We start from the raw sequence: 144,179 nt of genomic DNA on the forward strand, positions 1-144,179 counted from the left end.
AGGTCGTCGGTGAGGTTGTCGATGTGGTCGTCGGTGGAGTCGTCGATGTGGTCGTCGATGTGGTCGTCGGTGAAGTTGCCGATGAGATTGTCTTTGAGGTCGGCGGGTGAGGTCGTCGGCGTTCAGGTCGTCACATCAAATTGTTGGATGGAGGCTGTTCACTCTCTGCGACAGCGGCGATCCTACCCCGGAGGACGCCGTCTTCAGTTTTCCCGGTGGGGGGACATGCCTCTGAATTGGCCAGAGGATGAAGCGCGAGTGGGCTATGCAGCCCGTTTTGGAGATGGCGATCTAGACTCACGTCGTGGCGGTGTCGAGGCCAACACGCGATCGACCACGTACTCTTCAATGGCCTGCGATCTCTCGCCATAGCGCGGTCGAGGTGCGTCCGGGGGAAATCTTCTTCAGCTCAGCCTCCGGTATGGGCAGCTGGGGAGGACATGACCTGGGTCCCCGCAGGGGTAGCATAGAGGCCGTTTGTTGGGTGCCCGCCACACGTCCTCTTTTCGTAGAACAGGGCGCGGGTCACCCAGCTCGACGGGAGAAGGTACGTACACCTGCGTTGGTTCGGCAGCAGGAAGGAATGCATACGGCTCCGGTTGTGCGTCCCTAGGGCTTCACTGCAGTTCATGATGTACGGCACCGGCTGTGGGGCCGGTGGTGGCTGCACCGCTCGCTGAATTTCGTCACGGATGGCATCGGCTATAGCTGCAACACTTGCAGGTGGAGCATCTCAGCGGAGGTTGCGCAGCTCTTCGCAGACCTCCTTCCGCACAAGCTCCCGAAGTGCCCCGTCCCCGGCTACTGGCCCTGACACACAGTAGTTGGTGGCTGCAGCACAGCCCTGACGACCGTACTGTACACTGCGCTCCTGCTAGGAACGTTCCATACTCGTGGCTTCTTTGGCGAAGTCAGCCACGGTACTTGGAGGATCTCATACGAGGCCAGCGAAGAGCTGTTCCTTAACACCACGCATGAGAATGCGTACTTTCGTTGCCTCGGGCATGACAGGGTCAACCGGATTGAATAGACGTATTATATCTCCTGTAAACATGGCGACGCTTTCTTTCGACTGGTGTGATCTGGAGCGAAGTGCGATTTCGATGTTTTCTTTACGTTTGTTTGTGCGGAAGTTGGTGAGCACCTCACGGCGGAACGCTTCCCAATTGGTAAAGGAAGCCTCATGGTTCTCGAACAACGTGGTGGTGAGCAACTAATGGCGGAACGCTTCCCATATGGTTAAGGAAGCCTCGTGGTTCACGAGCCACGTCTTTGGCGAATCTTGGAACACGAAATGCATGTTTCGTAGCTTTCGCTCGTCGTCCCATTGGCTGAAAGTGGCCGCATAGTCAAAGCTGGCCAAACAGTCGTCGACTTCCTTGAACCTATCGGCGTGGAAGGATGGCGGCCAGCGAGGTGTAAGGAGTACGACCGGCATGACACTGCCGGAAGGCTGACCTCTTTGACTGCCAGTAGTTTTTGTCTTGGTATGCACCAGCGTCGTCAGTGGCTGAACCTCAGATTTCAGGTCTCGCAGGCGGCGACTCGCCTTGTGGACAGGTGTTATTTCGAAGCGTCGGAAGTCAGCGTCAAACTTGTCTTTGCGGTGAGCATAGATGCGACAATGCCCAACACTTCCACCAAAATGTCGCCGATAAACGTAGCGCGATTCAAAAGGGGCGTTCAGTCCGACAGCCAAGTCGCGCACCCGAGCGGAAGCATCGTCTTCTTCGCTCCGACACGATCAAGTCATGCCAGCAGAATGTAAGTAGTGTGGCAATGTTGCACTCTAGTCCGAGGCTTCGGAGCTGGGCACGTGAAGAGCCACCGGAAATGACACCTTTTGTGCTCTAACTTCAGTGCAGCTTTCTTTAGGGTCGATGACGACCGCACTCTGGAGCCAAATGACACCGGATCCTCTCCGTGTGGTTGATTACGGCAGGACTGGGAGGCAATCTTCGTAGCTTAGACAGAGGTTGCCCAGAACTACATGGTTGCTCTGAAGCCGAAAAGGTGTGCTTGCTGCTTCCAGACGACACTCGCTATCACCGTTCCTAACATCTCCTCCATTGCCCGAAAAATCTAAAATGGCCACTGTTCTCATGAACTTTCCATGAAGAGTTCACCTGAGTACTGCACGTGTGGCTTGAGTTTCATATCCCAGTCTCCAAAAGAAAAGTCCTAACCAAGCAACAAAAGAAGGATATGTGAGACCATCCGCGCAAAAACGCGCTGCCTCACTCGCAAGCATTCGGAATTTGGTGAAAAAACCACCAGGCTTCCCTCTTGTGTAAAGCAATATCATACTCCTGATTACTGACCACTGAATTTCACCCGAATTTAGGCTCAAAGCGAGAGTCCACGTTACATCTGAGTTAGCCAAAAACAGTCCGGCAAGATATACAATAAGCGGCGGTGAGTGAAAGCCTGCAATTTACAACAGAAACCCCATTCCTGTTCAATAGAAGCTCTGATTCGCCCAGTACCACCGGAATATCAAAAGTCTGTTGAGAATGTGGCCTACGCTTAGATTAACCCACTGGCTTTACTCAAAAAAGCTTGATCGCTCGAGAGTTAGAATCAAATTGCAGAGCCCCTTGCGCCGCGCTGTGGTCGCAGGCCACGGCAGAGCGCCGTGCAAGAAAGAGGTTGGTGCGAAAAACAGTTCGAACCTCAACGCTCTTGGGGCTAGTTCTTCCTGGCTGTATCTCAGACACATTTGGCGACCGGGCATCGAACACGCAACGCTAGGCTCCTACATGGATTCTGCTGGTTCTTCCGCCCTTTCTACAGGCGGCGACACGCCCCCGAACGCTCTGCCTGACGTCGCTTCGTTGGCCGTTTTCCAACCAGTCAATCTGCCGCCCTTCTGGACCAATAGCCCCCGCGATTGGCTCCTGCAGGCAGAGGCGCATTTCCGGGTGCGGCTTATTATCAGCCAAAAGAAAAAGTTCCCCGATTTGCTGTCCTGCTTGCCTCCTGACGTCGTCAAGGGATTAGCGACGTCATCAGCACACCAAACAGGGCCAGACCCTTCGACACGTTCAAGGCGGCTATCGCCACCGCAAGTCAATGCCCGAACGCCCGCAGACTCCACCAGCTCCTCACAGCTACAGAGCTCGATGACAGCCGTCCTTCACTGCACCTCCGTCGCATGCGCCAGCTGCTTAGAGACTCCGCCGCCCAGCAGGGCACTATTCTGTGTGAGTTGTTTCTCCAGCGTCTTCCCCAGAACATGGTCCTTCACCTCGCAGCCGCGGGTGATGTCCTATTGTAAAATCTCGCCGAACTCGCTGACCATGTTGCGGACTACTCACGGCACCCCAACCTCAGCGCCGTGACCGCTCTGCCTCAAGCCACTACCGCAGCCTCCCAGCTCACGAGCATAAAATGCCGACTCGGTGCTCTTGTCAGGCGGCTCAATGCCCTCGCGTCCTTGCGAAGCCATTCTCCTCTGAGGTTCAGGTCACGCCGCCACTTCCTACCTTCGTGCTCCCCGGAGCCCCCACTATCCGACGCGTGGCCAGATACCTCACCCTCGGCTGTCTGCTGGTACCACCGTACCTTTGGCAGCCCTGCCCACAAATGCACCCACCCGTGCTCCTGCGACCCCGTGCGACCAGCTACTGACATCGGAAAGTTGTGCTGGTGGACGGACATGCCGCCTTTTTACATTTCGGGCACGATCACTGGCGCTCGTCTCCTGGTCGGCACGGGAGAACAAATCAGCGTCGTAGTGGCCTTTTGGGCAGATTGCCGTCACAACGAACAGACCACCACGCTCCAAGCGATAAACTCCCCTATTCGCAAGTACGTCCACAGGACCCTTACGCTTCACCTAGGATTGCGCCGCATGTTCCGTTGGTTTTCCATCACCGATAGCGTCTCGCAAGCTGTTCTCGTTTTTGACTTCCTTAGTTTCTTCAACCTCGCGGTCAACACGTGCGCTCATCGCCTCCTATATCGCAGCCCGCACCTCTCCGCCGCTGCACCGACATGGCTTTGAGCTCTCGTCCCCGCTTCGCCATGCGCGAAAGTCCTCGCTGATTTTCCCAACCTTATGAAGCCACACACCGAGAGTTGCCGGTGAAGCACTCGATCACCCACCATATCGTGACTCTGGACCTCCGGTGATTGTACGCCCTCGCCGTCGCTCTGCAGAAAGCCTTTCTGTCACTCTCCGTGAGTTTCAAAACATGCTTAAACACGCCATCGTGTGTCCCTCGTCCACCAACTTTGCATCACCACTCCAAATGGCGCCAAAGAAAGATCCAGGCGACTGGAGACCATGTGGTGATGACCGTGTCCTCAATGCTCACACCTTACCAGACCGAAATCCACTTCCTCAAATTCAGGACTTTACATCACCACTGGCTGGGTGCACGATATTCTCGAAGATTGGCTTAGTGAAGGCTTAACATCAAATTCCCGTGGAGCCCGCTTATATTGCGAGGACGGAAATTACCAGACCATGGGACTCTTTGAGTATGTGAGTATGCCTTTTTGATTTCGCAACGCCACACAGGCTTTTGAGCGAACTATCAACGAGGATACGCGAAGACTCGACTTCGTGTTCTCTTACATCGATGACCTCCTCGTCGGCACCTAATCGGGTTCTGAACATGGAGTTCACCTGCGAATCCTCTTCCACCGAATTGATGAACATGGTCTCGTCATCAACCGGACAAGTGCCTCTTCGGCGTCGCTACCATAGAGTTCCTAGGCCATCTTCTCACTCTACAAGATATTTGGCCTCTTGGAAGCAAAGTCAAGGCTATACAAAATTTTCCACCCCGCCTCACTTGCTCAGAGAATGCTCAGAGAATTCTTGGACCTTGTGATTTCCATCGCCGATTCCCCCCGAAGTGCGCCAATTTCCTGAAGCGTCTGCTAACTTTTTGACTACAAAAAAGATCCTGCTGCACCATTTGAGTGGACTGATGATGCTACACCCGCATTCGCTCCTGCCACGAAGACGCTCGCCGACGCCACTTTACTCAGACATCCAGTTCCTTACGTTCCAATCCGCCTCGTCACCGATGCGTCCAGCCTTGCAGTCGGCGCTGTTCTCGAGCAGCGCGTCTCTAGTTGGCAGCCGCTTGGTTTTTCTCACAAAAGCTGAACCCACCCGAGGCTAAATGCAGCACCGTCGGTCGAGAACTCCTCGCGGTGTACCTCGCCATTAAGCATTTTCGCCACTTCCTGGAGGGCCAGGACTTTCACGTCGTCACATACCATAGCCCTTCACGTTTGCTTTCCAACGGAATCACAGAACCTACACTGCACGCGAGATCCGCCAAATGTGTTTAGCTCCGAGCTTACAGTGGATCTCGCTCACGTCTATGGGCCGGAAAATACGTCTGCTGATGCACTTTCTCGTGTCGGTGTCATGGCGTCCGAATCACCAGAGGACGTGGAGTAGCTAGCGGCTGTATAGCGGTACGACCGAGAGCTGCATCGTCTTCTCTCCTCATCCACACCCCTGGCCTTCGCTGAATGCCCGCTGCCGTTTTCCTCCAACTTCATTACCTGCAAGACATCTACTGGTGTCTCGCGCCATTAAAGGTGTAGTGAAGAGGTATCTGAACTCGTCTTTTTGTCGCGGGAACTCAATCTACACGTTCCGAGCATTCTTAGAAACTTCGGTTTATTGCCCTGTGTGGCCGATGTCTCCAATTAAATCGAATTAACATCCGCCTCCCGCCATTTTTTGAATTCTCCCCGTACGATGGGCGGAGTCAACCAACGCGTGGAGTGCCTCTCACCCAGTCCCATGGCGGCTTGCCGCTCTGCCATCGGCGGAGTAATACGTAGTAATCCGTAGAAGCAAATAGTCCGCGCGTATTTTTATTTCTGCGGGCTAATTTTGCGGCTATATTATCTGCGAATGAAACTATTTATTCACGGAAGCCTAAAAAACCAAATAAAGCGCAAGCAAAGCCTCCATGGAGCTGGCTGAAAGGCACTCCACGCGTTGGTCGATTCCGCCCACCGTACGGGGAGAATTCAAAAAATAAAGGCGGGAGCCGGACGTTAATTCGATTTAATTAGAGAAATCGACCACATAGGGCAATAATTCGAAGTTTCTAAGAATGCTCGGAACGTGCAGATTGAGTTCCCGCGGCAAAAAGACGAGTTCAAATTCCTTTTCAGTGCACCTTTAAGTATTTTTGGCTTTCCGTCGAGCCATTTTTGACAAACTGCACCACATCAACCAACTTGGTGTCCCTGCGACGCAGAAGCTGATCACATCTTGCTTTCTTTGGCCAATTATCAGTGCCGACGTCCGTCGCTGGGCACGAACCTGCCTTCATTGCCGGCGCGTGAAAGTTCATCGGCGTGCCGTCACGGCTGCCTCTCTTTTTCCGCCTCCCGACGCGAGTGTTTCCCACGTCCACATTTACCTTGTTCGACCGCTCCCGCCATCACGTGGGGCCTCTTACCTACTCACATACGTGGATCGTTTTACCCGCTGGCCCGAGGGTTTGCCCATTGCTGACAGTACAGCACAGACAGTTGCTTCAGCCTTCATGGCCAGCTGGGTGTCTCGTTTCGGCTGCCCGTCTGTGGTCACCATCAATTGCGGCCGCCAGTTTCAATCGGCCCCTGTTCACCGCCCTTCACGACATACTGGGCGTCCGCCACATCCATAAGACCGCCAACCATCCTTCGGCTAATGGCAAGGCGGAACGTCTTCATCGCCAACTGAAGGCCGCCCTTACCGCTTATCAGCCAAGGGAACGCTGGTACGACCACCTTCCCCTCGTCCTCCTGGGTATTCGCTCAGATTTGAAGGTTGACCTAGGCTGCCCTTCTGCTGAGCTAATCTACGGTGTTCCCCTGGCGAATTCTTTCCTGCGTCCCCTCCGTTCAGCCGTGGTGCTTCTATCTACATCTGAGACCTGTGTAGAACATTTCGACACATCACCCCTGCCTTCCCTGCTACCCATCACCCTCAGTACCTATTTGTCAGCCAGGATGTGGACTCCTGCAGCCATGTCTTCCTCCACCGTGACCCCATTCGTCCACCCCTAACACCGGCCTATGACGGACCGTTCCGCGTGCTCCATCGTGCCACGAAGACCTTCATGCTCGACATCAACGGCCGTGAAGACGTAGTGTCTGCTGACAGACTAAAACCAGCCTACATTGCCGCTCCTTCGTCCGTGGGCCATCCGGTCACTCTCACTTCGACTGGGCCATCATTCCGTGCGGCCTCCTCCAAACATGTCCGCTGAGCGCATCCTGTGGCGTCCGCTATACGGGGGGGGGGGGGGGGGGGGCACTGTAGCGCTCCTCACACCGCGCTCTGGTCGTGCCGGGCAAGGAAGACGAGGTTGGAGCTAGGCCGCCGCTTCACGAACAGCGCAATAAAAACAGTTCGAATCTCCACGCAGTCGGGGCTGCATCTTCGTTGCCTTAGCTGCGACAAACTGTTCCAGTTAAGCTCTCAAAACATGCGACTGCGCATCACATTCTATACTCATTGGCATATTGGCGAAGGGCTCCTTTAACCTATCTGCACCTCCTCAGGAACATCTACATGCTAAACTGCCACAGTTGTTCCCCACATATATCTGCAGCCTCACTTCATTCGGTTGCTCTATGAACACCATAATCAGAAAACTAAATCATGCGCCAATAAACACAAGTACGCAAATGGACGCCTGAGCATTGTACACCACGTACAAGCGCCCACGAACGAAGACAAAGTCGCAGACAACACAAGCGCTTGTGCTGTCAGCGTCTTCATCTGACTTCATTCATTTTCGCTCGTATGTGACCTGAAATCCAACATCAACTTGCCAAACAGTCTGTGCTTAAGTGCACCTGAATACCTTTTGAAGATAGTTGTTCAGAACGCTTTCAAATACACGTACATATTTTGCGGGTTAGCAGGGCATCAGCTACATTGCTGCTGGTGCGACAAGCCCTTCGTATCGCAACCAAGTTTGGCACGTCCATGCATACAATTTACTAGTGTCCAAATTTGAGTATCACAAACAAACGATATGCAACCCGTAACCTGTCTTCAGTACGTATACAAGGTAGCGTAGTCTGCATAGAAGCCCATATGTTCAAAACATGGCGGCTCATGGTGATCAGCCAGCGCCGTCTTCGAAATGCGTGGACAACTAAAAAGTGACGTCATAATTAAAACAAAAACGCGACGTTGAAGTCACGTGTTTTAGTGACGTCATATTCGTGACGTCAGCGTCAGGTGCTGCTTGGCGGGAAAAATAAACTGCTGAACGCCGCGGCGCTTCAGCGCGACACCCGACACGAGAACGAAGAAAGAAGACACGACGAGTGCCGACCACCAACGCTATTTTTAGGTAGTCAGTTCTCGTTGTGCCTTTTTCCTTCGTCCTCGCCTCAGGTGTCGCGCTGAATGTCGCCGGTGTAGCGCTGAAGCGATGAAATGTGACGCCGCCAGACAGGTTATCGCTCGCACATCGTGCAACCGCACACCTCTTTTTTTTGCGCACGGGGGCCCCATGGCCACAGACGATGCCCGTTTGGGGCAAAAGCGACAGAACCACACCCAACCGAACGAAACTACACAGAAGCGCTGGCAAAAGGGAAAAGCGGAAACTGTACACGAACGATGCACACCAAGAAATCGAGCAACAAGCAACGAGGAAAAAGTAGGGCTAGCAGAATCGAGTTTCAAACAAAAGCAAGCAGAATGGTCAAAAGATATGACAAGGGTATGACATCAGAGCACCGTCAACTTTGGCATCGTCTCGCTGCCATTGCCGCTGCTCTGAGCGAATGCTGTCATAAAAATTTTTACAAAGCAAGCGCTATACTTTCTAACAAAATGCACACAACTAAAACATTTTAAAATGGAATCACTGCAATTGTTTTCAAATGCTTTTGAAACACAAAATATGTCCTAATTATTTTCCTCTTCTAGTCGTGTTTGTCCACTCATTTCATTTTGGCGCTTTAGTTCCACCACTAATTTGATGTCGCTAGCACTTGGTTCTGGACCGCATTCAGGCTCTGGCTTCGCGACCTATTTCAATTGACTTTGACGTATACGCGAAGTAACAAAACGAAATCACCTGCGTCAAATGGCTAAGCAGAGTTGACTTCCTTTTGCCGCGTTCGAGAATTGGTTTTTCAGCCCCGCACCTCGGGGTGGCGGGCTGATCAACCTTTCAGATCCCGAGGCTTGACAGAGGGAGAGGGACTCAATCAATCCTTCTCTTTCGATAGCCTTTTTCGCCCTTTCGGTAAGAAGAGAGGTCCTTGGCAGCGCTTGCAAAGTGTTGGTCGACAAATAACTGCAAAAAGTACTTTCTCGCGTCCGCTCTTGCCTTGATTACGACTTTTGACTGCGCTCTTGTCTGGCTGCTCGCGACGAAGGAGCTCCGCAAGCATTCTATCTCGTCGGGAGTGTTCGGGGTATCTGCATGCGTACACGACAGTTCTCTGCCAAGCCACGCGCAAGCAAATTCGCAGTTGCTATACATTCTTAGGATAATAGTCCCATCTGCCTGTTCTCTTGCCGCCTTTGTCTCAAGACGGCGCAGTGTGGCTCCTGTCGCAGTCTGACGCATTTTAAGGGACTTCGCACCAGTCCTGCCCACAGAATTCGCTGTTCCTTTCTTGCTATTGCTGTCAGCTTTCAAACACCCCGTGTCTGTCACCTGGCCAGAATCTCTGTCCGCACGCCGGGAGACTTATGGCTCTACCGCCTTCCGTTCTTTCCTTACATGAGCAGCTGTGAGCACAACTGAATTTAAATGCTTGTATTTTCTCTCTTTCCACTTAGCCTTTGTTTTTCCCTTTTTCTACGCCTGGACAGCTCCGCGTGCTTCCCCTGATAAAAACTAGCTTCGTCCAGTTTTTAAGTCGCACTTTGGGAATTTAGAAGAACGTCAATTTGGGCTAGATGGTGCATTATTTGAGACAGAAATGGTAATAGCGCTGCAATAAGACGTACACAAGAAAGACTGACACAGGACACGCACTAACTTCATCTGATTTTATTCACTGCAAAGCCAGCAAATATATGGAAAATTCAAGGCATGCGCAAAAAACACCGGTACAACAGGCATCAACAAAACCGTTCAAGATACGATATCTCAGTTTTGAAAAGGCGAACCGAGGTATCACTCACGCAATCTAATCCCCTCTTCCTAATGTGGTATGCTTCCAAAAGCTCCCGCGCCTTCGTATCTCCACTCCTGCGCAGAATCTTTATCTCCCGAATTCGTGGCTCACACTTCTTGCATTGCTGGCATCTTTTTTGCCCCGGCCCATGTTCCGGGGCAAAAAACCCCATGTTCCGGGGTTTCCTCTGCCTTGAGTCGGCTCTCGTGAAGTCGTGTCACCATGCTATGCAGACGAGTTTTGATACGCAAGTTGATCGGTTGGTTTCGGCGGGGTTCCCATGCACGGTTATCACAGCAGTTGCTGAAGCCCTCCTAAGAAAAATCAAGTGGGCGATGTTTCACAAGTCTACTGAGCCGAACAAACAGTACGTGAGACCAGAAGTGGTGCCTTATGTGCACAGGGTCGCGCACAATGTGAAGAAAGTGGCAAAGCAACATGGCGTGCCGGTCGTGTTTTCTGCCCCACGAATGCTTGGCCAGCTATGCGCGCGCATTGGGAGCGATAAAGAGAGCTCCTGCAACAAAAAGCATGGCAAGCAGTACGTGAAGTGCTGCACAGGTGTGGTGTATGAAATACCACTGTCCTGCGGAAAAGCCTATGTGGGACAAACGGGGCGGTGCGTTAATGACCGCGCGGCTGAGCACGTACGATCGCTAACAAATCTAGGAGGTGCACATCTTTCGCAGCAGTGCGCTGAGTGCTTCGTGTGCAATCGTGCGGCAGAACATGGGCCGGGGCAAAAAAGATGCCAGCAATGCAAGAAGTGTGAGCCAAGGCTTCGGGAGATAAAGATTCTGGACAGGAGTGGAGATACGAAGGCGCGGGAGCTTTTGGAAGCATACCACATTAGGAAGAGGGGATTAGATTGCGTGAGCGATACCTCGGTTCGCCTTTTCAAGACTGAGATATCGTATCTTGAACGGTTTTGTTGATGCCTGTTGTACCGGTGTTTTTTGCGCATGCCTTGAATTTTCTGTATATTTGCTGGCTTTGCAGTAAATAAAATCAGATGAAGTTAGCGCGTGTCCTGTGTCAGTCTTTCTTGTGTACGTCTTATTGCAGCGCTATTACCATTTCTCTCTCACTTTGGGAACCTTCCTCAGATTCAAATATTACATCTTTGCCTTGGCACATGCACCTGCGGCAGTCCCCAAGTTGTGCAGTTCACCCCCTGAAGATTGTCGTCTGCTACCTGCCCATCGCCCTTACTGACCTTCTCTGAAACGTACTGCACGTCTACAATCGGGCTGCCGTCGTCTGTGTCAGCGTGGCTTTCGGTACTGCGTTTCGCCACAAGCTCGGAATCGTGCGACCCACCTTGTTCTGCCCGGCCTACCTCTGATGACCAATCATTAAATTGACTCCAACCTGCCGCGGTGGGCAGCTTGCTCACAAGCCGGTCGACAGATTGTAATTCCGCCACAACGTCGCGTGACCTAGGTGGCCCACCTGGGTTGCTCCTGTGGGGATTTTGCATGGATTTGTCGCTCACGGTAAACGACCCGACAACGGACGCGGACGCCTCCTTTTCTGTGGCACGGGCTCTTTAATGTTCTCGCGCTAAAATATTCTGGGCCTGGAGCCACAGAACATGCTGTTCCTACAGTTGGTCCGACGCCAGCTAGGTAACTCAAGTAGGAAGGAAGGAAGAAGGGAGTTCGTAGGGCTCCTGAGCACTGAAAGGAACAACGCTCTAGATAGGGCGAGGGCCAGTTGAGGCAGGATGGTTCGGACCGCATGCGAAATAGGAGCAGACGAGTATAAACTTGCACGCTAGTTTTAGGGCATGCCTCCTGAGAAATGATACAGGCAGTGAGAGTCCCAAAGACAGAGGGCAAGGTCTTCTCTGAGCCGCAGACCGCTGCCAAGTAACAATGTAGTGATTGAGGAATTCAGCCTCGCTGCATGAATCGCAAATGTTCGACGGTATTAAACAATTGAAGACCCAGACGTAGTACTCTGCAGCACAAGAGTGTTTCAGTTTGCGGCTGCTTAAACCAAGTGTCAGCACGCACGCTGTGCTAAGTGCGCCGCCGCGGCGGGGTTTCACTTGAGAACAAATAAACACAATTTTACTTTAGTGGAAATCACCAGTTTACATCCCAATCAACCTGCCTAAAGTACACGCCGCACAGAAATGCGGAACATTATTATACATAAAACAAATTACAGCAAACAAATGCTTGAGAACAAATTGGCGAAATTATCTAAGTCCGTAAAAGAAATAGGCATTGACATCCGAAGTATGAAGCCTTCATACCCGCCGCGGTGGCTCTGTGGTTACAGCGCTCGCCTCTGGCCCGAAAGACGCGGGTTCGATCCCGACCGCGGCGGCTGAATTTCGATAGAGGGATATTCTGGAGGCTCGTGTACTGTGCGATGTCAGTGCACGTTAAAGAACCCCAGGTGGTCGAAATTTCCGGAGCCCTTCACTACGGCGTCCATCATAGCCTGAGTCACTTTGGGACGTTAAACCCCAATAAATCAAATCAAATCATATCAAATCATATGCAACTACGTATTCTTCAAAACCATCTTTTCGCTGGGCCAAGGCAGCTCCGAGGCCAACGCCACTAGCATCCGTATGGACCTCGGTAGGTGCTCTGGGGTCATAGTGTCGGAGTATTGGTGGCGAAGTCAAAAGATGGCGCAGGATAGTGAACGCTTCGTCGCACTCGACCTACCAGCCAGACATATCATTGTTACCGCCAAGTAGCTTCGTTAGTGGCGCAGTGATCGACGCAAAATTGTGTATGAAGCGCCGGAAATATGAACAGAAACCTATGAAGCTTTGAAGTTGAGTGAGCGAAACCGGCTTAGGAAATTGCGCCACAGCACGGAGCTTGGCCGGGTCAGAAAGGACGCCTTCCTTGGAGACGATGGGCCCCAAGATGGTCAACTGCCGAGCTCCGAAGTGGCACTTCTTGAGATTCAGCTGAAGTGCGGCGTCAGTCAGGGAAGTCAAAACCTGCTTTAAGCGTGCGATGTGTGTGGTGAAATCGGTGGCAAAGTCGACTATGTCGTCCAGGTAGCGAGGGCAGGTCTTCCATTTCAACTTCCGCAAGATGTTATCCATCATCCTTTCGAATGTGACGGGTGCGTTGCACAGACCGAACGGCATCACGTTGAACTTGTAGAGGCCGTCGGGTGTAGCAAATGCTGTTTTTTCTCTGTCAGGTGCAGCCATCGGTACTTGCCAGTAGCCTGAACGCAGGTCAAGGGACGAAAAGTATTCAGCGCCTTGGAGGCTATCAGGAGCGTCTTCGATGCGGGGAAGAAGGTAATTGTCCTCGTGGGTAATTTTGCTGAGGCGGCAGTAATCGACACAAAATCGTATTGAACCATCTTTCTTCTTGACAAGTACCACCGGTGAAGACCAAGGACTGTGAGACGGACGGAAGACACCAGGGTGCAGCATGTCCTCAACTTGTTCGCTAATCACGCGGAGCTCTGCCGCCGACCCACGATATGGCCACTGGCGATAAGGCGGGTATCAGCCGGTCTCAGTGTGATGAGCGGCGGTGGAACTCCAGCATAGGGGAGTGTGGGCGACGTCGAAAGCGGAGCGAAACGTGTGTAGAAGGGTTAAGAGCTGCGTCCGATGGGCGGAAGGAAGATCTTTGTCGATGGCGGCTTGGAAGAAAGGGTCGGGCAACGGATCAGGTGCCCAATCAGGATGAAGAGCATTGATGGAGGAACTGCGGGAGGTCACGGTGGCATTCAGGTCAGGGAGATGGTGAGCAGGTTGAATTGAACCAGGAGACCCGCCACGTAGCAGAGTAAGTGGGCAGGGAGACGGATTGTAGATAAGCATCTTCGTGAGACTTGTGAACGTCAAGAAGAGCAGACGGCAGCCGCATTTTTTATGCGAAGCATATTGCTAGAGCTACCACTCACGCCGTCGCCGTGGGACCCCTAGCCGTGACACCACGTGACACCGTGACGTCACACCACGTGACATCGGATGAGAGAGCCGGCCTCCACCTCGCGCCGTCGCCGTGGGACCCCTAACCGTCACGCCACGTGACATCGTATGAGAGAGCCGGCCTCCACCTCGCGCCGTCGCCGTGGGACCCCTAGCTGTCACACCCGCGCATTCCCGCGCATTTCGAACGCGCGTTCACACTCGGTGTAGGTGAAACGCACGCTCCACCGGGCAGGCGGACGCGGCTTCCGTGGCAATCCAGGCGCTCACCCAACGCGCGTCTCGGGGTTAGTCGGCGTTCCGCTGTAGCCATGCCGTTGTCTTCCCCCACGACGAAGGCTTCTAGTGGTTGTATTAAAATGACCAAGTATTCAACCAAGGAAAGCCATGTATTACCAAGCCTAGCCACTAATATGCTTCGCATTCCCCAGGCTTAGCCAAGCTGAGCCTCAGCAATTTTTTTGCCATGGGCCGTAACTAAAATGGTGACGGGGGTGTGGAGGGACACGAGAGGGATACAAGCGCTGAAGCCTCCGGAGCGATGTCGACGTATTCAGTTAGTTTCTCCGGGCACAGGAAATGGAGGTCGTCGGCGAGTTCGTCACACAGTGCAGAAAATTCTACCTCAGCGGGGGCGCAATCTGTCACGGCGTTATTTTTTGACATGAAGTCCCACCCGAGAATCATGTCGTGGGAACAAGACGGCAAGACCAAGAACTCGATACTGTACAAGATATCTGCAATGGCGACCCACGCTGTGCATGCTGCCCAAGGTGCGATCCTCTCTTCGGTAGCAGTGCGAAGCGACAAACCAGAAAATGACGTCGTCACTCTCCGTAACCGACGGCACAGTCTTTCATGAATCAATGACACAGCAGCACCCGTGTCGACAAGCGCGTACACAGACAGGCCGTCGATAGAAACCACTAGAATATTCGTGGGAGAAAGATGAGGTGACAGCGAACGGAGATGTGGGGACGGGGATCGACGGGTCGTTTACGGACGCTGGTCGGTGGTGTGTGCTTCCGGAGGTAGAACAGAACGGAGCAGCTGAATAGAGGAGGCAGAAGGCGCAACCGCTGGCGACCATGCGGCGACGAGAGTGGCGGGCCGCATGTCCGGAGAGACCACACGAAAAGCATATAGGACGATTGCCCGATGTGCGGCAAGGGTTATAATGCGGCGAAGGGGGAGGATGAAGCGGAGCCGCTGGTGGGACCGGTGCCGGTTGCAGGACAGATTGACTGGGTGGTAACACCACAGACCGAGGCCGCGCATCCACGTCGGCGTACGCGAAGGGCGTCGCCAAATGAGTGGATTGGCTGTAATGTGCCGCGGCGCCGGCGTACGTCAAAGAAGGGACGAAAGGAACTTCAGGTAGAGTAAGAAGAGCTTCGCCGACTTGTTATCGGATGACGCGCAGTAGCGAAGGCACAAGAGGAGAGCAAGCGTCAGGACTCGGGTGGACGAGAGACAGCTCACGAGCAACTTCTTCGCGAACAAACTGCTGGATCTCGGGCAGCAGTAGCGACTGGTCAGAGTGAGACTTCAAAGCGGCCAGAGGCTCTGGGTGCGAGAGTGGAGAGCGAGCGAGAAGACGGCGCTTGCGGAGTTCGTCATAGCTCTGGCATTGGGCTATCGACAACGGTTGCCGGATTTTTGGCCAGAAGCATCTGGAACGCGTCGTCGTCAATGCCCCTCATGATGCGGTCGATCTTGGCGCGCTCGGGCATCGAACCATCCACAAGCTTGCACAGGTCCGCCGCATCCTCACTATAAGGGATGGAAGTTTCACCAGGCAGCTACGCCCGAGCACGCAGGCGTTGTTCAGCGCGGAGCATGCGCACCGCAGGCCAGCCGGAGACGACGGCGAAATTCCGCTTGAAGGCGGACCACGATGTGTTGTCAGCCTCGTGGTTTCGGTACCACAGATTCGCAATGTCTGAGAGATAGAATATGACGTTGTTGAGTTTTAGAGAATCGTCCCATTTGGTATGGTTACTGACCCGCTCGTACGAGGCTAACCAGTCATGGACTTCGTGGTCGCCGGTACCGCTGAATACAGCAGGATTACGCTTGCGCAATACTCCAGCAGAGACGACTGTCGGCAGCTGTGTGGCAGGAGTGTGCGGCAGGAGGGTCAGCGGCTGTACGGAACCTTCAGGCAAGGTGAAGATCGGAAGCGTACGGCTTCGAAGCGTCAAGACTTCAGGAAATCCGCGCCTCCACCAAGTGAAAGGGGGATTCTGCACAAATAGTACTGGGGTTTTGTTCACGGCGGGCGACACAAACCGGCGAGCTGAACGGCGGGCAGCGCAGAAGACGGCCAGTCCAACCAAGGCGATCTCGTGCAGCGCGGCGGCACTTCGTCTTTCATCGACGCGTCGTAGTCGTCGGCGCTTTGTCAGTGACCTGCCTAGGCGTTATCAGGCGCGCCCGTCGGGGTTTGCTACAGTTAATCCATTTTAAATACAAATGTTCATTTATAAAGCCAGAAAAGAAACGTATTGTGGAAACATGTTTTGTAAATAAAATAATGATCTGGCTTCACAGGCTCCGGTAGGAAGCTGTTTGAGCTATTTACTAAATAACGTGTTCAAGTTGACAGCGTAGGAGGGATGCGGACGAGCGCAGTTGTCTTGCGTTTCTCGTTCTCATCTTCCGTGCACTGTTCACTTCAAGAAGTGGTTTCTTGAATTTGAACTTCGCGCAAACTGTGATCGAGCTGCCGGCTCCTTGTGAGCGCGCGCAGATTCCTGTTCGCAAAAACATTTGGAGGTGTCAGGATCTGAAGCTGTGTAATTTAGCCCTTGTTCCATCCTAAATTTTAAAAATTGTTGCAGAAACAAAAATGATATTTTAAACTTTTGTAAAATAAGTAGAGAAGAAGAAACAGGTACTAACGCTGTAAGTAAAAAAAAACATCAGTGGGAACCCATAGTCGTGAAGTGTAACAAAGCAGTTCTTGAAGCCTTTTAGGGTGAAATTCTTTTTTTAAGGACTTACGTACATAAAAAAAAGGTTGGCTTAGGTTTTATTTGATCCCTCTATTTTGGTATTGTCTGTAGGCGTTACACGCTGTTGCCGAAGATTGGGCGCCTCTGTCATTATCCGGAGCGCAAGCATTTTAAAGTTTGATGATCGAGGAAGGACTCTCACATGTCATATTGAACGCTGGCGGACTTGGCTGTCAGGTAAGCATTTTGCTAATCTTGAGCGTTACATGCCGCGGACTCAAGTGGAATACGAAGCCATAGTGCTCGAAGTCCTCGGAAGGATATGGCAACGAGCTGGTTCTTCGAGACGCTATTGCTGGGAAAAGACGTGTTGTCAATACCACACAACCAAGACCAGCGAAAAAAGGGGACGAGCAAAAGGGCATCAGCTAAGAACCTAAAAACGGCTTCGTGGGATCGTCGGAGGCGATCAAATACAACTACAGGCGGCAGCAGGATCTAAATTAAAACGCTTACGCGCTGGAGATGGACTTGAGGCACTACTAACTGAAAAAAAGACTCACCGAGCCCCATCGATGCTTTTGAAAAGGTACCCAGAATAGGGAAAGACCAAAAGGTATTGGCGCCGAATTAGGAGAATGCACGTTGGGTTTAAAGCTCCAGTGTTGTACATGGGCCGTGAGAGACGCTGAATTTTTACTTTAATCGATCACCGACACAAGCCAGACGGGGTACGACAGCGTCCAGAGACAATGTTGAAGGCTCTTCTGACGTTTCAGGTGAGTTATTTTGAGGCATTCTAATGAATATCGTCGTACTAACCGCTACTAGGTGGCGGTGTTGTGCCTTAACAGCTTGAAGTGGCGAGGACTGTTTGGCGTATGTTGCAGCGAAGAAATGCTCGCTGCACTGTGTAAACACGGTGTGTGTACACAGCTGTGTGAACAGTGTGTAAACACAGCTTGATGTGTGTGGACACAGCTAAATCGCTCAATCCGGGCTCTCCCGGATCACCCGAATTTGAGGCCGTCTTGAAAACAGTAAATCAATTACAGAAAAATCAGGCAACCATAACGCGCGAACTTCAACAGCAAGTACGCCGCCGCGGTGGCTCAGTGGCTATGGTGCTCGGCTGCTGTCCCGAAAGACGCGGGTTCGATCCCGGCCGCGGCGGTTGAATTTCTTTGGAGGAGAAATTCGAGGCCCGTGTACTGTGCGATGTCAGTGCACGTTAAAGAACCCCAGCTGGTCGAAATTTCCGGAGCCCTCTACTACGGCGTCTCTCATAGCCTTAGTCGCTTTGGGACGTTAAACCCCATAAACCTAACCTAACCTCAACAGCAAGTACACAGTCCTCCCACAACGAAATACCAACTGCGTTGTGGAACTGGAACCAACCCAACAGTCCCCCCCACCCAGCTTTGAACCAAGCATTACCGCGCAGATAAAGAAAGATATTGGTTTCCTCAAAGCTGCAAGAACCGATATAAATAACAGGCTGCGCAAGAATAAGCTTATTTTCCATGGCTTAAACAATACGAAAGACGACTCATGGAAATACTCTCAACAAGAAGTACTGACAGTCAGTGCTGACAAGCTGGAAATGTACTCCGTTCCATAACTAACTTGCCGCGCTACCAAAGGCAGAGACCTCGTGTTGAAGACAGCGCTAAACAGACAATTCGCCAACGAAATAGAAGACTACACGGGCGCTGACTATCAACTGAAGGTTTATTGGAAAACTGAGGATATATATAGGTGAAAACGCGCGAAAAACGAACGAAAACACAGAAAAACATCGAGGATTACAGTGCAGAGGAATGGCACTTATCAAGGAACGATATCTCGTTTCCCTATAGAGCAACGCAAGATTTTGCCGCGCACGTGTCCGAGTTCTTAGCGACGGAATATGCTACGAAAAGTTCCCTGCCTATCTGGTTATACTATCGTACTCTATCGACGTATTGCACAAGTCCAGCAGGCAAGGGTGATCATGTTCTTTGCATTCGCGGCAGTGCAGCACGAGATTAGGAGTTTTTTTCTGGTGAAGGGAATTTTCGTGCTCTTTCAACCTGACATTTATGCACTTAGCCGTTCGACCATAATATATATCCTTCCGCATTACAAAGGAACCCTATACACCACCCATTAGTTTGCAGTTAATGAAGTTTTCTGCATGCAACACAGTGCATATTTGAACGTCCTTTCTGGAAGAGGCCGGTTGCAGCTTCTTCTTCAGTGCAGCACACACTCCTCAGCCAATCAGGAGAGCGCGCTGTTCCTCCGCGCCTAGTCATCTGATGTCGTCCGCTCGGGGCGTACACAGATATGGTTAGATAGGAACATGAATCGACGCTGTCTAGCTGCCATAAGCATATGCGCTTACGCACGCTAAACGCGTGTATTTTGCAGAACGTTCCACCATTTGTGACATTTGGAATTTTAGGTCAGCGTATGCAAACGGAGACGCTACGATGAATGGATGGAAGGATGGATAGGAGCGCCCCCTTTGAAACGGGGTGGTGGCAATTGCCACCATGCTCAGCTTTTCTTTCTTTATTTTTGTTCAACTGCGTTTTCAATTCTCATTAAGATTCGCCATCTTCTTTACCTACGGTTTTCTACACTTCTAACCTTATGCCACATCTCTGCTTTTCAGCCACCAATCCTCCAATCGCTTTTTGCTAACTTCTACTGCACATTTATTTACATGACCATTGCAATCTTTAAACCCTAGGGCCTCCGGAAGAGTGACTGTGCTTGCATCGACATCCGGATGGATACCATCACATTTGAGTATGAGGTGTTCAATTGTTTCCACAGATCGACCACACACTGCACATGTGTTATCTTCGTTAAATTTCTTTTTGTAGCTGCGCGTTCTAAGACACCCTGACCTAGCTTCAAAGAGCAGGGCACTGCCTCTTGAGTTATCACAGAAAAATTCTTTCCTGATCTGCCTTTTCCAGTATCGATATAGTATACACCATGTTTCTTTTCCATTGAATTAATCCAATTTTTAACTTCCGCGTTGTTAACCTGTCGTTTAATGCTCTTTTTTTCTCCGTCCTCATGACCGGCATACTTACTGGTTAGTTTTATAGTTCTCTTCCGCCACTGTGAGTCAACGCTCTTCCTGTATAAATATTTAAATACCTTAGCTGCCCACCTGTTATCGTCCAATTTCCTAAGGCGTTCTTCATATAGTATTTTACTCTTAGCTTCCCGTGCTTCAAACGATGCCCAGCCCATATCTCCTTGTACCTCCTCATTTGTGGTTTTGCCGTGGGCACCTAGTGCTAATCTTTCAGCAGCTCTCGGATTTACGTCTAGTCTCGACGATACGCTCAGCTTGTGGCGCCACCTGTTCGTTAAAACGGGAATTGTTTTTGACAACAAACTGACGCTTCTCTGCAGGACTACAAGCTTTAGGTATAGGTTTATTAGGGTTTAACGTCGAAAAAGCGACTCAGGCTGTGAGGGACGGGGTAGCCAAGGGCTCCGGAAATTTCGACCGCCTGGGGTTCTTTAACGTACACTGACATCGCACAGTACACGGACTTCTAGAATTTCGCCTCCATCGAAATTCGGCCGCCGCGGCCAAGATCGAACCCGCATCCTTCGGATCAGCAGCCGAGTGCCGTAACCACTGAGCCACCGCGGCGGGTCGCAGGACTACGAGTGGCGGAATCGTAAATATGAATACAAAATAAAGCGAATTTATTGCTCATAGGTTTTGTTATAGGCGAGATGCGACGAAGCAAAAGCTTGGTGCCCCATTTATGGCCAGTGAACGTACTGAAAACAGCGGTAAATACGACGACGACTTCAGTCCGTGGCAAGCGGCCCTACTTTAATGGGCGCCGCCATTTTGAAAAAAATTATTTCTAAAGCACGCAAGAGTCGCGCACGCTGAACTCGGGAAAGAGCGTATGTAAAGCGAGCGTACGGCTCGATGTGAAATAGCATTTGGAGCATGCGCACTCTATGAAATGCTATCCCATATACACGTCAGCTTATTTTGTGCTGGCACTACATTCCGCAGTATCATAACGTTGCCTGTGCGCGCATCGCAGCTTTAGTAGCGCTGCAAGGTACTACTGCGATGGAGTATACATCTTGATCTTGGCATTATTGAACATGCGCATCGTATAGGTAAATTCATGGAATCGTAGGGCGGTCCAATAATTGTTAAAATAACCCTTTTTGAAAGCCAAGAACATCCTGGCATGTCGAAAAAATCTAAAAAGCACCGATCACGCAATTGGAGAATAGTCTGCTTTTGCTACAAGGATAGCATGATCGAAATTATTGCTGTTTATCCGACCCCAGAAATGTCCCTTCAAAACTACGGTTCTAGCCGCCGCGGTGGCTCAGTGGTTACGGCGCTTGGCTGCTGACCCGAAATACGCGGATTTGATTCCGGCCGCGCGACGGCCGAATTTCGATGAAGTCGAAATTCTAGAGGCCCATGTACTGTGTCGCAATGTCAGTGCTTGTTAAAGAATTCCAGGTGGTCACAATTAACGGAGCTCTTCACTATGGCGTGCCTCACAGCCTGAGTTGCTTTGGGACGATAAACCCCTATAAACCATAAACCATAAAACTATGGTTCGAGAAGATTCACTTTGGCGACAAATGTTACATTTATTAAGCTGTTTCTCGCTTTGTAACTGAAAGCTCTTAGAACGCAGAAAACACGCCCGCTAGCACGACAGTCAACAGTAATCCTTCAGAAAGCAATGACTGATGCGTCGCTCGGCATCCCGTATTCTCGTCCCGCCGCAAGCCTCCATCATCCATAATCTTAACATCGGGTTCACTAACATACGAAGTATCATAGACAAACGGGACGAGCTGCTCAGCTTCGTCGAAGACACCGACGCTGACATCACAGTTTTAATCGATACATTGCTAAACGATAACATTGATGACAACGAAGTCCTTTCCTGGAACACCAATTGCACTCTATACCGACCATATAGGAACCATCGGAAGGGAGAGGGAGTTATCCTATGGAAACCTGGTCACGAAGGACTAGCTGGAAATGAAGCGAACAAGCGAAGGGGAATGAGGGGCTCGTTATAAATATAACAGAAGCCAACAGCCACAGAAACCAAGGGGCACAGGGGATATTTAATTAATTTATTTATTTTTGTGGTGTTGATCAGTTTAGAATATTACTGAATATGTTATCGCTTAAAGTTAATTGAATAGAAAAGCAGAAGAAAAAACAACCACATGCCGCCGGTGGGATCCGAACCCACGACCTCCGAATTACGCGTCCGGTGCTCTACCTCTGAGCTACGGCGACGGCTGTCAAATCTTCTGCTTTCGGGGGCATTTATGTTTACAAATAACCTAACCTTGAGAGTGTTCATCAGCGCCACCCACGTTCATAAGCAGCGGACGTGGAACGTCCTGAGTTACCGCAGGTGTGACGTAGAACGTCATCGAACGAAGAGGGTGGAAGCTGCGTGAGAACCCTCTTATGCTTCCTATGGCATCAAGGCTGCCAGAACCGAGGCCCTCGCTGAGCAATTAAGCAAACAAGCGAAGGGGAATGAGGGGCTCGTTATAAATATGGCAGAAGCCAACAGCCACAGAAACCAAGGGGCACAGGGGATATTTAATTAATTTATTTATTTTTGTGGTGTTGATCAGTTTAGAATATTACTGAATATGTTATCGCTTAAAGTTAATTGAATAGAAAAGCAGAAGAAAAAACAACCACATGCCGCCGGTGGGATCCGAACCCACGACCTCCGAATTACGCGTCCGGTGCTCTACCTCTGAGCTACGGCGACGGCTGTAGCCAGCGAGGGCCTCGGTTCTGGCAGCCTTGATGCCATAGGAAGCATAAGAGGGTTCTCACGCAGCTTCCACCCTCTTCGTTCAATGACGTTCTACGTCACACCTGCGGTAACTCAGGACGTTCCACGTCCGCTGCTTATGAACGTGGGTGGCGCTGATGAACACTCTCAAGGTTAGGTTATTTGTAAACATAAATGCCCCCGAAAGCATAAGATTTGACAGCCGTCGCCGTAGCTCAGAGGTAGAGCACCGGACGCGTAATTCGGAGGTCGTGGGTTCGGATCCAACCGGCGGCATGTGGTTGTTTTTTCTTCTGCTTTTCTATTCAATTAACTTTAAGCGATAACATATTCAGTAATATTCTAAACTGATCAACACCACAAAAATAAATAAATTAATTAAATATCCCCTGTGCCCCTTGGTTTCAGTGGCTGTTGGCTTCTGTCATATTTATAACGAGCCCCTCATTCCCCTTCGCTTGTTTGCTTAATTGCTCAGCGAGGGCCTCGGTTCTGGCAGCCTTGATGCCATAGGAAGCATAAGAGGGTTCTCACGCAGCTTCCACCCTCTTCGTTCGATGACGTTCTACGTCACACCTGCGGTAACTCAGGACGTTCCACGTCCGCTGCTTATGAACGTGGGTGGCGCTGATGAACACTCTCAAGGTTAGGTTATTTGTAAACATAAATGCCCCCGAAAGCATAAGATTTGACAGCCGTCGCCGTAGCTCAGAGGTAGAGCACCGGACGCGTAATTCGGAGGTCGTGGGTTCGGATCCCACCGGCGGCATGTGGTTGTTTTTTCTTCTGCTTTTCTATTCAATTAAATTTAAGCGATAACATATTCAGTAATATTCTAAACTGATCAACACCTCAAAAATAAATAAATTAATTAAATATCCCCTGTGCCCCTTGGTTTCTGTGGCTGTTGGCTTCTGTCATATTTATAACGAGCCCCTCATACCCCTTCGCTTGTTTGCTTAATTGCTCAGCGAGGGCCTCGGTTCTGGCAGCCTTGATGCCATAGGAAGCATAAGAGGGTTCTCACGCAGCTTCCACGCTCTTCGTTCGATGACGTTCTACGTCACACCTGCGGTAACTCAGGACGTTCCACGTCCGCTGCTTATGAACGTGGGTGGCGCTGATGAACACTCTCAAGGTTAGGTTATTTGTAAACATAAATGCCCCCGAAAGCAGAAGATTTGACAGCCGTCGCCGTAGCTCAGAGGTAGAGCACCGGACGCGTAATTCGGAGGTCGTGGGTTCGGATCCCACTGGCGGCATGTGGTTGTTTTTTCTTCTGCTTTTCTATTCAATTAACTTTAAGCGATAACATATTCAGTAATATTCTAAACTGATCAACACCACAAAAATAAATAAATTAATTAAATATCCCCTGCGCCCCTTGTTTCTGTGGCTGTTGGCTTCTGTCATAGCTGGAAATGAGGTAGCCAACGATCTAGCCCAAGATTTAACCAACCGGGCGGATCCTCATCCCTACCCCACGCCCATGCCTAGCACCTATCGTGACAGATTAGAACATATTCGGCTGGAACGCAGAAAATACCCCCCCCCCCCCCCACATAAAACTAGACTCCTCCGCAGCCATAGACTGGAGGAAAATTCAGACCAACACTTTCCCTAACTTCTTCATCCTACTAAAGATTAGCCCCACTCAATATCAGAATACATACCCTTGGTGTAGAGCTTGCCCTACGCTCTACCACATATCGTGGAAATTCACCACGAAACCAAAACACTTAACTGTATCCAACCCGACATATGAGCAGTGGGAGGTGGCCCTGACCAGCGAGACCCTGGATCAGCAACTTAAGTTGGTTCAGCAAGTCCGTCAGTCAGCTAAAGCCAGTGGCGCCTTGGACTAGGGGTGCCACTCAAGTTGCTCTAGCAACCTTCCTCAATTCAAATAAAAGTTTTCTCTCTCTCTGTCCTGGCAGTGAAAGACTACTTATCAACTTCAGTCATACGTCATGATGAAAAGGTGAACTTACATGCGTACGCGTGGGCAACACGCCTTCCAAGGGAACCTTTGGCTTATGTTGTCGGACACCAGAGAAATTCTCGTCCTTCAGTGAGTGATTACACCTTGCCTTAAGCAATATTAAAACTACAATTCCCCGCATACCCGTCTTCTTATTCGGCAACTTCGATTACACCAATATCAACTGGTCTGTCCTATCTGTCTCAAATGATGCGTCAGCCGAATCCAGGGAATTCATCGCCCTCGTGCTGGATCATCAGCTTCAGCAAATGATATCATGGCACTCCAAAGTCGACAATCTCCTGTTCAGGTCGACCCCCCCCCCCCCTTATTTTATAAAGTATAAACTTGCTGCCCTGCATCAGCTATCACAGCCTCATTCACATCACCATCTCAACATCAATGAAAAACGTATCACCCTTAAGAAAACTAATCGCATATTATAAAGGTAGCTTTGAAAGTATTAATAGCAAACTTGAAGAATTTTTCTTCGCTTCCCATTTTCCTTGTTTATCTCGCACGGTAAATGCTTACTAAGAGTGGCATAAAAACGCATTAGTGAACTTGAAAAACCATTGCATTTCTAGTATTCTTAAACTCTGACATTAACAATTTCTTGTTTAACAAACGTCTCAAATGACTACTGAACCATAGGAAACGTCTTTTGCAGGAGAGCAAAGGACAGCAACAATCCCTGGAAAGGGGAGCGATACTACTTATGTGCAAAACAATACTTAAATGAACTTGTAGATGCTAAGAAGAAATTCCAAATCTCTGATTGCTTTCTATTCTCCGATCTAAAGCAAGCAAATTATGGCACCTTCTATCGAATAAATCCCGTCCTAACCAAATTGAACTGGCAGATCCCGGCGGCGACCCTATCGGTGCTGGCAGTTGCGCTGCCGCACTAAATCATTACTCCGTTTCTGTTGCAACTCCCGCCTACATTACTTCCGTGAATCACGTGCGCATCATTATTTCAAAGCGAAAGAAATAGAAATTATTGCAGAGGACATACCAAACCTCTTGCAGCATCAGGTGGGTGTGATGAAATCAGCAGCAAACTGCTACAAAACACTGCATCACTCTCGAACAGCATACTATACTCAATTTTTTCGCATTCCCTCGACACTAGCAACGCTCCGGATGATTGGGAAAAAAAATTAAAGGAGTGGTTAAACTCCTTACATGCGGAAATGCGAAATCATTTCGAGTTCCGTTGCTTCCTTTGTTACTCAGCAATGTAATCAATCAGTGGTGGTAATTAATAAGTGAGTTAATTATTCAATCAAATAACAATTAACTAATAATCAATCATTAGCTATTAATTAATGCTCAAAATGATAATTAATCATTTTATTAATTACTAACAGGTTACTTCCATACGTTTTTATTTGTTTAATTCTGAAGGAATTACTAGTAGTTTCCCAATTATGTGAATTTCTCAGAGTGATTAGTGAAATCGAGTGCCTTATTATTTATTGAATCATTTTACTTAGTAATTCGTTCATTTAAACTTCACAATTAATCATTATTAATCATTACAAATCATAATTACTCTCTTCCTGTATGATCGACAGTTCATGAGGACACGCTCTGTCCACAGCCCGTGGTGACACATCCTGTCCACGCCACTCATGAGACAAGAAATGCTTTCACATTAAAAAGTATGTATAATACTAATCTTCAAATGAATTCAGTGACCGCTCAAGACCCTTTCACTAACGTCCAACATCTCTGACTAGTATTCCCTCAAAGGTACCTGAACATATCACAGCACCTAACATCATGGCGCACCTCCAATCAGGTAATTGCTTGTACCCTCAGCAGGTTTGTTTAGGAAGCTAATTTCAATGAAACACAGCTATCCGAACTTACTACGCCTTACAGTACATGGACGACCGTCATCACATTGATTCCCCCTTTTGGTTTCTCGAAGGCGTTTGGTGGTGTCGCCCATAATAATTAATTGGCAAAATTCTCCAGCCTTGGAGTTGCACATAATTGGTTGTATTGGGTTGAGCACTTCTAGGAAGGGCGCGTACAGTTCACATTCGCTAAGAGTTGTAACTCTCCTCTTTCGAGCGTAACAGGGTATTCCTTAGGGCACTGGGCTGTCCCCTTATTCTTCCTAATTCACGTCAATCATCTCCCTTCTAACATGAAATCTAAACAAGATTTTTCGCTGACGACTGCGTCGTATACCGAACCATAATCAACCAATATGGCACGTGCTCTCTCAAACAAGACCTAAACGTTATTACGCGATGAAGTGAAACTTGGCTCATCCCTTTTAACTCCTACAAATGCAAGGTTGTGGCATTTTCCATATCTTCATAGCTCGAATAACACTGCCTACTATCTAAATTCGGCCCCCGTTACCCTTGCCCATGCTACATCATACAAATATCTTGGCCGGCACATGACATCATCACTATCGTAGGCAACGCATATCGAAACCATTTGCTCCGAAGCCTCGCGCACCCTTGGCTACATGCGACGTAATTTATGCCACACATCACTAGAAATTAACCGCTCTCTGCTGACATCGAAGCCAAATCAAACCACGCCGCACGATTTATCACCACGACCTATTCAAAACAATTCAGCATCACTTCATTAAAAAAAAGAAAACCTCAACTTCTATCCCTCCCAACACGCCACCTCATATCAATCTCGTTTGCGCCTTCTTTTAATGTTTTATTATCATCCACGCTCCAGAAACGAACTTATAACAACACATATATGGAGACCTTCCCGTTTAAATCACAGTTAGTCTTATGGAATTCCCTTCCCGAAAACATTGTATATTAGATAATACGTCATTCTGCCTGAACGAACAGCACCTCTTGCATTATTTTCCGTTTTGTACGTTTCCTTATTGATTGCCTGCTGTTAATTTGCTTTCATCTATTTCACTTTCAGCTATCTATAGCTGCATTTTTTTTTTCGTGATGGTTTGCGTATGGTTTTGCTTTTTGCTTTTTTTCTCCAGGATGTTCAACAAGTGTTAAGCACATTAATCTGCTTTCCTTTATGTAATGAACTCGGGCCCTTAAGGAGAAAATAAATGAAACGAAACGACAAAAGGAGCCTAGACGAAAAGAGATAAAGGGGAGGGAGAGCAAAGGAGCGGGCTCTCCGGAAGCAAAAAACTGGAAATTGGTTTTTGAGGAAAGGAACTGCGCAGAAATTTTATCGCACATTTCGGTGGGAGCCGGAACCACGCCGTAAGCGAAGGGAGGAAGGAGGGAGTGAAAGAGGCGCCGTAGTGGCTGGTTTTCTCGTGCTTTAACTTGCATCCAATAGCTCTAAACTGGATCAAAGCTTAACCAGCCAGCCGTCGGCAGATTTCCCTTGCTAATTCTCATGCATCCTGCCTTTTCCTGTTCTCTCGGACGTCCCCATGGCACTCTATTGGACCTCAGTTTTTTATTACTTGCATTATTACCTTCCCCTCAGTGTTTTGTCACATGTTTTTACTGACAGCTCTATGGGGTCTGCCACCTTGCAATACCAGCATTTCAGTTCTCCAAACAACATTTTACATGCTCTGGATTGGCCTGTTTGCTAATGTTACTAAGAATACACTAATGTTTTTTTTATTGTCAGCATCACATTTTTCCAACTTATATGGCCTTCGCTTAAAAGTATATTCACTGCATTCTGGTTCAAATACTCACCTAATAATCCTCATACACCCACCCACAGCCTATGATATTTACGCCACGACGTTTCCTTATATCACCGTCTTCCAAGTCTCTTGCGTTCAAATCCCTTGTGTGGCATTAGCTTGGGTATTCTAATGGCACATGCCACAAATCTAACTTAATTAGAATCCTGGAATGAGTTCAGACCTGAGCCGCTTGTTTTAGTCTCTCAGACTATTTTTGAAGCTCCAGTGTAACAGCACTAAAGGTGAATCTTCAAATTTTGCATGCCGTGCAGAAACTGCAGATTTTTTTAAGTGTTCATCGTCACATAACTAACTAATCTTTTCTGACTCATGGTTCCTTCTGTACTAGTCGCACAAGCAGTGTTGTGCCTCAGTTAGCTCATGCCACTGCATTTCAAGACTCATTTTTGTTTTTGAAACAAAAGGCTGAAATGGCCTTCCAACTCACAGGGCTTACTAACCTCTTGTCCTTTGAGCTAGTCACTGCAGAAATCCATGCAGTAAATGATGATGTTCATCCACTGAGTTAGGTAAATCCCCCAAGGTGAAGACTTGGGATAAGGGAGTAATTACTCATTAGCATCAACTGAAGTGAAGCCATAAGGCTACAAAGAAAATCTACAAAGCTTTCCTTTGTAGCGGTATGGCTATACTTGGATGCTAATGGTTAATTGCTTCTTATTAGCAAATTACAAACTCATCAAGTTCCTACTTGGTGTATCATGTTAGCTCACCACTCAAATATTGTCATTTAGTACTGTTTAGGTATAATAAATGTTAAAATAAGTTGTTCTAATGAAGTGCTAAGCCACTTGCTCAGCTCAGCAAACCAATACAATTCTATCTTATTCGTGAGAGCTTTCCTCACAATATATTTCAAGTAATATCGGGGCAGATTCACACAATAGTTTTGTCGGACGGTATACAGTTGCATTTAGGCTAACTTGCACACTGCACAAGCTTGGTCTAGCCAGCTAAACTCGTGCACTGAAAAGCTAAGCATGCATTACTGTGCCTATCTGTGTCAGACTTTCCTTGGCGCTTCTCTCTTATCGTCTCTTCTAAGCAAGACATCGACTTCATAACATGGCTCAATGAGAATGCTGCAAATGCATACTTATGCGTGTGACTTCTATATATTCAGGATAGTGTTAACAGGACTGCTGGTTCATCTTAAAAACAAAAGCCGTCAACTTTAAGTTACAGTATAGAGATGCCAGAAATGACAAAAGCCATCACTGCTTTTCTGTTTTCCTTCGGCATTCTTCGGCCTAACTTCAGATTAGTCTTTTCCAAATTTGTGTTGCCTGTCAATGCCTCAGTTAATTTCTTTCTTTGAAACAGACTGACAGTGATATAGGTATGTTTTACTGAACATGTTCATAGTCAGCAACAAATAGAACTCTAAAATTCAGCATATGCTGAGTGGTATGAACATCAGTTAACTGTTAGCAATGCTCACTTTTGCTTGCTACCTTGGGAAGTGGTCATCGTTACATTTAGCCATTCTACATTTTACTGATCAGTGAAAATAACTTCAGACATTGCTTTAAGGCTGCATCAGAGAACTATGCATATATACCTGTCACATACTTAAACGGCTTATTTGTAATTTCATTTTAATGCACGACATCATAGCTCCTTACTAGAAATTTAATTTTACAAATTCTCCTTGAGGTGTTAGCGTTTGCTTGAGATAACCAGATAATATGGCCATCATACCCTGTTTCCCTGACTATACAAGTATTCTTCTAAGCCTAAGTCGGGAGCCGTGGCCATGTAAACCCTCGAAATTGGTTTTTGCATTTACTCTACCTGTAATCCAGTTTACTGGCTCCTACATCTCATTATATTTATATTAATGAGAATGGCATGTACAGGCTTTTATGCAATACAAAGGCACCCACTTTGTTTTGTATTCACAGCAACATTTGTGAATGCTTTGGAGTTGCACAGAGTATATGCCAGCTTGTTTTGCACATGGCAACAATGACATGGTCTTCAGCAGAACTTCCCATGCTTGTTTTCAACACTGCATTCTGGCTTGTGCAACTGCAATATTGTCACGTTGTAGTGACGGCAGTCCAGCGGTCAGGGAAGACACCAGAAAGACTTGCAAACGAAGCTGTTTATTTGGGCTGACTTGCGCCCGCAAAAGAACTGAATCACTCGGTGGCGGCGTAAGCAACGAGCGTGCTCGTCAATCGTCGAACTACGAATGTCCGCTGCTAGCGGCATCGTTCAATTTAAAGCCGACAAGGAAACTTCGAGATAACAGGTCGAGATCATCTAGAGTAATCTGGAAACACGTAGATGCAGCTGTTCATGGCTGTGAACAATCGAGATTAGACCGGTCGCTTCTCGCGTCACGAACAAAAATGATAACACCCCTTTCCTGCGGTCTTGCGCGAACGAACAGACACTACAATGATACGTGGCAATATGAGCTCAAGAAGGAATGCTAAACCACACCTTGATGGCCCGCTGTCACTGTGCAGAACAAAGCCATGCACTTTTAGCCCAGTGATGCACGTCTAAGCCCCTTTGTAGCCACATAGTGCTATTTCTATTTTGGCTTTAATAATGGCCTGAAAAACATAACAAAAATAAATCGCTATTGTTGCATTTTTACTGGTCTGTGAAATGCACAACTGCTTTAATTACAACTGATTTTACCTGTTCCAATTAACTGCAAAACATAATTTCTCATGTCAATTAGCATTTTTGTTTGACAGCAGTGTCGTGCAAAATTGTGAATGTTAAATGCCTGCACAATGCACGAGTACGCGCACACACACACACACACACACGCACGCGCGCGCGCGCGCGCGCGCGCGCGCGCACGCACACACACACACACACACACACACACACACACACACACACACACACACACACACACACACACACACACACACACACACACACACACACACACACACACACACACACACACACACACACACACACACACACACACACACACACACACACACACACACACACACACACACACACACACACACACACACACACACACACACACACACACACACACACACACACACACACACACACACACACACACACACACACACACACACACACACACACACACACACACACACACACACACACACACACACACACACACACACACACACACACACACACACACACACACACACACACACACACACACACACACACACACACACACACACACACACACACACACACACACACACACACACACACACACACACACACACACACACACACACACACACACACACACACACACACACACACACACACACACACACACACACACACACACACACACACACACACACACACACACACACACACACACACACACACACACACACACACACACACACACACACACACACACACACACACACACACACACACACACACACACACACACACACACACACACACACACACACACACACACACACACACACACACACACACACACACACACACACACACACACACACACACACACACACACACACACACACACACACACACACACACACACACACACACACACACACACACACACACACACACACACACACACACACACACACACACACACACACACACACACACACACACACACACACACACACACACACACACACACACACACACACACACACACACACACACACACACACACACACACACACACACACACACACACACACACACACACACACACACACACACACACACACACACACACACACACACACACACACACACACACACACACACACACACACACACACACACACACACACACACACACACACACACACACACACACACACACACACACACACACACACACACACACACACACACACACACACACACACACACACACACACACACACACACACACACACACACACACACACACACACACACACACACACACACACACACACACACACACACACACACACACACACACACACACACACACACACACACACACACACACACACACACACACACACACACACACACACACACACACACACACACACACACACACACACACACACACACACACACACACACACACACACACACACACACACACACACACACACACACACACACACACACACACACACACACACACACACACACACACACACACACACACACACACACACACACACACACACACACACACACACACACACACACACACACACACACACACACACACACACACACACACACACACACACACACACACACACACACACACACACACACACACACACACACACACACACACACACACACACACACACACACACACACACACACACACACACACACACACACACACACACACACACACACACACACACACACACACACACACACACACACACACACACACACACACACACACACACACACACACACACACACACACACACACACACACACACACACACACACACACACACACACACACACACACACACACACACACACACACACACACACACACACACACACACACACACACACACACACACACACACACACACACACACACACACACACACACACACACACACACACACACACACACACACACACACACACACACACACACACACACACACACACACACACACACACACACACACACACACACACACACACACACACACACACACACACACACACACACACACACACACACACACACACACACACACACACACACACACACACACACACACACACACACACACACACACACACACACACACACACACACACACACACACACACACACACACACACACACACACACACACACACACACACACACACACACACACACACACACACACACACACACACACACACACACACACACACACACACACACACACACACACACACACACACACACACACACACACACACACACACACACACACACACACAGCCGCCGCGGTGGCTCAGTGGCTATGGTGCTCGGCTGCTGTCCCAAAAGACGCGGGTTCGATCCCGGCCTCGGCGGCTGGAATTTCTTTGGAGGATAAATTCTAGAGGCCCGTGTACTGTGCGATGTCAGTGCACGTTAAAGAACCCCAGGTGGTCGAAATTTCCGGAGCCCTTCACTACGGCGTCTCTCATAGCCTCAGTCGCTTTGGGACGTTAAACCCCATAAACTAACTAAACTAACACACACACACACACACACACACACACACACACACACACACACACACACACACACACACACACACACACACACACACGCACGCACGCACGCACACACACACACACACACACACACCCTTATATATTGAATAGGTAAGCATGCCTTTGCAATAACAGTATAGGGAGCGAAGGAGAAGGCCGTTTACATATTACAGTGACTGTGCAAAATTCTTGGAAACGGCTGGAAGTCCAATTATTGTTTTTTCTCTGTCAGCAATGCAAAAACACTGCAGTGTGCTATTTTGAATAACTAGCTAAAAAAATTTAAGTATGTAATCGTAACTATTTACAAAAATGTGATTATACCGATTGTCATTACGGACGTTTGTTAGCAGCCTATGCTGCAGCCTGGCCCGATCGAGAATTCGCAGTAAGAATCGCGTCGTCGTTGTGAAGTCGTCGGGGCAGCGTAGCTTTCAGAGCAGGCAGCATTCTGTTATTTTCGGGCAGAAATCACGGGGCGTTGTGAGAACGTATCATCGAACGGGGACGCGATGTGACGCGTTTTTCAGTCCCTTGGGTAGAAATGATCCAAACACGTATCGTTTCCGACGGCATCGCGAATTGTTTCGCGGCCGTCAGGGTCGTCTCAACCGAGATTCGTGCCGTACCAGCCCGAATCACAGCCGACCACGAGTCTACCTTCGACGAAAATCCCGCAGCAAAAGAAACGTTGACGCAACGGATATTGTCTTGAATACGCCGCATTTAATATGGGTAATTTCTACCGCAAGATAACTGCGTGTTTCGCTACAAACACATGCCTGTACCGCTGCAGGCGATTAGGCGGGCGGCACTGCCGGGAGCGCCAATCGGAACGTTCGAACCATTCGTCTCGTCCGCCAGCAGCAAAGTGATCGTATAACACCATTCCGCCCCACGCCCGAGCGGGGGCTGAAAGCGAGCGATCCGCTCGCTGGTGGATCCGCCCAAAAAACGATCGTACAGAGGGCAAAACGCATGTATAGAACACGCTCTGAGCGTGTTTCGGGCGTAACACGCGATAACTAGTTATAAGATTTGGTTAAAAATGGTCTGGATGCAAACATGTGCTGTCAAACTCAAAGAATTTCATCGTCATTTTTTGCTTTCTTGGTCGCAGCGGCTTTGAGAGCTCCGGAACACACAGTTTGGTTGTTCTAGGCAAGCGTTTTGCCCTCTGTATTTTATTTTATTTATTTATTTATTAGTTACCTGCATCGCCCCGCAGGGCATTACATCAGGGGATTACGGCATTACATCAGGGCATTACAACGGCCTTAAGCCGTCCGAATTATTTCTAGCATTTCCTCTGCCTGGAATCCAGTTTACTTGGTCCCAACTTACATTATGTTTGCGACAATGAGGATGACAAGTGTAGACTTTTATGCAATACTGGGCACCCACTTTGTTTTGCATGCACAGAGGCATTTGATAATGCTTTGGAGCTGCACCGATTATAGCCAGCTTGTTCTATACCTGTCAACAATGAACGGCCTTTAGCAGAATGTCCCGGACTTGTTTTCAACGCTGCACTCTGTCTTATCCAACTGCAATGTGAGCTCAGGAAAGATTGCTAGAAGACAGCTGATGTCGCGCTGTCACTGCGGAGGACAAAGCCGTTCATTTTAACCAATGATGGACGTCTCGGGCCCTTTCCAGCCTCAGAGTTGTGTTTCAATTTTGGCTTTTATAATGACCTGCAAAGCACAACAAATAATAAATCAGTATTGTTGCATTATCACAGTTCTGTGAAATGCAGAACTGCTTTAGTTACCACTGATTGTATATGTTCCAAATGGTTGGAAAAGTCATAATTTTCTCGTGCATTTGCATTTGTGATCGACAGCAGTATGCTAGCGTAACTTTCAGTGAGTTTGCAAGCAGAGTATCAATGTCTGCGATGGATAAGTAGCAGAAACAACGTCGTGTCTGCGCGCTTCTGTCGCAGTCATTGCAACAAATGCGACTAGCTGCAGAACGCCAAGTTCATTTCGGCGTTCGGAAATCACGGCGTGCGTAGTGAGCCTTCGCAGGTGCACATTTCTCTGCCTTGACGGAAAAACACTCGCTCCGATTACAATCACTTTCACTACGCGGACCACTCGTCACTGTGCTCTGCAGCTTATACACACACAGGAAATTCACCATGGCAGCCTCCTTTCTCAATGGTTAGCAGGTATTGCTCGCCGCTGTCGAGCCGCAGAAACACTTGCAACGACCAAAAATAACTTCAATAAAAAAAATTGCTGAGGCTCAGCTTGGCTAAGCCTGGGGAATGCGAAGCATATTAGTGGCTAGGCTTGGTAATACATGGCTTTCCTTGGTTGAATACTTGGTCATTTTAATACAACCACTAGAAACCTTCGTCGTGGGGGAAGACAACGGCATGGCTACAGCGGAACGCCGACTAACCCCGAGACGCGCGTTGGGTGGGCGCCTGGATTGCCACGGAAGCCGCGTCCACCTGCCCGGTGGAGCGAGCGTTGCACCTACACCGAGTGTGAACGCGCGTTCGAAATGCGCGGGAATGCGCGGGTGGGACGGCTAGGGGTCCCACGGCGACGGCGCGAGGTGGAGGCCGGCTCTCTCATCCGATGTCACGTGGTGTGACGTCACGGTGTCACGTGGCGTGACGGCTAGGGGTCCCAAGGCGACGGCGCGAGGTGGAGGCCGGCCCTCTCATCCGATGTCACGTGGTGTGACGTCACGGTGTCACGGCTAGGGGTCCCACAGCGACGGCGTGAGTGGTAGCTCTAACAATATGCTTCGCATAAAAGCACATAAATGCCACGATACACTTCGTTGTCATACGTAATCTCTTAGGTGCTTCGCGCATCGAAGCAAAGCCGCGCAGGCGCACAGGGGCCCGGGGGAGAAGCGCTGCGTTCAAAGGGCAAGGCATCGCGCCGAACGGGTGGTGGCGTTCCTCCCTTCCTTTACGGGGCGGTTCGGGTGTCCACCGAGATGGCAGAGAATTACTGCGCCATTTCATTTCCTCAAGAAACCTAGGGTTCAAATGGCAAGGCATCGCGCTGAACGGGTGGTGGCGTTCCTCCCTTCCTGTACGGTGCGGTTCGGGTGTCCTCCGAGATGACATTAGGCCCGTGAACATTTCATGCTTACTGTACTCTCGGTTACGGGAGAGGCAGAGATTTTTGTCCTGATCGTTTGGAAGTCAATAAACTTCTCTTTATAGTATGAGACAGAAGGACATTCAAGTGGTTGTATTAGAAACAACGCTCTTCCAGCCGGTGCTCTCGTTCTTCGGAGGATTCCATGGCGCGCCTTTGTCGTCAATAGGCATTCCGACGCTCCAAACGAGTCGACATACTACTACACTCACTACCGTCCACACTGATTGAAGCACAGTGTAACTCTTGCACCAGAGTCGATACACCACTGCCGCACTGGTTGAAACACAGTTCGACGGCGCGAGGTGGAGGCCGGCTCTCTTATTCGATGTCACGTGGTGTGACGTCACGGTGTCACGTGGTGTGACGACTAGGGGTCCCGCGGCGACGGCGCGAGGTGGAGGCCGGCTCTCTCATCCGATGTCACGTGGTGTGACGTCACGGTGTCACGTGGTGTGACGTCACGGTGTCACGTGGTGCGACGTCACGGTGTCACGTGGTGTGACATCATGGTGTCACGTGGTGTGACGTCACGGTGTCACGTGGGGGTCCCACGGCGACGGCGTGAGTGGTAGCTCTAGCAATATGCTTCGCATAAAAACGCTGCATTACATCACCACCGCATAAGTTCAGCTTCGGTTTCAAGACCGTTGGCCCACGCATATCGAGCATCAAGTGGTGCAGCTTACATAGGTCCTTGGTGTATCAGCAAGCGGCCTGATAACATGCCAACGCCCCTTCTTCCTTTCCCTTTCCGTCGCTGCAGCCGCAGCTATAAATCGATGCGCAATAAAGGACCGGGCGTCTTTTCTGGCCTAGCTACTGATGTGTCGCGTCTCTGCATGAAGCGATCGGTACACTTGGAATGGACGAAGTTTAAGCATTCAGCGGCACTTATACAGGATCCAGCGAGGCGGCTGGCATAGGCCCTTGGAACCATTTGTTTACAAGGGCGTGAAAGTACCAAGGCCGTCACAGAGGAAGTGACGTCATGTCACGTGAGCCAACCCTGCTCGGGTGGGCCTACGGGATATGGTTGGGCGATACACTGCCCAGGTAGGGATCAAAGACCAGGAGTGCATCAACTCCCGACGCTGTATACAACCTACGACGACACGATCGAGAATACAAAACAGGTCACAAAGGCTGGATGTGTGCGCCAAGCCGCCGTTGATGACAGTGAAAAAAATCATTGGTCTAATGCCGCTTTGATTCCGTGGTTCAGCAATAGATGTGTTCTGCTATATATTATTTTCCTACATACGCAAAGAACAACACAAGTAAGGAGTTGAGTGAACAAACATTGATGCACTTACTTTGTTACGTTATTTAATTTGTTTGCTTGTAAGCACTCACCGACGACGTAGCATGTAAGACATGCCTGTTTAGAATAATCAGCGGTTATCGGCGTCTTGTCGCAAGAGTTTGTTTTGCCTTGGTTAATGGGTGTTTAACGTCCCAAAGCGACTCAGGCTATGAAGGACGCTCTAGTGAAGGGCTCCGGAATTTTCGATGACCTTGGGTTATTTAATGTTCCAAGACATCGCACAGTACACGGACCTCTAGAATTTCGCCTCCATTGAAATTCAATCGCCGAACTCGCGTCAATTGGGTCGGCAGCCGAGCGCAATAACCCCTGAGCCACCGCCATAGCGATTTCTTTTCAATTTATATACTTTCCAATTGTGTTCAAGGTCTAGTCTGTCTGGCGGATGCAAGGAAGGAGGTCGCTAGCCTTGGCACGAGCACATTTATAGGAATTTTATGCACGCGACGAGCCACCCAAACACACAAAAATTACCAACCTCGAAGAGGAATGTGGACACTGCAAGTACGTGCAGTCGTCCACACACTTGTCTAGAGCACTCGAACTGCGAGCTTTTTTCTGTTGTTGCCTAATCACTTTGGCGACGCTCCTTTTCATTGAATCATGTCTTTATAAAGAAGAGCGGCAAAGTGGGGAGCGGCCTATGAGCCATTGCATGCTGCTGTGAAGAAACGTGAACGTAAGGATTTTTTTAGTCGCAAAGCACTACGTCACTAGCAATCCTGAAACGGGCGATATTTGGCTGAAGCCTCTTAGATACCTAAGGTTTCGAACCCACAGTGGCGTTATCAGATCAGGTTCGCTGGCCACTGCACAAGAGCACTATGCTCTTGCTGCAACCGATTACGCCTTTTGTTAAACTGACACACTTTCGCGCTCTGCACTGCACGTCGTCTTCTTCATCAAGTTCCATCCATGCACAAAAAGCACTACTAGCCTCCTACCCCGCAAAATCCGCAAGTGACGTGCAGCCTCAGAGACAGTCCCGAAAGAGAGAAAAAACAAAACGCATGACTGGCTCCCTGGTGAGTGGACACCTAATTCGCGCTTTGAGCTACATGGCGGCAGTGAGAGAGAGAGAGAGAGAGATGTGCGCTGCCTGCGTTGGCAGACCGTGGCACTGGAGCCAAACGTAGTGGCGTTGACGACACTGTTGCAGAAACGCGGGACTTGAGCAATAACCCGCCGGCGGTTTTTGAGTAAATTGGCAATGACGACGAAAAAGTTAGTTGATTTAGAGGCGACGAGCAACGTGGTTGAGATTTTTAAACGAGGGTGGCAAGCCCGGGACGAGTCAGTCTGCTCCGATATCGATAGCGCGCCTAGGTTTTCAAATCTGCTTGCACACCTGCAAAAACCTGTTCTCGCTCAATATTTCTTGCTTAGAAATGCTAAACCACCATCAGTCTTTTTATGAAGAAGCATTGTGCTACCCAACCAAATCTTCAAAATTAAGAAATTTTTAAAACTAGTAATAGAAATAGTTTCGTGAATGCTTATAGATCCCAAACATGTAACCCACTATTTACTTTTATTCGTGCTTTTCCGCATACTTCCATTTGGCGCTTCAGTTCCGCATCCTTACTGATGTCGCTAGCGCTTGGTTTTAGACCGCATTCGAGCTCTTCTTTCTCTACCGATGAAAATTGGCCTTGCACGCCATCTCCAGCTCGGTCGCTCGTGCTCTGACAACTCAGCGCATTTGCGGGTTTAAACGGCGCTAAAGGTTCTTTGATGCCTCATGGCATCCACCTGCTCCACCGGGTCTGCTGCCGTCGCAAACAAGGATGTTGCGGACGTTATCGTTGACAGTAAATCCAACAAGACATATATCCTCGGAGAGTTCCTCGGCAAGGTGAGCTCTTGGGTTACTGGCGGGCGATACTAAGCTCAGCATGGTTCCAGACAGCGTAGTGATGTTCTTCGGGTAGGGCGCGGAGCCCAGAACACAAGTTGCCAGCGCTACGCTCGGTACCAATCTCGTGGGTGTAATTCGGTCTATGCTGCCCCACCACCCTTCCGTTTACCTTTGAGTTAACGTTAATTTCGGCTAATTCTCTGCCCATTTCTAGGCCGCCGCGGTGGCTCAATTGTTATGGCGCATGGCTGCTGACCCGATAGACGGGGGTTCCATCCCTGCCGCGGCGGTCGAATTTCGATGGAGGCGAAATTCTCGGGGGCTCGTGTACTGTGCGATGTCGGTGCACGTTTAAGAACCCAAGGTGGTCGAAATTTCCGGAGCCCGTCACTGCGATGTCCCTCATAGACTGAGCCGCTTTGGGACGTAAACTTCCATAAACCAAACCTCTGCCCATTTCTTGCTGTTTCTGCCGTCTGCCTTTCCACGCCCCAGCGTTATTGCATGTGCTGCCTTCGCCATCCAGAGTACGCGCTCCTGCGGCGATTCTCGTTTTCAGCGCGGCTTCGAGAAATACCTCGGAGCTGCCTCTAACGCGCAAACTGACCGATACGGTTTTGCCAAGCTTTGTCAGCGTAGAATGCTCGTCGTGGGCCCCAAATGGCGCTCGGACAACCATGACTGCTCTCCGCAACGCACGCGTTGGCGCTCCCGCGCTTCGCACCGTTCCCGTTTGCATATGGTTTAAGTGCGCGCGCCGTCATTAACAAAAAAAAGGGAGAAATGGGAATGGGGGGAGAGTTATGTTCTATTACGAGCTCCTGGCACTATCATTGCGTACATTTACTGGAAACCACTTCTTATTCCAGGGCGGATACGCAAAATTTTTTGAACTGAAAGACACAGCCACGAACACGACTTTTGCCAGCAAGGTCGTCCCTAAATCGGTCCTAACCGATTCCTTCAAAGAAAAGGTGAGGACTCTGTGGGGTTCGTGTTAATTCTCACATTGGTTTTGTTAGCCGGTATTCTCTATTTTGCATGAATTCCGCGCACCAACACTGTAAAGGTAGTGGTAGCCTGTGGAAGACTATTCCTCCCAGACCTCAGGAGGCGCTTGTTTGCAAGCTTGCATACAGCCTTGTTTGGACGGAGCCGTGTATTGCAGCAATACCTTCTCATCTCAAGTTCAGTGCTTTCAAAATAAACGCATGAAGCCTGCCACTATTTCCATAGCTGCTCTTAGCGTTTGTGTACCATGCTGTCCTGTTCTCATAACTTATTTGTGCTACATGCAGATTGCGCAAGAGATCCAAATACACCGCACCTTGAGCCACAAGCATATTGTGGGCTTTCGGGGCCACTTTGAAGATGACAACAACGTGTACATAATAATGGAGCTGTGCACCCGCCGGGTATGTGCACTGCTCATGCGCCTGGACTTTCTCCACAGTCCTACTTAGATCCTTCTTATGGCTTCTGAGCCTCAGACTACCGCAGTATATGCCAAACAGTCTGGGAGTTGCAGCGTAAGCTCTCAGAGATAATAAATAGTACCGTCTGTATGGGTCAGTTGCTACACGTAGCAATGTTTGAACCACTCAAGACGGGAGTGGGCTTTACTGTTGCCATATACGATATTTCCGTTAGTTAACGCGTATTACCTCTGCGTTTTGTCATTTTAACAGCATTTTTTAATAACAGTTGGTCACGCATCCTACATTCTATCATTGTGTAGTGACGCTTGCAGCAGGTGCGAAGTTTCTGCGAGTTTACACACGGCAATATTTTGTGTGGTTTAGCTCTGGTTAAACCTGGTTGGTTGCGAAAGCTTAGCTTGCTTAGCGACTTCTGATTCACGTCATTTTCGGAAACGTTCTTCTCGTTGTTCCTCGGTTTCCTGGGCACGTTGTTTACGCTTGGCTTCATTCCGTTTAGCTTGCCTAATCACAGCTTCTCTACTTCACATTCATAGATCCTTGGGAGTCCTCATACCCCTCGTGGCGCAGTGGCACAGCGGTTAAGAGATGCGCCACTGCATTGGCAGGTGTCTGTTTATATCACAACCACCGGTAGGGATTGTGCGACCGATGTTGCTCTCCCCTACCGACCTCTCATGCAGTTGGCGCGACGCTGCTCCGAACTTAACCGAGCTTACCTGGATAAAGCTGGGGTAATAACTCGGGTTAGAGCGTAGCTGAAGCGGTTGCTAGGCAACGGCGACTCAAGGTCGTTTGGTAGCAGCAGAGCAAATTGATTCAGATATAGACTCTTCGTCGATGACTTCCATGGCGAGCCTCCTCGAGGAGCGCGGCACGACCGGCTCCTCCTGGCTGCGGTGTAGAGAGCAAGCTGACGTCACGCGTCGCCATAGCAACGTAGAGGCTGACGTCACATCATCTGTTAGGCGCGGCAGCGGCTCCTCGAGGACCAGAGGGGTCCACAGACCACGCAACGAGCGGTTAGACCTGGCGTAGTATTGCTTTCCCAATAAAATTGGCCCACAGCTCCATTACACCATTTGTCCTTCAAATTGCGACCCCTCCCCCCCCCCTCGCCTCTTCTCCTTAATGGCATGCCTGTATGCAACATCGCTTCAGGAATACGGTCGTGTGGCTGTGGTTACTACTCGTGAGATAAACACTAGTCCTTAAAGGCGACGTAACGCATATGGCGCTTCAACTGCCCGCCACTTGCTTTTGTTCCGATATAATCTTCCCGGTTCATGTTTCTATTAATCAGAACGAGTTTAAGACCTGTCCCGTTCACTTCGTGTGGCAGTATAAGTCCGCCATCAGCGTTTTGATAATGGGCTTGGTGCCTACTTCGAGCTTTTTCGAAAGCATTTATTTGTATACGTCATCATTAGCTGAGGCCTAGAGATCTTCGTATATTTGTTTTCCAGTCTTTGATGGAGATGCACCGGCGGCGCAAGACCCTCACCGAGGCCGAGACGCGCTATTTTCTATACCAGCTGCTGCTCGCCTGCCAATACATGGTGCAGCAGCGGGTCATCCACAGGAACCTGAAGCTGAGCAATTTGTTGCTGACCGAAAATATGGAGATAAAGGTGGGGGACTTTGGTCTCGCCACCCGGCTTGGTCACGTGAATCCACGCAAAAAGATTCTATGCGGCACGCACATGGCTCCCGAGATCTTGGCCAAGAAGGGGTACAGCTTTGAAGTGGACGTCTGGTCAATCGGCTCCATCCTGTGAGTGTTACATGCCACCAGAGGTTACCAAGAATTCGGCTCGTAAGGAAAGAGCGGTGCGTAGTGGGGGAGGCGGAAATTACTGCCATTGCTCACCGGTAGTAACAAGTGGCATGAGTTCGAAGCCTAAGCGCTTCATCAACATACTGCAGACCCACCACAGTAGCTGCCGTGGCTATCCCGTTTGTATTATCAGTAGTAGTCAATAGTGTGCCGTGGCGGACACATTTCAAGGGATATGCACCATGCAAGAAATGTTCATGCTGGCCAGGCAGCAAACGCCACCTGGCCTCCACGAAAGCGACCCCTGTTTCTTGCTGTGTAGCTAAGCCAAGGAACCAATTCAATCAATCAATCACTCAAGGAATCAGTTTATCCTGCACTGCAAAGACACTTTACAGATTCAGGACTGCCGAAGCCTCATTGGGCTTGTATGGCAGCGCCTGGCAGGGAGCGGCATGTGGCGTGCGGCGCTTTACAAACTAAGAATAGCAGGAAGCAACAGAAAAGTAGGACAGCACTAAAACGTTCAACGCATCACACTTCACAGTTAACTAGAAAAAACGCGGAATCCACTAAACTACATCAGCAAGAAATGTATATCAGGCAATGTGGGCGATAAAAGTCTAGGAATATAAGGTCAAGAAAGGAACGACGAGGCATAACAGGCGATAAATTATACCAAAACTTCAACACAAAGTTAAAGGAAAACAGATGAACGCAATAGTTTTTCTTAGTTTATAATTTGTATTCAAAGAAAATCCACTTGAAAACAACACATTTAGTAACGAAGGAACATAGAATGCACGAGTTCTTTAAATGTAAGCCTGTAATTAAAGCCGCGTAAACCAATGGTGTACTGGGAATGGAAAGAGCCGCAGCAGCGTCCATTGAGCAACGTAAGCTGCCTTAGGAAGACGCGTTCTCGGAACAAGGTGGCTGAGGCAGACAACAGTGAGCAGATAATTCTTCTTGCAGTGTGTGAGCAGGTAAGGAGAAACAGGGGCATATCGCGCTAGTTTGTTCCACTTGCCCATTCATATCTTCGGGCACAGCACCCGGCTCTCGAATTTTAGGCACTTTAGAAAGTAGCGCTGTGAAATGCGCCAAGCTGTCAGACTGAATAGGTCCTTCTATTCCACCAGTGAATGTGAGATGTGAGAGTCTCATTAAGGCAGTCTTTTCGCAGTCTGTTAAATGTTTCAGGAATTAAAAACCTGCGTGAAGAAGACAGGACGGCAAAAGAATAAAATGTGTGTGTCTTTGTGTCTCTCTTCGTCCTGTCGTGTTTACGCAGCTTTAAAATTGCTGAATCTATGAACCGAAGAAACTATGAACCGACTTGCCCAACATCATGTCTTACTTTCTTTAAATGTCTTCGTGAACTCCTAAACTCTCCGGGGAGCACAGCATGGATAAGAAGGTTTGCATAGATGTTACTGTAGCCTCTTTCGCCTTCGCAGCTTGGGATCCGCTTTTCACTGCGTTTTGCAGCAATTGCTCCTCGCGTGCAGCACTTTTCTCCTCGCATGCACTGCCCTGCTGGCCCCTGTGAGATGTGGCCGCTTTTGTAAGGCGACATCCGTCGTCATTACAAATAGGCCAGGCTGCCGCGTTTGATCGGTAAGCCTGTTTTGCGCAGGTTCACACTGCTTGTTGGGAATCCTCCGTTTGAGAGCTCCACGTTGAAGAAGACGAGCTCCCGCATACGAAAAAACTTGCTCCATATGCCGTCTACGCTGAGCTCATCGGCAAGTTCCCTCATCCGGAGGATGCTTCAGGCACAGCCAAAACGTAGACCGACAATCGAGGACATCTTGCACGACGACTTCTTGACCTGCGGTAAATATATATTTATTTGGGAAGGGGGGGGGGGCATTACTTAGCTGTATAGTGCATTGAATATTTACGCAGTGGTTCATGTCAGTGTAAAAAGTCGAGATCTCCACTGTTTAAGTGTAATCAGGTCGGCCAGTAAAATTTGCGGACGGTGTTCCTTGTTACGTGCATTGTAAGAATGTAATATATTGGGCAATAATGTAATTAATTTAATTATTTCACTTTTACGGTAATTTGTGAAGTAAGGAACTGCTTTTTGGTCTCTTATTTAATAATGTTATAAATTGCATTGGAACAGCAATTTCGCAGCAAAAGTGATTAATTTATGATAATGCATTTATGAAAATGCACTTGTACTCTGTGTCGCCAAGGCTTTGATCTCTCCGGCGTTCTGCTTGGCGCCTCCAAAGCAGGAATGACGCGCGGCAAGAACAACGCAGGACTGTGCCTCCTAGACGGCCGGTATTCTTTGTTTTCGGGCTGCTGGCTGCCGGTATTATGCGATAGCGCCAGGAGCTCGTTCTGCTGAAAAGTCGGCGTCGTCCGCCGTCCTGCGTAATTCAGAAAAAAATCCCTTAATATAGAAGTAAATCATAGAAGAAAATAACGTCTATTAGAGTTCGAACCCTAGCCCTGTGCGTGCCAGGCGTGCGCCAGCATAGGACACGAAGGGTCGTTGGTTCGACCGTGTTGGCGAACGCATGGTGGTATGTATGACTTAGTAGCCTAATAAGGGAGTAATTAGTCATTGGCATCCACCCAAGCGCAGCCATACGGCTACAACGGGAGGCTATACAGCTTTCTCAGAAACTTTGTAGTTTAAAAAAAAATTCGTCCTAGTCCGGGATGCAAACCCGGGACCACTGCTTTCCTGGGGGTACCCCTTATTTTTTGAGCAACTCAGTAACGTGCGTTTGGGCGGTGTACTGATGTTATAGTAAATCAGCAAAATAAATAATTGGCACTGGCTTAGTTCGGCTATGCCAGGATATACGTAGCGGAAGCAAGCATGCGACACAGCTGGCGAAGCGAGCGGAACAACGAGGCAGGTGGTGTGACGTCATACCAAACGGCGGCGGCGGCTCCGCGGCGAGGCGCGCGGTGTGACGTCATGCCAGATGGCCCGTTAAGCGCGCGGCATGTGCCAGCTGCGGCGGTTGCTAGGCAGCGGCTCAAGAACGATCTCTGCCTCCTCTGAGCACCGCCACAGCGAAATCGCTAGTTCGTGGCCAATGTAGTTTTCGCTACAAAAGGAAACATAAATATGCTAATTAGGCGTCATTAGTTGCGCGGAATGTTAAGGTGGTGTTATGTTGTTTTATTCTATTGAAAGAAATGGCGTATATTTGTAAGAGCAAGAATGAGAAAGAAAAAACATTGAAGAGGAAAAGGAGAAGGCGCTAACCGGTCTACTCTTAAGGGGAAGCTTAAGTGTCGTCCAAATTTTTTTAATACTCACTGATAACACGAACCAAGTGCTTTTTTACCATAATGCTGTGCTTTAACCTGTACTGCGCTTTTTTCACATTTCCTCGTCGTTTGGCGTACTCCTCTGTTCTACATAAGGGTGGTGAGTTGGCCTTGCTTCAAAATCATGTTGTCCACAGCGCAAAGACGGGACGTGGCATAATAGCGTGAAGTCGTCCCGTCTCCGCCCTATTAGCAAAAAGATCGTCTGTACTATATTCATGTGTTCAAAAATTTTTACTGTCTACTGCCTTTTTTTGTTCTGTAGTGCTTATTTTTTGTACTTGCAATGCTCGAAATTTCTCGCCCCCTTACACGATGCCTTACCGGCCTCCAAGATGTTTGAGATCAATAAATAGCTGTAACTCCGTGTTCAAATTGTGCACAAAGCGAAAGTAAAAACGTAATCTCTGCCGTGCTGGAATGTGTTCATGAGAACAGCCGCGCACTAAGCACTATAAAGGCTCCTGCATAACACATATGAACATCCTATCTTGCAGTTTATTCATTCACTCGTCAATCCGCGCTTGACAACAAAGGCGGACGGCGCAGATGCCGTTGTACTATTTGAACCTACGATGACTGTATTTTCCGCGTCATGTTATGTTCTCTTGCCATTCCGGCTAGTTTCTGCGAACCGAAGGTCGTTGTCACCATGTTCGACGTTCTGAATCCAGGGCATCTGATGTGCGATTTGCAGTAAAACTAGTCATACTGAGTTGAGGGATAAGGGAGGGGGACGGCGACTTTACGGTTCCTCGAAAAGTTTGGGGTGGCTGGTACTATCGAGTGTGCATCCCTTGGAGAAAGTTCAGTTTCGTCAGGGTAACTGACCTGCCTTCTCGGGATCTTGTTGTTTTCTGACATGGCGCCCACAAGTTCGTAACTACAGTGTTCGATGTGAATGCCTTTAATTGGCAGCGCAATAGGAGATGAGATTTTTTTTCACTGCCCGCACTTCCAGCAAGAGCAACTGCTGGTTACAATCCCAAATGCATAGCGCTTTTCATTCCCAATCTTTAACTGTTGTTTACTCTTTCCAGGACCCATGCCTTCTCGACTGCCTACGTCTTGTCTGGTGACAGAGCCTCGTTTTGACACTCTGAATGCCAGCTTGCCTGTCGGCGGACACAGGGTGCTCCTGGAGCAAAATGAAGGCAGTGGTGAGTTGGCCGATAATATCCGCTCTTACCTGTAACCTAGTCTGCTCCATTTTGAGTGTTCCACTTGAAGAAACCTTTCCATGGAAGTAGATTTAAATCCAGAGATTAATTACTCATAGGCAGCCGCCTCAGTGGCTTGATGGTTAGGGCGCTCGAGTGCTCACCTGAAAGTGGCGGGTTCGATCCTGGTCGCGGCTACCGCATTTCGATTTAGGCGAAATGCTAGAGGCTCGTGTACCGTGCGATGTCAGTGCACGTTAAATAAGCCCAGGTGGTAACAACTATCCGAAGCCCTCAACTACGACCGACTAACGCTAACCCCAGAAACCAAACCAATTACTTATCGGCATTCATCTGAGCGCCGCCATGTTGCTACAAACAAAAGCTATACTCAATTCCGGAACAGGACGAACCGTGTTGTATTGGCTGTGCAGACGCACAACAGCGCGCAGCTGGATGATAACTACTCCCTTAACTATGCGTAACCTCTAATATTTGAGATTTTTTGGCTCACAATGTTAAGAAAAATCCAACGAAGACACTTTTTAAATATAGCCACAAGTATCAGCGTAAAAATAGAAACTGTGCCCGTCTCTAGACACTTCATATGCACAAAAACTGAATTTTTCCTCCTATTCTCTAGCGTCCCCTTCAATGGCCGCCGCACGCCGACAGGGTAGCCAATGCAAGTATTGTCTTGCATCCTCTGCCTTTCCTTTCTTCCGTCTTGTTCTCTTTCGGCGGAAGAGAACCATGAGGGCATATATGCAGGGATGCAGTTGACGACAGTGGTCACTGAGACATGGCCATGCAATGTCACAATGCATAGCAGTTCAGAGTGCTGCGAATTGGCAGCTCAAATGCAGCACGGTGTTAGTAAACACTAGCATACCAATAACAATTGTGCCAACAACTGCACGTAATCTTCGTCGTCGAGCGAAGGCTGTCAGTTTCTTTATGTATGTACGAAGGCCCGACTGCATGCTTCACTTTTGCAGAAACCATGGTTACTGTGATAAGCGCCGAAGCTGGTACAGAACCCGACAAGACGGCAGCGTTATCAACAAAGGGTACTGCGCACATGCAAACAAGGACGAGAAGGGCAGACAACAAGAATTCGTTGTGTACCCTTTGCGTCCTTGTTTGTTTGTATGTGCGCAGTACCCTTCGTTGATTATGACTGAGCGACTAGCCCAACAACGCGCTCTTAGACAGCAGCGCACTTAAAGTTTATTTGACTTGCCAGAGGACCGCTTCACGAAAAAGCTTAGTGCCTTATTTAACAAAATCAATTATGTATTCAGCCTGCGAAGTTCCACACGGGCTTCAGTAGAAGTAGGTGATATTCCCTAAATGTCACTACGACTTCTGTCATTACTCCAAATTTCACCCAGCAAATTTTTATGCACTGCCGTCTCTGCCCAATCTTTATATATCGTGTGATTTTTTATTGCCTTCCGATTCTCGCGGCCGCTTTTTCATACTGCCTTCTTAAACAGCTGAGACATGAGTGGACAGTTGCATGCAATCGCACCTTTTCATAAAGTGGGAGCACGGACAGCACAGTACTGGAAACCAATTGAAATTTAAATTTCTCTGCCGGATGCCAATTTCTCTTTTAAAAATATTATTCAGGCAACTATCGATGTAACAAAATCATACTCAGCAATTCTGGACAAAAGCAATTTTGAGCGGGAAACCTTCGATGAACGAAATGTTTTCATATGTTGTAAGATTTCGCTGTAACAACCAATATATCCGCAGATCACCTGACGGCAGTCTTCAATTTTTTTCTCTTAACGTTTTTGCTTTTGTTGTAACCATTCCCCATTGGTTTTCTGCGGAAGCCTTAATTGTTCGATGCGATCGATGGAAACAATTCAAAAGAAAGTCTTGCTACCTATCAAAAGAATTGGCCATTATCTTCAATATTTCCGTAACAGTATCTTGCAATTGCCCTCTTTTCAATATTTTTGTCCGAGAATGTTGGACATGTGATCAAGAACGCGTATCGCTGTACTAGTCCATCGTTTATTAATGCAATGGAGAATTCTATTTGGCTTTTATTTTTCTTTTTGTCAAACTTTTCGCTAGTTCGCTGCCTGTGAGTGCAATGCCGAATGTTGCGGGCGAAATTTGTGGTGGGCACCTTGTATACGTAGTGCTTGTGGCCGCCTTCGGGCTGCTCACTGTATATCATATGATCAGCGTGCTACAGGAATCTCTCTGGTCTGCGTGCGAGATCACTTTTTCTACTCTTAAAACCGCCACTGCATCGACGCGCCCTTGCTCTTGCTAAGCTCGCTCGCCATAAAATGCAGTGCCCTTGGTTCCCGCTCCCTCCCGCGTTAGTGGGAAACCTGTGCTGCGTTTCTTACGAGGCAGATGAATAGGGTAGCAGCATGTTCACCTTCTTCGGGTATTCGGTGCTTTAATACGAAAGCATTAGGTGCCTCATGCTGGCGTTATAAAACTTGTGATTGGTCGCGACGGTATGACGTCATCAAAGGCAGAAACCACAATTTCTTAACCAATAATAGTAAGTACCAGCACTTACAACTGCACAAACAACGAATGGATGTAGAATATAATTGCAATGGAGTGGATTTTAATCACGTGCAACGACTCCAACCACGACCGAGGCTGTTGCCGTTCAGGCATTACACAGCCTCGCTTCCTATAGAGGGTGTTTCACGTAAGACTTTACACAACTTTTAAAAACAGGCGTTTTGAATTAGAAGAGCACGTTTTTCGGCATAGCACTGCCATTGGTGTAGTACATCAGAATACAGCTAATGCGTGCTAATTACCCGGTTGGTTAACTAATACTGAATAGTTAATTCAAAAGTATCTTCTGGCGGGGTAGTTGGTCTGAATCGTTCATATATACCGGGTGTCCCAGCTAAATGTAACCAAACTTGTAAAAAAGGCGAAGTGTCCTAGTCCTGTGAAACCAACTCAAAATTGTTCATAGTCGCGTGGCCTGGTCTTGAGTATTTTTTCGCTCTTCAAAGTTAATTAATTAGGTAAGTTTAATTAGCTAAATTTTTAATTATTAACTTCAGGAAGAAAGTGTCAAAGCAAAAGTTTTAGATCACCTCGAAAAACCGCTAGCAGTGCTGTTTCCGTCAAGTTACGATTTACGTAGCTTCATTTATTGGCCTTAAAAGAAAGTTGTCACGTGACCAGCTGCTGGCTCACTTCTCTGCCCCAATGTGCATCCAAAGTCATATCGAGGAGAGGACTTCAGAAAAAAATAGATTTTATTCTTTAAGGCACGTCTTGGGACGTTGAAGTGGCACAGTTGTCATGTGGAAGCTTTTTCTTATTGTGCGGGTTATGGTTAAAGGCTGGTAAAAAAACTACTTTACGTAAATATTACTTTGCTGCAAACGTCTCAGTAAGCTGTTTCTCAAAGCGATCTACAACTTTTCCATTGACACTTTGTTCCTCAAGTCGATAGTTAAAAAGTTAGTTAATTAAGCTTAAATAATTTGTCAACCCTGAAGACGAAAAAAATACCGCAGACTAGGTGAAGCGACTCCAAACAAACCCCATTTGGTTTCAGACAGCTAGGACACCCCGTGTTTTTTAAAAGCTTGGTTACATTTAGCTGGGACACCTGGTATATATATATATATATATATATATATATATATATATATATATATATATATATATATATATATATATATATATATATATATATATATATATATATATATATATATATATATATAAGGGAAGGGGAATGAGGGGCTCGTTATAAATATGAGAGAAAAGCCAACAGCCGCAGAAACCAAGGAGCACAGGGGATTTTTTTTAAATTTATTTTTTGTGGTGTTGATCAAGTAAGAATATTACTGAATATGTTGTCGCTTAAAGCTAATTGATTAGAAAAGCAGAAGAAAAAACAACCACATGCCGCCGGTGGGATCCGAACCCACGACCTCCGAATTACGCGTCCGGTGCTCTACCTCTGAGCTACGGCGACGGCTGTCAACCTTCTGCTTACGGGGGTATTTATGTTTACAAATAACCTAACCTTGAGAGTGTTCTTCAGCGCCACCCACGTTCGTAAGCGGCGGACGTGGAACGTCCTGAGTTACCGCTGGTGTGACGTAGAACGCCATCGAACGGCGAGGGTGAAAGCTGTGTGAGAACCCTCTTATGCTTCCTATGGCGTCAAGGCTGCCAGAACCGAGACCCTCGCTAAGCAATTAAGCAAACAAGGGAAGGAGAATGAGGGGCTCGTTATAAATATGAGAGAGAAGCCGACAGCCACAGAAACCAAGGAGCACAGGGGATTCTTTTTAATTTATTTTTTGTGGTGTTCATCAAGTAAGAATATTACTGAATATGTTGTCGCTTAAAGCTAACTGATTAGAAAAGCAGAAGAAAAAACAACCACATGCCGCCGGTGGGATCCGAACCCACGACCTCTGAATTTTTTCTTCTGCTTTTCTAATCAATTAGCTTTAAGCGGCAACATATTCAGTAATATTCTTACTTGATCAACACCACAAAAAATAAATTTAAAAAAAATCCCCTGTGCTCCTTGGTTTCTGTGGCTGTTGGCTTCTCTCTCATATTTATAACGAGCCCCTCATTCCCCTTCCCTTGTTTGCTTAATTGCTTAGCGAGGGTCTCGGTTCTGGCAGCCTTGACGCCATAGGAAGCATAAGAGGGTTCTCGCACAGCTTTCACCCTCGCCGTTCGATGGCGTTCTACGTCACACCAGCGGTAACTCAGGACGTTCCACGTCTGCCACTTACGAACGTGGGTGGCGCTGATGAACACTCTCACACTCTCAAGGTTAGGTTATTTGTAAACATAAATACCCCCGTAAGCAGAAGGTTTGACAGCCGTCGCCGTAGCTCAGAGGTAGAGCACCGGACGCGTAATTCGGAGGTCGTGGGTTCGGATCCCACCGGCGGCATGTGGTTGTTTTTTCTGCTGCTTTTCTAATCAATTAGCTTTAAGCGACAACATATTCAGTATTATTCTTACTTGATCAACACCACAAAAAATAAATAAAAAAAAATCCCCTGTGCTCCTTGGTTTCTGTGGCTGTTGGCTTCTCGCTCATAGATATATATACCGTGTTCTGCAACTTTATCGGCACAGGTTTGAAAAATTCTCCCGCCACAACCGTTGGATCGTTTGTGGTGAAACCGCGCACAAAGCTTCCTTATTGTTGTCTGTTTTAAGGCATACTAAGTATAAAAGTGGTACTTACCAGGTTTGGTCACGCGAGATGCGAAACCAGAAGCACCCGTGTTGAGATCGAGCCGCCGTCATCGAATTTCGGCCGAAAGATACTTGTGGCGCCATCTGGCATCGCTGAAGGAAAGCGCCGCGACGGAAGCGCCGAGGCGAGCGCTGCAACGAGCGCGGCGGCTTGCTTTGAATGCGTCGTTCGGGCCATGTCGTCTGCTTAAGCGCGTGAAATATTTTTCTGCCAACGCATTTTGAAAACTATCGTAAACAAATTAAATGACTTGACGGTGATTTACCAATAAAAGATATGTTCTCCATTGTCTCGTCGTATTTCTGCCGTCTGCTTTCGCGGCGCTTTCCTTCAGCGATGCCAGATGACGCCACAAGTATCTTTCGGCAGAAATTCGATGACGGCGGCTCGATCTCAACACGGGTGCTTTTTGTTTCTCATCTCGCGTGACCAAACCTAGTAAGTACCACTTTTATACTTATAGTATGCCTTAAAACGGACATCAATAAGGAAGCTTTGTGCGCGGTTTCACCACAAACGAGCCAACGGTTGTGGTGGGAGAATTTTTCAAACCTGTGCCGATAAAGTTGCAGAACACGGTATATATATATATATATATATATATATATATATATATATATATATATATATATATATATATATATATATATATATATACCGTGTTATATATGTGTTATATATATATACAGGGTGTCCCAGCTAAAAGTAACCATGCTTGTAAAAAAGAGGATGATCCCTAGCCGAGTGAGACCAACTGAGGGTTGTTGCTAGTCGCGTGTCCTAGTCTGTAGTATTTTTTTATTATGCAAACATGATTAATTAGCAGAGACTAATTAGCTAACTTTTTAATTATTGCCTACAGGAAGAAAGTGTCAATGCAGGAGTTGTAGATCCCTTAGAAAAATAACCGTTTGCCGTGTTTGCAGCCAAGTACCACTGATACAACTTCTTTTATTTGACTTAAAAGAAAGCCCACGAAATACAAAAAGAGCCACGTGATAGGGAAGCAGTTTCAGCGCTCCCAGAGGACCGGCCAAACAAAGACATTCGCTTATCTTTGCAAAGTTGGCCTGCACGGGGTTCGGCGTTTTGCGATGGTTGCGAGATATACGCGAGCAACTCTCGTATCGGCGCTAGGGCGACCGTTTCTTCAGCGCGTGACGGTGCAAGTTAGCGGCACGACCACATTCCTATCACTCGAGGCGAGGTTACGCGTGAAAAAGCGCTCCATGCGAGCCGCGCTTCACTTCCTTGAAAAGCAGCACCCGCTCACTTTCCATGACGCATAAGCAGTTCCTGGCGCATATCTCGCCACCACCTCAAAACGCCAAACGCTGTTCGGGACAGCGTTGCAAACATAAGCGGATGTCGTTGCTTGATCGCTCGTTTGGGAGCGCTGTAACTGCTTCCCTATCACGTGGTTCTTTTTGTATTTCGCGGGCTTTCTTTTAAGTCAGATAAAAGAAGTTGTATTAGTGGTACTTAGCTGCAAACACGGCAAACGATTATTTTTCTATGCGATCTACAACTCCTGCATTTACATTTTCTTCCTGAAAGGAATAATTAAAAAGTTAGCTAATTAGTCTTTGCTAATTAATCACGTCTGCATAATAAAAAAATACTGCAGACTAGGACACGCGACTGTCAACAACCCTCAGTTGGTCTGCGGATTCTTTGGAACCTTAAGCCCACTGCCTGCAGCAACACTCCAATTTGGCCCCCGCTTCTGATAGGTGGTACACCTGGAGTGGGCCGCCCGGGAGAAATCAGCCAGTTGCCACTTCCTATCCTCACCTGCGCACTTTTTTTTTCCTATCATCTTTCTTCAACCTACCCTGTTCACACCTGCAGGGTTCACACCGATGTTAAGCAGATGAGAACTCAAAAACCGGCAGTGGTCTTTCCCAAGATTCTCGTTGTCCACTCCATGACTGATGCCCCGATAGCAAGCATGTCCGCTTTCGTCATCGCAGAGACCATCCGAAACTGTGTTGGCAAAAATTACAAACCAAAGAAACAGAGGACTGGCGACCTTTCGTGGAAACTGACACGGAAGATCTAAGCAGGAAACTGCTATCACTGATGGCGAATTGGATGTGCAGGTGACTCTTCACTACACCCTTAAGTGCCAACTCCAAGGGCCCTTCAAGGGCGCAAGCGCCTAGCGTCGGCGCTCTTGGCGTACGCCGGAACGGGCGTCCAAAAGAGTCACGCATCTCCATGTCCTTGGTGCTGGCTCGCGCCCCTCTCGAGACGGCGTGAGAATTTCAAGCCATAAAGAAAAGGGGTCGAGGGGCGCTGAAAAGACAACCTAAACCACGAAGAAAGTTTGGGGGAACCTGAGAGAGCGCCAAGCCATGAAGAAAAAAGTCACCGAGAGCCCTGCGGTCCGTCGATTCTTGTAATCCACACCCCGCTTCCGACGCGTGAGCCAGCGCCCGTGCGCTGGCGCCGGTATCTACCACGGACAGATATCGGCGCCTCGCAGAGGTTCGCTGGCGTCCACTACAGTGCGCATGCGCAGACCGGTTCTGGTGTACGCCAAGAGCATCGACGCTGGGCGCGTACGCCCAGGAAGGGCCCTTTGAGTTGGCGCTTTAACTATAAGAAGACGTCAATTACGAGCAGGAACTGTTGCAAGGTACTGATACAGGAACGAATGAACTCGCTGAGCAAGGTGTAATCGCGGCCCGCAGAATCAATATCAGAAGAAACGCCGCAGAGATAAAGAGAAAGCATATCGTCCTAACATTAAATAGCACAACTCTACCAGATTGGTTTACTGGTTTATTGGGGTTTAACGCCCCAAAGCGACTCAGGCTATCAGGGACGCCGTAGTGAAGGGCTCCGGAAACTTCGATCAACTGGGGTTCTTTAACGTGCGCTCACATCGCACAGCACACGAGCCTCCAGAATTTCGCCTCCATCGAAATTCGACCACCGCGGCTGGTATCGATCCCGCGTCTTTCGGGTCAGCAGCCGAGCGTCATAACCACTGAGCCACCGCGGGGGGCTACAACACAGACCCCACCCATGCAACATATATACATTGCAAAGTGCGCATCTATATACCAAATCCAAGGCGATGCTCTTGGGCCAGCGTTTTGGACACTGCTCGCTGGCGTGCCTGGGCAAGCCCATGTGTGTCACTTGAGGGGAAGATGAACATGCAGAAGAGAGGTGTGAGCGCACACCGAAGTTTGTCAACTGCAATGGAATGCACTGTGCGTTCTCCAGGTGGTGACGAATCTGGAAACGAGAAAAAGAAATCATCAGTTTGAAAACGAACCAAAACAAATCATACAGGCTAGAAAGCGATTCGCCATCCAAGAGAAGGACAGCTTTACGAATCAGTGAAGCGGGGACCGCAACAGCTTTCAGTTTCGGTTGGCAGACAGGTCGAGCTGCCGGACCTGGCGGCTTCTGTGAAGCCAGTGGCCAGTTGCACAGAAGCCCACGGCTTAAAAATTTCCCATTAAGATCATGCGATCTCCGCCGGAGGCCCTCTGTCGCAGGTATCGGCTGCGGCTTTCTTGGTGACAGGCACCGAGAACAGCCCTGCTGAACTGGACCTGTCCCTCAAACCTACTAAGCAGGGAAGTGCTGTTCCAATGTAGTCTGGTTCGGCAGCGGTGCCTTGTGCAGCTGCAGCATTGAGAATAAGGCACGCGAAGGCCATGGGGCATCGTGACCATGAATCATCCTCACGCTCCTTCGTGAAGGATATGCAGGTCATTGTAAGCCTTCCGGCATCTTTGCTGCCGAAGGACCACCGTCTTTCTGGCGGTCGCGGTAGCAGAGCAAACCAACCTATCACTAGGTTAGTGGTGATAAAAACCTATCACTACGCCCGGAAAAGACGTAGTGTTATAATACTTGCTCCATGGTATGTTTTAAGGCAGAAGCCTTTAATGCCTCATCGTTGTAAGCAGGAGTTGTCGACAGAAATGTCACGCTTTTCAATTGGTCGAAACGGTCATGACGTCACCGTGCGCGAATTTCAAACGGGGCCAGTTGTACTTTGGCTAGTAACCATGCAACCAACTAAAGGGATCGTATAGTGATGCTCTAAGTAAGTGGGAATGAATTTAGTTCTTTGCTTAATTACCTAATTAGCCTAATTAACCTTTTTAGTCAGGCCAGATAGATAAATAAAACTGAGTAGGAAATTCGTCGAGTTCAGGAATCGAACCCCGGTCTCCGGAGTGCGAGACGAGCATTCTGAACGACTCCGCCATGCAATTTCCTCGCTGGCGTCCCAGAACCCTCCTCGCAGCGCCTGCCCTCCTCCTCCTCTTTTTTTCTCCCTTCTCCTCTTTTTTTTCTTTCACGGCTGTTGGGCTCTTCGGTCTATTCCTCCGGCGAGTCTACCTCTGCGCCCCGCCGCCGCGGTTTCTTGCGGTTCTGTCGTGCAAAATCACGTTTCTGCGCGTCTTCTGGACCACGCGGTCTGTGTTCTTTAATATTTTTCGTGTTTTATAGCTTAATTTCTTTATTATTTTGTTTCTTTTCATATTTGCATTTTTTTATTTGTTGTATTTCACTCACAAAACCCGTGCGTTCACTAGACGTGCCTTTTCTCTAATATTTTTCGTGTTTTATGATGTAATTTCTTTATATTTTCGTTCAGTTTCATACTCGCAATTTTTTCTTTTGTTTTATTTGACTCACAAAACCCGTGCGTTCACTAGATCTGCCTTTATTCATGCTCAAACCGTGTTCGTGGCGGAATGGCAGCGACTACCCTTGAAGTGCCAAACGCCCTAGTTCGATTCCCAGTCTCTAAAGTTTTTTTTTTCTTTGCCGGAACTCGAACACACTTTCTAGCATTCCCTGCTCACGACAGTATGAGGCATTAAAGGCTTTCGCCTTAATAAAGCGATTCTGCTCGTATTTTCTTTCACAGCTGTTCTGCTCCTGGCGAGCTTCTAGGGCGGCCGGCTCGCGATTTTCGCGTTGCCGTCGTGTGAATCGCCCTTTAACGCCATTTTAAGTACGTGCGCAGTCGCCTTCTTTGCGCGAGGAACGTGCCGGCCACACAAATGGCTCGAAGGGCAACGCGAAAATCGCGAGCCGGCCGCCCTAGAAGCTCGCCAGGAGCAGAACAGCTGTGAAAGAAAATACGAGCAGAATCGCCTTATTAAGCCGAAAGCCTTTAATGCCTCATACTGTCGTGAGCAGGGAATGCTAGAAAGTGTGTTCGAGTTCCGGCAAAGAAAAAAAAAACTTTAGAGACTGGGAATCGAACCAGGGCGTTTGGCACTTCAAGGGTAGTCGCTGCCATTCCGCCACGAACACGGTTTGAGCATGAATAAAGGCAGATCTAGTGAACGCACGGGTTTTGTGAGTCAAATAAAACAAAAGAAAAAATTGCGAGTATAAAACGAAACAAAAATATAAAGAAATTACATCAAAAAACACGAAAAATATTAGAGAAAAGGCACATCTAGTGAACGCACGGGTTTCGTACGTGAGTGAAATAAAACAAATAAAAAAATGCAAATATGAAAAGAAACAAAATAATAAAGAAATAAAGCTATACACGAAAAAAAATTCAGGGGGCACTTTGTCTCTCTAAAGTGCTGCAAGGCGAAAGCGTTTCCTAGCCACTGTTTGTTTTTATTTACTTTTTTATTTTTCATATTTTGTTTCTTTTTTTATTTTTTTGCTCCTTTTCTTAATTTTATTGCTTTTTTATTTTTATTTTCACATCTTATTTTTATTTTTGTTATTTTTGTTTATTTTCTTATTTTTATTTATTTCCCTTTTCTTGACTTTACTCCTTTTATTTTATTTATGAAGCCCATGCATTCACTAGATGTGCCTTAAGGAACCTTGAGCTCTTCGAAAACAGCGCAAAAAGGACACGGCACGACACAGAAGTGGACAGGACAGGCGCTATATACACTTCTGTGTCGTCCGTGTCCTTTTTGCACTATGTTTTCGAAGAACTGTTACCAACTAGCCCAAACCAAGCTACTGAACCTTGAGCCTTTTAAGCAGTGACGCCGAAAGGCGTACGAATCTGCCGACGCGTCTGTCGACACGGCTGCCGACGCGTCTGTCGACACTCCTGCCGACGCGTCTGTCGACACGGCTCCCGACGCGTCTGCTAACGACAGTATGAGGCATTAAAGGCTTTCGCCTTAATATTAAAGAACACAGACCGCGTGGTCCAGAAGACGCGCAGAAACGCGATTTTGCACGACAGAACCGCAAGAAACCGCGGCGGCGGGGCGCAGAGGCAGACTCGCCAGAGGAATAGACCGAAGAGCCCAACAGCCGTGAAAGAAAAAAAAGAGGAGAAGGGAGAAAAAAAGAGGATGAGGGGAGCGGAGGAGGAGGGGGCGGCGCTGCGAGGAGGGTTCTGGGACGCCAGCGAGAAAATTTCCCTCCGCCGTGCCTCCTCGATGATTTGGAATGAACAAAGGCGCGTCTAGTGAATACAGTGTCTTCGTTCCCTCGCATCTTCCTCCCTTCCCGTTACAGCGAGGTTCAGGTGTCCACCAAGATATGCGAGACAGACACATTTCCTTTCCTCAAAAACCAATTTACCGACGAGCAAGGCGTACAACCGAACGGGCGATGACGTTCTATGGACTCCCTGGCAGCGTTGCAAGACGCTGTCGCGTTCCACTCTTAGAGGCGAAGCTTAACATCTTAACCACATATCAGTGACACAAGCAGCAATACCGCGCGTAAGGCTTTCGCCTCAGCACACTTTAGGTCAACAAAGTGCTCCCTGAATTTTTTTCAAACATAAAAAGAAGATGAACATAAAGTTTCATGCTCAAGCACTAAGGATGAGTACAAAAGTAAGTTTACACTCCATGAACTAGAACTCGTACAAGATAACTGTAAAGCTACCGTGTTGGTTCCGACAAAATTCATTGCAGCATGCTGCAAAATCTGCCTCTTCCTTTCCTTGAATCGTTACTGTTCTTATTCTACTACATTTGGAAGGAAAGTAAATTGGCTAAAAACTTTAAAACAGCAGTAGTGATCGCAATTCTTAAGCTGTGAAAAGACAGATGCCAAGCTGACAGCTGTCATATAATAACCCTGGCCAGTTGTCTTTGCAAAACCTTTGAGCGTCTTGTCAGTACTCGATTGATTAGTATGCGTGTTAGAAATGAGCAAGAAAATAGGTCGATTTCAATGTGTATTCCGACGTCACTGATCTGCAGTTGAGCTGTTGTTGCGTCTTGAAAGACAAATACGGGAGGCTCACGTAAGTATCCAATACTGTGTTTTGATTTTTTTTGCGTAGGAAAAGCATATGACACAACCAAGAGGTATGGAATCCTGCAGGACTATGTCAACAGTGGAATTGGGGGGAGTATGATTCACTGTACTGCAGACCTTCTTTCGTGCCTAGTTTTAGAGTCAGACTGGGAAACATGCTTTCTGACTATTTTCTTTCAAGAAAATGGAACATCCCAAGGCAGCGCGCAGTGTTGCTCTTTTCTCTCAAAAGAAATCCAGTAACTGATATCATCTCGTCCATATCATCCCGTAAGGTGCGCATTACTCGTTGGACGTAGACGATTGACAATTACGTTTCACGTCATGTAACTTCGCTATCTGCGAACGACACGTACAAAAAAATATCGAGCGCCTTACAAATTGGGTTAATCAAAACGTGCTTAGGTTCTTTTCTGCAAACATCGTTTCTCTTTGTTTTCCACGCAAGCGAGGCCTACTTCAGCAACCATTTTATAACGTCAGTGGGAAACCCATCCCTATGAAAATGGAACAGAGGTTTCTCAATTTGCTCTTCCATACAAAACTGACATTTGGGCCGCACATTAAACAGCTGAAGCTCCGCGCAGAGAAACCAATGAACATACTAAAAATTCTGTTCCACAAGACATGGGATGCAGACAGAGTTTGCTTACTGCAGCTATACCGGTCGCTGGTTGGATCATAGACGGACTATGAGTGTACTCTCTATAGTTCGGCCGATCCATCCACTTTTGAAGGCTCTAGACCGGGTTAATCATTCTGGATTAAGGATTGATTTGGGTACATGCCGAAATTAACGTATTCAAATCCTGTATGTGGGATCTCATGAACAATCCTTGCAATCAGGAAGAATATGCACGGAAGGTATTTTCGTTGTTGGATCACTCAAATCAAATCGAACTTTAATTTTCTCTCTCGCGGTGGAAATGGGGTGACGGGTAAAAGCCGCATAACTGCGGCTGGACAAAACGCGGCCCCCTGTATGTAAAGTTCGGTAGTAGTTCTAGTACACATTATACCGGATTGAATTCCACGCTTCGCACACCCAAAATTAGCACTTTAGAGAAGGAAGCACTTCAGATGAAAGCACATCCAGTTAGAAGTAAATCAGAAACACACTCATTCTGAAACACATTAGGTTAAATACAATGAAGTGGGAAACACATTCAGATTGAAACACATATATTTTAATACGCTTAACCCTTTCGGCCCTGGATTTTTTATTTCGTCCGTAGATTTTTTTGCTCCGTTTTTTTACAATGCCTAAGGCCCCATAACCACGCAGTAAAAGTTTAAAGCTTGTGGTGCGAGTATTAATCGATTTACAGGTATGGTGTCAAAATCGGACATCAGGGCTCAATGGCTCAATGAGTGTAAAATGCTAGTGGGACCGTTTTGGTACCCGCAACCGACAAGAAAGAAATTAACGAAAAAATGTCTTATTTTGCAGTGTGGAGACCTATAAACAAGCTTTTTTTGCTTTGTAAGGGATAGATAATCCCGAAGTTTCCAAAAAAAAATTCGCTCGCTCCTGTTTACCTTGCGTTTTGTATCATACCTCCACGTTCTTGTTCCTGCCAGGTTCGTTTTCCAGATGATAATACGTCACGTCAACGGCTCACATGTTCAAAACTTGCGTAGCCTTCCTGGAAGGTGACTGTGGTCAAGATAAAGGCTTTCCTCGAATCTGTAACGCCCTCCTCTATCGAGCTTCACGAAGCACTTCCGTAGCGCCCAGCGCGAAGGTCGGCAAATCTTAGTTCTAAGCTTGCGCGCGGCACACTTCATCTCGCTTGCGCCTGTTTTCAAACCAGCTGTTTCCAATAGAAGAATTCATAAAGTGGAACATAATCTCGTTGTGTCTGTGTCTTGACCGAATGCTGTTCCCTACAGGTGACAGGAAATTCCCTCTCATCCATAGGCTTATATGTTGGGGATATCTCTCGGCCTGGGAGAAAGCAGGAGCTGATTATCAGCACACCAAATACGCTTTCTCAAGAAAACACAGCCAAACACGCTGCATTGATCCGAGCGTCGAGGGCGCGCCACATGTGCGGCACGAGCGGCGGAGCCCGAGTTTCAGTGTAAATACCCCGGTCGTTTCTTGCAGCTCCATGTTGATGCTCACAGCTCATAGGAGGAGGACAGAGGTAAAAAAAAAGGAATAAAAGCGCAAGGTCAGGCGTGCATTTGTTCTCGCTATTCCTTTGGTCCGGTTGCTGTTCGCCGACATCCGCATGGTCATTTCCAGGCTCAATCCGAATATTCACCATGTATGATAGCGAAAATTTCCATTTTCCAATTCATCAGAAAGCTAATTTTAAGATTTTGTTCATTGTCTGGAATGAACAGAGATGTCAGCAGTCCAAAAAGGCCGTTAGTATAGGTGCCTCTTCAAAAATACTAGCAGATTCTATTCTACAAAGATGACCTATCATCACTCAATGGCCACCGCTGGCAACCGTTGAGCCCTGATGGTGTCAAAATCGCACATGTCAAAAATGTGTTCAAACGCAGCGTCTACGCATTCAGTAATATTTACGACGGGGATGTGAGCTTGGATAGGCGTTTCACACAATATATAAAAATCTGAGCGCAGAAGAACGAATGGTTAGTGAGATACAAATCCATAAATTTGCTACACCTCGGCTTCTTCACTCCATGCCTCCCATGCTGCTACTTCTTCTCACTTAGACCACACAGCTCAATGTAAGCCCGTGAACAGCGATGTCGATAGCAGCAGGGATCCCTAAGGAACTACTGTATTAAAAATTAATAGTATTTTCTTCTGTTACTGAGGCGTGAGCGTAATATTTGTGTTGTGGTGTCAATTGACACCGCCAGGGCCGAAAGGGTTAAGTTTTAAAAGTCTCGAAAACTTGACCTTTAACGCTAATCGAATTGGAAGGCATTTTATACCAAAGCAAAGCACATAACAATAAGGGGCACCAAGAACAAGAAGAAGCACAAAACACAACTATACAAGAAAATCATAGGACGTTGGCCATTAGGAAATGTGCATGTGTTGCTCGTATTGACAACGTTTCAGGGTGGATATCGATGAGCGCAAGGCTATCCCCCTCGAAACTCCTCTGGATCATTCTGAATGAAGGATTCATTTCGGTGCTTACCGAGAGTCACCTGTACCGAAATTCTACATGGAATGCCGTGAACCATCCTAGCAATCAGGAAGAATACGCACAGAAGGTATTTTCATTGTCGGATTGAAAATAAAATAATGCGACTCTTTTTGAGAATAAAGAAAACAGCATATCGACCACAGGAATCAGGGTAAATCACATTGCAGAATCGTGGGGATTTGACCTTTCCGTGGAGCGCGAGCGCTCCTTGCCGCGCCACTGCCCCCTTTGTCGTCTTCTAGTCGCTGGCAATATGTTTGAATATGAACATCACGCTCCACCCTGGTTCAGAATGTCCATACCATGTATCTTTACGCTGACCAAGTGCAATGGGAAAGTTGCGCCTTCGGCAGTGATAAAAAGCGAGTTCCTGGGAATTGAAAAGAAGTACTGTTTTTTTTTATCTTTCTATACGGATGGCTCCAAAAAACATGATCGTATTACTGCAGCTGCTGTGCACAAGGGCTCACATGGTCATGCTATTGAAAAGGAAGTGTACGCTGCTGAAGTGTATGGCATATTAACGGCGGTAGGAATAATAAGTCAAGAGAACGATAAAAAGGCGATAATTTATACCTACTCCGCTGCGACCGCAATTATTTCAAAACACAGAATCAGAGCCCGTCTTTTAATATACATCCTTCGACAACTTAATCAACTCGCAATATGCGGTTACAGCGTGCACTTCTGCTGTGTTCCAAGCTATGTTGGTGCTGCAGGGTACACTCTTGTGTCTCCACAGTAGAAAACGCAACGGTGAGCGATTCCAGCAAGATGACAGTTGCTTGCCAGGGCTATAAGGGAACAATTTGGCAATGTCCAAATGGCAGCTCGAGTCGAACCGAGAACAAAATTATAAATTGTATCTATTGAAACCAAATACAAATGAATGGAAGGATTACCATCACAAACACCAATTTTCAGAAGTCATACTTTCAAGACTACAAATCGTCTTGCTTTTGGGAGCACAGCCCCATGAAAGCGAGCACTGTAGTGGACTGCGGTCAGTTTACCATAGTTGTTCATATTCTTTTAACCTGTTCATTTTATGAAATTCATCATCGCCCTCATTTTCGTAAATTTCATGATTGCCGCATACCATTTCGTTCTTCTATTTTATTAGGGGATCCCCATTATACCATTCGACGACGCCATGCATTATTCGAACAGAATCACGATTTCAATGAGGGTATAAAGTTTTTTCGGTCATCACAACTTTTTAAAAAGGTAATCTAGCACTGACAAGACGGCACCGTAGCCAAGCATGGTGGAGGCAACTCCTCGCCGTCTTGCCCCTTGGCAGAACCCAGCCATTAACTTCTTTTTAAATGTTATATTTTATATTTTTCCCAAGCTCACGGCTCTGCGTTTATATCATTTTAGATTGCATTAATTTGAATCCAGCCATTTACACTGGATTTTTAGTCTGGTTTTTAACACACAGCCTATAATTATCCCGTCGCATTGTACCTAGTATGACACAAACTTGAACGCTTCTCAGGCACGTGCACTTCAATACAAAACTTTGGTCGTAGTCTTTCTTGCGTCATTAAACTTCCTACTAAATAACTGATTAATGTGAGTTAGTGCCGAATTAGTGGGAATTAGGGTGATTAGTGGGTGATTAAAATATATTACTGAAGATAAAGGTGGAAGAGCAAGTCTGGTTAATACAATCCTATATGATAATTCAATGGAAGGCACTCCAACACTGTAGTCCTCATATTTTCAAATTTGACAGTGCTGATGACGTCATGTTCCTTGCGACCAATCACAGAATTCTGTTTCGGAGGGATCCGGTGGTTAATTTGTATAAGACATTAATTATATCGCATTAATATGCTCTGCGTTGTCGCGTCGCACTAAACGAGGGTCAATGTTTTCCCTAACTGCAAACACCGCAAGTGAATAGGATCAGTACATTCCCCAGTTTCGTTGCGCGATCTTCCACTTATTCCACTTAAATACATTTTAACGCGCTTTTTCAGGCAGAAATCGCGTTTAAATTTACAATAAATCAGCTCGGGGCGCACAAATTCAATACTCTCCGCTCTTGCGGGTCCTGTCAAGAAAAAAGATCCAAAATATACCTGCCGTCAGAGGCCCTGAATAGTATAATTCCTCAGACACAGGTTTTTAAAGCTACCGCCACATCGTGTGAAGGCTGCCGCTGGGACTCCTGGGAGAGTACGGGACGGGGCGCCCTCCCTAAGTGAGTTGCCGTCGTAGGCCACGCGTTTTAGCTGTGCAAGGCATATGAGCAAAGAGAAGCACGCAAAAAAGTCCAGCTTTCTTCGACAAAAACTTTTAATATTTGAATATTGTAAGGTAAGGTTCCAGAAATATTGAAGGTAATGGTCCATTCTTCTGATATGCAGCGAAATCTTTATTGTAAAGTGTTTCCAACGGTATTATCCCACAGTTAAGACTCCTAGAAAATCAGCGAGGAACGGTTTCCACAATTGCAAATTTGTTAAAAGAAAAAAATACATATAAGACTGCCGTCGCGTGATTTGCGGATATATTGATTGTAATAGTGAAATTTTACAGCATACGAAAAAATTGTGTTCGTAAAGGGCTTCCAGTGGAAAAATGCCTTTTTCCAGAGTTGCTGGTTATTCATACGAAGGGTAGGGTGGTTGAAACGGTGGTTTGGGACTGGGGGATAATCGCACGTGATGTTAAAGATAGGCGTCACGATGGGCATATGACTCGCGGGACGAAGCGGACGCCTGGTCGGAATTCTGAAGCAAATTGTAACCGGGTGAGTAACCTTGGCAGCTTTCTTGATGTGCACATGCCCTTCCACATACTGTCGAGCACCGGCTTGAGGCGCGTTCAGGTCACCAATCTTGACAGCATGTCATTTGCCCAGACATGTCAGTAGAGTTATCTTGTAGTATTCCTCCTCTCATTGATTTGTGCTATTTTAGCCCTTAATTTTTGTTCAAGTTGCTCTGCAAATCGCTTTGCTGAAGCCGTTGCTTCGTGATATGAATGGGGAATAGAACTCAGAGATTTCTCAAAAGGAATTTTCTTTGTATCGTGCGCTACAGCATGCAATTTTTGGACTTGTTTACCTTTGGAAACATCCGCTGAAAAAAAAATGGAGTAGACACTTAAGTAGATATAGTGCACTGTTTTAGAGCGCAGCTCTTTGGCGCCCGTTTCTGCGTTCCGCGGTGGCACCGTCGCCGTTGTGCTTCGTAACCAGCAGTGGACACCTTAGTCGCGCTTTAAGCCGCGAAACCAATGGAGCGGGAGCTTGGAAAGCAGACGGAAGGCGCATAAGTGTCCTCTTGGAACAGTGGACACCTCAATCGTGCTTTAAGCTACGTGGCGGTAGTGACAGATGTGCGCTGCATGCGTTGGTATTGACAACGTTGTGCCAGAAACGTGGCGCTTAAGCCATAGGCCGTCGCCGTTCATTGTGTCCATTGGCGTTGGCGTTGACAACGTTTTACACTCCGATCATTTTAAGGAAATTAAGTGCGCATAACTGGCGCCCTGGGTCAGTGGACTCCTCAATCGCGCTTATAGGTACGTGAAGTAATGAGAGAGGGATGTGGGCTGCAGGCATTGACAGCATTGTGCCAGAAACGCGGCACGCACTGAATCCATAGGCCGTCGGCATTCATTATCTTCATAGGCGTTGGGGTTGACAACGTTTTACACTCCGATCATTTTAAGGAGAGGATGTGCGCATAACTGGCTCCCAGGGCCAGTGGACGCGTGAATCGGGCTTATAGGTACGTGGGGTGATGAGAGAGAGATGTGGGCTGCATGTAAATATAAAGACAAACATGAATTTCTTACCACTTTTGCAGGAGGATGTCCTGTCCCTCCCGCTCGTAATGCCTCCCAAGACTGTGCAATAGTGATGCAAAACTATCGGGAAATCGACTATCGATAGTATCGATAGTTTTTTTTTAAACTATCGATAGTGCTACTATCGATAGACTACCGATAGTATTATCGATAGTCTACTATCGATAGTAAAACTATCGATTCTACTATCGATAGTAATACTATCGATAGTAGAATCGATAGTGCTACTATCGATAGTGTTGCTATCGATAGTATTCCTAGCGATAGTACCGCTATCGGTAGAAAGATTATCGATAGTTAAACTGTCTATGGTAAAACTATTATACTGTAGTGTACCAGCCGCGCTCGCTCACAATGGTGAACTGTGAAAGTGAAAGACGACGACGATCTGCAGGTGTGAAGCTCGCTCGCAGCCCGAACGTTTGGCTGAACCTTTGCTGAACGTTGCAGAGCGACCTAGAATCTGCTGAGTCACAACTCCCTCCTGCGTTTGGTGGAGGTGCTGGGTTCGAAGCTTCAGGATGAGGACGAGAGGGGGAACTTAAGCAGCCTCCATGGATACCGTGCTTCCGTATCGCCCTGATGTGTCTCTTCCCCTTTCTCAAGCTGCGACTTATGCTGAAGAATGCCGCTCTTTTACAACGCAAGATCAGAATCGCCAGAAGCACCTTCGCGCCCCTACCAGTCCGCTGCCGTCTTATAACCCAGACTCGCTCGTGTGGCTTTGGCTCCCTCAACCAGTCCCGTTCTCTCCACAAAACTCATTTCAAAGTACCACGGCCCGTACCGTGTCGTCTGCCAGACCTCTCCAGTCAACTACATTATTGAACCGCTTTCGCCGCCCCGAGAAGCGCGCCGTCGTGGCCGTGAAACAGTGCACGTTGACCGTCTCAAGTCGTACTACGATCCGCCTACCGTGTGTGCGCCCTAAGTCGGCAGGATGCCTCCTTTTTCGCCGGGAGGTAATTGTAGTGTAGCAGCCGCGCTAGCTCACGGTGGCGAACTGTGAAGGTGAAAGACGACGACAATCTTTAGGTATAATGCATTTGTTGGCCAGCGATACAACCAAACATTTGCGATACCTGATTGGTTTCACGGTTTCACGTGATTGCTTTCACGAGACTCTAGCTATGGGAGATGCCGTAGTGGAGGTCTCCGGGTAAATTTCGACCGGCTGTAGTTATTTAATGTGCACTGGGACAGTTCGGAAAAATACCTGGAACTGCATCCGACGAAAGAACAAGCGCTGGGACAATTCGAAAAAATACCTGGAAGTGCATCCGATGAAAGAACCAACTGCCCAAGTTGTGCTGGCTTATACGACACTATCATGCACTGCAGACATCGTCTTGCTGACGTAACCACTGCAGAACTGCTTTTCGCACACATGCTTCGCAACTCGGACATTCGCGCGCTAACATTTCATCCAGCAACTGTACGTAGGGAACGTCTGCAGAGCTCGGTGACGCGTAGGCCGCGAAAACGGGCGAGTCCTGTCAGTTACTCATACCATCACGTCCATACCACACACAGGAGAAACCAAGTTTAGGATGCACTGGGTACGCGTGGTTGAGTTTATAGAATCAATAGTACTACACATAACAAGTAGCATCGATACGGCTATCGGTAGTACTATCAATAGAACTATCGGAAGCACTATCGATGGTACTATCGATACTTATATCAAAAGTACTATCTATCGATAGTACAATAGATAGCGCGCTATCGATAGAACTATCGATAATCTTTTTTTACCATCGATAGTTCGAGAGTGAGTCAACTATCGATAGTATCGATAGTACTATCGATAGTTTTGCATCACTACTGTGCAAACCTCACGAAACCCATAGACCTCGTTTTTGCGAACCACGCATTGGTGCAGCAAGTCGAGTATACATCCATCTAGTTCTCCGGCCACAAAGCTTCCTTCATGAGAATCAAGGACTGTTAGTGCACTGCTTCTTGAAGAAAGAATATGCGCGAAAAATAACTAGTCGTCTGTAATTGTACATACATGCCTTGCTTGAATTCTTTGACTCAATCTATCGGAAAGCTCAAGCCGCTGATGAGCTGCGCTCAAATTTCGCATTAGGAAGTAACCTAATCATCGGCAATTTTCAGTAATCACAAATTACTGAAGTATTCAACAGTACCACTGGAAAGCTACAAAGGAGAAATATTTTTAGTTTTCCAAACAAACTGGTTCTGCGAATAGCGCACCTATTCAGTCCGCCGCTCCAATCGCGCGGCGCCGCCGCCGCTGAGCATCTCCACGGACTCTTCGTTTCGCAGCAGACGCAGGGTGCCACATTCTTCCGCTCTCGCAATACTTCCATGCCAACTCTCCTCCGCGTCCTTTCATGATAACAGTCTTCCAGTTACCCATTCCTCTACTCTGGCTACACCCTCATGGTTCTCAGTGACCTTGCCGCGGAAGAAGAAGGGTGGTTACCGGGGAAGGAGATGGGTTACCGACACGAAAATCATTGTTTGCGTAGTCCTCAGCTCCTTCAATACTCTCCTTCTTCCGCGCCGTTAGCACAGTCTCGTTACGCAGACCACTACTGGGGCGCTAAACCAAGGAACCCAGCTTTCAGCAGCTGTCGCTGTAACCCTACACAGAGTGACGGCTGCAGACGCTGCTGGCTTCTGGTCAACTTTGGACAGCTATCGTTTGTCTCTATTTAGCAGCAGTCTCCGTGCTGCTTCTGTTCTTATGCCTATTTGTTCGGCTTGATTGTTGGACAAGTGTGCTACTTGTGCTTCACGCTCTACTGCAGCCTGCAGCCTGCATCCAAGCCCTGCGCCGAGAGAAAGCCAGCGGGAGGCGCACCTGAAAGAGCTGCAGCGCCTCCTGAAACACCTCTGCAGCACCCGTCCTCCTGAGCGCCACTTCGAGAGCCCCGACGAGACGGAGGATCCAGCTTCGTTACCCGTCTTCTGGATCAGCAAGTGGGTGGACTACACGGACAAGTACGGAATCGGCTACGAGCTATGCGACAAGAGCGTTGGCGTGCTCTTCAACGACAACACCCGCATTATGCTCCTAAAAAACTACGTGTGAGTTCCCGTATGGCCTCTCCTCAAAACTGCCTTGCAATGACGCCTTAAAGTAAGCAGAGATGCTCCTTGTGGAGTTTTTGAAAGCTAGTCGCAAATCGCACCATGACCACATTGGCACCCGTGAAGAACAATGCAGCGCACAAAATTTTTGCTCCATGTTCGCTGGGATTTCGCACACGTTTTTTCTAGCACAAGTGTTCTTGCTCCACCCCGAAAAATTTTACGTGGAGATCGTAGGGCTGGTTCAGGTTGTTTGGTTAGCTTTTCTCCCCCTTTTGTGGGTTCGTCTCAAGGGTGAAGTACAAAATAACGGGAAAGGAGCCGTAACTATCCAGGCTGTCTTCTGTACTGGTGCTACATGGAGGGCAGTTCCTCACTGGAGCCACGTTTATGCTGTAGCAGGAATTGAAGGAACATGTTTTGGGGTCTTCGCACTTTAGATGCAGCTATGAAACTGGACGTCAATCTAGAGCATGAACAGTATTTTTACTCCTGGTATTCTTTTAGCATTGACACCACCATTCTAAAGGCGGACGAAAGTTTAAAGAAAGATATGTCCTTGACATTTAGAACAGGAACTGGTGCAATGTTTTACCTCCTCAACAATTAACGTGACTATTCAAATACGGGTTGATAGGGCGTGAGGCACGTCAAAACTTGTTTTCTTCCCTAATGGAGCTTCACTTCTAGAGGAGAGGATCACCCTGAGCGGTGCTTGTTGGCACATTTCGGACTCTTGTTCCTTGGCGCATCAAGCGCAGTGAGGGTTCGTTAACGGCGTATGCATGCTGCATAAATGCTCGCTTGTGAAGCATCTGCATGGTTTCTCTACACTGGGTGCATGTCATTGCACATTTCAAAGCGATAGTGCTAAGGCTACCGTTCTGCAGAAAATCGGTGGTCATCGGCGTTGTGGGTGAAAAATCTCTGGAGAAGCACCTAATTGGGCCATCTAGGTCACCTGGTCTTGCGGCGTCATCCCAAGCTCTCCACCAGAATGTCAGCACAGTGCCCGCCGTGGCAGGTGGCAGTTGAATTAATGAGTGGCGCATTGCTTGACCGCTGCACCATCGCGCCAGACATGGCATGGGGACTCCCAGGGATCCATGAATGTAAAACCGACAATGCCTAATTCCGCATGTATGGGCATTAACCCATCAACGTTATCCCGTCATACCCTTAAGACGGAGCTTATGTGTCCCCTCCAATGTTTGCTCATTATGCTAAAATTTTTACAATACGACTTTCAAGGGTGAGTGGCAAAATGTTCCTTCCACTTTCATACCCCTCTTTGGAGTTCCATATATCTCTGTGGTGTAGCTGGTACAGGTGTCGGCAATACGAAGCTAGCAAGGAGTATTCACGCAAGTATGAATTTCGTTATCTCGCACTGTTGCTGAATATGTCCTAAGGTTTTTACGCGTCCAGGCAAAAACTATTTCGAAAATACGAACAATTTTGTTAGTTACTCACTTAGGCTATGCGCTAAGGTGTCTGCGATTGTGCATGAGACTTGTAAAACTGGTTTTGGAAGCATCTGAAGGTGTCCTCAGGAAGTCAGTGATGCTTGCTACATATGAAGTCCCTGCTGGGCAGAGTAACACGGCCATTTTGTGCCTAGAAGAAATGCTAGCTGTTCAGAAATAAGAAATAGAAATGGATGTTGCCACGTTCTAAAGTGTTCCAGGGCTGCCTGGTACTGTTACTTTTTTCGCCTCTCACGCCGTGGAATATTTCAGTAAAGGACATCTTAGCTGATTTTTTTTGGAGGGGGGGGGGAGGGGGGAGTGGAAGAGCTTCGGATGATAATGAAAATAATAAATCGAGAATAAATGTTTCTTTAAAGATTAAGGCTGACACCACGTGAGCGTGGAAACCTGCGGCGTGGGTGAACTTTTGAAGTTTTTTACCCATTCTTGTAATTTTCGTCAAATAGGGGATTCGAAGTATGCACACAAATTTTCAGATTTTTCTCGGTAGTAGAACACAATGCGTGTCTGAAAAGGTTGGAGTAATAAGTGTTTGAATGTTCATTTAGCGAATTTCTTTTCATGTTAGTGCTATGGGTGCTTACTAGCATAGACTCTTGTCGGCGCTGGCAGCGCAAGACATCGCATAGTATTCATGCTAATAATGACTCATCCGAGCGACGAATAGTGTAAAGTTTTCTCTCTGCATTGTACGGCTATTGATTGTTGCACTGCAAACAAGTCTAGCGAAACTTGCACTGTGCGCTTTGTGTTGCCTTAATCCTATGTCTTCATGAATGAAATGTTTTTCTTTCAATCAAATGAATGTTACTACAGACACTAACTACATTTTAATGCTGTGGAACCTGTTGCACAATAATAAATATATCTGCTGATTGCTGAACTAGGCATTGCGACAAGCACTGCTTGTATTTCTGCGGTATTTTTCTTGGGTGCACCCTTTTTTGTTTTCTGGGAAGGCTTCAAATTCCCTACCTGTAATACCAGTAAAGCAGCTTAGTTTCAACAAACTTTCTACCGTGGTGCAGTACATGCATTCAACGCATTCCTACCCGTTTTATCAGGAGCGTGACGTACGTGGACGAAAAGGGGCTGGAGCACTACCACACGCTGGACGAGTACCCGCCCTCACTGCTCAAGAAAATGAACTTGCTCAAGCACTTCTGCAGATTCATGAAAGAGACGTTGTTAGCCACGGGGGAGGCTGTTCGTCCGCAGGAGTGCGACAACTTGGTCAGGTTGCCCAGCTTGGGCACGTGGCTTCGTACGAATTTAGCCATCTCATTCTACCTGACCAATGGCATAGTGCAGGTAGGTCTGGCGACGTTCCGTTCAAAAGTGCTTCGTTTTAGGCCCAATCGTAGTTCATTTTGTTTGCTCATTCCCTTTGTATCTATGCAAGGCGCTCGAATAGCTTGCTCATAACTCTCGTTCGGTCCCATCAAACGCAACAGTAAAGCAGACTGCCCGTTTGAACAGCACAGAGGACATAGAGCGTGCAGGAGTCCAAAGGCTGGATGCATTTAAGATAATTCACTGCCGCTGGGAGCCTCTTGACAGACGAATGACATATCATAGTGGAGCCCTAACTTGATGTAACGAGCTTGGTCCTGGTCTATTGCGATGTGGTCTTGGAAGTTATTTTTCCTAGAAGTCCCAGCGATGTTGACGTTCCCGGAAAGTCCCTCGCCCATCTGCTGGTAAATCATAACGGTGTATCGAACGAACAACGCAAACTCCGAAGTTTTTGCTGCAGTAGAAAACCTCCAAATTTCAGCCGTAGACGCATAAAAGTCTCCTCCAGCCTATGAAAGTTTCGGACGAGTGGAAGCGCAGACCAGCTTCGTTGGTCGGCCGAACTCACCCTATGATCACATACTTTGTTGAGCACGCTTTCTCAATTTTTTTTTCCACGCGCTTCGTTTCACTAGCATGATATTACCCCTGCCGCGATTGCGAATACAACACCCATGGGTTTTGCCGTCACTTATCTTAAAATCCAGCCCTGATGCCTTTAAGTTTGACAGCCACCATTTTAGTATTCTCCATTTCTTTTGACCACTTTTTACCAACCGAATTACGATCTTATATATAGGCTAAGGCCATATGACGTGCAGAAAAGACCAGCAACAGAGAATCTCGGAGCCGTATTTCACTTCTGATCCTTCAGACATTATTATAATCAGTATTGTTGGGACTGGGCCACCGAGCCTGGTCACCACGGTTGGGACTGGAGCATCTCAGCCTGCTGCCCCTGTTGCGCAGAGCTGATCTACGCAACGGTTAAGGTGACAGTGAGTCAAAGGACGTTTATGTGCAATATGTACAAGGGCTTTACTTGATAGGTACAAGGCCCGAGAGCACAACGGGCTAGCACAAAGAAGTAGGGCGGCCCCGGGAGAGCGTAGCTCCGGCGTGATGGCTCGTCTGCTATCCGTCTGCTGCTCGGGCTCAGCGCGGCTCCGTTTTTATAGCCGCCAGTGATCGTTCCAGCAGCCAGCCGTTAAAAGCCTCCAATCAGGTCACGGTACTGGTCACGGTTCAAAATGGACGAATGGTCGAGAGGGTTCGGCCGGAAAGGGCTGCCGGCGAAGCGTCGTATGAGTCTCGAACCGACGCTAGTGAGGAGGAAGAGGAAGGGTCTGCGCCGGGGAGCCAGGATGACTCATGCTGGAAGCCGCGACATACCCGATGAGAGTCCGGAGCACGGCACTGGTTTCCAGAGAGGCCAGTGGAATGTGGGCTGAGGCACAACAGCACCCTCGCCGCCATACAATGCGCCACGAAGACGAGCTGCTTCAGCGTGGCTCGAATGGGGGGCGCGCTCGAACACAAAGCTCCTCCGAGTTCTCGTCCTATGTTCAGCCGCAGGTAGCTCCAGGCGCCTTTCCGTGAACAGGTCCAGCTCGTCAGGACAGGATCACTGCTCTACCGCCCTGCGCCCAGGTGACTGGACCAGCTTCGCTCGGTCCTTCGAAATAGCTTGCTTCTCAGCACCGGTCGTTGATCGTTCAAACATCTTGAATATGTTGTGTCGGCGTCACTAAAAAAGCTGTGGTTATTAAAGCACCGCATGAGGCACTGCACTAGTGCAACAAAACTTGCAGCATTAACGACACTTGTAAGGCCAATTCTTGATTACGCTGACACTGTTTGTGACCCTCATACTAAAAAAAAACATCAATCACATTGAAGGGGTACAAAAGAAAGCACTTCGATTCATTTTTAACGCTTACCATTGAAGTATCTCTGTTTCAGACCTGAGAACACGAGCTGGGTTCCCGTCGCTAGAAATGCGCCGTAAACTACACCGCCTACAAATGATGTACAGTATTGTCAACCACCATGTCAAAATAAATTTTCATACTTACATGCACTTAAACGAATCCAAGAAAACGAGAGGCAAGCACAGCAAAACAATTGTAATGTCTCAGGTTAAAACTAACGCCTACCGTTCATCATTCTTTCCTCGAACCACAGCCGAGTGGAACGCCTTACCCTATGAGGTAGCTGACATGCCCTCAGTTGAATTTTTGTTACGGCCGTGTCATCTTATCTATGATGCAGCAAGTATTTCTTTACAACGCTTCTTGCTTTGCCGTCGGCCTCTCTAAGTGCATTCCTTCTTTCTTTTTTTGCGTGTTATTTTATTGTGCACATTCCTTCGTGGCTGATTGTCAATAGCATGTTTTCTTTCTTTGGCGCTGTTAAACTCACCTTAGCAATTTTTCAAGAACAATGTATCCACTCCTGCTTTTACTGCCAAGAGGCAGTTGGCAGTATTCGATAAATAAATAAAAAAAATCTTGCCAAGAACCGACCGAAAACAGGCAACACCCAACACGAGCAAGTGCCCTCTGTAACCCGTCAAAACACCAGACTTCAAGGTCACAAAAACACTGCTACCTATATTTCTGTCCCCAGAACTCTAACGTAATAACTAAAACAATGTGTCAAACACATGTAGCACACGGAATGAAATGAATGCAAAATAAACTTGCCCTCTTGAGATTACTCGGCCAAGAAAACACTCAGCTGAGGCAGCAAATGAGGACATCAATTTTGCCCCTGCACTGACAAAAGCGGAATCCAACTACTCAGTAACCGAGAAGGAATGCTTGGCGATTGTTTGGGCGATCGGAAAGTTTCGCCCTTACGTTTATGGCCGCCCTTTCGATATCGTCACGGACCATCATTCCCTGTGCTGGCTGGCCTCCTTGAAAGACCCCACAGGCCGCCTCGCTCGCTGGGCCCTACGCCTACAGGAGTATGATATCCGTGTCATCTATCGCTCCGGCCGAAAACATAACGACGCCGACGCATTGTCCCGCTCTCCACTGCCGCCAGACGTTGTCTGCCACTCGCCAACCGGTTGCGCTTCGCTGTCGTTTTCAACAGATACCATGGGCAGCGAGCAAAATAAGGACCCCTGGATATCTTCGCTTGTACGTTTTCTCTCAAATTCCTCGGCGGCACCCGTGCCTCGTGCCCTCCGCCGCCAGGCTGCTCACTTCGCCATTCGTGATGGTCTATTGTACCGCCGCAACTACGTCCCTACCGGCAGGAAGTGGTTGCTTGTCGTCCCTGCCCATCTGCGGTCGACATTCTGCGCCCTGTTTCACAACGACCCGTAGTCTGCTCATGCCGGCGCCTTTAAAACATACACGCGACTCCGTCTCCGCTATTATTGGCGCGGTATGTCCACCTACGTCCGCAAATACGTCCGCTCGTGCCCTGACTGTCAACGTCGCAAGCCGGCTCCTCACCACTCAGTCGGCCAGATGCAGCCTCTCCCTTGCCCTTTCCGTCCTTTTGACAGAGTTGGAATTGACCTCTACGGCCCCCTTCCTTACACTGCTGCTGGCAACCGCTGGGTTATTGTAGCCGTCGACCACCTCACGCGTTACGCTGAAACCGCGGCTCTTCCTGCTGCTACGGCACCACACGTTGCCTCTTTCATCTTGCATCACTTCATTCTTCGCCATGGAGCGCCGCGAGAACTGCTGAGCGACCGTGGGCGCGTTTTTCTGTCTGAGGTCGTGGAATCTCTTCTCAAACAGTGTAAGATCACTAACCATACCGCCACGGCCTACCATCCTCAGACTAACGGTTTGACGGAACGGTTTAACCGCACCTTGGGCGATATGCTGTCGATGTACGTGTCTTCCGACCACTCCGACTGGGACAGGATCCTGCCGTTCATCACCTACGCCTACAACACCGCCACGCAGACCACCACCGGCTTCTCGCCATTTTTTCTCTTCTACGGGCGCGAACCTTCCTCACCACTCGACACAGTACTTCCTTACCGGCCCGACGTGTCCGAGTGCACCACTCTTTCGGAGGCGTCCAAGCATGCCGAGGAGTGCCGTCAGCTCGCTCGGTCGTTAACATCCGGCGAGCAGGGGCGCCAAAATTCCGTTTCGACACAAGCCACACTGATGACAGTTTTCTACCCGGCTCTCTCGTCTGGCTTCACGTGCCGTCTACCTCACCTGGCCTTTCGTCCAAACTTCTCCCCAAGTACCACGGACCTTACCGCATCGTAGAGCGCACTTCCCCGGTTAACTACATTGTCGACCCGGTGACACCCTCCACGGATCAACGCCGACGCAGCCGCGAGACTGTTTATGTGTCACGCCTGAAGCCGTACTATGACCCGTGTGTGTTGTCGTCTCCCTGACTCGCCAGGATGGCTTCGCCTTCAGCCCGGGGGTGATTGTAAAGAGGAAGATGAGCAGCGGCAGCCGCCGCTCCGCTAGCGCGCGGCGCGAGATCGCTGGCTGGATGACCGAAGCTCGGACCGGCATTTTGGCTATCTGTCGCTAAGTTCCTTTCCCGGGAAATCCTGCTACACCCCAATCAACGAGCGAACTTAACAACTGTTCGCGAAGTGATCACATGTAAGTGATGAGGCGTTAAAAGACAGCCGTGGTTAGAACACACGGCCTAGTGTATCTACGTCAGCGTTTAGCTCGCTTCTAACGGACGTTACACGACACTCGCTACTGTGGAAGCTAATGTCTCTGCCTCTTTCACTGTAGCTACGCTTTTCTTTCTCTCTGTACTTGTTCTTCCAGTCTCTAGGGGAATAACAAGACAAGAACGAGTTGCTTTCTTTCACTGACGACTTATCCCGTTCCTTACGCTTCGCGTGCCAGTCGCGACGTTCCATAGCGAGTGCGCAACGCTTCCGGTGGGACCGTTCTTTCTTTTCCTTTGTTGGCGGTGTCAAGTGAGAACTTCCACGAGTCTAACTTCTCGCGCACCCATTTTCCTTTCCGCTCGATGTGAGGTTCGCATGTACCCGGCCTTTTGGTGGTACGCCTACTAAATGGCGTCATCTCAGCTCGCGGCTTTCCGTCGAGATACCTATGCTTGGTAGAGCGCTTAGGCAGTTTCTTTTTGCAAGTTTTCTTGCCCCTGTCACTACGGCCTCGTACAATCTTGCACTTTTTGAGCCGTACACGCGTTTTCACAGCGTGCGCGGGCCCCTTTCTGTGGGATCGAGGTTTCTCCCGTGATTACATTGAATAGGTTGGGGCAACCGAAAAGGAAATAAAAATAATAGGCCCCTGCCTGCACCGTTCACACACAACAGGCTTAACCCAATTGAAAAATAAAAGAGGAGGCCCGTAGGCAAGTTGTAATTTGACCACCCGTGGGTGGAAAAATAAAATAATAGGGAAAATGCTACATTAGCGACCCACAGCCGAGAGAGCGGGCCCGGGGAGGCTCCCCTGACCTCCCCTGGGAAGTAGCGGAAAGGGAAATGGGACGTGGGAAGGGAATGGGGACAGCGGGTTTTTTGCTCTGATCCTTCAATTATCTCGACTCCATTACTGGCCCGTCTGGCCAGGGCAGGGAGAGCATCGAGATTGCCCAATGGTGCGGCCCCACTCACGGGATGCCCGACCACCCACCATACGCAACGGGCTCCGACCGTCGGAGACAGGAAAACCTAACACGGGGTCAGTAGCTACCTGGGGCTCCTCATCGCACACTAGAAGGCCTTTCCCACCTGCCGGCTACTAGCCGTCGAAGGTTTTTCGCGGTTTTTCGGACACCGGAAGTATGTGTGGTAGTCCCGTGCCAGTGGAGGTCCAGAACGTCAACGGCCTCGCGGCCTCAGAACTGGTCGCTCCGGGGGGTCCATCTGTGCTTCCTCCAACCATCCATGCACTTATTTCCTCTCCTAGCTTACTCTTCTCCTACTGAGGAGAGAGTGTTCAAGGCTGGGCGACCGGGCCACTAACCAAGAACGTGGCTTAGGATGAGATGACCCGGGCCTACTCCACCGGTACTCCACACATCTTCGGTTTTCGCCAGACTCTTACGAGGCAGTACTAAGCCCTCATCCCCCGGCATCCCGCAGGCGGTTAAGCCTGCGGCCGGCCGTAAGGCCGCTTCCCCGAGGCGCCGGTCCTCAGAGCCTGGCCACTATGAACCCCCGCGCGGACCTGGTTTCTCCGTAACCAGAAACCGACGCGTCGGTAGCCAGACTTGCACGCCCCCGCGCGCAGAGGAAGGAAGGTAGCATGTATTTGAAAACCTTTTGGCGTTTTGACATGCCTTCCGGGCCGGATTTCGTGGGTCCAACCTGAGTATAAACCCAGGCCTGCCTCCGCTCAGGCATCGGCCCTCACGTGCACGACTGGCCCTCACAGTCGTCTGGGAGTCGCTGCCACTTCCATTGGGGGTTTGCATCCCCAGAGGATGGGTCCCGGCCATCCCATCCCCACTGCTGGCATTGTACCGAAACAAAGCCTAGTAGCCGAAACTACACCGGCCCGTATTCGGTGGCGGGTGGGGGGGGGGGGGGGCACGAGCAGGCTGCACAGTCAGATTTCCCCCAGCGGGAAGCGAGAGCCTTCATGAGAGTACGCGCCTTTGCGCGTCTTGCTCTCTCTGTGCCACTCCTTAATTTTTCGCTTCCCCGGCAGTGCTGTCTTTTATTTCAGTTTCCTCCCTTGATACTCGGTCCCGCGCGAATGCTTGCATGGCTTCTTTTTGCAGTTTATCTTACTGCCCAGATTCATGCGTCTGGACACACTTAAGGTGCGTTTACACTTGCCCAAAAATCTGACGAGGGACGCGGATTCCGCCGCTTTTGACGCCGAGCCAGGCGGAAAGCGGCGCGCCTAGGCCGGTCGGTCCAGACCGATTTCCGCCCCGCGGCGATGGACAGAATTCTCGTTGCTTCTGCCTTTTTCAGCGTGTTCACTGGCCATAAATGGGGCACCGGTCTTTCGCTTCGCCTCACCTCGCCTATAAGATAGCGTATAAGTGATAAATTTGATTTATTTTTTTTTATTCAGAGTGACGATTCTGCCGCTTCTAGGCTTAAGAGGAGAGTCGGTTTGTTCACAGTAATCGTTGCCGTTCTGACAACCAGATGGCGCCACTATATTCTGAGTTTATTTTTGCGTCAGTGCTAGCACACGCTGAACTAAAAGTGGGAATGCGCCTGCGTTTAACGTACGTAAGCATGGATACGCTTATGGTACGTAGACAGCGTAGATTTATGCTCTAATTTTCTCACTATATCTGTGTATGCCGCCAGCAGTGACGTGATGTGGAAAAGCGAGAAACAGCACCAGCGCGGTGGTTCCGCCTCGCCCGGGCGTCAGCAGATGAGAACAGGTCCTAGATTTTGCGGCGAGCGAATCCGCTTCGCTCGCCGGATTTTTGAGCAAGTGTGAACGCACCTTTATGCGCTTCTCTTTGCGCGATAATGACGCCTCGCAAATTCCTTTATCTCTGATTCTGACTCTAATTTCAGGGCTGTCGAAGTGACTGACTTTACTGCTGTCCATGTGCCGGTGAAGCTGATGCTTCCGATGGCGGCAACTCCTTTTCGCGCGCTTGCCCTTTCTCACTTTTCGGTGGCACCCCGCTTTCTTCTGCCTGCCTTTCATCGTCCTTTGACAGCTCTCTCTCTCTTCTGCTTGCCTTTCCTCTTCTTTAGAAGGCAGCACTGTCCCTCCTGTTTGTCTATCACCTTGTGGTGATAGTTCCCTTTCCTGAATTGGCGGCTCCTTTCCTTCCGGTGGCAGCTTTCTTTCTTGCGCTTTCCTTTCGTTTTCTCCTGTGGAAGCGCATGCAACTTCCATCGCCTGGATTACTGCTCTCTCACAATATCACTCTGATTGTCAGCCGATTCACGTGCTCTACCTGGCTAAGGTCTGTCTTTGATGCCTTTCCTAACATCCTCCAAGCTGCGCTCTTCCTCCTCAGTGTCTCTGAGTGCACATTCGTCATCGTTCTTGGACAGATTGACGTCTACAGCATCTATGTCGTTTGGAACCTTCAGCACTCCACTGTCGTCCAGAACCTTAGCGTCTTCATGCGCAGATCAGCCAGTGTTCTCTCCTGACATGAGTGCTGGCAGGCAGCCGTCATGCTCCTGACGCGTTTCAGCCGATTGCGGATATCGGTCGGCCTTGCACTCAGTTGCGGTGCTCCCGCTACTGCAGCTGCTTTCTGGAATGTGAAAAAGCTCAGAGCAGTACGAAAGCACGAGACTCGTTTCGCATCGCTCTCCGCAAACACTAGCGACTAACTCAGCGTCCGCACACTCTATATGCATCCCCATCCGTTGGCCTAAAATCTCCGGTGTTTCCGTCCACGATGAATCAGATTCATGCGGATTGTCCTCTTTGACTGCGGTTTCATTAGCACTGGCTTTTTCATGAATTTCCAGCCGGACCTCTTCTCTGTCATGCTCTGCAACTCCTCCTTCTTTTGACATGCTAGCCTCCGTAAGTGCATCGTCCGATGCTGTGACTACCTCATCCGAAGGTAGAGAAGTTTCCTCAGTACGCGAATGGACGGCATCTTCCCCTGTTACAGAAGCAGTTGCATCTGCCACGTACGGACTACCTTCCTCTGTGCCGCAGTGGCAGGTCTGCTCTACAGCTACGCACTCTACCTCTTTGTCGTGATCGCCCAAACCTTCCGCATTTTCGAGCCATTCTAAAACGTCGGCTTTGAACTGATAAGGAAAATCGAAAAACGATTTGGTGCAATTTTGCTCGCGCTGGTACATTTGGCGAAGGTCCGCCGGTCACAACTTATATCTCATGAGTAAAAACCCTTTCAGCTTACGGTATATCACCAAGCCGCCCTCCAACAGGGTCTTGACAGCGCCATACGCTTCGCTGGAAAGAAGGGCTACCAACTTCTAAGCCCAACTATTCCGCTAAACGCTCTTTCTCTCACAGACACGCTCGAACTCCGCCAAATATTTCTCCATATCCTCGGCGATCACGAAGGGCCCCAGCATGTCTCTCGGCTGCTGACCGTTAGTCTCATGCAGAACGGATAATGCTTCATTTTTCTCGAAACTTATCCGGTGCGCCTCAAGCTCCAGGTCAATCATTTTCCTTACGCGAGCACGCCGTTTTATCTCAAGCTGCTTCCGTTTTTCTGCTTCTTCGCGCCAACAGCTTTCTTTGCCTTCGCGCTCAATGCGTACTTTGGTCTCGCGCTCAAAGCGTTCTTTGGCCTCCTCGCGCTCACGGCGTTCTTTTATCTCAGTCAAGGCCTCATTGGCTTCCTCAGCCGTTATCTTCTCTGGCCGCATGATCTGAAGAATCGCATGTTTTCGTTTTGCGGGGCCCAAAAAAATGCCTAACTCTTCACAAATGTCTATGTGTTCCTTCACTCTGAAGTTCTCCATCGCCCACAATAGCCTCTTGTAGTTTGCCGTATTCTTTGAATTCCCTTGCCGTTCAATACTACAGCGCTACTAGTATGACACGCTCAAGTAATTCTTTCCACCGCCTTGTTTACTCCCTCTGCACCAGCTTTCTTTTCAAAGCGCTCCTACTAGGCTTGAAACAGAAAAGCTTTCTCCAGTGTTACACACAGCCCTACTCTAGACTACAATCACGTGTGCTAGAACAGTCAGGCGAATTGAGGGGAAAACATCAGGCGCTCACTGCGCCGAGGTAGCTGACGCCGGTCGATCCCGCAGCTGCCATCCATTGTTGGGACTGAGCCTCCGAGCCTGGTCACCACGGGTGGGACTGGAACATCTCAGCCTGCTGCCTCCGTTGCGCAGAGCTGAGCCAAGAAATGGTTGAGGCGATGGTGAGTCAAAGGACGTTTATGCACAATATGTACAAGGGCTTTACATGATAAGTACAAGGGCGGAGAGGACAACGGGCTAGCATAAAGAAGTAGAGCGGCCCCGGGAAAGCGTAGCTCCGGCGTGATGGCTCGTCTGCTGCTCGGGCACAGCGCGGCTCCGTTTTTATAGCCGCCAGTGACCGTTGCGGCAGCCAGCCGTTCAAACCCTCCAATCAGGTCAGGGCACAGGCCACCGTTCAAATTGGACGAATGGTCGAGAGGGCTCGGCCGCTGAAGGTTTGCAGCCTGGAAAGAGCTGCCGGCGAAGCGTCGTATGAGTCTCGAGCCGACGCTAGTGAGGAGGAGGAGGGAGGGTCTGAGCCGGCGAGCAAGGACGACTTATGCTGCAAGCCGTGACATGAACGATCAGAGTCCGGGCTTGCTTTGCGCAAGGGCGGGCGCACGGCGCTGGTTTCCAGAGAGGCCAGCTGAATGTGGGCTCAGACACAACAGTATGCACACTTTCTTTTACTGCCAAAGTATCGCTGCTTATATCGAGATATGTGCAGTGCGCCCTCCCTGAAATGCAGGCCAGTTCCCACACGCAGTTCCGTCGGACACGGCTTTTTCCACAGAAAAGCCGCAAGCGAACGCTCGTCGCTTCTGCGGTGGCAGGCTGTATGGGCGAGAGTGTTAGTGTGTGAGAGCTGCATCAAGAATCAGTGACTGTCGAACGTCGCTGCCTCAGCGCTATACTTTGAGCCTGTGTTCTGCATTTTAAAGCCAGCTCACGTTGTTCATTCTCACGTGACCACGGTGGAGAATGAAAGCCGAGCTGTCTTCTACGAAAGTGTAGCCGCCTGCGGCAGTCAACGAAAGACGATCGTTGGTTGGGCTTAGCCGGCAAGATATGCGGAACACAATGCGGAGTTTGTCGCCACACTGGCCGCTCACGAAAGAAGAGCTTTTTGTCACCTGATCTCATCCACACTGCTCTCTGTGCATGCGCAGCGTTGTTATAGCGATGGACGCGGGGCTTGACGCGTCGTTCGTGGCGCTATCGTGTAGCGCACGTTGAAGTCACGTGCTTGAGAATTCGAAGCTTTGTCCTTTACAAACACTACGCTTGTGCCATGGCATGCCTCGTGTCAACAGCTTCTGAAGAGGAACCTCGTATAAAATATTTGTTGGTAGTAATGAAGCAAGGAAACATGTGGACAGGAGGTGCATTTTGTGGACCAGGTGGTGCATTTTGTGTGGAAGCGTTTGTGGACCTTCAACGCAAACTCGTCTCCATCAACATAGCTTTCCGAACTGAGCACTCTTACAGTCTAAAAGTTTCGTGGATACGAATTAGCGCGGCTACGTATTTCTCATGACAGTGTGCTTTCACTCTCGAGTCACTTTTTAAAGCACACTCTGAAGTAAGGATACGGCGTACTCCGCTAATGTCTTTGAAGGACATTCAAGCGGCATGTACCAACTAGCTCAACTCTCCGTTTCATTGAAGTTTTTTTGAAGGTATCAAGTGACTGTGAAGCAAATATGCCATTGCGATGAAAAGAAATGCCAACACTAAGCGCGCGACTTGCGTCGCAATCGGCGCAGCCTCGAACTGCTAGTCAAAAGGCTACTTCGCCGATCAGCTTAGCGACAGTCAAATTATATCGAAATTCAACAAGAATCATCAGCTACACACGGCCGCATTTTAAATTTCGCCTCCATCGAAACGCGGCCGCAGAGAACTAATGTGCGCGACAGAGGTGTTTACACTGCTCTTGCGAGGTCCACACAGAGTGCCGATTATTTATTTTCCGAAGTTTCTTCTACGCAGCGCGAGGTGATACAGGGGAGCGGCAGAGTTCTTGCCCTTCACAACGAAACGAAAACAAAATAAATACTTGCGCCGAGAGGGGGCGAGGACTATGCGCAGTCCTTCATCACTGCTGTTGTGCTTGCAAAGCCATTCATGCTATCCGGCAACGGTCATCACCTATGGGCAGGTTTAGTTAATGCCGGCGTAGAAGCAGACGACTCCACTCTCTCAGCTTTCTACCCATACGCTGCTAAGTACGTAAAATGTTTAAACACGTGACATGAGCACCGCGGGCGGCTTCGGGGCCGGGACGCGGCGCTGATGGAACCGGATTACTCACGCAGTGACTCCAAACGCGACGCGCCTAGCTGTTGGTTGGTTGGTTGGTTTATGGGGTTTAACGTCCCAAAGCGACTAAGGCTATGAGAGACGCCGCAGTGGAGGGCTCCGGAAATTTCGACCACCTGGGGTTCTTTAACGTGCACTGACATCGCACAGTACACGGGCCTCTAGAATTTCTCCTCCCAAATAAATTCCAGCCGCCGCGGCGCCCAGCTGTGTCTCCGTCACTATAGCAACGGTGCGCATGCGCAGAGAGCAGTGGGGTGAGGTCAAATACAAAAAAAAACCTCACCCGTTCACTAAATGAGGTGAACCTGATTATTCGCGCAGGACGTACAGTAGTGGACAAAGGTTTTCCAGATGCGTATTCAAGGGGAAAAATTATTATGGCGAAGTGAGGCAAAGCAGACCATTGAAATGGATAGGAACATGAGGACACGTGTTTACTCGATCTGCTGCAAAAAATACAAAGTGTCTGTATACTGATGCACGGCACAAATAATCTTTTATTCCAGCAGAGTTTCGCATCGCGCAAACTTTCGTCCATGACTGTATGTACAAAGTTCTGCCACGACAGGGAACCCAACTTGAAGTTTGCCTACACTACGATAGCGCCACGCTTCTTTCCTAGCGGTGGGATTCTGAGGTGTTGATAGGGCACAACTCCGCCGCAGCGCTTTCACGTGCTGCGCGCGCTTCCTCTCTCCGTGCTGCTCGCGCCCGTGGCGCCTGTCTCCTCGCCGGCGTGACGGGGCTGAGCAGATGCCCGAAGGCTGCACCAGCTGCACCGATTATGTCGGTGGTAAATCCATGACTAAAGCGGCGTCGCGGCTGCCTATGGGCAGGGAGCGCTTTGTTTGTGTCGTCGGCTTGCCTCATGCGACCGATTCCGTTACATGTGTGTGCCTGCCTTGTTAACAAATATACGCAGGTTACAGGAATTGTTTAACGCGGGTGAAGTATCGGTGCCCTGTGGCAGGGCGCTGAAGTAGCGATTAGAAATAAAATGGGCGTCGCCTGCGGCAACAGGAGAGAGCGTGTTGGCGGGCCCTTTGGCATGGCGTACAACCGCGAAGGTGAAAGTGTTGACGCTTTTCCACATTTGAACTAGCCTTGCGTCGCATACACGTGGTAGCAGTAAGGATCTGGAGATTGCAGACCATGGACTTGGTAGACTCCGGTCTGGCCGCGCTATAGCTGTCTGTGTCCCTTTAAAGCGCATGAAAGCTGTGGCGTTATAGTGGTATGTGAGGTTAATATCCCGAGGCTACAAGCAGAGTGGGGCCAAATCCCTACAGGAGGGCTCCAAATTAACAGATTTTTTAGATATCTCTGCGGTAAATCCTCTATCTACAATACTAACGACCGTACGGCAATAGCCACTAGGCAGGCGCGACAAAGGTATGCGTTACCAAAGGAGCTGTACCAGCGTAGGCTCGTGCTAAAACTGCTTGGGATTCAATAACGCGCACCCGCATCGCGAAATGCGCTTTCGTATTTCGCCAAAATCAAAATGAGGTGAGATTCGGCCTTCGACGTTAAGGTCAGCACTCTAGTGCTAAAGCCATTGCAGCATCGTAGAATTGAAAGGACAAAAGCAACAGGAAGGTGCGACCTGCACGCACGGCGGAAACGAGCTGAGCAAGAACCCTATGAAGACGCAAAAAAAAAAAAACTAGATGCACAGTTCATGCCGCACTTCCTTTCGAATGCCTTTAATTTCAATTTCTCCATATACCACACGATTGTTCCCTCTCGACACACAAATAAGCTTGAAGAGAACAGAACGCCTTCGCGTAGTTTGCTTTACTCCACGCACACGAGCTGCTATTTCTCTAAAGAACGAGCGCGCGCGCAAAACAAGTTTCACAATGGCGTCGCAGGGCGAGCGTTAATTCTTCTCACAGCGGCGTCCGAGTGCACGGGAGCGATAGAAGTTTCTTCCGCGTGCAGGCGATACAAACGCACACGCGTCAGCAAAGGTAGTCGGCCTGCCCGATCAATTAATTATCCAGAGTCGCTCGCAGAGGGCCCTGTTCACTGGCTTTCACGGCAACCTTTGGCCTAGGTTGACTCCCTATATAGCGACTTGTGAGAAATGCTGACAAAACGGTTCCAGCGCACTAACTCATTCTCCAAGGCAGTTTGCCCCCACGGAAATGAAGTGCAGTCCGTAGTGGTTTTTAAGGCGAAAGCCAAAAATTCAGAGGGGCACTTTGTTCACCTAAAGTGCAGTGAGGCGAAAGCTTTAAGCGCGGTGTTGCTGCTTGCGTCACTGATGTGTGGTCAAGATGTTAAGCTTCGCCTCTAAGAGTGGAACGCGACGGCGTCTTGGAACGCTGCCAGGGAGTCCACAGAACACCATCCCCCGTTCGGCTCTACGCTTTGCTCGTCGGTAAATTGGTTTTTGAGGAAAGGAAGTTATCTGTCTCGCATATCTCGGTGGACACCTGAACCCTGCCGTAATAAATGGGAGGAAGGTGGGAGTAAACGAAGACACCGTATTCACTAGACGCGCCTTTGTTCATTCCAAACCATCGAGCTGGCATGGCGGAGTGGTTAGCGTGCTCGTCTCGCACTCCGGAGACCCTGGTTCGATTCCCCAACTCGACCAATTTCCTACACGGTTTTATTTATTTATCTGGTCTGTCTAGAAAGGTTAATTAGGCTAATTGGTAATTAACTAATTAACTAAACTCAGTCCCATTTGCTTGGAGCATCACTATACCATCCCTGTAATTGGTTGCATGGTTACTAGCCAAAGTATAATCGGCCCCGTTTGAAATTCGCGCACTGTGACTTCACGACCATTTCGACCAATTGAAAAACGTGACATTTCTGTCGACAACTCCTGCTTACAACTCCTGCTTCCGCCTTAATTGTCGAATGAAGGTTGTCAGCAGAGGTGTCACGCTTTTCTAGTCAGACCAGAAAAAAATCTTTGTGCACGATGGGATTCGAACCACCATCCTTCCGATCCGCAGCCAAGCGTGCTAATGGCTACGGTACTTCCTGCCAACGCATATGTAGTTCTCCTTGTTTAGGACGCTGGAGAGTGTTTTCAGAAAGGCGTTGAATCAGACGGATGCCTCCGAAACGCCCTCCAGTGTCTCCAGCATTTAATATTCTAAACAATTGTGTGCATAATTAACATCTTAACCACACATGAGTCACACAAGCAGCAACACCGCGCTTAAGGCTTTCGCCTCACCGTACTTTAGGTCAACAAAGTGCCCCCCTGAATTTTTTAAGTTGTTGCTCTGTCCTATACAGAAGCGCGTGGACGAACAGGCCAGCATATCGGGGAGGGTGCACTGTGCGCATTTCGATAACAGGCACAAGGCGTCAGGTAGGACTGACAAGAAGTTCTGCCGAGGCGCCCTAGTTATGCCTAAACCATGGAGGAAAGAAAGAATTCAGGAGAGGCTGTTACGTCACATTTTTTGAAGATGGACGTGAGTGCTCCCCCTGCTGCCCCCACTTGGCCGCCGTCTCAGCGCGCTTGCTCATGCACAGCGCACAATACAGCAGACGATGCCGCTGTTTCCAACGTTATTGGCTGCGCCATCGGCCAAATGCTCCCACCAGTCCTTGCGAAAGCGCCTGACTTCCGGCACATTTTTTGGCTTGCAGCTCGGATAGCGAGGGCCTCTCTTGAGCTTTTCTTCTTCCATGGCCTAAATGCAGTGGAAGGGAAAAGTGCCGCGACTACCGCACTAAGGTCCGGCTCTCGGCATGTCCTGGCGCTGCGTTTACAGATTTTGCCAAAAAAAAGCATGGATTAGGAAGCGTAAAACTCTCCTACCACAAGTTAGTGACGCCAGTGTTCATGTTGACAAGAGCAACATGCGGATAATTGCGTGAATTAATTCATTAATAGAAGTCGTTCCTGCATGCAATGCACGGCCACCGCCAGTCTTTGAAATGGACGAAACGCAATTCTCGGCGAGTAGCGTTAACTTGAGATTACGCTTGTACACCTGTACCTCACTTATAGGCAATTCTCTGGTTTATAAAAGCGTTATTGTTTTTGGTAAAAATTGCCCATTTGCTATCAGGCGAATCTACTTTATATCAGTCTAGCCTGACTTGTTATTCGCCTTTAGTGCCTCTTTAAATGTTCGAAAAGCCTTATACGCGGAGCCAAAGCACCATTTGCCGCAACGATAGAACAGTTGTCGCCCGGAAATGTACACCTTTTACTTCCATATAAATTGAGGGCAGCTGATCTTGAACGACTAAAACTTTGAACAGTAAAGGTGAATATAAGCAAAATATAGCCACTGGTTTGTTTAAGGCTGCCTTAAGTGGCTTGAATAACGTTGGATAGCTAGCTCTATTTACTCTGCCAGTGCTTTATGTTGCGTTGTGTTCTGCGCACTTGTGAAATAGATCTGCGGCTAAAATAAAGACTGCACAAACTCTGTTGACATTTGGAAAACAGTTAGGACGAGTTTGAGATGGTTTCATCTTGGACGAAAGGCCCAAATGTCCTGTCATTCTACGTGTCGCTGCTTTCCACAATGTTGAAATATAGGCGTGTTTCAACTGCAGCTGAAGTGTGTTAAAAAAAATGTTCGGAAGCAAGCTAGCTCTCAGCCATAACTACCACCAATCCCACATTACAATGGGCTCTAGTAAGATTGGTATTAATCTTCAGTATTTCGCTTGTCACAGTCTAACAACTATTCAAATGCACGAGACGTAAGCTCCCGGTATAGCGTCTCGAGTGGCAGAGGGACGAAAGTGGTATGATCACAGGCTAACGGGTGCGTTATGACAGTTGGAATGCACTGGTGAAATGAACAGATGCACGCCAACTTCTCGGTTCTGGATCGCCTAATTTCGGTCGCTGTATAGTTTCGCTTCCTTGCAAGGGGCAAAAGTGGCCGGTGCTGATGAACTACTGAACTTTGTATAGCTATTGCTAAAATGGAAGGAGCTACAGGAAGTTGCGCAGAAGCGGAACGCTGCTTCGCCTCCGCCGCCGTAGACTCTGAGTCACCGTTGTTCGCACATGACTGCACAATGCTCACCTGCATGTCCTCCACTTCATTTAAATAAGGCGCACCGTCTGCCAGGTCATGTAGCAAAAGAAAAGCTCCGCGCCCCGTGGAATTCCTGCGTGAGGTCAAGGTCACTCCACACAGAAATACTCTGATAAGCATCATGCCCCAGCAAATAAAGGTCCTAGCTGTGTGAGAAAATCTCAAATTTGTTTCGTTGCTGAAGTGTTCTTTCTACCTTTAAGAGTACCAAAAATAACCACTTCATCGCCTTGCGCTCTTCCAGATCAATTTTCTTCACGACCACACGAAGATTATCCTGTGCCCGCTGATGGCCGCGGTGTCTTACGTCGACAACGACCGTGCGTTCCACACGTACCGCCTGGCAACTCTAGAGCGCGGATGCCCGCCGGAGTTGTTCTCACGGCTCAAGTATGCGCGCACCGTCCTCGACAGACTTGCCAATGCATCATCCTAACCGGACCGGGCTGCTTCTCGCTGCACCATCTGTGCCATTCATAAAAAAATTCATTTGCATGCTTTGCATTGTTGCCAATATATTGCAAGGACCTTTTATGTGTGCCTTTTGTGCTTAGTCTCTTGCGCCCTTTTTATCTATTGGACATGCATCCTAATGAGCTCGAACTATACTTTCACTGCTTATTTATTTAAGGCATAGCTACTATAGAAGGTCAGGTAATTTAACTGCACACGATCTTTAATTCCCGCCTGCAGTGCTCCTGTAAGTATTTTTATTTCTTTTAGACTCTGTTATAAGGATAAGCAAGAGAGAGAATTTCAGCATGTTCTTACCTGTAAGCCCCTGGAGGCACTGTCCGTAATTTATTTCACTACAAGATCGCGAAATAAATGCTTCCTCACCAATGTATCCCTTGTATTTGTTTTAATTTGACGCACTTTACGCTTTGCCCCGCCGCGGTGGCTCAGTGGTTACGGCGCTCGGCTGCTGACCAGAAAGACGCGGGTTCGATTCCGGCCGCGGCAGCTGAATTTGGATGACGGCGAAATTCCAGAGGCTCGTGTACTGTGCGATGTCAGTGCACGTTAAAGAACCTCAGGTGGTCGAAATTTCCGGAGCCCTTCACTACGGCGTCCCTTTTGGACGTTAAACCCCAATAAACCAAACTAAACCAAACTTTACGCTTTCATCACCTGATGGCTTTTGCTTCTCTACTACCTCAAGCGCATAAGCACAGGCAAAGTGTACAAAAATGCGCCGGCAACTGAGCTCTACAGTGCACTCGCCCGTATCTCAGGCTTGATTCGAGCATAATGCTCTAATTTCATGCACTCTGCGGCAGCAACAATCATGCATGCCGCTAATCCATGATCAGCGTTCGCAGTTTTGATATCGTATGTTCAGAGACTAAAACGGACAAGCGGTTTCACGAAATCCTCCCCTAGCGCATTTCAACGCAGCGTTTGCGAGACTGGGTTGCCCTGGACGCAGAGAAGAGGAGCGCTATACACCATAGACAAGGTAGGTGTACGCAGTGATAGCGAAATATGCATAGAAGCCCATACGTGAAAAAAATGGCGGCTGAATGGGCTTCCTCAGTGTCATCTCTGTCATGAGGTGACAACTATAACCAGTGACATTAAGGAAAATAGCACCAGCCAAAAGAAGATGCACACAAGATGCTGAGAAGATGGGACAGAGGCACGGTGAACCCTTTGTGGACTGTGCGGTTTGCGTTTTTTTTTCGAAATACTACTGGCGCGTGGAGAGGTCTATATAAGCCAAACGGTTCGCTGTATCAACGATAGAGCGTGGGAGCACCATAAATCATTAGAAAAGGGAACTGGGTCGAATTTTCCCCTTCACTAAAAAGTTTGTAAATGTGTGTCGTGCTTCAGGACAGGAGTCGCGATAAGAGGACTCGCGAAGTACCTGAGGCCTTTCTCGTAGCATAAAGTCTCATAGCATAAAAAAAGGATTTAGCATGTTTCCTTTCGAATAATGAAATTCAATTCTGCTTGGCCACCGCGGTGCCTCAGTGGTTATGGCGCTCAGCTGGGGACCAAAAAAAACGTGGGTTCGGTGCCGCGGCCGCAACGGTCGAATTTCGATGGAGGCGAAAATGTAGAGGCCCGTGTACTGCGCGATGTTCGTTCTCGTTAAAGAATCGCATGTGTTAGAATTTTCCAGAGCCCTCCACTACGGTGTCCCTCATAGTCTGAGTCGCTTTGGGACGTAAAATCCGCCTATCCAAACCAATCTTCTTATGGCTGGGGTTATTTTCCTTAATGCAATCCGCCAACAAGCCCAACAGCGTGTTTTTCTAGTAAACAGTGGCATTATACCTGCGCACCACAGAAACGTGAAATCGAAACGTGCATTTATTAGGCGGGAAAAACAAATGTTCAAACATTTCGACTTGCAGCGGGACCCACGAGACGAGGACGAACGAAGGGGTGAGCGCTGACTGTACCAATTTTCAGATAGCGGTCGTTGCGCCTTCATTCGTCCTCGCGTCACGTGCCCCACTGCATTTAGACTTCAGCGTAGCAGCAGGGCCAGCTATCTGTCGTAATCTCCAAAAGGTACAATTGTAGAAGATTGCGTCTGGTAGCTGCTCTGCAGCACCCGCGTATGCGAGAAATCAGCTGCCACAGAATTGTGTTGATCGAGATTTGATCGCATAAAAAGCAATGAAACAAATTTTTATTAAAAGTCTGTTTTTTTTAGAACAGTGGAGCAACTCGAGACTGTGAATAGTTATGCAAAAAGAGGTTGCTGAAGTAGCCAAAGGGATAAATGTCCACCCTTTAAAAGTGAAGTTCAAAGGCACCTTGCTGTATAATGGAGAAAAACGGTAGTTCAAACTGAGTTTCTTTGTCCTGCGATGCGTTTCGAGCAAAAAAATAGATGGGACAACGTATGTATGTCCACAAAAGCTTCCGACAGGTTGGAAAAAAAATTTTAGGGCTACGCTTACCGGCTTAGTACAGTAAGCAGCGAAAGCTGTTACAGCTTTGGTTTAGCTATTTAGCCCTGCATCTGGCCATGAAATCTACTTCGTCAGCCGTAAGAGAAAGCTTGCCAGTGATAATGCTAATCAGTGAAATCTGATCTAGCATCCTGTCACCTCCCATCCTCACTCTCTGTTCCCTCTACTCTGAATGGGGGAAGAAGGTTTTTCCGTTCTTCACTTTCCCAGCGGCCACGGTTGTTAGGTGGCGGCCATTGAAATAAATTATGTAAATTCCAATAATTAAGTTAAATTCATTAACTAATTATGATCTTACGGTTGACACTTTAGATTCCATGCTAGAATGCAGACCTCCATGGCTAAACCAAAGCTATAACAGCTTTCGCTGCAAAAGTATTCGTGTATTTCGCGCTACGCCTAAACTGCCCCAATGCAGGAATGCGTGCGGGCTGATCCCGGTTTCTTTGCCATAAAGAAAGAACGGTTTCTGAAAAAAAGTGCTTTCATTAATGCGCAGTGTATTGTGCTGGCCCCAGACGGCGAGTAACGGTATGCGACAGCTGGAATACGACGCGTAATTGATGCTGGCTGTATGTTGCCCAAGATCTCGCCTGGCGCTTCCTCATAGACTTTAATGCCCTCGGTCATCTTCGAAAGTCGACGACTTCGCCTGTTGCTTTGAAGGCGACAGCGTTCTCGGCGATCGGTAGCGGCACTTGTCGAAGGTTCCACCGATGTTGACACCATTGTGTTAGGCTATAGAAGCACAGTTGGCGAGGGAAATGTTCAGAGGCTGGTCAATGTGGTCGCTCCATCTCGAACGAAAGGTCATAGAGGCTTTCGCGCCGCCAGTGCGCACGCGCTAATCGGCTTCGACGCGGCAGTTGTCCCAACGGGGCACGTGACGCAGCCTCGCGCCCTCAGTGCGGTTTTCGTGTGTGCAGCCGGCCAAATCTTAGCTAGCCACCTAGCGTGCTCGACGGCCACCTTTTCTCTGCTCCTGCGCCCTAAGACCGGAATACATGGAGTGTTTTTACGGCGGCATGTCGGCGATTTTCGCCCGACGGCACGCACTCGACGCCCGCCGTCGAGAAAAACAACCACCGCCGCCGACCTGTGTCCGGTGAGACCGGAAGCTGCGGCTGACGCGAGCCTTGTAGCACCGCAGAAAGCCCGCTCTTCCGTTTTGGCTGCCTCTGCCCGCCGCCGCCAACATGGCAGCCATGGGCGACGACCCACGCAGTGATTTTGGCACTGAAGTGTTTTATCGGGAAAATGAACGGTTCATCATACATGAGATGTCGCTTTTTTTTTTTTTGGAGAACACGACCGAATCTTGAATCGAAAGGCCTGCGTTTCCTCCCTGAAGTGAAAGTGCCGAAAAAAACCGCGGGTGGTGGTATCCGCGGCTGAGCGGGCATCCAAAGGTGCGCGACGGCATGCATTTGAGCGCGCAAATCCTTACAGATACCTATGCACGCGTGCTGAAATGAGTAAAGTGGTGTCGAAATGCACAATTTCGTGATTATAACAGAATAGTCAGCGCTGCTGCTCTTAAAGAGCTCCTTGGTCAGTGGTATTTGCCTCTTGATCATATTTCTCTCGTGGCGAGGGATACGCGAAGGCGTTCAGGCGCTTGATCGCTTCATATATCTCCGGCTGGGCGTCGCGACGCCATGTGCTTTTCTGCCGCACGAACTTCGTCGAAAAAGTATGTCACGTAGATCCCGCGCTTGATTAAGCACGGGCTTGGTAAGCACGTGCTTTCCATCGAACTTTCGGCAAACTTGCTTCGTCTTAAGGCCCAGGAGCACAGAAAAGGTGGCCGTCGAGCACGCTACCTAAAGATTCGGCCGGCTGTACGCCGGCTGTTCGGCCTCCTGTAAGCTCCTCCCGACTTCCGCTACCCGGTGTTACAACAATCTCCTATGAAAAGTTGTGCGTGTGATGTTTTATTGTAGATAGTAATTTAAAAACCTGCGTATTTTGCTCCACTCAATTTGACAATATCGTGAGCTGCAACTTACAAGAAACAGGAACCGTGAATGTTTGAACCTCGTTCCAGCAGCACCATGTGCAGTTATGCAGGTTCTAAAGGACCTGCATAAGCACACGGGGCTGGAGACGGACTAAACCGGACAGCCAGCATTTGCGGACGTAGTGAAAGTGTTGCCTTTTAATGCATTCCACCATCAAAAGTGTTGCAACCGGCATCAGGAGCATATCATTTCGCGACCGAGCTGACCGAACCTAGTCGCGCGTCGGCACCACCCAACATCAGTGCGCGTTTTTTTCATATCTCTCCTTCCCTTCCCCTGCCGTCCTTTCCTTTCGCTGCTATAAAAGGCACGCTTAGATAGCAATAAGCGTTCTTCTGATGCCAGAACTTGACTCGTGTGGTTCTTCGATCGGAGCACCCACTTGACGTGTGCTTACGACGCAAAAAAAAGCCTCGTGCATTTCATTTCAGTTCGCTTGATCGCACGGAAGGCTGAGAAGCAGTTGATGCACGCAGGCACATTACAGCCAAGAAAAAAAAAATTGTACTGAGTGTATGTCATTCAACGGAGCACCAGCGGCACCTGTTCGGAGAAGCTTTGGGGAAGTGGTCATCTTCGAACCGAACTTCATTAGGAGCGCCATTTAGCGCCTTACTACTACGACGACACCTTTTTTCTTTCATGTGGCCTCATTGACGATTCCCTCCTACGCGGGAGGTCTGCTGGTTGATCAACTGGCGTCTAAGCGCCAACTTTAACTGCAAGAAGTCGACGGCTTGAACTCCAAAGGCATTCTGTGTTGAGTGAGTGAATTACGATCGCAGCGTCAAGAAAGAAAATTCGATGCCAATCCTTCTTTGAGCGCCCTCGAACGAAGTAGGCATTTCATTGCTGATAAAAGAGGTCGACGCCACCCATCTATCCAACGGTTATGTTCTTTGAAAGCTATGAATGATACGTTAGTTCAAAACGCGTTTGGCGCGCTACAATACGGTAGCGCTAGAGCACAATTACTTTTTTTTTTTAAATTTCGTGGGCTTTATGTACTGGAAAAAAAGGACTACATAGGAGATGTGCTCCTACAAAAAATGGGATCGGTTGTTGGTTCACCACCCCTACAATTTAACGAAATGCACGTAACTTTAAAATCAATAAAACATTTTGCATAATCAATCTTAGGTGATTACCTATTTAATCAGTTTAAGCGTTATATTTTTTAATTCTCGACTCAAGTTTAATTCTCGATTCAAGAATGGCTGATAGCAGTGTCTTCGGTTGGAGAATGGGTACGCCATATTGAAGGGTGCCCGTGCTTTGCTAATGGCCGAGTTTTGGTCAGATTGTAATGCGTTTCCGTTTTCCGTCGCTGTCACTCCTCTTGGCCTTGTGAAACCAGCAGAACATCGATGTAATCAAGCAGGGGCGCAGCCAGGGGGCGAAATTTTCTGAGCGCTGCATAACCCCCTCACCCTGGATGATTTTCAAAAATGTCCAGCTTGTAGCGGAACTAATGCAAGTGTTATGCATTGCCGCGATGGCATTTTAATAGCGCGCTTTTTCCTCCCCCGATAGTTCCGAGTTATATTTCAAACTTTGAGCTTTATTTTTGTGTTTCCGTACTTATTCAGGGATGTTCTGATTCATTTGCGTTCTCTGTTATTCATTCTCAAAAAAGTTTGATGCACGTAGTCTTGGTTCTGTAATAGGAAGCAGAAGTTGTTGCAGAAAAGAGTCACTTCTTCGCCATCGACACGAGGTATCGCACTCTTTTTAATTGTACGCACAGTTAACCAAATTAAACAAACATATTCACGTCAGCCTACTTTTTCATCTTTTGCATTGTCCTCAAATGGTCATAAAATATCGCGGAAGTAAAAAGTGTTTTTTTTTTTAAAGCGACTCTGCGGTCAGGCGCAGGTTCACATGGATGCGGCACAAGTTTTTACAAATGCCATTCATTCGCGGTTGAGGATTTGTTGTAGTGGAGCAGCTTTTATATTGTTTTATATTAAGTGAAAAACATTGTAAACAGCGGCGATTTTTCGTTCGAGTGTTGTTTTTTTTAGGTAATAAATGTGTTTTACGAATCAAGTCCTCAGAGTTCTGTGTGCGCTAATATTCATAAGTAAATATTAGTGTGAACGAAGCAACTAACCCTTCGGCTTTATATTAAAGCAGAAAAATGACTAAGATATAGTTTGGGCCCAAGCTCTATTTCTTTCTATTTTAATTTTTTTTACGGAAAAATATTTCTGGCTACACCACTGCAATCAAGCGCACTAAACACATACCCAAATAGTGAAACCAGGCGTGGCGACCGTGCCACGAAAACGAAAACTACAGCGTACCTGTGAGAACTCAAAGCAAGGAAGCCATGCGCAGTGAACTGGTTGGAGAATGAAGTTGCAGTGGCCTTGGAAACTCTGTCGAAGCCCAGCGGGCCGGGGTCTACCGTGCTGTGTAACGTCGTTAAACCAGTGTCCTCCAATAGTCCTCCTGGAGGACTCTGGCTCAACGGACCGCATATCCGAGTTTACGCGAAGGTGGGCGCCCTGGCATCAAATTTTTTCGCACTGAAGCCGATGAGCTGTCCGGTGAAACGTGTTGTTGCCGGTCTTTCCATATGCAGGGAAAGGTTTGCGTATGCTTTGTGGGGCGCTCGACAAAGCCGCTTATGCGTGATAATTTCAGTTTGCCACAGTCAATGACTGCAAAACTACGAGCGCCGTTACACATGGCTATACTGCGCGAAATTTCGGCCAGTGAAATTAGGGGGAGGGGGGGGGGGGGTTTCGCTATATCCCTTCGTAGGAAAATTTTACTTCATTAAAACGAGATATCAGATACATTGTACTGTAACCGAGCTTCCAAGGGCAATAGCTGCAGTCGAGCCCAGATATATCAAGCACGGACATTTCGAATCTATATCGAATCTATATGGCTATTGAAAATCTCATGTAAAAGTATAGGAATGTCGTGCAGTATACAGAACGACGATTTCGCCGGTCATTCCGTACAACTAAAAGCGGGTACTGCGCAGAAAAAGACACGGACAAGAAGAAGACACGGCATCGCTTTCACGTGTAACAATATTTTGGCGGGAAGTGTCACCCCAGGGAGAGCAGTGCTAGTAGTTCTGTTCAGTACGAGTATGCGAAGCGTCGCTCGCATTTCCTGCTGCTCAGTGGGCCTGAGTACATCCGTCATGCGCCCACACTTCATACCAGCCAAGCAAGGAAAGTTCCTTGCTCGGGCTCCCTCCAACCTCCTCCTCCACAACTCCGGCGTTCCTGCACATATACACTGCTTTCCTTGCAATTGTGAAAGTGTAGCTGCATCTCTCGAGCGCGCACCTTTCTTCATTTCTGTCCTGTAATTCCTTTCCTCGTGGCTCCCTTGAAGAGGAGCACCGTTAAGAGACTCGCCCGGTCGACAAAAAAGTAATGCAGTGAAGCGGGCAACACGAAAGCGCCAAAGTATGCTACAGAAGTGTGAACAAAGCCGAAACCTCATTCTGCCCCATGCTAAGCCTCACGCGAAGAATAAGCCTGGACACGGGACATCTGTGCGGAGTGTATGCATTTCGAGAGCGTAAAGCATGCGCTCTCCTCAGCAGAAGGTTTCAACAGGCGCCAAAATAAACATTTCCTGAAGTAATTATACGTCATGTGCAAGTGCGATCATCGTTAACTCGACGCCCAAGCGCGCGTAGGGTGACTCGCGACTGCTCTGTAGACTGCCGCAGAAATAGTGCTCTTTAGAAACGTATTGTCGCGTAGCGAGCTTCGCAGGTTTCGCGCGCCAGTTTCTCTAACAAGCTGAATGTGTTCTTCTCCCCGCGGTGCGACTGTTGCTGTCCGTGTGCTCGCTGCTGTGCGGGAAGCCATTAGAGGGGCTCACACTCCCCATTTGGCAGAGCCGTTTACTCTGGGGCTCTTTGTAAGCCGGCATTGTGCGGCTCCCTCCCCGGCCTTGTTTGAATGTTTAGTTAGAGCAAAACGCAGTAAACTGCGAGGGGACGCGGTCTCCCAAGGCCGCGTCCGGGCCACCAGAGTGGGCGCGCGGACCCCCTGTGGTTTGCAGGAGAGTCGCGCGAAGTGATTGCTTCGGGCGAGACACTGCCCGGCCGACCAGATACGCCGGAGACGAGCCGCGAGGGCTGAAGGCGCGGACGGCGGGTCGCGTGGTGCACCGACTGCGAGGTTTGCGTTCCCTGTGTTTCGGGTGTCGTTTTGTGCGTTTGTATCTGTGTGCCGAGTGGAAATGCGCACGTCTTCGTGGAATTTTACGCGGTGCTCTCGAGAAAACAACCTCGTGGGCACCGGCGTGCTATTGGCTGCTTCTGTTTTAAAGAAATCCTTGTCAATGGCTCCGACAACAGCATTTCCGATTGGCTACTAAAAGTGTCCCCAGAATCCTGGGCATACGTATTTAAGAGCGGGTTTTTGGCGCGAAGAGGAGAGAGGAACGGCTGCGGTCCTGCTGCTCGGGACCACTGCTCGGAAGATGTTGCGCGCCCCCTTGGTATGACTGCCCACGTTATTATTTACTCCTATTTACTCTTGTGTATCAGTGTGTTCAGTTTAAATGATGTTTTAGGCCCATTTCAAATAAATCGAGTTAATTCATGCAACCCATCGACACCTGTTGGTCAACTTCTTCGAGGCGGCGGAGACACCGTTCCGTCCCGACGCACGCTTCGTTACAAATGGTGGAGGTTGCGGGGTAGCGACGACCCCGCTCTACTGGAAATGCGCCCCAACCTTAGAAGTGACTCAAGCCAGACGTCAGCAGACTTCGCTGCAATGACGAGCCCTCAATCGAGACCGTCCATCACCCCGCCGGTATTCAAAGGAACCCCGGAGGAGTCCGTTGCGGAATGGCTGACTTGCTACAAACACGTCGAATCTTTGAACTCCTGGGACAGCGACACTAAGGTAAAGTTCCTTTACCTTGCTCTTGACGGGGACGCGAAGAAATAGTACACTACGGAGCTACTTACTGGTGCCCCAAGTTCATGGATCGAATGGGCGGCGAAACTCAAAACTTGCTTCAGCAGCCGCTACGCTGCAGAATCGCCTACTGACGCCTCCAAAATCGAGTGCAACTGCCGTCAGAGTCTCCGGAGCAGTATTTTTATGACGTTCTGCAGCTGTGTGCGAGGGTGGACGCCAAGATGCCGGAAGAGGATCGACTGCTTCATTTGCTGCGGGGCCTCCAACCGGCAACCATGGAGAAAATGATAATCGCCAACCCGAGCACTTGTGCAGAATTTTTGCAGACACTGCAGCACCTCAACCAAGCTTCGCTGATGGGACTAACTGCTCGAGGGCTGTCGACCCAAGCCCACGCCACCTACCTGACGACCGAGTATAACGCTCACAAATTGGCCATTCCTGCCGCACACACCGATGCTACCTGCCAGCCGAGTCCTGCATCACTTGTCTCCGGAGAACCTCACATGCTGCCCGCCTTCACAGCAACATCCCACGGGCAACAACAAGCGGACGCAGGTGAGAGGAGATTTGAGTCAATTGCCGCCTCCCTTGAGTCGTTATCCGCGCGGTTAACGAGGATCGAGGAAGAAATCTCTCGTGCCCGTGCCCCGTGGCCCCCGAGAACGTCGCGTGCCGACGACGAGCGACCACGGTGAAACTACTGCAACCGAAGCGGCCACATAGCTCGTAACTGTCGCCAGCGATGGAGAGACGAAGACCGCGAGCAAAGAAATGTGCGCGCCGATCAAGCCCCCAATTCGGGAAACGGGAACGGCCGGGCCTAGGTGGTCAGCCCAGCCGGTCAGTATGTGTGATGAATGAGAAACAGCTTCTCACAATCCCAGTCGACGTTAACAACTCGAAGACCACCCACTTCATTGACACCGGCTCCGACAACATTACACCAAAACCGGAGAAAATAGCCGCGATCGAAAAGCTCCCAGCCCCAAAAAACAAGAATGGAGTTCAGAGTTTCCTGAGAATCTGCAATTATTATAGACGCTTCATCAAAGACTTTGCTCTAATTTGCCGGCCTTTGACTAACTTAACCAGAAAGAATGTTTCTTTTGAGTGGGATGCGGCCTGCGAAGCGGCAATGAACGCGCTCAAAGAAAAGCTGACTACATCGCCAGTTTTACGTGAATTTGAGCCCGGCAAGCCAGTCGAAATTCATACCGATGCCTGCGACTACTGCATTGGTGCCGTGCTGGTGCAGAGGGACGAAGGTCGAGAGCATGTCGTCGCGTATGCCAGCCGCCACCTTAACAAGGCAGAGACCAACTACAGCACAACAGAAAAGGAATGCCTGGCTGTCGTATATGCCTGCAAGCAGTTCCGCCCGTACATTTTTGGAAGCCAATTCGCCGTGGTCACCGATCAAGTCAGCCTCTTATGGCTGATGAATGTCAAGAATCCGAACGGACGCCTCATGAGATGGTCCCTGCTATTACAGGAGTTCGACATGACGCTCAAACACCGCCCTGATGTGAAGAATGCAAATGCCGACAATCTTTCTCGCCTGCCACATGAACCGGCACCGGTTAGTGAAGAAAACTTTGCACCGCTGCTTGTGCTGGGTCGCGTGGATATAGGTAGGAAGCAGAGGGAAGACCCTTGGATGAAGGAGATGATCCAACACCTCGAGAACCCGGATTCGCCCGTTGTCAGAACGCTGAGAAGGACGGCACGGTGTTTTCGAATAATCGACGGTGTGTTGCACAGGAGGGCGAGAGGATTCGAGGAAGACTACGACGCAATGGTAATTCCAAAAAGCTTGCGAGCTGAAATATTAAGCAGCTGCCACGATGATCTCACAGCGGGCCACCTCGGAGTCAAGCGCACCTGGGAGAAAATACGTAAGCGCTACTTCTGGCATAAGATGTTCGCACAGGTGACGAACTACGTGCTCTCTTGCCCTAACTGCCACACGCGGAAAGCCCCACCTGACAGGCCAGTCGAGTTTCTCCAGCCTATTCCTCCGACAGAGCGGTTTCAACAGGCGCGCGAAGTAGTCGCTCAGAGCGAGAAGCAGCGGCAGCAGAAGAACAAAAAGGCATACGACTCGAGGCGACGTAATGCTGTTTTCTATCCGGGAGACCTCGTGTACGTGTGGACGCCTTCTCGGTCGAAAGGGAAGACCACCAAACTGCTCCACTGGTACCACGGGCCGTTCCGTCTACTTCAGCAAGTGGCAGAGAACAACTGGGAAGTCGTCAATCGCACCGGTCGCAAGCGAGATGTCGTCAATGTCGGCCGTCTGAAGCGCTGCCACACTCGTCTGGATTCAGAAGAGGACGCCGACGACGAGTCACTAGACAGTGATTGCGGTGGTGATGGTGGTCGTGAGTCCGCGCGCAGTGCTAGTGTGTATGCAAAATCAATACCTGCTGTGTCCCCTACAGTGCAACCCAGCGATCACGAAAAGTCGGATTACAGTGCGACTGAGACGTACTCTTACAGCAGGTCGTCACCTGATTGTGGCCGTGCGGGGGCTGACACCGAGCCCAAAGTGGTCAAAACGCATGGGTACGAAAGTGACACCGAGGAGTACTACAGTGCAGATGAAGGAACAGACTAAAGTTACTGTTGGACTACCCCTTCCAGCAGACAACTTGTGTTTTGTGTAAAAATGTACATACGAACATTTTGAGAGTGCAGTGTAAGGTTTTCGATTGCATTATTAAATCTGTATGTTTGTGCACCTGCCTGTGTCACGTAAATCCAAATAATTTACGCGTTCGTTTTGCCATGCCTTGTTAAGAATAGCAGATGTATTGAGTTTAGTCTTGTTGTGCGTTACTGTCTAGTGGATTTTCTTATTTTATTGCCTTGTATCAAGTGTGCATGCCTTTCCTCTGTATTCGATTCTTGTAAATGAGCGGGACACTCTTTTTCGTAGGAGGGAGGTGTCGCGTAGCGAGCTTCGCAGGTTTCGCGCGCCAGTTTCTCTAACAAGCTGAATGTGTTCTTCTCCCCACGGTGCGACTGTTGCTGTCCGTGTGCTCGCTGCTGTGCGGGAAGCCATTAGAAGGGCTCACACTACACATTTGGCAGAGCCGTTTACTCTGGGGCTCTTTGTAAGCCGGCATTGTGCGGCTCCCTCCCCGGCCTTGTTTGAATGTTTAGTTAGAGCAAAACGCAGTAAACTGCGAGGGGACGAGGTCTCCCAAGGCCGCGTCCGGGCCACCAGAGCGGGCGCGCGGACCCCCTGTGGTTTGCAGGAGAGTCGCGCGAAGTGATTGCTTCGGGCGAGACACTGCCCGGCCGACCAGATACGCCGGAGACGAGCCGCGAGGGCTGAAGGCGCGGACGGCGGGTCGCGTGGTGCACCGACTGCGAGGTTTGCGTTCCCTGTGTTTCGGGTGTCGTTTTGTGTGTTTGTATCTGTGTGCCGAGTGGAAATCCGCACGTCTTCGTGGAATTTTACGCGGTGCTCTCGAGTAAACAACCTCGTAGGCACCGGAGTGCTATTGGCTGCTTCTGTTTTAAAGAAATCCTTGTCATTGGCTCCGACAACAGCATTTACGATTGGCTACTAAAAGTGTCCCCAGAATCCTGGGCAAACGTATTTAAGAGCGGGTTTTTGGCGCGAAGAGGAGAGAGGAACGGCTGCGGTCCTGCTGCTCGGGACCACTGCTCGGAAGATGTTGCGCGCCCCCCTGGTATGACTGCCCACGTTATTATTTACTCCTATTTACTCTTGTGTATCAGTGTGTTCAGTTTAAATGATGTTTTAGGCCCATTTCAAATAAATCGAGTTAATTCATGCAACCCATCGACACCTGTTGGTCAGCTTCTTCGAGGCGGCGGAGACACCGTTCCGTTCCGACGCACGCTTCGTTACAGTATTGTGAGCGCCAGCTCATCCCCGCCGACGGAGATCCTTCGCCGGAGGGCGAGCAACTCGAACTTTGAGTCAGAGCAAACCGAGCCGTCCGTGGGAGGAGAGAGTGATGTGAGGAGAGATGAGGAGGACGAGCACTCGCGCGGGGCGTAAAGAAGAGACTCAGGTGTTGGACACGAAACACGGCCTCTTGTTAACCCAGCACTCCTTTGTAACGGGAAGACGAATAAACGTCTCTGAATTGTTCTTTTAACCTAACAATTCAGAAGTGGGATAGAGTCAACGTTCGCCCGAACTTATGAAGTTAACTGGCAAGCCCCACCATGCCTATCACCCGCACCGGAGCATCTTCAACGGATATGGCAAACGAAGATGGCGGACGACCGAGCAGCAATGGCGGGAACGACGACGCCGACGACTCAAGCCAAGGCGGATCCGACAACGCGGTGACAAGTGGAAACTTACCTCCGATACCTCAGTCAACGATCAACGTGGCGGAAATCCTGCAGGCCAGCGTTCAGGCCGCAGTGAGAGAAGCCATCAATGGATTTGCCTTGCTTCAGACGCAGCAAGCAGCGGCCACACCCATCATTGTAGCGGGAGAGACAGCTCGATTAGTGCCATCGTTTGGTCCAGTGTCATCTAGCTCTCCGACAGTAGACGCGTGGATAAGACGCGTGGACGACTTGGCACAAGTCTACCATTGGTCCGACCGGCTGACATCTGGCAACGCACTCTCGAGGTTAAAAAGGGCCTGCGAATGGTATGACTCCCTCTCTTCCGTCAACAAAACATGGCCGGAATGGAAAGAAGAAATTAAGCGCGCCTTCTCCACGACAGCGGGATTCCAACGACTCCATCGAGAAATGCAGGAGCGATGACAAAAGCGCGGCCAGCCCATCGAGGGTTATTACTACGACAAGCTCTCGAAAGCTCGCCGTTGCAACCTTACAGATGAAGCTTGCATTGAATACCTCATCACGGGGCTATGCGATGACGAGGTAATTAAAGCAGTGAGCGTACGCACGTACGAGTCGCCGGAAGCCCTTCTTCACTGCCCGAAACGCCTCGAAGAACGATTGGGAAACACTGCCCCCAAAACTTCAAAATCAAGTGGTCCCCCGAACTATTCTCGTTTCCCCGCATATGCCAACGCCCATGGCAACAAAAGCGAAGCAATGGCGTCGACCTTGAACACTACCGACCACAAGAACCTTTCTCCGAAGGCGAGGAGGAAGCCGCCATGGAATGAAAGAGGAGAATCCCTCTGCTTCAACTGCAGCGAGTACTGTCACGTGTCCCTCAACTGCCCGGCACCACCGCGAAAGCCGAGATGCAACGCTTGCGGACGAGTGGGCCACGGAGAAAAAGACTGCAGGGCAAAAACGGAGAGAGGAGCGCGCGTCGCTCAGAACGTGTTGGGCTTTGACCTCCGAGCCGCTGAAGAGGCGAACGAAAAGTACTTTATGATGGCGAAAGCGAACGGCTGCGACATACAAGCATACGTCGATCTCGGTAGCCAATGCGGAACTCAGCGGAAGGAGGATGCCTACCGAATCGGAGTCGCTTACACGAAGTTGACCAAGCCGTCCACTATCGGGGGCTACGGGTCCGGACATGTGACACCGTGCGGGGAAACGAACATCACCCTCACGGTCGACCAAGCTAGAGCGGACGTTCCCGTGCTGGTCGTGCCGGAGGCGTCACAGTCCATACTCCTACTCGTGGGCCAACCTTTCACCGAGCAACCACACGTCACGATTGTGAGGCGGAACAACACAGTGCGGACATTTGAGGAGCGCAGGAACGAGGACAATAGAGACGACACGCTTCAGTCCATTGAAATTCCAGAGCTCCGAGGACGACCTGTGTGCCTATGGGCGAAGGAAGCAACGGTTGTGCCCCCAAAATAAGTGGGTTTCGTTAAGCTCTACGCCACTGGTAGCGCACCACGCTCAGATGTCTTCGTGGACATGCAGCTCAGGTGCCAAGAACGTCGCGAGCATTGCATACCACGCTGTGTCCTCAACGTTGACGGGACCGACGAAACAATAATCCCTATAATGAACATTTCCAATCATGAACTGACCATCAAAGAGAACAAACGAGTCGCACGAGCGTAAATTTGCTACCCAGACGATGCATCGCCACGAGAGGATTAGTCGGACACCAGCATTGTCCAGCCCTTAATGATACCGAGCGAAGATATTCAAGTAGGTCCTGGCGTTGCTCCTCAGGAACGTGCAAAGCTCGAATAGCTTATTTTTGAGTATCGGGACTGCTTCGCAACCACCGTTTCAGAGATTGGCTGCACAAATGCCGCTGAAATGAGCATTGATCTAACAACGCTGGAGTCAGTGAAATTTCGTCCCTACCGACTCTCTTACGCCGAACGGGCACACACAAAAGAAATGATTGAAGAACTAAAGCAGGCTGGCATTGTTGTCGACTCCAAATCGGATTATGCAAGTCCTATCCTAGTGGTGCGAAAAAAGACAGGGGAGCAACGAATTTGCGTGGACTACCGTGCCCTGACCCGTGTCACAAAAAAGGACCGGTATCCACTGCCTTTAAATGAAGATCAACTGGACCGTCCGAGAGGGAAATGCTTCTTCACGAGCCTAGATCTTCCGTCAGGCTACTATCAAATTTCTATGACCGAGGAATCGAGACATGGGACTGCGTTCGTTACTCCAGACGGCCATTACGAATTCGTTCGAATGCCATTTGGCTTGGCCAACGCACCGGCAGTGATCCAGAGAATGATCAACGCTGTACTGGGTCCCCTACGATACACCGTGGCTTTTGCCTACATGGATGACATCCTGCTGCCCACAACGACCGTGGAAGAGGGGCTTGACCACCTGAGGATGCTTTTGGATGTACTCCGTGGAGCGGGATTAACGCTGCGATTAAGCAAGTGCCGTTTCTTCTTCGAGAAAGTCGATTACCTTGGCTACATCTCTGCCAGAGGAGTGCGACCCGGAAGTTTAAAGATCCAGAGCGTCGCTGACTTTCCCGAACCAACGAATATACACCAGGTGCGTCAGTTTTTGGGCCTGGCTAGCTATTTTCGAAGATTTGTAAAAGGGTTCGCCAGCATCGCTAAACCTCTAACGCCACTGACGTCTAAGGACGCAGTTTGGAAGTGGACCTCAGAGCACGATGCCGCGTTCACTGAACTGAAGATGAAGTTGACCGAAAGGCCAGTTTTGGCGCATTTCGCGTTCGACGCAAGAACAGAGGTGCACACGGATGCCAGCAAAGACGGCCTAGGAGCAATACTTCTTCAAGAACAAGCAGATGGGCAGCTTCATCCTGTCAGCTATGCAAGCCGGCGGACAACTGACTACAAATAGAGATACCACTCATACGAACTAGAAGCGCTTACGATTGTTTGGGCTTTAGAAATGTTTCGAGTGTACCTAAACGGGATGAACTTCAAGGTGATCACGGACAGCGGAACTGCTTATACAAGTGACAAATTCAAAGCAGCGCGTGAAACTTACAACAGCATGCACGTCAAAAACGCTACTGCCACACCGCGAGCTAACGGGCAAGTCGAAAGATATAATCGCATGATAACCCCGGCAGTGGCAAGCTTGACGAAAGATGCAAACGGCAAGGACTGGGATTCTGCGTTGCCTTAGGTGATGTGGGGCATAAACAATACGCTCCACAAAGCCACTAAAACTACTCCGTTCGGATTGCTCTTCAACTTCAGGCCACGGGGCATCAAAGGCGACACCGTGGAAGACGCCCTCGCCGAGGAATTCGACCATGAGGTTGAAACCTGGCGAGCCGCAGCGGCGGAGAATACCCGAGAAGAAAGGCAAGAAAGGCAAAAACAAGGCAAGCGAAGAAAGGCAAGCAACAGGAGCGGTACAACAGGAAGCGGGTGGAAGCGCCGACACACAATCCCGGATATGTTGTACTAGTTGAGCGAGGACCGGCACCAAGTAGGGAGTCAAGGAAACTGAAAGAAAAATACAAAGGACCGTATATCATCCGAGAAAGGCTTGCTAACGACCGCTACCGCATCGAAAACGTGCCTCCGGGACTGCAAAGGCGAAGATCATACAGTAGTATTGCACCGGTTGTCAAGCTGAAGCTTTGGGACCGGGAATTCAACGAGAAAAGTTCTGAAGAATCGGAACGCGAGGACGATTCCGACCGGGACGGACGTGGGCACAGGATGGCCAAATGTGAGCGCCAGCTCATCCCCGCCGACGGAGATCCTTCGCCGGAGGGCGAGCAACCCGAACTTTGAGTCAGAGCAACCCGAGCCGCCCGTGGGAGGAGAGAGTGATGTGACGAGATGATGAGGAGGACGAGCGCTCACGCGGCGCGTGAAGAAGAGACTCAGTTGTTGGACACGAAAGAAGTAACACGGCTTCTTGTTAACCCAGCGCTCTCTTGTAACGGAAAGAAGAATAAACGTCTCTGAATTGTTCTTTTAACCTAACAGTATGTAATACATTTAAAAGAAACTGCATATTCGTTCTTTCATGTCTGTACCAGAAACTTTTTTGCACCACCGGGAAGCCACTACAATACGGGCATATCAGCATATCGAGGAAATTAAGGTCGTCTTGTAGTGTCGGGCATGTGAAAATAAAGTCGGGTGTCCAACTGACGTCACTGAGGGTGCACAGTTGATTGGATCATAACCGCCACCGCGTTCTTCGGTGTCATACCCATCACCCGCTGACAGAGGAGAAGGAGCGAAGAAAGGCTTGTTTACATCTGACGCAGGCAAAGGCAAGCAAGTGAAGAAAATATTGCATGACGTGCCGATAACTGCCCACCATATACCAGCGATATGAAGCCAGAGGCAACCTGCGGTGAACCTCGGAGGTTTGCAGAGCGGGGTGGTTCTTCGACCCAAGAGAAAAATAGGCTCTGTTTAAATTTCGCATTTCAGGTCCTGGTTTAGAGAACGGAGAATTCACGATGGGGACCTTAGGTGTGTTGAAGAGGGTGAATGCATTGTCACGGCAGCTGCTCAAATGCGAGCGGGCGCCAGCAAATGTGGCACCTGTCCCCGTATAACCTCAGTCAACCGTTAATGCAAACATCGCCACACAAGAGCGGAACCAACCCTCCAACAACAGGAGCCCTACAATGCATCTCTACAATCTCTTCCGGGCCTCTGAAATAGTTCCAGGAGAAAGAAAAAGAATTGGAGTCGTTGCTCAGCTCACACCAGGCAAGTATATCGTGCAGGCGTTTAATTTGAAATAGTTTGGTTTGAAATTTACGAGAAACGCCAGCAGTCTTCGAAGCCAAGAAAAGAACAAAGAAATGCTGCAATTCTTCATTGCAGCTTTCTTCATCTACGAAGCTAATTATCTGAGGAACTCCTTTGGAATAGGAGGAAATTTTGAATAACTTAAAAGACAACACAACCGCATGCTGCCGACGGTTTCAGAGGCAACGAGGCTCATCGTGTTGCGTACGGTGTTTTACCAACTGAGCGAGGGCGGCGGCTATCTCGCCTTCTGCTTTCGGAGGTAATGTGTAGTGTAACCTTGAGAGTGGTTACCTGCGCCACACCCGATAACCAATATCTAGGGTACCTTCGTTAACGTTCAACGCAACGCGTTGTTAGATGACTGCAAGAACCGTAGCATTCCCGGCCGCTTATTCAGGAGATTAGTTCATTTTTATTTTTCTTCAGTTATTCTTTTCTCCTTTTCGTTCGTTTTACTATTCTATATTTCCGCCTTACGGCTCTTTTTTCCTAGGAATCGTCCACGTGATTTTCCTTGGCAGTCACCACCAAACCCTAGCCCATTCCCTCCCCCCCCCCAACCCCCACCTCCACCCCGCGCGGGTAGGTACCGTGTCTACAAAGGTGAAGAACACCAACAATGACTGCCCACGCTGTCATCATGACTTGTTTGCCCTTGGAAGGCGATGGCCAGCCCCGAACCACTGGCAGCATTTCCCCGGCTGTATACCGTTTTCGGAAGCTTCAAAAAGATGCCCTTCAAGAAGCTCGTCCTCACCGTGACGTAAAGTCGCTCTCGCAGGTACACGAGCTGCGGAACCATCCTACCAAACTTGTACCTTAAGATCCTTGCGCTGGGCAGCGTTCCTTTCTCTGAATTTTTGCTTTTGTTTCAGCAATAACAGTTTTGCATCGAGGCGGGCAGATATCTCAGACGTTAGGCCTAATCCATCAGAGCCTACGTGTTTTCGAGAGCCTCTTTTCGGCCCTGATTTAACAACGAAAAGGTGCAGCTTTCTTGCGGGGAGAAATGTTTTTGATGCGACAGTCTACGTTCCAAATGTTTGTTCTAGCTGAAGTAAATGCAGAATAAACACCTCCGGAGGGGTAGATTAAGGACATAGCTAAATACGGCACAAGGGAACGACCGCATCACCAGGCCACTACCACGTAAGGTCGTCACATCGGCAATGGAAGCTGTTTCTGTGCTGGAATTGATGTCCGAGCTGACGCCCATTTCAAGTACAACGGTCTGAGATACAGCCGATGCTTCTTGCACGTGACAGTGGCTGCGCCATCGGCACACTTTTTTGCTGCAGTCGAATGCACAGAGAAGGTGCAATGCCGATAATCTGTGCGCAGGGCCAGGAGCACTGATTGTCCTAACAACTCGAAGCAGCTGCTGGCTGCTCTGGCTACACTGGCTACCCTGGCTTATTCGCATTCCGGGGCGTCGCCTGGCATTGCTGTTCTTCTGGCTTACTTCCAAAGGAAGTCCAGAGCGCTCTTCAGTGTCGCATGCCTGTGTTCACCAAGTGAGCATGGGGAACTCACGGTGGCAACACAGAAGGTGGAAGAGCAAAATAGAAAAACAAATATTTTTAAATTGCCCCTTAAAACCTTGTCCTATTCCGACTGCCAAAAAAGTGCGAGATGCAGGTGCGTGGAGAAAAAATTAATTTGTCCCGCCATGGAGGACAATAAAATACCCTAGCCCGTTTCAAAATTTGTTGGGGAAGCTTCGCAGCGATTCCCCATGATCATGAAATTGTGGCACAGCTTATTTTCCTTGCAGAAATGCTAGTGAAGTTTGTGTATTTGAAGACGTTAACGTGGTTCCTGGCATCACAACACGCGCGTTAGTACGCGTAAGCCCGTTGTGAACTTTGTCGTCATCTAACTGTCGAACTTTGTCGTCATCTAACAACTCGGCGAGTAAGAGCAACATTGCCAAACTATTGCAGGAATATTTACCTCGGTGCCTTAATTGTACTGACTTGAGCGCGTGCCTCGGGAATTTATTTTGTAGAATTGGAAGGGGATAACAATTTTACCAGTGAATCTTACTTCCACAGGCAGTGCAGGTCGCACTTCGTTCTGCTGAACGCTGGGGAGAGTACAGGCCGTCGGCTGGCGCGAAGGACTCCAGTTAAAGCAGCGAAATTCGCCTTGAAATCCTGAAAACACTACGGTTCTCTTTGATGGAGAACCAGCGTTGTGCTCTACTTATGTGCCCTCGGCTGCCTGGAAGGACTGCATTGAAGTCAGCAGAATTCACCTCGGAATCCTCGAGGGCCCCACGGCTCTATTCGAATGAAGAGCAGACCACTGGTCGTCGTACGTAGCCTTGGCTAGCTGAAGGACTGGAATGAAGTCAGCAGAATTTGCCTTGAAATCTGGAAAGGCACACTGAAAAAATTTGCGCAGAAAAAACGAGGACAAAGCAAGACAAGACAAGAACGAGCGCTCTGCTCTTCAAAGGCACCACGGCTCGCTTCGCTGGAGAAGCAGTCCACTTCTCGTTGGCTCGCACTGCTACCCCAGCACAGGAATGCCAGATCACGCGACACCTCCCATCCTCGCAGGTTAAGCTGAAAATCTGCCAACTCGCTGGAAGACAGATGTATCTGGCCATATCTTACACCGAATGCCCGTGCCTTCTAGATGTGTATTGAAAGGAAGTGCATCAGATCGCTAAGCTTTTCCGCCTGCTCCTGATAACACACCTTTGAGTTGCATAACAGAATGTTGCCCACACTGTAAAAAATTTGCTCAAGTTTACGTAGAAACCTCGAGGCAATGCGTTGCCGAGCGCTTTCCGTAATTCATAAAATGGAGACTGAGAAACACGGCAAGTCCTTAACACTGACTCAAAATCACGTAAATTACGTAAAGTTTAGTAGGTAAGGCAACCGTAAAAAATTGTTTACGTATTCTTACATTTAACCTCTCTCAGACCATCGTCCGTGTACTCAAGTGATGCGGTTTGTCGCCAATGGCTTGGACAAAACATTACAGGAGCAGTGCATGGTCCCAGATGACCACACTGGCAAGCCCTCTGCAGTCATACTGACAATGTTGATGCATGGTGCGGCCAGAATGATCACGTGGAGTGTTATGTTGAATATAAGATGCCAACTGCATCCACATTCCTAATTTTTGTGACTGATCAGTGTGTCCTGAGTCGCATTCAAGCATGCACAATAGCAGTCCAGGTGCTGAAGAAATGAAGTACTATAGCATACAAGTTCCTGAAGTACCGAAGGAAGTACTGAGCTGAAGAATGAAATACTATTGCATACAAGCCGTTATGGGAACTGGCATACCTCGCGCTTCTCCGTAAAGCGCAGGGGAAAGAGAAATTTCGCATGCGAAGGCTTTCCACCCGGCGGGTGGACCCACCTCAAAGAGGGCCCGGCGGAGAGAAGCATGGCAAAGTCGCTTGATTGCGACTGCTCCGGCTATCAGTACCAAGCTTCCATGAATGGTATAACGCGAGTAATCACTAGTTGAACCATTCACCTATGTTTCTGACGCCATTCATTCATCACGCAGAGAGCAGGCCTAGGCTGTGCAGCGCAGTGTATGTTGTGGCTGGAGGTTTTTGTTGCTGTTTAAAACTCTTTTAGCTGATGATTTTAGTTTTGATTTTGTTCAGCGAAAAAACACATATACGAAGCCCTAAGCATCAACTATACCCATCAACTCACAATTAACCTCTTCACCACCTGAACTTCTCAGTCTGGATGACACCTTCCGTCTTTTGAAGAGGAAGCAGCACCTCTGAATCCAGACACATGCTCTAGTCTTTCCGTGTGTGGTAACAATCCTTCGTGGTCTTACCCATGCAGACGAGGTTGCGCTTTGAAGAATCCGCGTCGGAGGTGCCCTCAAAACGGCAGTCGGTCACTTTGTAGGTTTCCCGCCTCGGGAATCCGGTATGCATACTATAGGATGCCGAAGCCGGCATCAACCATCTTCTGTGTGAAACCGCAGACAATCCGGCACCTGGCCTCCCCGGATCTCCCCGTTACAGTGTTTTATCCCACGTTTCTTGGACGCAGAGACCACCCCTTCAGTCTCTTGTGGGCTTCATTATACCTGCCAACCTTTTTCTATTCTCGTAATCAGCCTCTTTTATGCCCTCAGACAATAAACACAGTATTAAAAAACATCCAATATTTCTAAAGCTTCGTTCTAGATAATTTGCTGTAAAGGAAAAAAAAATAAGGGACGAAATGCGTGCCGCCCACATTAATCTACCTTTGCTGTCATCGTTGTCATCTAGGCCTTTCCTTTTGTGGTCTGTCGCAGATGCGCATGCACTCACGGTCGTCTTTTCCTGTATGTTCTACGAAAAACGTGTTCAATAAACATAGTTGGAGTGAGCGCCCGTCCTGTCATGTCCTCTGTGTATTCGTCCTAAAAGTTAGCGCTGCTTAAATTTTAACGAAAGAAAATGCATAACCAACTGGCCCCGCAACCTGTTTTACTAAGGACCCCTGAAGTACCCCTCTTAAAGGGTACGGTTTTTTTATGCAGAACAATTGTTCTTCAGGCAATGGTACACGACTGCAAGCCAATATCCTAAGCCTGCGATGGATGGCCAAGGGTGCACGGCATTTTGCTTAGCCCAGAATTAACCTCCTCCTCTTCTACATTATGCAAGTTAACCGTTTTTGGTGTGCGAGGAGCGCATGATCCTCTGGTGTGGTGTCTGGGGCAGGCTGATCGTAGAAGCATGCTGTGCGGTATCGGAACGGACCCTGGTTTTTAAATAACCGATAATGAAAACTATGGCGTGCTTTATTCGAACTTGTTGCCAAATAATCGAAAACTCAGTACAGGAGGGTTGCTGTTAACGCTGACCTCTTTTTAGCGTGCGCTCGCAACGCAGAGCAATCGGGTATTTGGGAATTCTTCGTCGAGTTGCGGCCGCCGCAGATTTGTCCACCTTGGTCCCAAAGACACACATCCAGAGCACATTGCCCGATAACATAAGAAAAACAGGCAGGTCTAGCCGCCGCCGTGAGAATATCCAAATAATGCTTGTGCCTCTCACGCATCTGCATTTTTGTAGAACCTCGCTTGCTTAACTCCAGGTGCGGAGCGAATATTAGAGTTGTAACCAGCTTTGTAAGCACTTACCAAGTTTGCAAGCAACATTTACAATGGAATAGCGGTTTACGCATAGTATTTTCAGCGCCGAAAGCGAACACAAATAGTGCATGTTTACAGTCGAATCGAATACGAATAGTTTACTACAAAATCCCTAATTTTTACGAATATTTGCTGCTTATACAAATATTTGCAAAAAAAAAAACAAAAATCGCGAGAAAAAAACAGCTAAGCGTTAGAGCCGTACGCGACTGTACGGCGATCTAACTTACGGACCCATTGATATAACTTTCAAAAGACGCAGAACTGACCTCCAATAGGAGGTCCACGACAAAAATTCACTTTATTGCTTTTATTAGCGAACGTATGTCCAAATTACTTTTTTTTACTGGAGATGAATGCAAAGGAACTAGTATCACATCTCATATAGTAGGAGTGATACCTAGGCATGAGGAATAAATTCCGAGAATTGTCATCAAGGCACGTTTGCTAAACTTGCTCTATCCTTACCGCACCGATTAGTCTTAAAGAGGCCATGTAGAGCACTACGAGAGCGGGCAGAGTAATGGACTGCGTCGTGGCTCAGCACTTTCCACTCCGCGCAGGCCGATCGTACAAGCACGGTGTGCGGTGTGGGAGAGGGCCCTGCTTTTTAAGTAGTTGTTACAGGAAACTTAGGTGTGCTTTATTAGAACTTTTTCCCAAATATTCGAAAAACTATTCGAAAACTGTGGAAACATCCTCGGTTCGCATTACTTGTAACGTTTAATATTTGATTCGTTCAGTGAATCGAATAGCACGATATTCGATTTCCTATTTGCCAATTAATCAAAAATTACTCGATAAGTGTAGAACATATTGAATTCATTTCGATTTTTTGGAGCATGCCGCATTTGATGCGTTCAGCGAATCGAATGGGAGGATATCGATTTCCTATTATAAACTGACGGGTGCTCGGGTTGATACGGCGGGGGACAAAAAAAGGAGTAAAACGCACATGATTTCTTGGAAAGCATTCACTTCCATTCAATAATATATGTTGCTTATCAGGCGCAAACGTTCAAGGGTTCATTGCATAAAAAGAATTACAAACGCATAAATACAAGATATACCAGTTATATGCACACTGATGCGCACCCACTCGCGCTCCCTGCAGTTAGGGTCAATGAAAGCGGACGTAGTAGTCCTTGACCAGCTCCCGCAGCGCTTGCGAGTCGCTGCACGGGTCCCTTTTGCTACCTGCGAGAGTGGCGGCCACGTTGGAGCAGAAGTGGTTCACATCTGGCATCCACTTCTCTGGGATGTTCTCCAGTGAATCGGGAGAGTCAATGCTGAAGCACATCAGGATGACGTCCGTCTCCGGGTAAGACAGTGCCTGCCACCTATGGTTGCCTTGCTGCTCCACAGTGTCCCACAACGCCAGCTCAGCCTGTTTGCCGTCGGCCTCGATTTCGACGACATTGTGTTCGAAGACAGTATTCTCGAAGGCATCAGGAAGCTGAATTTTGCTAAAAACTTTCAGGCGACACGATTTCTCTGATGTAGCGTTCCCGAAAGTTACTATGTGGTTCCTGATCGTTGCCATCAGTGGTCGGTATTTCAATAAAAAGTAAGACTTGGACCAAGGCGCTCGAGTTTGAGGCTGAACTGGTGAAGCGACAGGCGTGCATTCGAGCAAGGCGATGAGCTTCTCGCAGGCGTCTGGAGTGAAGCAGCATGCGTTGAACACGAATGCTTGCGGCGAGCACTTCGCTTCCAGCGCGTGGAACAGGGTAGTGGTCCCTGCACATTCCACTTTGCGCTCCAAGAGCAAATCCTGTAACAAGTGGCCAGGGATGGGAACGGGGAAAGGAAAAGCAATGCTTCGTGTAATTATGCAAGTGCAGAGGATTTTACAACACCATTTTGTATGCAAGCTGACACAGATTTGCGCTTCATGGGGACTTTCTTTCCACGTGAGACACAAAGTTTACCAGGTGTGGAGGTTTCAGCTATAGTTTTGAGATACGACCTAAGGCTAGAAATGCCCACCTTGCCTCAATTGTCGCTTGTGAAACCGATATGAAACATTGGGTGGCATGGAGAGCGCTTGTGCGGCTGATCTCGGTAGTCAACAATAAAGTTCTCGTCAAGCTAAAACGCGTATTTAGACTAATATATGCTCACTCTCATCTCACAAGAGCTCTTCTAATCTTATTTCCTCCTTCCTAACAGTAGGGCCGCTGTTATACTGCAAGCGCTCGTTAGCTTTCATAGGACACTTGTGTCCTCAGCTGTGCTTTTAAGAAGGACCGCCAAGGATTATATGCTGGTTGTACCATACATGCAAAATTGGCCACAACATAATGCGGGTGCAAGAGTAAACCCTATATTCTTTTTGCCTTGAAAGCTGCCAGCATTTAGCAACATCGTTAGCCATGGCAAAAAAAAAGCACGATAGCTCGTCAAAACAAACACCAAAAGCCCTCAGTGAATTGCGCAGTTGGTGTCATGGTATACTCGATGCCTCTTTCATGCGGCAGGCGTCCTGGCAAAAGGGCCGACGCCTGGGGGGTTAATTGCGAGGGCATAACGGAGCATTGCGGTGACGGGAAAAAGAACTGAGGTTTTTCAGTTTTTCAGTAACGTTTAAAAACACAAAAACAATAAGAAGAAAAAAAAGGAAGGGGAATGCAGGGCATGCGCCGTTTCAGCCTTTCAAGTGTGACCTTTAGCCATCCTTGTTATGTAGTTTTCATTTTGAAATTGTTCGTAACTCACTTCTTAATCAAAGCATGTCGCAACTCGAGCTCAATGCTTTTGTGCTACTGCTGTAGTCTGTATCCCTACATTGAACCGTCTATCTGTGACACCCTCTTCCAATGCCGAAAAAGGTAGAAAATGTCGCGATAGCTCGCGGTGTCAAGTCTGATCATGCTTAGGGTCGCCTATGTCGAAACGAGAATTTTTTTTATTTCGTGAGTGATATCATGAATTGGTTTAAGTATTCTGCCGCAAAGCAAACGTAAACTGAAGTTACTAAATGCCCCTATGATAGCTTGTTCTGAAGTATTGGACACATAAAGTATAAGTTGATGTACTCCTTTCATTAGCTCTGGTTGTTTCTTTCTCGGATGTGCAGTCTTTATCAAAGAATATAGTCCTGAGGGTTTGCTTCTCAGTCACGCAGTAGGGCTCTTGTTGCATCCGCGGAAGTCATGAGCTTCAGAGGGGAGAGGAGGAGAGCACCTTGGAGTTACGAACGCCCACGACAAAAGGAAGCCCCACTGCATGCATCAGAAGCAAACACGGTGGGCTGTAAAGTTTTGAGAAAAGCTGTGCGTAGTTTGCCCAAAAACGTACGAGGCCAAAAACGAAGGGACTGAAACGACGTGCATGTCGTACATGTCTCTTGCGTTCATTCATGTACACACGCATTTCTCTCGCAAGATACGTGAATCCAGGAATGATACGCAAGATATGTAACTCTGATAACCGTTTCTATTGAGCACAAGGTTGGGGACGTTTAAGCCCTGTTGAAGGTGCCGGTAAGGGAATAATTACTTAATGGCATCAACCCAAGCGCAGCCGTACGGCTACAAAGGAAATCTATACAGCTTTCTCAGTAGCTTCGTAGTGAAAAATCAAATTCGTCGTGGTCCGGGGTTCGAACCCGGGACCACCACTTCACCGGAGCAGTCCCTCTGCCAAGTGAGCTAACCGGAACGGTAAGCTTACGGCAGGGGGAGAGGGAATTGATCCATAATTCGAAGCGGGACAGAGTTGGGCAAATACTCTGGGGAATCCCCCAAGTGGTGGTGGTGGTGGTGTGACACTTTTTTTTAGAACATCCTTTCTATTAGGCGTTCAGTACATCCTGGGCCAAGGCGACGAGGGCGCGTTGCAGCCTGAGAGCCAGGGAGGCAAGCCAGATGGGCCACGGTGGGGGTGGGGGGAAAGATAGGCGGGGGACTGGAAGGCCGCGTTGCACTGTGTAAGGCAGTGTTCTATGTCTGCATATGTGTGTGGACAGTTTGGGCACTGAGGTGTGTACCGCGAAAGGTCCAAACCACACTACAACATGCACTTAACACCATTTCCTCACACCTCTCCCAAGCGGGCCTGCAACCCGCTACGGAGAAATCAGAACTTCTACTCATAACACGCAGTAAATATCAATGGACGATGAACCCCTCCATCTCCCTCACCCTTGCCGGACCGCGCATCCCCCGCGTCGAATCTTGTCGCATCCTGGGTATGCCACTCAACTCCAACACTTTCACCTCTGCCATCAATCAGTCCATACCCACACGTCACTCAATAACACACTTACTGCGTCGAGTAGTTTTAAAACATGCCAGCCTCTCCGAGGCAAACGCCAGCCGCCTTGCTCAAGCGCTGGCTCTGAACAAATTCCTGTACTACGTACCTTACTGCCCACTTACAAGTACAGAACAAGACAAACTAACCCGGGCCCTCAATACACTATATAAAGCAACACTAGCACTCCCCCCTCAGGCACCCTATAGACACCCTGTACAAAACAGGCCTTTTCCACTCTCTTCAAGCCCTCATTAACCTGCACCGGGAGAGACAAATCATCCGCCTGTCCAGTACACCAGCTGGGCGATGGATGCTATCCCAGACTCCCTACGCACCCATCTCTTACCCAGACCCACCGCAGTCTCCGATCTACCCCCCTAACCCCCGCCTGGCACCCATTCCACGCAACATGTCCGCACACACACACACGCCAGCTGCCGCCAAGCATACGCATACAACCACAAGCCACCTTTGGACGCTGCGGCGGTGGCCTACACAGACGCCTGTCTCACGGAAACCGCGGGCTTCACAGCAGCCTTCTTCCTCCAGCCTTCCCTCTCTACAACCAGCACTCACACAACCGGTCCATACGCCTCCCCACCCTCCACGCTCGCCCTAGAAATACACGGGATCGCCGATGCCATCACACACTTTGCCACCCTACCCCCCGCCCCCCAATACGTTGTCTATACAGACTCGCAGGCAGCTCTGCATGCCTTACATGAAAGAGTTCTCCCTTTCCCTACCCGATCGGCCTTAGATGCCGCCCTCTTAGCATTAAGCCCACGACCGATGGCCCTTCGGTGGATTTCTGGTCACATGGGCATCCCCGGCAATGAGCTGGCTCACCAGGTTGCCTGCGAAACTATACACCGGGCGCCGGGGATCTCATGGACGAGCTTACCGACAGAGCAGGCGGTCAGGTCTTACAAACGCACTGTCGACGAATACTACGCGCAGCAAAAATTGGACTTAGCTGATTTACCACACCCATCCTTATCGATCCGTGAAGCTCACATTCTTCGCCGAATACAGTTTAATCTCCTCCATACACCAGCCAAACTTTATCTATACCGGTACACTCCCCCATGTGGAGTATAATTTGTAACAGGGGAATAATTACTCGGTATCATCCACCCAAGCGTAGCCATACGGCTACATGGGACAGATAGACCGAGAAACTTAATTTGCTACAAGTGAGTTTTACACCCCGTTGGCTCCCTGAGCACGTAGGAAAGCTATACATTTCTCGAAAACTTTTTAAAGAAAAATTCGTCCTGGTCAGGGGTTCAAACCCGGGACCACCACTTCACCGGAGCAGTCCCTCTACCAAATGAGCTAACGGGGACGGTAAGCTTACGTTAGGGCAAGAGCGAATTGATCAATAACTCGAAACGCGAAGGCATTGGTCAAATGCTGAGGGGAATCCCCTCAAGTGGTGTATAATTTGTTATCGGGGAATCATTACTCAATGGCATCCACCCATGCGCAGCCATACGGCTCGAAAGGAAATCTATACAGCTTCCTCAGAAACTTCGTAGTTAAAGAAAAATTCGTCCCGGTCCGGGGTTCAAACCCGGGACCACCACTTCACCGGAGCAGTACCTCCATCAACTGAGCTAACCGGGACGGTAAGCTTGCGCTAGGGCGAGAGCGCATTGATCAATAACTCAAAGCGGGACAGTGTTGGTCAAATGCTTAGCGCAATCCCCCAAGTGGAGCATAACTTGCAATAGGGGAATAATTACTCAACGGCATCCACCCATGCGCAGCCATACGGCTAGAAAGAAAGCTATACTGCTTCCTCAGAAACTTCGTAGTTAAAGAAAAATTCGTCCTGCTCCGGGGTTCGAACCTGGGACCACAAATTCACCGGATCAGGCGCTCTACCAACCGAGCTAACCGGAAGATTCCCCGTAACTTTGGGGGACTCCCCTAAAAATTTGTTTAAGTTTTTATGTACTTTGCTGGAAATTGCATGTTGCAGGCGTACAACGTTACTACCCCAGATAGCGGCGAGCGCGCTGATGTCACGACAAGACGCGCGCCCGCCACAAGACAGCCGGAGGGGGAGGAACTCCTGTATCTCCTCTCATTTCTTATATACAATGCCGCGACTTCACGGACCCGCGCTAGCTAATATATGGCCGAATGCACTCCAAACCCCGTGGATCAGCCGGTTGCTCCTCGTGGTGTAATAACGCGGGTATAAATATTTTGGATGGCACTTAATTCCAACCATGTGTGATGCGTTAACATAGCGCCAATTCGCGCCTAAGCGCGTAGAACTTCTGGACTAGCGTTATCCCTTCTGGTTTAGTTGACGTCGTTTCGGGTCGCTTGAGCTCACCTCCGGTAGGTGTCAAGGTCAGGACAGGTCAATGACTGGCCAATACACACATACGCCGACGCTACACACAGCGTCACGTCTCCCCCATGTACGAAAATACCACTAGATACGATGTGCAACCATGGCGTCGAAGCACAATTAGCCGTCGAGCTACATGTGCTATCGCATTACAACAGAAGCTCGAACGGGCAGGACTCTATCGCGCCTGCGATTACGTGTGACGATTTTGGAAGCCTTCCTGCCGTCCGGATCCCGCACATTGCAGTTCGACACTGACGACAAGGTCAGCCTGCCAAGCCCATACTCTTGATGGATAAAACACTCTTCCCCTTAGTGCTTTACTCTGCGATAATAAATGTCTTCCTAACGTATTCTGTCATTGCCTATTTCGTTCGAACCTGACGTGGCTGCGACTCTGCACCACGGGTTGGAGAGATATATCGCGTACCAGAAAAGCCTGCGTGTTCCCACCTGGGTACACGTAAGCTCGGCTTCCCGGCCGGCTGTGCACTGAATGAACCCACAATACACTACTGAAAATCTTTATGCATGGACTTTCTCTACTATCACAACTGATATTCAATACCGGGATAATAAAGTAAGAAAAAGCACTTCGAGAGATTGAAAAATGTTTTCTTCAGCGCATTTAAGACGTTTCTTTTGAAACCGGTGTGGAAGACGGCACTCGGCCAGACAAATTTCCGCTTTTACTAAACATTGTGGCCTTTAGATATCACATGCCCATTTCAGGCTTTTGATGAGCGGTTAAATTCAGTGTGATTCACTGATTTATTCTTAGCTATTGAGCAAGTGCTGGTCGGCTTTTTCTTTACGCTTCCAACTGCTCGATTAAGGCATTTATCGAAGTGAAAGCTTTTAATTGGGTAATGCATTCATAGATGCCCTATGAGCCAGCCATGTCTTAACCATCTCCCTCCATTTTTTTTCGTTTGTGTGGCATTTGTCGACAACAGTTTATCCGCCTTCATGGTCAGACAGATTTTCTTCACAAAACTGAATAACCAAAAGCCAATTTTGCAGTGTCCATATGGGAATTTCATGGCAGTGTGTGGAAACAAATAGAGCCATAAACCTTGTGATATGCCTTGGAGTCATGCGCAGAAGGCAGCGCAGCAGAACTTTTTGATTCCTATCCGTCAACGGGAACAGGCCATGCTATTCGGCTGTAGAGGACATGATCACTCCTGATTGCTGGCAGGCCCACCCCCTTCTGAAAGCATAATATTTTCCGTGGACGCAAAGAATGAAGTAGTGATAAAATGTTCGCAAGTAATCCGAGTAAATTTCTTTCCATGCGCAGCCGTTTTCAAAAGAGGGCTCCCTTCTTATACGTAAAGAGTGGCGACACTTTCTATGCCACACATAGCATTTCACCTTAATACCCTGCTAAGCCACCCGCTTAAATTGGCTCCCACGAACCAGGCACAGCTAGGTCATGGGACCAGACGGCGCACATTCGCGACGGTACCTTATTTATGTGGCCACTGAGCAACGTTCTTGCATATCAGGTGAGAAACACTAGTGTTCCGTTGCGACATAAAAGGCAGGCCTGTTTCTACCAGAGAAATCTCCTCTTACAGCTCCACTCTAGATGACAACAGCCGATAGCGAACAGCGCACAGCGCTTCCCGTAGCTGCAGCTGTCAAACTCTCTTCTTTGCAGACAAAAGTTCCCGAGAAGCGAACAAACGAATGCATGTTCGTTGACCTAGCTGCGTCCGCTGGCTGTTGGTGCTCTGTCTACAATTTTAAAAAAAATTATATACAGGCCCAGCTCTTATACATCTGGCAGCTATCCCTGCACAGTTGCGCGCGGCCCAAGTTGTGACCAAGCAGAATAAATACGCGAAGGCCGGAAACTTACCTCTCCGTACAGGCAGGTCTTCTCAAAGTCGCAGCGCATCAAGCAGAAGCTCGCCAGAACCCTGCTTTCCCCTAACAGCACATACACCACGGCCACAGGGTGTGCATCGAGGAGCCAGCCGAGCAGTCTGAGCAGCGTCGTGTCGCGGGCGGAGCACCGTGCCAGGACCTCACCAGCCATCATGCAGCGGAGGCAGGGCGAGCGAAGCATGGCGACACGGGCGTCTCGTGGCCGACCGCTCTCCCGCGTAGCGGGCAGATTTTGTCCCAGAAGAGGCTACGTAGCGCCAGTGATGCCTGGCCTCGCTTCCGTTTCAGGCCTGCGGATGACAAACGCCTATTGGAAAGAGTGTTAGACGTCTAGGAGGAGAGCCGTTGCTACCACTGACACGTATCAGATTAGCAGTAGGCTCACGTGACTCACATCCGGGGCTTCGGCTAATACTTCTTCCTTCTTCTTCTTCTTCTTCTCCTTCCTTCGCCAATAACGGCTGTGGCCGTTATTGGCGCAAGGAGTGAAGAACGACGAAGATGACAGAAGAACTCGTTAGGAGTGGGAGCCATTCTAGTGGAGATATACATCGCTCTTCTGCGCTACCCCTTGGAGATCTTAACCCTTTCTTTACTGCGAAAAAATGAGCGATTTTGACTGTTTTTAAATACAAATTATTTGTTCAAAGGAAACAATTATCCTTGCGGTTTTCAGCTCCGTACATAACACACTGCAGTTTCTGTGGCCTTTCAAGCTCAGCAATACGACTTCTCTGCCACTAAAGAAAGCAGTCTTGTGAGGACATGAAGTGGAGATGGATATGGGATGTGCTGCACATTGCACTTCTTCTGAGTTATGTCCTTAATTTTTTTTGTAGCAGAGCTGGCAGTTTCTGCTTTTTTCCATTTTTTTTTCGCTTGGTAGTGAATGGGTTCTGTGGATGAAAATGGGTTTGGCCTTCCTTCACATCATAGTATTAAAAGTCAGCTGGCGCATCAAATAAAATATCTTCGCAGCATGTTCCAAATATTCGAAAGCACAAAATAAAACTACTCTCATCATTTACAAACCAAGCGAAGTACATAAAGACCAACGTGAACGGTAAAAAGAAACATATGCGAGAACACGTTGATGTCCCAGGCCTCTGAGACAAAGTCTCGCCATCGAAACTGAAATCCGACCATTCCACGTGGGTATCTAACTCATCACTACTGCCCTAAAAAGAAAAGGGAGCATAAGAGCCGACAAAAGTTCTCAGTGCAGCAGTTCGCCTTTCAGAAGCATGCGGCGAAACAGACGCCGTGAAACAGACGTTGTGATCGGCAACCGACGGACTACGACCGGTCAAAGTTTCATTTGTCACGTCACCTCCGCGCGTTATAAAATAAAATGGAAGACTAAAACCCAAGAAGTGGTGTTATAGAAGCAAACAAAATGGCTGCGCATGTTCAGGAGTGAAGTTCTGAATTTTTGCCGGCAGATTCAAAACGTCGGCCATGATGTATGGCGCGGTAAGCAAAGAATTTATTTACGATGCCAAAACCCGAGCGTAGTGTACTTGGCATTGTTGGTCTCGTCGCCTGTGGACACCAGTTGAGTCGCTGTTGCATTTCGCGACGCACTTGCGTAAGGGTTGGAAAGTATATAGATTAGACAGCCGCAGTCGCTATAAAACCGGCGCCTAAACGAGTTCTACACGAACATAAATTTGTCGCCCACCCACATACGTTAGCTGAAGTTAACCCCTTTGGCGTTTGAGACAGCCGGGCATAAGGCATCTGTAAAGCGAATCACTAAGCAGACATGGACACAGCGTGGCAGTTACCGAGATTATGACTGCGTGGCACGGAGGCCTAACTCAGGCTCAGCGGAAAACAGGTGAACAATGACATGTAGTCGTGGACAAAAGTTTACGAATGTGAATTTGCAGGGAAAAAATTATTTCTGCGTTGCCTCGTTGGCAATTCGGCTAATATCCCTTCGTGAAAATGGAGCACGCATGTATTCTCATGTTTCTATGCTCCCCATTTGCCCGTTTTTCCTATTCGCGCAAGAATATTTTTTTTTTCCGCAAACCTGCATCGTGCAAACTTTTGGCCTTGACTGTAAAAGGCTGGGACAAAAAGTGCAAAAAACACTGGCACTGGACTGGACTTAATGCACGGCTAGGAACTTCAATGTGTTCGATTATGTATGTAACGCAAAATAACCGGCGGTCCGTAAGGGTAACGGAGCGGATTCCAAGAGAAGGCAAACGCAGCAGGGGCCGGCAGAAAGTTAGTGGGCGGATGAGATTAAGAAGTTTCCGGGTATACGGTGGCCGCAACTGGCAAAGCACAGGGTTAATGGGAGAGACATGGGAGAGGCCTTTGCCCTGCAGTGGGCGTAGTCAGGCTGATGATGATGATGATGTCTGTAACGTGTGCTGTGCTGCTGGAATTGTTTTGCTTTTGCAGGTGGATAAGTTCGGGCAATTGAGATTGTGTGTTGCCTGTGTGCAGCACAGCATGCAAGCATAGGGTACAGCGCATCGGCTGTCACCCCTGTTTATTTGCAGGTTACCACAAGGAACCGGGAGAATTTTTTATTGCGGATGCAATACTGCGCTAGGTATTGAGCCTTCAGCGTCGTCCCGGTGGATCCACGTTTGACCTTTAGCTTGACCTCGTTTGACCTTTAGCTTGACCTCTGTTGTGACGTCATGCCAGACGGAGAGAAAAGTGGGGCCCAACTCTGCTCGTCGCTGCTGACCCAGCGGATCCACGCCGCGCCGCGCAGCAGCTGCGCGCAGCTGCCGCGAATAAAAAAATAAAAAATAATAAATAAAGTAAAAAATAAAAAGAGAAAAAGAGAAAAAAGAACAAAAGAATAAAAAAAATAAGAAGAAAACGAAAAAAGACGCGGAGCATGGTGGCAGTTGCCATCACTCCGTTTCAAAGGTGGCGCTCCTATCCATCCATCCATCCATCCAGCGGTTATCCGCAACCTCGGCCGCCGGCTTCGGCCGCGCAGCTCGGAGCTTCGATTCTGGCCGCGGTGGTTGAATTTCTTTGCAGGAGTAATTCTCGAGGCCCGTGTACTGTTCGATATTAGTGAACGTTAAAGAACCCCAGGTGGTCGAAATTTCCGGAGCCCTCCACTACGGTGTCTCTCATAGCCTTAGTCGCTTTGGGACGTTAAACCCCATAACCCAAACCAGACAATCATCCGTTAGATTCAGCCGCTCGTTTTGGCGACCGAGGCACGCATAAATCTCCCAGCATGTGGGATCCCTCGTGTGGTGAGTATAATGCCATGCAAAACAAATGGGCAATACTTTAATAAACATAAGCTTTACTAAGAGCACTACCAAGAAACACCACCAGCCAAACCGGGCGCAGCCAGGGCTATTGCTTTCGCAACTTGCCGGGCTTAACCAAGCTAAGCCTCTGCCAATTTTTTCGGCTTTCCTCCGAGTGGGACAACTTCGTCAGCAGCTTGAATGTTATTAGCCGGGTTTCTCTTTTATTGTTTAGAATCAATTCTATCGCACCGCACGACTCCAGTAACACAGAATTTGAGCTTTCTGTTAAAAAAACATTACGTCCCACTTTCACGCAGTCATTCCAGAGTTTCCTTTTGTGGTTCATTAAGGTCATTTTTATTGAATTTTTATTACAGGATGTTGCAGGCCTCATGTCCTCCAAGCGGGATGTCCAGCAGACAATAAGCAAAAAAAATTGGACGAGACACTTGAGCTCTGACTTAAGGGTAAGACGGTTGATGCCCTTATATGCAGAGTTGGACACTCTCTACTAAAATTTCACAGATTTTTGGGGGTCTTCATACCACCCCTGGTGCTGTGGAGCAGCGGTTCATCGATGCACCACTGCTCTCTGATGGCAGGTTTTGCCACTGCTGGGGCGCGTGCGATCCATGTGGATCTTCCCGCGCGACCTCTCGAGATCGGTCATGAATTTAACTGCCACCTGCCATGGGGAGCAGTTTGCTCACAATTCGGTGGGCAGGCTTTGATGACGCCACAAGGTCACGTGGCCTAGGCAGCCCTCCTGCCTCCCGGGTTGCTTCTCTGGGGATTTTTTGCTGATTTTTCGCTTCCGGTCAACGACGACGAATTCTCTGCGTAACGACCTCCTTAACGCTGTCACGTTAATACTGATAACGCCACGGAAGAGTTCCAAACACAGTATGATTTAAAAACATAGAGTGCATGTTAAGAATGGAGAACTGCGCCTAAATGAGAATAGCAGGGTCCAAATAAGACAGAGAATGTTACACCATGTTTGCAAGGTCAGTTCCGAAATTTTTATTTTAAAATAACCTGCAGTAAACGAGTTGTGTTGCTTGACAGTTAGCGGAAAATATGAACATGAATGCTGGTTTGGTCGTGAAAATACACGGCACCAAGGTGTAATTATGCTTCTGTTCAGTTCTCTATGTTTAAGAGTGCATGACGTAGGGCTCGCATGAGATCCCAAATTTCCCATGAATCAGTAAATGAATGATCAATTCAGAAATTCCGCAATTCTAAAAAAGGGTGGTACCAGCGGATACAAAAGCCGCGTGCACAAGAAAGGGTACGTTACACATTGGCGAGTGCTGGACTTGCAACAGTGCTTGATTGGAGCATACTATTGCCGCATAAAACATCAGGCGTATGCGCATCCTCAACTACTCACATGACACGCGTATTGATGACAGCTGCGGTCATCCTTTGTCACCCAGACTTCGCGCACTTTTGCGTGGGAAGCTCCCAGACACCCTTAGAGCGTGTGGGGGTAGCGGTCTCGGACTCGAAGGAGATGCCCTCGACTCAGCGTGGCAAACTCAGCGGAAACCAGCTACCAAGTGACAAGAGGTTTTTGGGCGTTTGGTGCCCAGCTTTCGCCAGTCGCAAGCCAGAGAATGGGTCGGAGGCAAAGGTTTACAAACAAAACAAAGTTTATACAGCAAAGAGACGATACAGAGGGTTTCACAAACTCTAGTACAAAGACATACAAAGTGATTAACCAAACAATGCACTTCGTGCAAAGTTAAACTCGAGGGAGAGAATACAATAGATAAGCAATATCGCACCTAAAGTGCACTAACACACGAGAGAGAGGTAAACAAACAAAACACAATTTGTTCACCGGGCACTGCGGCAGTCTGACCACCAGAGTTCCACGACGATGCCGTCCCGCAGACTAGCGACCGTTGCCTCGTTGGTCCGATGCTGGCCGAGTGGTGTTTTCCCGGGAGTCGAACGGGCGCGCTTCGATGAAGCTTAAACGGCGGTCCGGACTGACTGATAGCGGTCAACGTCCTCTTTTATACGCTCGCTTCCACGTCTGTTTGTTCAACGCGCCAGAGTAGGCGCGCACATACACGCAGCATTTGCAGTGCTGTCTCCCTTCCCTCTTCTCACTGGCCGCGCATCCCCATTGGTCAGAGTCAGGAGTCGTTTCGCGAAGGTTCCAGCGTGTTCTAGCGTGGCGCCGTCGTGGCGGCGTCGCCGACGTCCGAGTGCAGAGGAGGGGGACGTGACTTAGTGCACGCAAGGCTACGCCCTTTTCCTCCGGTCAGCAGAAGAACCGACTCGCATGTTCGAGAAAGATCGGCGTGGATGACTCATCCCCTCGGCACACGCCGTGGCGGTGGAGAGAGAGGCACGCGCTCGGCGGGGCTTTCCCTCTCTCCCGTTGGGCTCGCGCCGGCGAGACGCCGTGCGCGCGGCGGTTTTTCTTTCTTTGTTTCTAAAATGCGCCGAATTTTGTGACACTGCCCCTTCCTTTAAGAATATTGTGTAACAATATTCACAAAACACAAAATTCGCGCGCACATGCATGCGCTCACAAAGTCAGTGGCGAATGCCAAAATACATACATCAATACCTTGATGCTTTCACATACATAACACAGTACAATAGACAGATTGCACTCTAAAACACGCCGCAGTTCGGCGGTACAATTCGCGCGCACATGCATGCGCTCACAAACTACATGTGAAAATACATACACCACTACCATGATGTTTTCACATACACAACACAGTGCAATGTTCACAATGCACATAAGTACACGCCGCGATTGGGCAGTACATTAACACAAGGCTACAAACATGGAGCACGCAAATACAAGGCACACTTTCGCCTAAACTTCCAAGTTTGGCCTACCGAGCGGGCTCGGAACAGGATTGTTTCGCTCAAGGTTTCAGTCACGCTTTTAGTTCTCTTACGCACGCGACTCTGACTTTTCTTCCTGTCGCGCGTTCTAGTCTTCTTCCGCCTCATGCTGAGGCTTCTCTTGCGAACGCGGTTTTGGCTCCGCTTCCAACTCGTACTCCTGTCTGGTTTTGTGTCCAGACTTCGAGCCCTTCCTCTTTTCTTGCGGCTAGCGCGTCTGTTGCGAGCAAATTTTACGCCAGTTCGCTCATAACGGCTCCGCTCCTCGTGTTCTCCTTCTCGGCGCGCACTCTTCTGTTTTCTTTTGCGCCTCCACAAGGAGTCCTTACTGAACGCTGGGCTCGTTCCTCTGAACTTCTTTCTGACCTTGCTGCGGTGCTCGTGCAGCTCGCTTGCATTCGGCTCGGCTGTCTTCAGCTTGGTTCTGTCTCTGATCATTTTCTTCCTGAATTTTCTCCAGGGCTTCTGCTTTTCGGCTTCACCTGCTTTGGTGGTGTCCGACTCATTTCTTTTTACTTTCTTCCAAGTTCTTTTTCGGGTCAACCCCGGTTCACTGTCAATTGCGTTATCCGCGGTGTTCTCTCGCGATGAAGCCACTGGTTCAGCTCTCTTTTGTTCTTCGAGGGCTGAGCTTTCTTCTTCCAAATCCTTTTTCTTCTTTTGGAGCCTTCCTTGTGAGGGGCATTCTGAGCCTGGCTCATTAGCCCTTGATGACTCATTCTCCTCACTTTCGCTCAGTGTTGCTTCCTTAGCTTTCTCTGATACTTTCCTGAGCTCGTTAGTTTCAGTGCAGTGGTGCTCCATTCCTTGTACTGCACTGTCTCCTTCCTCCGAGGGAAGAATTTCCTCGTCTTCCTCATAGGCAGAAATTTCCTCGCCTTCCTCTACGGGAAAGCTCCCCTCGCTGCTCGAGGGTTCACTCGGAACGGCTTCCGGGTCTTCACTGAGTGCGCTTTCCTCAGTGCCCCTTAACCACTCTTTCTCGTGGTCTGCACTGCAGGACTCGCACGTGTTGCACTCGGACTCCTCCATAAAGATCCGAACTGCTTCTTCGTCCGCAGGCGGCTGCTCTAGGGTCCCCTCTGACTGCAGCGTCAGGTCGGCCTTTACCTCAATGCCTACTACCTCGGTAGTAGCTACACATTCAGTTTCCTGAGGAAGCGACACTCCGGTCTGTTCTTCACTCTCTGTGGTTGCAGCTGCAGGCACAGACTGTTCCACAACCAAACTTTGATTTGTGGAGCTACCTACAACCTCTTCCGTGGTTGCCGAGGAATTAATTTCCTCTCTCTTCCACCCGGCCTCTACGGGGGTAAGCTCCACAGGCTTCCTGACGTCGTTCAAACGCCGAATTTCAGCAATCTTCCTCTGAATGATTGCCATTTCTAATTCAAAAGCCCTTTCGGCCTCTTCCTCTCTCCTTTTACGTTCTCTCTGTTCTTCTTCTCGTTTCTTTTGCCTCTCTTTCTCAGCGGCTTCTCTAGCGCGCTGTCTCTCTCTCTCTCTTTCTTCTCGTTTCCTTTGCCTCTCTTTCTCAGCGGCTTCTCTAGCGCGCTGTCTTTCTCTCTCTCTTTCTTTCTCAGCTCTGTCTCTTTCCTGGTCCACCCATTCTCGCAGTTCGGCTCCGGTCATCCCCATCTGGAGACCGGCCTCTACTAGCTCCTTTAGCTCCTTAAAGCTCATATTTGGAGACCGAACTCTACATTCCAGGCAATGAATACCTCTACACGGTGACCATCACTAACCGCTTCGGCGCGGCACCTCACAATATCTCTCTGCTGCTAACACTCGTTTACGAATGCTTCGCAAACTCCTTCCGACTCTTTCTCCGTTCCCTGTGCTTGCAACACCAAACGTCCTGTCGCCGACGCCAGAATATATTGTCACCCAGACTTCGCGCACTTTTAGTGGGAAGCTCCCAGACACCCTTAGAGCGTGTGGGGGTAGCAGTCTCGGACTCAAAGGAGATGCCCTCGACTCAGCGTGGCAAACTCAGCGGAGACCAGCTACCAAGTGACAAGAGGTTTTTGGGCGTTCGGTGCCCAGCTTTCGCTGGTCGCAAGCCAGAGAATGGGTCGGAGCCAGAGGTTTACAAAACAAAACAAAGTTTATACAGCAAAGAGACGATACAGAGGGTTTCACAAACTCTAGTACAAAGACATACAAAGTGATTAACCAAACAATGCACTTCGTGCAAAATTAAACTCGAGGGAGAGAATACAATAGATAAGCAATATCGCACCTAAAGTGCACTAACACACGAGAGAGAGGTAAACAAACAAAACACAATTTGTTCACCGGGCACTGCGGCAGTCTGACCACCAGAGTTCCACGACGATGCCGTCCCGCAGACTAGCGACCGTTGCCTCGTTGGTCCGATGCTGGCCGAGTGGTGTTTTCCCGGGAGTCGAACGGGCGCGCTTCGATGAAGCTTAAACGGCGGTCCGGACTGACTGATAGCGGTCAACGTCCTCTTTTATACGCTCGCTTCCACGTCTGTTTGTTCAACGCGCCAGAGTAGGCGCGCACATACACGCAGCATTTGCAGTGCTGTCTCCCTTCCCTCTTCTCACTGGCCGCGCATCCCCATTGGTCAGAGACAGGAGTCGTTTCGCGAAGGTTCCAGCGTGTTCTAGCGTGGCGCCGTCGTGGCGGCGTCGCCGACGTCCGAGTGCAGAGAAGGGGGACGTGACTTAGTGCACGCAAGGCTACGCCCTTTTCCTCCGGTCAGCAGAAGAACCGACTCGCATGTTCGATAAAGATCGGCGTGGATGACTCATCCCCTCGGCACACGCCGTGGCGGTGGAGAGAGAGGCACGCGCTCGGCGGGACTTTCCCTCTCTCCCGTTGGGCTCGCGCCGGCGAGACGCCGTGCGCGCGGCGGTTTTTCTTTCTTTGTTTCTAAAATGCGCCGAATTTTGTGACATCCTTATTTACCCTCTAGGTAGGCAATGTCTTTCCTACCTTCTGCATTTCCTACCCTGTAGGTAGGAAATGTCTTTTTGTGTACGTGCCAGACTACATTTGCATGTTCGAGTTCCGGCCTCATGAGTGACGTAAATGCCAATTTCTTAACGCTGCTTGGTGTACTCTGAAATTCGTGCATCCAGAGGCCTAAATATATTTTTCTAGACGACGTTTCTGGTTAGTGTAAACAGCCCAACATGTTTGGGAATTAATTATACCACCTAGGTATTCATTACATACAACCTAATCAGTAATATTTAAAACAATTCCCCTATTAAACTCCGATTGATGAACACCACAAGTTTAAAAGAAATCCCTTATGCCCTTTGGTCTCGGTGACTCTTTGCTTCCGTACTGTATGTCATAACGAGCCCGTCCTTTCTCTTCTCTTTCTGCTGAATAGGCAACGAAGGCCTCGGTTCTGCAGCCTTGATGCCACGGCTAGCATAACACGGTTATCGCCCAGCTTCTGGCCTCACTATTCGATCACGTGTCACGTGGCACTCGCGGTAATACAGGATGCACTATGCCCGCCGCTATTGACGAGGGTGGCTCTTGAGAACACTCTCAAGGTTCGGTTACACTGCACGTAAATACCCCTGAAAGGATAACATTGGACGGCCGTCGCAGTGGCTCAGATGGTAGAGCACCGGACACGAAATTCGGAGTCATGGGCTCTTATCCCATTGAACGCAAGCTTTTGTTCTTTATTCTGTTTTCTAATCAATTATTTTCAATATAACTCTCCTATTAATATCTGACCGATGAATACCACAACTTTTCTTTAAAAATCTCTTACGCTCTGTGGTTTCGGCGACAGTCGGCTTCGGTCACGAACGTCAGATGTCGCCTTGTATCAACAGATAAGTGAAGCAGGTCTTCTATTTGCTTTCTTACTACGGTCATAAACACTCTCTATTCTATGTTAATTGCCATTATCTACTGGATGCACAAGGACATAACATCAGGATGTACGGTATTAATCAGGCTTCATCAGTATGGTTTATACGGCATGAAATCTTCAGCAAAGGGACTAATCATCTCACCACACCCCTGTTATCAGTGGCAGAAACTGTATCATTCCCACAAGTTAAAAACAGTAAAGGGCATAGGACACTTCGTCGAACACCTGAGGAGGCAGGAAGAGGTGAGGAACGAGCGCCATCGATCGCTACGAATTTTGAAGAGTTTTATTAGGTGGCAGTTCAAGGTAATGAGCGCTAAACGAACTTCAATTTTGCTAAGCGTCAGACGCAGTTTATTGTGCGGAATCCTGTCAGTCTCACTAAACTAAAAAAATTCAGGGGGGAACTTTCCTGGCCTAAAGTGCGGTGAGGCGAAAGCCTTAAGCGCGGTGTTGCTGTTTGTGTCACTGATGTGTGGTTAAGGTGTTAAGCTTCGCCTCTAAGAGTGGAATGCGACAGCGTCTTGCAACGCTGCCAGGGAGTCCAGAGAACACCTTTGCCCGTTCGGGTCTACGCCTTGCTCATCGGTAAATTGGTTTTTGAGGAAAGAAAATGTATCTGTCTCGCATATCTCGGTGGACACCTGAACCTCGCCGTAACGGGAAGGGAGGAAGTCGGGAGTGAACGAAGACACCGTATTCACTAGACGCACCTTTGTTCATCCCAAACCATCCAGCTGTGTCTTTAGGTTACAAGCAGCTGAAGTTAAGCTGCTGGCCTATGCAGATGACGTTGCAGTATTTACGGTTGATCAGGGGAGCATAAGTGAAGCTGTCGGGTGTGTACGCGCGTTCAGCGAAGTCACAGGTAGCGGGGTTAACTGGTCCAAGTGCCTTGGGCTCTGGCATGGATGGTGGCCATCCCACCCGGACCATTTCGCCAACGTACCGTGGGCGACGACCCCGGGCAAGTATTTGGGCGTTCCGCTCGATGCTTATCGCGATAGCGAGGACTATTGGAAAGAGCAAACTAAAGACGCACATGACCGAGCTGGAAAATGGAAAGGCACCAACCTTTCAATTTTCGCCAGAGCTACAGTCTGCAATCTTTTTTTTATTAGCAAACTCTGGTATGTGATGCAGGTTTTGCATTGCTCGCGTGTGAACGTTCAGAAGCTACACAGGATTTTTGCAGTTTTCATATGGGCGTCCGAATGGGAACGTTGTAGCAGAACGAACCTGTTCCGGCGGGTAAAAGACGGGGGGCTAGGGCTAGGGCACCTCTTTTTAAGGCAGCTGGTGAACCGTTTTTTGTTTTTTCGCGACGTCACAGACCCGTTCTTGCGCACCGTGTGCCAAGTGAAGCTGCGGCGATTGCTGCCGGAGTTTGTGGTATCCACAGAAGAGCTCTCTGGTGGAACTTTTGGTTACTACAAAGAGATTGTAGCAAGCGTTCGGTTTCTCTCGGCACGTTTTTCCACCGATTATTTGTGGAAAAGCAAAAGGAAAAAGTTGTACAATGATCTTTGTGATATTGTTTTCCCAGAGCCCATGTACAGGGCCTTGTACAGTGGAGGCCCGGGAGGGGATGTTTTAAAAAGGGTGAAGAAAATGCAGGTGCCACCAGGAGTAAAGACTTTCTTTTTTAAGTTACACACCGGGACGTTACCAGTTAAAAAGTTTCTAGAGGGAAAGGATTTCTTTTTACTGTGGGGATCGAACTGCTTAATTTGTAAACAGCCTGAAACAATAGACCATGTTTTTTTGCACTGCTGGGAAGGGGTTTATTTTTGGGACGTGTTACAAAGGACCATAAAGAAAGAGCTACCACTTGACGGGCACGGAATTCGCTATTTAAGCACTGGTAATGAGGATGGGGCACCTTTTGATCTCATAATGCTCTTGGGCCTCCACTGTATATGGTGCTCCAGAATGGCAGGCTACCATTGTGACAAAGACGCACGACCGGCCCGAATTTATTTTCGGGAAAGCATGGACTGGTTTCTTGCAATCCAAAAAGCAGCTGCAGAGCCTCCCGAGTGGCTCTCAAGACTAGAGCCGTTGTGTATGTTGCGGGAATTTTAAGCTGACGAAGCCAGTCTCGTGCTGGCTGACCACGACAGTGTCGTATGTATATAGCGCTATGTGTATTTTTGTTGTGCAATGTCATGAGCCAAAGACAGGCAATAAAGAAAAAAAAAAGCTGGTATGGCGGAATGGATAGCGTGCTGGTCTCGCACTCCGGAATCCCTGGTTCGATTCCCCAACTCGACCAATTTCCTACTTGGTTTTATTTATTTATCTGGTCCGACTAGAAAGGTTAATTAGGGTATTGCTCAACTGTTATTACTCAATTAGTCATTATTATGCAATTACAATAGAACGCCTTAAATCGTGTTCCGATATTATTCGAATGCCATCGATTAAATATCGATTAAGTAATGATTGGCATATGGCCATATAAGGCACGTAACCGAAACGCGAACACATCTGCCGACACGGCTGCTAACGACAGTATGAGGCATTAAAGGCTTTATCCTTAAAAAACTTTATATTCTTGTCCGTAGTTGTCCAAAGTGCTAATAAAATAATGAAAAATGTAACTAACTGTGATAGTAGAAAACTCGTTTCTGAAATTATGCTGCATGTACATAATGATGCGTTAGTATTTAAAATCAGAAGAATATGACAAACGACTATACACTCAAGCATCTTAGAACAGGTTGAAGCCAGGGGCATAGTATGATAATTACTCAAAACAACCGGCCTCCTTTCTTAAAAACAGGGACAAATTTAGCTGTAAACCAGTCTGGATGTAATTAAGAGATGATAAAACCAAACGAAAAATTGTTGTTAAAAATACTCTAGAGAATGCATAGCGGCGTCAGAAAGCCTTCGGGACATTGTAACGGCCACAGGGACATTTGATTTCAAAACTGAGCAGCAAGATACCGAATTTTATCAACCGATGGCTTGAAATGAAACTGAGGAGCATCCTTGTAATAAAAGATATAAATGAAGATACCTATTGAAATGTGAAGCGATAGTTTCAAGACATGGGACAACATGCCATTGGCAAGCATAGGGAAGAGGATGAAGCCGTCTAGAGCCAAGAGGGTCAGTATCATTTAAAATGTGCATTTTGTATTCCTGAAAAAAAAAAATCACAGCATGTTCGAGAGTGAAATTCTAAGCTATTATGAGAAATTATTTAAAACATAACAGGGGCAGTTCATCCAGCTCATAAATTATAATTTGATAAAAGGCGAACCACAGCCCACATCCGTCTATTACAGTGTTATGCTGGAGCAGTGCATGCAGTTGCTATATCTTTCTGTAAGACAGAGTTTGCACTGCGGAAGTATCTGGTTCTAGGAGCACAGCAAGGAAGATCTTGTTAGGTTTCTATGCCGCTGTGCTGAGAGTGTTACTGAATGTCATTACTGAATTCTATACAGTTAATTCGAAAAACTCTTATTTCCATACAATATATGGAGGAGGACGAGGAAAACAGCTGCATGAGAGCACCTTGAGGAGCACTCGACCCCCCTTTACTATCAACAGCACAGGAGCGATGCAAACACCATCTCTGTGGCGATGATGACAATGTTTGTTTTCTCTCTTTCTCTCCTTTTTTTTTAAGACAGCTTTTCAAAACACACACAGGTCAGTAAAATAAATTAACAATTTTCACTCAGCCGTGTTTTCATCGAAAATCGAATTACTGAGTATCAATAGTTTTCACTTGGATACTTCCCGAGACGCATACCCACATAACAGCGAAATTAACAGAGAACGCTGAAGCATAAGACCTCCTCGTTTTACAAAATAACGCTGGAAATTTCAATCTAGGAAGGAGTTCAATCCTATGGGTGTTAAGCTCAGAATATTTATGTCTAAAGTTTCACAAGAGTTAAGGAGTGTAGCTGATCTATGGCAAAGCATTTGAAGCCCGTAATTTGTTATTATTCGATTTATTACCCACAATTCAGTGTATCGTGCGCAACGGAAAGGCAGTGGTTGGCGTATGTTTGAAATTCTTGCTAGTATTGTGTTGTCCTTTCTATTGGCCTAATAAAATTGGCACAGCAACTTGTATCTGTACTTATATCTGGATTCTTATGACTTTGTGTTTATTAAAGAAATTAGTGCTATGTTCTGTATATGACGCATTTTAAATAATGCATCAAAACTGAACTCGCTTTTTCCCTGTTTGCTTGGGTAGTGTTCACTAAATTGCCGGTCCCGTAAGATTTTTTCCCGCAACGACCTTCCTTCAATTTTTTCTTCTTTGTCAATATTCATTCATCGTCGCTACGCTTGCCATTTATGCGCTGCTTCCGTAAGCCTCCTCTTTTGCCTTGTGATCCACCATGGTGGATCAGTGGCTTTAGCGTTCGGAAGCTGATCCCAAGTCCCGGGTCCAATCCCGGCCGCGGCGGTCATATTTGGATGGAGGCCAAATACAAAAACGTCAACGTTCTGCGGGACCTCAGCGCACGTTGAACAGCCCAGGTGGTCTACATTAATCCAGAGCAAAGCGTTGTGTTGGACGAGTTCCTACAGGTTCATTGTAAAACAGCGCGAAAGACGAGAAACCAGAGAAAGACACAGGACAAACGCTGACTCGCTACTAAAGGCTTTATTTGCTAAAACCTTCTTATATAAAGGAACACTCAAGGACATGAAAAGTGATGATACTCATAAAACAACCATAAAAACCAAACAGAGATGCGGGCGGTCCTCAATTGTTCTCAAGAAAAGCAATCTCCCTATCGCCTAGAACAACCGATGCTTTGCTGATGCACTTTTGTTGGTCCTTTGTGATATGCAAAGCCTGATCCTTGTGGGCGTAAAGTACACGTGCCTGATTACACAATGCAGTGCACTTTCGCTTTTTCTTTTTCGTTACCTCACACGCTAGACAATGCTTCAGCAGATACGATAGGCAATTTCCATTCTTAAAATTGTAAACGCTTGTTCAAGCACCGCCTTGTCTGGCCGATGTACCGGGTGCCGCAGGAAGTGGGGAAGGCATACACTACGCCTGCGCTGCAGGCCCCTACTACAGTGTCCCTCGTAGCCCAAAGGAGCCAGTTGAAATGTGGCACATGAAAACACGGGAGAACAATATCCACTCCATAGGAGCGTTTTAAGGTCAGTGGCGCTGTGACTTGAAGAATCCTGGCATGCACAGGTTTCGAACGTCAGCTGCAACTTACCTGTTGTTGTACACTTGATGAAAGAGTTAAGCTTACTCAATGATGTCACCCACTGTGAAATTTTGGGCTTGGGTGGAGTTTCTTAGATTTTAATAAGCACATAGCAGACATGCTTGTTGCTTATTGACTATGAAGTAAATATGTTATTTGCATTATCTCGAAACAAATCGACATCACGAATGGGTTTGAAATATCAAGCTCCGCATGCAGGCGAATTCAAATCAATCAAAACGACCCCATGTTCATCAAGCCCCGGCTTGTGACAAATTTTGTGAGCAGTGGAGTTGCTCGGGTTGTCTTTGCAAGGTTACTGAGACATGAAGTTTTGTTTATTCTCTTTTTAGTCTCTACTGCATTTCTTTGCTTTTTTCTTTCATTTCACAGAAAATCAGTGCCCAAGCAATGCTGACCGCCCAAGACAAGAAGTGTTGCATTCATGGAAAGTGTCAACAATGCGAGAGATCAGTGATGAACTGATCTCAATGGAATGCACGTCATGATATCAACGCAAGAAGTCGGAATGATCTTGGTTTTGTATAATCCATATCTGGTAGACGCTGATAATACAAGTCCTTGTGCCTCACTTTGTGAAGTTATTAAAGAAGTCTATCCAATGAAATTTGTTATTTTCTTATTTTGCGCGAACGTTTTCTCTCATTTGATAGACTGCTGAAAGGAAAGCTTGCAGTAGAAGGGGCTGGTGCACGAAATGATGCCTGGGGTATTGAAGCAAATGAATAGATTCATAGCGGACAAAATCAGCTAAAAAACGTTTACACGCGGGATAATTTGCATGGCCACACTACGGATGGAAAAAAGGGGTATCTACAGTATCATAGGAAGATAATTTCGGCTGTGCAGTGCTTCAGCTGTGGTCGTGTATTTACGGCTCCACACGTCTGCTGTTCTCAGTGCAAACAAAATCGTATTATTTATTTATTTATTTATTTATTTATTTATTTATTTATTTATTTATTTATTTATTTATTTTTTACACTGGTGTCTCGGAGGAGACAAAAAGCAGGAGTGGGTACATACATTAGTAAAAACTGATAACATGGGAAATAGATAACATAGAAGTATTCAAAACATACCAACAGGTCAAATTGTTAGGCAACTGAACAACGAACTCTCAATTCGCAATGAGCGAAGTGAGCCATCCAATCGATTCCAAATTTCAACAGTTAGAGTAAAAAAAAATTTAAAGCAATCTGTATGTGGTTTGAAAGGAGCAATAAGTAGTGGGTGGTTCCGTCGGATCGCACGTGCGCTTGAGGACACAAATGAGAAGGGTGCCTGAATGCCAAATGACGTGTGAACGATCTTGCGCAGCATAATGATGCGTCCACGTGTGCGCCTATGTTCAAACGTTCCCAAAGATGAAGTGTGCACTTGTGAAGAAGGTGAAAAGTTGCGGTCGTACCGGCTGAAGATTAATTGTATTGCTTTTTTAACTGATTTTAAACGGTCAATGTCGCGAGCGTGATGAGAAGACCAAACAGTTGAGACGTACTCCAGGATCGAAAGAACTAGTGATTTGTAAGCAGTTAATTTACATTCCTTCTTGGCATTTTTTAAGGTTCGTTTGAGACAACAAAGTTTGCGAAGTGCTTTTTCAGAAATGTTATTAATTTGAGCTTTCCATTTTAAGTTATGCGAAAAAATATACACCCAGGTATCTGAACTCGCTGACAGGGGTCAAGCAGTTACCGTTATTACTGTAAGAGAAATGCAGCGGATTCTTTTTGTTACTGAAGGTCATTGTAACTGTTTTAGCGAAATTAATTATCATTGCCATGTGTTACTCCACGCACAGAACAATCAAAACACTTTGTTTAGTTCCTGTTGATCATGGGCGTCAGCAACGTTGCGATAAAGCACGCAGTCATCGGCATATAGGCGTAACTTCATTGCGGTGTCATCAATAACATTAGCAACATCATTAATGAAAATTAAACAGAATAGAGGCCCAATCACCTATCTTTGAGGCACACCTGAAGTTATAGTGACTGACGATGACTGTGCATGGTTGGAAGTGACGAGCTGGAATCTTAAGGACAAGTAGTCGGTTATCCAATCACTTTCTTGCTGTGTGGAGAACATGTGCTCTAAAATTACCAGCGCGTTCACATTCTTCGTTGCAGGGCTGCTCTCATGTTTCCAGCTCGGTACAAAGTATAGTATGTGCACATTAATTTTTCCTTTTATGGCTACTCTGCTTCAGGATGGGCAAGCAGCACTGCAGCACAGAATCTCCAGCAAGAGACCATCCATCCAGCCAGTCATCAGGGCCGTTGTTTTCATTCTTTGCTTTAAAAAAATTGACAGAGAATGTTTACTACATTCCAATCAGTGGGAAAGCCCAGATTTGTGCCGCGTAGTAGACTACAGTGAGCAGGCAGGGCGTTTTTTAAGAGTCGTAAAAAACGCTTTCGCCTTCTATTGACTGAGTGCAAAAACACGGAGCAAACCAATGTTGCATGCGTGAATCGTTTGCCAGACCAGCTTTCTAGAACATCACTTTTAATAGTAAAGACACTGTTCAATATTGTAAGATACTGTTATTAACACACTGAGGTAAAAGTCTAAAGTTCCAATGCGTAGCAAAACCTTCCTTTTAAAGCTCGTCCTGTGCTCGCACCGAGTATTGAGGATTGTCTCAGGCAACTAACGAGGTGCTTTTCAACAATATCAGAGAACTACCAGTGGTCTGAGTAGGGTTCTACGAATATATTGAATGCTATGGCACAAGCTCGCGAAGGGCGCAAGAAACTTCGTTCATAAACTACTTCCCGTTGAAAACTGAGCTTGTCCAGGATAAGTGGGTATGTACCTTAAGTCATCTATCACAGCAACAGTTCATAACGACATGTTTTTAAACATGAATACATATACCGCATGTGTTTCACGATCCTAGCAGTGTGCAGACACCTTTATATGCGCAGAAGGCATGACCGCGGTGCGAATGCCAACGCCATGAGGCAAGCAGGTAACTTTAATGCAGCTAGGTAGGAGCCAAGATTGTGACCTTCCCTTTCAAAGCTGAGAAATACCTTCAGCCGCTTCAACACTGAGAAACGACATCAAGGCAAGTAGTTCGTCAAACCTGAGCTCACGAATCTTATATAAACCTGGAGGCTTTTATGTTTCTGTCACTGTCACCCAAATTAGCTGTCAGGGCACAGGTACCATAGATGATGATTCGTTTTACAGCGTAACCTGTTATTATCAGATAAGAAGATTTTGGTTACGCATATTAAACACATATTACAATTACAATAAGACGAGAAACAACGAAAAAAGAACCTGGGCAGTGGGGTTCTGGTAAAAAAACATGTTCAAGTTTCCTCGTCCTTTCATTTACGGCTCGGACTGAAGGGTCTTTGATGAGGTTTCGCTCTTTTGGCGCGCTAGCGCTGAATGGGCAAGTAGCGAAAAACCGTAATGTCTAGGCGAAGCTCAGAGTAACGCGGGTAAGCTCGGAGGAGCTTGTCTCCTGCTGCAGACAGTGGGAAGAGGGCGTGACGATGAAGAGCGAGAAACGCAGTTATGTGCACGTGCAGATGCCACAAAGAAGCGAAGGAAGAAGCCGCTCGTGCCTCAGCCGGACTGCGTCTTCTCGGATTGCCTGCCTATCTGTTTTGGTTCCTGGTGGTGCCGGGCGTTTCTGTTTGGTCCCGGAATCGTCACCAAAAACAACCCCGAACGTTCCACGTTCGGGGTTTTTTTTGGTGACGATTCCGGGTAGCACTGTAGATTTGAGTAATGTGAGTTTGCCTTTGCTCTGGCTGTAGGCATGGCTTTCACCTCCCCAGGTGGGGGCTCGGCAGCCTGGTTCGCTAGCCTGCCAGTCGAAAGCTTGCCTCTGATTTCATTTAGGAGGAATGGTGTCGAAGCAATTCCGGTAGCGCTTGTACCGTTAGGTGATGGAGTACTAAAAATGAAGAATTCCAAAGCGATCCAGCCCGAACTGAAGAGTCTGTCGAATCAATATCTCGACATCTCTGAAGTGCGACCTTTCGGGAGGCGTGGTATTCTTCGCAAGTCGGCAAACATTGAGTGTGTGTCGGATCTGCTCCGGTGTCGTACTTTTACTGCTGTTCCGGTTAAAGCCTTCATTCCGGAACAGCTTGCGTGCACCAAAGGCATTGTCCGTGGAGTGGACCCGTCATCTTCCGCCCAAGAAATTCCGGAGGAATTCCAAGATGCAGGAGCAGGGGTTATTTCTGTATACCGCTGCTCACGCGAGGTCGCAGGAGTGCGTGTTGCTACAGAGTCAGTAATTATAACTTTTGCTGGTCGCACCTGCCCCTCTGAGCTGAAAATATGGCCTATTGTATATCGCGTGGACCCGTTGCAACCTCGTCCTCTGAAATGCACAAACTGTTGGCGATTTCGACATAGTGGTAAAGCCTGTACTTCGGCGACTAGATGCCGGGTGTGTGGTGAAGAACACACTTCCGACAGCTGCACTGCTGGTCAACCCATATGTTGCTTGTGCAGTAACGCCCACAGCGCTGATGATGCCACTTGCGAAAAACGGTCACAGGAGCAGAGTTTATTGGAATTTATTGAGCAAAATAGATGTTCCCGAGCAGACGCTCATGCGCTTCTTAACCGCAGAAATCACTCTTCCGCCAGCCTTGTGCTTTCCTCTGCTCCTGACCGTGAAGCCACGCTGTCTGCCAACATTGTGTCAAGCGTCGAAAAAGTACTGCCAGTTGTGGTAGAGCGTATGCTCAGCAGCTTTACTCAGGCTTTGTCTGAGATTGCTGCGAGTCAGGCAGTTTGTAACCCCCCACCTGCAGTGCCGCCAGTGGCAACTTCACTTCAAGCCTGTGCTGAAAGTTCAATTGGACCATCATCTTCCAATATACAGACTCCCGTGTCACCTCTCGATAGCGTCCCCGTTAGACTTCCTCTCAGCAGTGTCTGTACTACTGATGTGGAGATGACCTGCCCTACACAGAAGTGTCGTGCTTCCACCTCTCCCTCAAAGTCCTCCGTCCCCCAGTTCAAGACTAAAAAAGGGCTTGCTAAAGTATCCTCAAAGTCTGATATGCTAAAAGAGGCTGTTTCAGCCTCTATTCTCGACTAGTTGTCATGGCTGGTGTAAAGGTTCTACAATGGAATTGCCGATCTCTTGCTTCTTCTCTTACAGATTTAAAACTTATTTTATCTTCCCATAATCCAGATATAGAGCTCTTACAAAAAAAAAACTTGGCTCTCCTCTGTAAAATCATTTTCATTTACTAGGTTTCGTGTTTGTCGACCGGACCGCATACATGGTAGGGGCGGTCGGTTTGTGACCCTTATTTCTTCAAAACTATGTCAGCGCGCATCAATTAATAAAAAGGTTATGCTTCCTGACTGCGAGCTCTTAGCTGTTGATCTTTTTTACCGCACTGTGCTCCTGTTACAGTTGCTAACGTATATTATCCAGCAGGAGTAAACAGAACAGACCACCTGGACAGCTTGGTTGGCAACTCTAATAGGGTTATTATTGCTGGAGACTAATTCACATCACGTTGTCTGGGATACCTACACTGACTCTCATGGTCAGATGTTATGGGCATGGATGTCGGCAAATGTGCGGTGCTGCAATTCTCGGGCCATAATCTTCATACGTCGAACTTCGCGTTCAGTTCTCGATTTGTCCTTGGCAGCAGGTGGGGTGGGCATAGGGGCATGGTCCACAGTTGACAGTGGTATGTCTACTGACAACTTGCCAATTATTTTTACCATCTTGGTGCGCCCACTTCATGATCATGGTTCTGTCTGAAAGTTAGTTAATCTTGCAGCCTACAAATCATCTTTGCGCGCCTCCCTTACATCTGATGTTCGTTACAACGGAACCGACAGGGGTCAGCGAGTGTTTCATTCTGTTTTGAAGGCCACGGAGAGTTCACAGTTAATTGTGCGGTCTGCTGTTAGTAATAAATCACCATCCCCATGGTGGAACGCTGCGTATAAGTCGGCCTTCAGCCGTAGGGAAGCAGCATGGAAGAGCCTTTCGCATAACCGGAGCCCTGCTAATTGGAACAACTATAAATTTTTCTCGGCCTCGTTTAAAAGAACAATAGCAAAGGGAAAGGATGACTACAATCAAAATTTGAATACATATTTGTCAGCCCCAAACAATAGGAAGGCTTTGTACCGTTTTATGGAACGGAATGTCCACTCCACAGCCATGCAGTTAACAAGCTCGGT

The 144,179-nt window shown here is 48.4% G+C and overlaps 1 protein-coding gene and 1 pseudogene across 1 annotated transcript; both read left to right on the top strand.

The window, feature by feature from the left end:
- The window catches only part of LOC149355463 (uncharacterized), a 6,211-nt pseudogene extending 2,934 nt beyond the window's left edge, over positions 1–3,277 (top strand).
- Positions 3,278–39,986: 36,709 nt separating this feature from the next.
- Positions 39,987–90,517, top strand: LOC149355464 (serine/threonine-protein kinase PLK1-like). The gene is made up of 11 exons (XM_089577643.1): positions 39,987–40,100; positions 40,973–41,077; positions 41,402–41,518; positions 43,009–43,316; positions 44,959–45,158; positions 47,666–47,782; positions 48,000–48,024; positions 65,972–66,035; positions 69,999–70,309; positions 72,867–73,113; positions 90,326–90,517. The coding sequence occupies exons 1-11, from the start codon at positions 39,987–39,989 to the stop codon at positions 90,515–90,517; spliced, it is 1,800 nt and encodes a 599-aa protein (XP_089433769.1).
- The last annotated feature ends 53,662 nt before the right edge of the window (positions 90,518–144,179 follow it).

Source organism: Amblyomma mixtum, chromosome 3 (genome assembly GCF_055824585.1).
Source record: "Amblyomma mixtum isolate Tamu chromosome 3, ASM5582458v1, whole genome shotgun sequence".
Taxonomy (NCBI): domain Eukaryota; kingdom Metazoa; phylum Arthropoda; class Arachnida; order Ixodida; family Ixodidae; genus Amblyomma; species Amblyomma mixtum.

Coding starts and splice junctions, on each gene's coding strand:
- LOC149355464 (XM_089577643.1), top strand. CDS start 39,987: ATGGCATCCACCTGCTCCACCGGGTCTGCTGCCGTCGCAAACAAGGAT. Junction 41,078..41,401: donor CCGATTCCTTCAAAGAAAAG/GTGAGGACTCTG, acceptor TGCTACATGCAG/ATTGCGCAAGAGATCCAAAT. Junction 66,036..69,998: donor GCCTTTTTCCAGAGTTGCTG/GTTATTCATACG, acceptor TTGTTGGACAAG/TGTGCTACTTGTGCTTCACG.